We start from the raw sequence: 142,069 nt of genomic DNA on the forward strand, positions 1-142,069 counted from the left end.
CCTCCTCCCACAGACGGCTTAACACAAGCCTCACTGTTCTACTTCTCCACAGACAGCTTTGTTTGCCTTCCTTTTTAGTTGATTCGGGGGCCAGGGCCTCACTGTGGAGTGCTGGGCCCATGGGACCCCTGGAGATCCACAGATCTCCTGGGATAGAGCCATAGCACTGCTGACACCCACCCTTCTTCATCGTCTCCCTGTTTGCTGGTTATGGTTGTTTTTGCTGGAAATCCCCAGCACCTCCCAAGCATTGTTCCTTCCTTGGCAGGCCAGCTGGGAACCTTCTATTTTTTTTTTAAGATTTTATTTATTTATTCATGAGAGACACACAGAGAGAGAGAGAGAGGCAGAGACACAGGCAGAGGGAGAAGTAGGCTCCACGCAGACAGCCTGACGTGGGACTCGAACCTGGGTCTCCAGGATCACACCCTGGGCCACGGCAGGCTCTAAACTGCTGAGCCACCCAGGGATCCCCTGATCTTTTTTGGGGGAGAGGGGAACCCTCTAACCAGTTAACCAGTTTCTCTAGTTTGTCAAGGTGCTTCTCTCCCTCCCCTTCTACAGTTTGTTACTTCTCTGTCTCTCTGTCTCTCTCTCTCACCTGAACTGGGACCACTTTGCTCCTGCCCACCCCACCCCTCAACCTGGCCCAAAGCCCTTTGTTGTGATGTCTCAAACTCAGAGCTGAAACTCCAGCTTTCCACTAGCAGGCACTACTGGGAGACCCAGCTCTTGACTTTCCATCTTCCCATCCTCAAGTCCCAGATGGGGAAGTGAACTGTGGGTACCATGTTGATTGGTTTCTTTCTTTCTTTCTTTCTTTCTTTCTTTCTTTCTTTCTTTCTTTCTTTCTTTCTTTCTTCTTTCTTTCCTTCTTTCTAGACACAGAGAGAGAGGGGCAGAGACATAGGCAGAGGGAGAAGCAGACTCCCTTCAGGGAGCCCAATGTAGGACTCAATTCCAGGACCCCGGAGTCACGACCTGAGCCAGAGGCAGATGATTAACCCCTGAGCCACCCAGGCGTCTCTGTTGATTGGTTTCTGGCCTTAGACTGGACTCTAGGGGGCTACAAAGTTGCCATCCTGGCCTCATCCTGGGGAGGCTCTTAGTTGCCTGAGATTCAGCAGGAGATGGGGGGATGGGGAGTGGAGAGGTGGTGGAGGGGCCACATTCCTGTCTATTCTTGCGGCTCATCCCCACAGGCCCCCACCTACTCCTCTTTCCCTGGGCTTGAAGACACCTCTTAACCCTTCTATGTCTCCTTCCACCTGTCTCCTTCTCCACTGGGCAGACCTCTTCCTGGGTACTTCCGGCAATACAGTTCCTCCTTCCTCTCCCCAACCTCTGCCCTGGGCCACATGCTTCCTGCTATGGGTTGGGGCACCTCAGAGGTTCCCACAGAGATCAGTGTGGAGATTAGCCTGAGGAGGGAGCAGACCACAGAAAGGTGCTCACCTTCCTTTCCATCCCATGCATGCCTGTTAGATATTCTGGAAATGAGAGTGCTCATTCCTGGAGTCCCCACGGGTTGCTAAGGGTAACCTTAGGGTTGTCTCTATCCCATTTTTTAAAAAAGTTTTATTTATTTATTCATGAGAGACACAGAGAGAGAGGCAGGCGGATATGGGGAGAGGGAGAAGCAGGCTCCCTGCGGGGAGCCTGATGTGGGACTCAATCCCAGGATCCTGGGATCATAACCTGAGCCAAAGGCAGATGCTCAACCACTGAGCCACCCAGATGCCCCATCCCATGGGTTTGACCTGGGATTTCTGAAGCTTTCCAGAGCCATGAAGGCCAGCAGTGTAGATATGGATTCACTCTTGTTCCCAAACTGCTCTGTGGGGTGAACGTGAGTAATGCTGGGAGGCTTATCAGAGGGAGGCTCTGTAGGAAATGGGAGATCACCCCCTCACCCTTCTGACCATCAGAACTAAAAGAACCAGATTCTGCTGACACACCCCCACCTCCACTTGGAAATTTGTACAAGCCATTCTCCAGTTACCACCGCAATGCCCTTTCCATGTTTAGCCTCACTTAGAAGCCCCCAATGACTTCCCACAGATCCTGGAATACTGGTGCCCTTACCATGTCTTCCAGGCACACTGTGAACACTGCTCATTCTTCCAGACTCACCACCTCTCCCTGTGTTCTGGCTCACTACACTCCAGGCCCACCTATCCTCATGGGCTAGTAGCATCCCAAGCCTGTCTCTATCTCAGGGCCTTTGCACTTGCTGTTCCTTCAGCTCATCATGCTCTTCACTCTAATCTCTCCATGGCTGGCTCCTTGCCATCTGGCTTGCAGCTCAAAAGTCCACCTTCCCTGACTACTCCAATCTAGAGCATACACTCCTGTCCCTTATGCTTTGTCCCCTCATCCTATTTTATTTTCTGCTCCACACATATGCCTTTCTGAAGCTTAAGCTTCAGGGCCTCCTCCAAGGGTCAGTACTTAATTTTGTATTCTTTTCTTAAAAAGGAGCTCCCTGCCTGGCTAACCCAACTGTGCAAGCTTAAGGCTCACAGAATCTAAATCCATTTGTAGACAGAGCAAAGGACCAGGCTGCACTGGGGACATCCTGTGCCTGTCTCTGGCAGGGAGACAAACTTAGCCTTCCCCCTGCCAGGCTATTTTGACAGGCCCTTGGCCTCCCCATCTCCTCAGGCCTGGCTGCCAAGAGTAAGCCTTGCCCAGAAATCTTGGTAACTGCCCTGCTCACTGTGCTCTGGATTCAGCAGGGGGTAGAGAGCGTAAGGCTCCAAGAGCTCCTGTTTGTCCTTCTCCCGCTGGAGAACCTCTACCTTGATGCCCCTAAGAGGGATAAACAGCAGCCATACAGCTCCAGGCAGCTCAGCAGGAGGACAGAAAACACTTTTATGGAATCTTTCATGTCTTGTTTTCCCAAAGTTTTCTGCAAAGCTAAACCTTCAGCCTGTCACCTACCCCACCTCTTAGCAGCTTGGGCAAATATTTAGCAGATAGGATTAACTCTCCCACTGCCTTGCCCTTGGCAGACATGGCTAATTGATCACATAAATCTTTCCAGATGGGTTCCTGGGTAGTCACTACTCATAGTTCAGGGAGGACACCTATTTGCCTTTTCATGAAAGTCAAGTCTAAATTATCCAAGAGACGGAAGCCTGGGTGGCTCAGTGGTTGAGTGTCTGCCTTCGGCTCAGGGCTTGATCCTGGGGTCCTGGAATCCAGTCCCGCATCGAGCTCCCTGCATGGAGCCTGCTTCTCCCTCTGCCTGTGTCTCTGCCTCTCTCTCTGTGTCTCTCATGAATAAACAGAATCTTAAAAAATAATAAATTAAATTGAATTTAAAAAATAAAAATAAATTACTCAAGAGGTGGTGCCTGGGTGGCTCAGTCGAAGTGTTTGCCTTCAGTTCCGGTCATGATCTTGGGGTCCTGGGATCAAGCTCTGCCTGGGGTTCCTTGCTCAGGCGGGGAGCCTGCTTCTCCTTCTCCTGCCCCTCCTCCTACTTGTGCTCCCTTGTGCACGTGTGTGCGCTCTCTCTCTCTCTCAAATAAATAAATAAATAAATAAATAAATAAATAAATAAATAAAATCTTAAAAAAAAAATTATCGAGGAGGTAAATCCGTTTCAGCGGAAAAAGGCCAGCGCTTGCCATGAATCCCTACATCCAGCTGAGTCCAGGCAAGCCAATATCAAGGACGTATTTTCTGTTTGATCAAGTAAGGGGAGACCTCAGGAGACCAAGCACCTTGTGGCACATCCCGTGATACAGTGGAAAGTCACTGGCCTGGAGCTGGAAGTCCTGCCCTGTTCTGGGCAAAACGACTCACTTCCTCATTCTGTACATGGGGCTAGAGCTTGGGCTGCTGGAGCAAATTACCGTAGACCCAGTGAGTGAAAAAACAAAGATTGAATCCTCACTGCTCTGAGGGCTAGGGACGGCCAAGACCAGGGGGCTGGCTGCAGACCGCCAACGTGGTGTAACCTCACATGGTGGCAAGAAAATCCCTCCCTTCTTCCTGGGGGACCGTGGTGAGCTGTACTTAGAACCTGTCCTCTCCTGGAGAGTAAAGCAGGAAGAAAGGTGATGAATAATGAATGAGCTTGATGAGCTTCCTGACCAGAGACAGACTCAGCGTCCACCAAGAGGTGCAGGTATAGGGCTGCTGGCAATGACAGCTGGGGGACTGGCCCCCGCGAACATTGCTTCCTACTGCAGCTGCGTCTCCAGCCTCCCAAACTGCCTGTTACAAGCCCCCGACTCCCTGTGGCGCCCCCACTATTCATCCCCCTCACTCTCTGCCTCCTACTTATCAAAAGGGTTAGAGGGCAGCGCCCAGCGCAGCTCACTCTTCCCAGGCGGCATCTCAGACCCCCTCAGCGTGGCCTCAGCCACCTCCCTCCAATCGTTCTCTCTGCTGTCAGACAGCCTGGCCTCACCTCTCCAGCTCCTTTTCTTCAGCATCTAGATTTGCTAAGGATATTCCCAGTTTAAAACAACAAGAGGACACCTGGCTGGCTCAGTTGGTGAAACACTGCCTTCAGCTTAGGTCATGATCCCCAGGTCTTGGAATGGAGCCCGGTATTGGGCTCCCTGCTCAGCGGGGAGCCTGCTTCTCCCTCTCCCTCTGCTGTTCCCCCTGCTTGTGCTTTCTCTCTCTCTCTCTCAAATAAATAAAATAGAATATTTTTTAAAAGAAGATTTTATTTGTTTATTCATGAATGACACAGAGAGGGCAAAGACACAGGCAGAGGGAGAAGCAGGCTCCCTGTGGGGAGCCCAATGTGGGACTCGATCCCAGAACCCCGGGACCACACCCTGAGCTGAAGGCAGTCACTGAGCCACCCAGGTGTCCCTAAAATAAAATCTCAAAAAAAAAAATAAAACAACAATAACAAAGAAAAGGCTACACCCCAAAAGCCCTCCTCGCATCTCCCATCTTCCTCTTGTGTTCTTGCTGGAAGAGAGGTCTACACTGGCTGACCCCACTCTGATAGCTCTTGGCCTTTCTTCAACCCACTGTGATTGGATATTTCCTTGTCCTGCTCTGGCTTCCTCATCATCTGGTAAAGAAATAAATAAAAGACCCCTGCGAAGATCACTGATGGTTGCTGGATTGCTCAGTCTAGGGGACACCTTTGGTGCCCATTTATTCATCCACTTTGCAGCTTCCCCAATGGGGACCATCCCCAGGACATCTTGTACCATCTTCAGTGGTAGGTGTCCCTCCGGATGTTGTCACCCTATTCCACAGCACCCCCTCTCCTGAGCAATCTTTCCAGATGCATGGCTTCTACTACTGTCTCTATGCCTGAGAACGCTTAGTAGTAAGCAACATGTTAAAGAATGCAAAATAATTGTGCACAAACTGAGGAGGATACCACATGAAGAAGACATTTGAGGGAGAAAGGGAAAATACCAGGTCCTTCCCATACCATTGTGGGCAAGTTAGCACACAATCCCAAGCTCTGGATTTCTCATCCACAGGACTTGGGACAAGAATAGTACCTACTTCATAGGGTTGCTATGAGGCTTAAGTGGGATGATTCTAGAGCAAACTCCCAGAGCACGTTGTTGTCAACACTGCAACGCAGGGGTAGAGATGCAAGGGAGAGAAGAGAAGTCAAGTGAGAAATAGTAGTTTGGACCCAGGATTGGAAACATATGAGAGCAGCAGACTGGTCAGGTCTATTTGTCAAGGGTATGCCTAACCTATGAACACAGACGTTCTGAGGCTGAAAGCCGAGGAGCAGGCTGCTGCCCTCCTTCTGGCCATCTGGATGACCTTGTAAGCACCTGACATGGGTTCAGCAAGTGGCTGGCCATGATGTCCTATGTGCACGTCCCAGGCATTCCCGAGATAGTCTGTCCTGAAGTGTGTGCATGTGTGTGTGTGTGCTGGTGGCTTAGGAGGATAAACAACTTGGAGCCAGGAAAGGAAAAGGTCACCTTCTGGGCTTCATCATGGGGGAGGGAACACAGTTCCCAGGGAAACTAGCACTGGTTCTTAAGAAGTACATTGAGCCCATCCTTAGCACTTGGCCATGAGCCAGGTCCTGAACAAAACATAAATGTTATTTGCCCATGATCACAGGCTCCAAATGAGGACCTGCAGACTAATTCAGAGGTGGCTAGAGACAGTTCATATAGGTTCATGAAAGCCAATTATTAAATTTTCAGGAATTTTGCAAGCCATTTGTTAAACACAGCCACTATTAAAAATTAAGTTATGTATATAGGGGCACCTGGCTGGTTCAGAGGAGCATGTGACTCTTGATGTTGGGGTTGTTAGTTTGAGCCCCATTTTGGGTGCGGAGATGACTTAAATAAATACACTTATAAAATTAAGTTATGGGGCACCTGGGTGGCTCAGTGGTTGAGCATCTATCTGCTGGAGTCCTGGGATCAAGTCCTGCATTGGGCTCCTTGCAGGGAGCCTGCTTCTCCCTCTGCCTATGTCTCTGCCTCTCTCTCTGTCTCTCATGAATAAATAATAAAATTTTAAAAATTAAGTTATATAAACCTATATTTAAATTATATTTAAAAACTCAAAACTCACTACTTCTTACTTTATTTTATTAATATCTCTTCCCTTCTATTGGATCTATATGATAGAAAAGCCATATAGTAGAAATACTACACAATCTGTTCAATGATGTCATACTGGTAGTTTGAAATTGGTGGTGGCTGAAGTATTTACATCAGGAAGTCACCACACATGCACATGCATACACACGCACACACCTTCCATAGAGCTGGTTGTTAATAACATTTACCAGCACCTCACTGGACAAACTCATGTCAAGAATTTTGTCTTTAGCCACGTCTTATCAGTTCAGTATTCCCCATCCGCTCCAGATAAACACACACTCCATCCATCCCCTCAGATTCAGAGTCTGCTGCCTCATATGGCCAACTGTCACCCGTCCATACCACCAGAGGGGAGAATACTCACCACGTCCTCCCTCAGCCAAGCGCTCATTTGATTTTGACAACATCAGGGTGAGGCGGATATTGAACTTTGATTCTGCCCATTTCACAGATGCTAGAGTGAGCCACAGGGAAGTCAAGCAACTGTCCCCTGTGGCCGTCAGCTAAAATGAGGTTAGGATCCTCTCAGAACCACTAGCTCTACAGATAAAGAGTAATCTCATGATCTCATAAGGGATTGTGATTAAGTGGCTCAATTGCCATTCCTTCAGGCCGTCAGCACTGGCTTTGGTTTCCAACCATCACAGGGCACTTGTTTTGATATAGTTTTACTGTCCTTGGTCACATCCAATAAAACTGCGGACTCACAAAATGAGGCCCAGCCCAGGTCTTTAGGAGACTTTCATGAGTAAATAAGATGGTTCTAAAGTTAACGATCCAGGGGATCCCTGGGTGGCGCAGCGGTTTGGCGCCTGCCTTTGGCCCAGGGCGTGATCCTGGAGACCCGGGATTCTGGCTCCCGATGCATGGGGCCTGCTTCTCCCTCTGCCTGTGTCTCTGCCTCTCTCTCTCTCTCTCTCTCTCTCTCTCTCTCTGACTATTAAATAAATAAAAATTTAAAAAAAGAAAAAAAAAGTTAACGATCCACTGTTTCAGTTGATACAGTGCTTCTAAGTCAATCAATTATTAATTAGGAATTGAGGAACTACATAACCAATTCAGTTCAAGCAAGATCTGAACACCTCCCATGAAAGCTAAAACCCAGAGTATTTAAAAACTTGTTGAAAGTTACACAGTTTCAGGGATGGCTGTGTGGCTCAGTTGGTTAAGCATTTGCCTTAAGCTCAGGTCATGATCTTGAGGTCCTGGGATCAAGCCCCACATCAGGCTCTCTGCTCAGTGGGGAGTCTGCTTCTCTCTTCCCCCTTTGCCCCTCCCTCTCCATCTCTCCTTCCTCCTCTCATTCTCTCTCTCAAATAAAATTTAAAGAAAAAAACAGTTACACAGTTTGGAAGAGTTTAGGATATTCATCAGCCTTGTCTGATTCCAGAGCTTCTGTGCCAGGGTAAGGCATTGATGAATACTTGGCAGCTATTTAAAAAAACTTTTTCTTTTTTATTTCTTTTAAAGATTTTATTTATTTATTCATGAGAGTCACAGAGAGAGAGGCAGAGACATAGTTAGAGGGAGAAGCAGGCTCCCTGCAGGGAGCCCGATGTGGGACTTGATCTCAGGACCCCAGGATCACGACCTGAGCCAAAGGCAGACACTCAACCACTGAGTCACCCAGGTGCCCTATTTAAAAAAAAACTTCTTATAGAAAAATTCTTAATAGGGACTCCTGGATGGCTCAGTTGGTTAAGTGTCCGACTCTTTTTTTTTTTTTTATAAGTGTCCGACTCTTAATTTCAGCTCAGGTCATGATCTCAGGGTGGTGGGATTGAGCACTGTCTGTCTGGGCTCTGCACTCAGCAAGGAGTCAGCTTGGGATTCTCTCTCCCCCACTGCCCCTCACCCAGCTCATGCATTCTCTCTCTCAAATAAATAGATAAATCTCTAAAAAATAAAAAAAATAAAATTGCCACAAGATAGCTCTATACATTCAGGAGAATGACCCAAACTGAGAAGAATGACAATTGTGTCAGCAAAGATGTGGAGAAACTGAAACTCCCATACATTGCTGGTAGGAAACAAATTAGACAATCATTTGGGAAAACCATTTGGTAGTGTCTGTGAAAGTTGAATTCTCATGCAATAACCAATGAGCCACGAACTTACTTCTAAGTGTTGTCTAATGGAATTTCCTATATACATAAAATAAAAGACAAGTGCTAGGACATTCATACAAGTGTCATTAATAATAGCCCCAAACCAGAAAAAAACAAAAAAACAAATGTCCATCGATAGTAGAATAGATACATAAATTGTGGCAGAGTCATAAAATGGAATTTTATATAGCAACAGAATAAATTACAGCACTTTATACAAAAGCTTGGATGAATTTCACAAATGTAATGTTGAGAAGTAAGACACCATAGAGTATATGCTGTCTGATTCCATTTACACCCAAAATAAAAATAGACAAAACCAGCCCATTTTAGTAGAATTTAGGAAAGCAGTTAATTTGGGGGAAGTTGGGGAAAAGTAGTGCCTAAGAGATGGTCTGAAGAGGGCTTCTGGTGCGCTGGTGAGGTTACATTTCCTGAGCTGGGCAGTGATGGGGTGAGCATTCATAACCTGTACATCAATAATTTGTGTAATTTTCTGTATATGTGTATACATATATTATGCTCCAGTAAAAAATTTAAAAAGAAAAGGAGGAAGGATAAAGTTGGATAATTTGAGACAGAATGTTAATTACCCACAGACCTTTGTTGAAAGACATGTTCAATTATGCCCTTCAGTATGGAAGTGGGAGTGGAATGCAAGATGCCACGCTGAGCTACAAGATCAGCAAAATGTGACAATAAATCTATTTGAAAAACATGAGAGAGCTCAAAAAAACCCACTGGAACTAAAATACTATGGAATAATAACATGGAATATAGGAGAGGAGAAATTGGACAGGAATCATCTCAGTTTTTCACATTTCTTTCTTTTCTTTCCTTTTTTAGAATTTATTTTTTTATTTGAGAGCGCATGAGTGCGGGAAGAAACAGAGGGAAAAGAACAAGCCGAATCTTCACTGAGCTCAGAGCCTGATGTGGGGCTCAATCTCAGGATCCTGAGATCATGACCTGAGCTGAAACTAGGAGTCTGGAAGCTCAAGTCAGGTTCCCTAATCATCAAGGAGTAGTGTTTTCCCTTTCTCTCTGCCCCTGCTCCATCCTGCCTCATGCATGCACTTTCTCATAAATAAATAAAATCTTAAAAAAAAATAAAAACAAAGGGGGTAGGAGAGAATAAAGAAATCTTGATTGACTTAATAGAAAACTAAAAAGAAAATAAAAAGAAAACTAAAAAGGATGTGGGAAAAAAGCAAAAGAGAAGCATGACAAGCAGAAAATGCAAAACAAAGTGATAGAAATCAGTAAAAAACTTCAGTAATCTCTATAAATGTTACTAGTTTAAATGTGTCTTTTATAAGATCTGGACTTTCAAGTATGCTACAAAAAAAAATTCAGCTACGTGTGGATACATGAACCGGTGACAGAAAAGACAGGTGTAAAAAGCATGAAAAAATATGTATCAGACAAATACACAACCTGTAAAGCCAGGTGTGGTAATATTATATAACATAACATAACATAACATAACATAACATAACATAACATAACATAACATAAATCTTAGAGCAAAAAGCAGTATTAGGTATAAGGATGCTTATTATTTAATGATAAAAGGAATAATTCAGGGGTACCTGGGTGGCTCAGTCGATTAAGTATTCGTCTTCACCTCAGGTCATGATCTCAGGGTCCTGGGATTGAGCCCCACTAGGGCTCCCTGCTCAGTGGGGAGTCTGCTTCTCCTTCTTTCTCTCCCTCTGCCTCTCTAGCTGCTTATGCTCTCTCTCTTTTGTGCTTTCTCTCAAACAAATAAATAGAATTAAAAAAATAATTCACTAGAAAAAGAGAATAAATAAAATCTTTAAAATAATAATAATTCACTAGAAAAAGAAAAAAATAATTCACTAGAAAAAGAAAAGAAAAAGCTACACTTAACATAGCTTCAACATACATGTATCACCATGGATGTAATTGCATAGAGAAAAGAACATCACAACCACAATGGGAGACCTTAACACTTCTCTCAGAAACTAATAGATTGAACTTATAAAAATTTGTAAGAGTGTAAGTTTGAGGGATGCTCAGGTGGCTCAGCGGTTAAGCATCTGCCTTCAGCTCAAGGCATGATCCTGGAGTTCCTGGGATCAAGTCTCACGTCAGGCTCCCTGCATGGCGCCTGCTTCTCCTTCTGCCTATGTCTCTGCCTCTCTCTCTGTGTCTCTCATAAATAAATAAATAAAATCTTAAAAAAAAAAGAATATAAGTTTGAGGAACACAATGGAGAAGCACCTTCTCAAGGTTAGACTCTCTACCTTACAATTAGGCGACATATTTTTGTTTCAAGAACATGTGTAACATAGAAATGTAGCCACATGTTGGACCACAAAGAACAGTCAGTAAGTGCCAAAAAAGACAAAGCATTAAACCTAGTGCAATAAAATATAAAATCACAATCAAGGGGGGCCTGGCTGGCTCAGTAAGTAGAGCATGAGACTCTTTTTTTTTTAAGATTTTAATTTTTAAGCAATCTCTACATTCAACCTGGTGCTTGAACCCACAACCATGGAATGAAGAGTCGTACGCTCCACCCACTGAGCCAGCTAGGAGCCCCAAGCTTGTGACTCTAGGTATTGGGGTTATACGCTGGAGCTCCAGCCCCACTCTGGGTGTAGAGACTACTTAAAAATAAAATCTTTAAAAAAATAATAATAAAATAAAATCACAATTAAGAAGAAAGTCCCCAAATATAGTTTATTTATTTATTTATTTTTATTTTTCAAATATAGTTAATGATAATTAAATAGGATACACGAGGGGGCTGGCTGGCTCAGTTAGTAGAGCATATGACTTTTGATCTTGGGGTCTTGAGTTCAAGCCCATGTTGGGTGTAGAGACCACTTAAAATAAATATATTAATTTAAAAAATAAAATACAATAGGACACACAGACATCAGGGCTTTCTAAGTGATACAATGGGAATGACACAATGTAAAATTCCTGTTAGATATGTTAGCTTGAATCCAATGATAAAGAAACCATCAGACAAAAGAAACAAGGCAATTGTTAGGATATTCTGCGAAACAGTTGACCTGGCTTTTTCAAAAATAGTAATACAAACACCTCCCACCCATTCACCCACAGAAGAACAAGGTATTGCTTTATTTTTATTTTCTTTTAAAGATTTTATTTGGTTATTCATGAGAAACACAGTGAGAGAGCCAGAGGGAGAAGGAGGCTCCATGCAGGGAGCCTGATGTGGGACTCGATCTTGGGATCAGGCCCTGAGTGAAAGGCAGACGCTCAACCACTGAGCCACCCAGGGGTCCCAGGATATTGCTTTAGATTAAAGAAAGCTCATGAGACTTGCATGACAACCACATGCAATCCTTATTAGATTCTAGATTCCAGAGCCCCTCCCCAAATTTAAGAAATTATGGGGACAACTCGGGACAGTTCTTATGAACTATCTGTTATATATTGATATTGCATCAATGTTAAATTTCTTGTGTATGATAATGTGGCTCTGTTTTGGTGAGTTGCTAGGGCTTTCCTCTAGCACAATTCTCAATCATTTTGGTTTAGGACCCCTGTACATTCTAGAAGTTGCTTAGGACTCCAAAAAGCTTTTGTTTATATAAAACCACATTTGCTAAATTAAAAGTTAAAGCAGAAAATTTTTTAAAAGTTTATTTATTGGGCAGCCCGGGTGACTCAGCGGTTTAGCACCATCTTCAGCCCAGGGCCTGATCCTGGAGACCCGGGATCAAGTCCCGTGTCAGGCTTCCTGCATGGAGCCTGCTTCTCCCTCTGACTGTGTCTCTGCCTTTCTCTCTTTGTGTCTCTCATGAATAAATAAATAAAATCTTTAAAAAAAGTTTATTTGTTCATTTAAAAATAACTACAGGACACCTGAGTGGCTCAGCAGTTGAGCATCTGCCTTTGGCTCAGGTCATGATCCCAGGGTCCTGGGATCAAGTACCACATCGGGCTTCCTGCAGGGAACCTGCTTCTCCCTCTGCCTATGTCTCTGTGTGTGTGTGTGTCTCTCACGAATAAATAAACAAAATCTTAAAATAAATAAAAATAAAAATAAAAATAACTACATTTCTGGGGCACCTGGTTGGCTCAGTCAGTTAAGCATCTGACTCTTGATTTTGGCTCAGGTCATGATATCAGGGTCCTGGGATGGAGCCCTCCGTAGGGCTCCACACTCATCGAGGAGTGTACTCAAGGAGTATTTCTGTTTCCCTCTGCCCATCTCCCCTGTTCTCTATCTCTCAAATAAAATAAATCTTTAAAAAATTCAAAAAACAAAAACTACATTTCTAGGGCACCTGGCTGGCTCAGTTGGAAGAGCATGCTACTCTTGATCTCAGTTTATAAGTTCAAGCTCCAAATTGAGTGTGGAGATTACTTTAAAGAAAGATGTTTCAAAAAAAATTTTTTTTAAAGATACGTTTCCCAAAATTAAAAAACAAACAAACAACAATTTAGTGGGGAGAGTTGTTTATTTACATTTTTGCAGATCTCCTCCTATCAGACTTTGTGGAAATAGCTGAATTCTCTTATCTGTTTCTGCATTCAGTCTGTTTGCTGTGTGCTGTTTTGGTTGAGGTATAAGAAGGAGATCTAGCCTCACACAGATTTCTATTTGGAAAGAAAAAAAAAGGAAGGAGTATTTTTTTTTTTTCAGTTTTATTTATCTATTTGAGAGGCAGGGGGAAGGGCAGAAGAGAGGGAAAATCCTCAAGTGGACTCCCCACTGAGGTCTGGGCCACAGCTCCATCTCATGACCCTGAGATCACCACACTAAGATCAATACCCTGAGATCATAACCCTGAGAGGGACACTTAGCTGACTCTGCCACACAGGCACCCCCATCTATCATTTAATTTTTAAAGATCCAGGATACCAAAAACATACAACGGTGTAGAAGAAAATAGTTTTTTACAAGTATGATTTCATTGAAGCTGTTCATAGCTATTCTGTCCCACCAGTCGTTCAGCATGAATTTGACAAGATTAAAAGATGAGATAAGCGAGCACATGTGCATATAGGGTCAGAGAAGCCAGCATGTGGTCTGTGGCACCTCAGGTTTCACTGTACCAGGAAGGACCAGAAACAGGTGGCCTTTTTTTTTTTTTTTTAATTAAGGCAGTTACTTGATTTTGAACAAGAAAGTGGCAAGTGGCATAAGCAACTGAGAGTGTGCCTCTATTATGAGACCTCTTCCTCCTTATCACTCCATACTCAAAGGTTAAGGTACAATTTGTGGAGAAGAGTGTGCTATATCTAATTAGTTGTGTTATCTGTTAGTCCACCTTTCTAGTTTGTTTTTCCACACAGAGCAATTCTCCAATCCTGAGCAGGACTGAACGTCCCACAATTTAATTTAATTCTGGCACCATCTACCTGGAGATACCATCAGTTCCCATAGGGTAAGGGCTTACTCCCACCAGAATGATGCTAGTTGCAGATCTGGGACACTTGCACCTCTGATCAATGGGCTCTAAATTGGAGATTCCCACGACTCTCTACTCTGGTCCCATAATTTGCTGGAATAGCCCACAAAATTGAGGGACACACTGATTTACATTTACCAACTTATTATAAGGGATCTTATAAAGGGTTTAGTTGGATAGTCAAATGAAGAGGTTCATAGACTGAGGTCCATTGGGTCCTGAGCAAAGGAGCTCCTGTCCCTCTTATGAATAACAAAGGATACTCCTGTCACCCAGGAAATTCCAAGGGGTTTAGAAGCTCTGTGCCATGGTCTGAGGACAAAGACCCAATATATTTCTCTACCACAACCTTCTTATAAGGCAGACATGGCATTAAAGTCCAGATAGAACATCTGTGGAGTTATATTTCAGGAGATAAGACTTGCATTTGAGTTAAAGTTGAACATATGTCTAAACCATTGATCTTGACTGAGTTACAGAAACCGATGTGTGATTTATCCAAATTTGCAGTTTTTTCCATGTAAAAAATCGGCTTTATAGCTCCTTTCATTAAAACATATTCTGATCAAATAATCTTACAAAAGAAAGATAACCTAGCTTCAAAACAATGTAAAAGTGCAATGCAAAAGCAGAGAGAAAATGATTGATTTTCTGCTCACTTATCAGGTTTAGGATCTTTACAATAAGTGTATTAGCTCCCAGGAGTACCTTTGTGCCATCTGTGCCAAAAATTTCATGTACTGTCCTTGAATGTGAAAAACCGTCAGCTGGCCAATTGTATGTGGTCCACACTGGTCCTCCCACAAGCAGCCTGGTGACTGTCACGGGGTTGTTTTCATCCAGTGTGAAGCAGGAGGAGTTATGTTGCCCTTTTCCATGAAAATCTGGATCCACTGGTTCTCTTTATCTCTAACATCAAAGTATCTAGCACCAGCCAACCTGTAGCAAGTCTTATATCTAAGTGTAATTGGTCCTCACCAAATGCCTTTATATTTTCTTCAATTCTTCCAGTTTATCTTTGCATGTGATTATTATGTCCACCTAAGAGTAGTTTCCCTTTTTAGAGAAATCTAATTCTGAATCATGTTCACATTTGTCAGCTTACTGGTAAAGGACTCTGAGCTGGCACAGCTGTTCCAGTTTCCCAGGCAGTCATGCTCTTGGGTAGTAGAGCCACCTTGGGTGGTCCTGGGACTCATCCCTGTGTCAGCCATGGTCCTTCTGTGGGATGGGGTGGATCTGAGCATGGTGGCCACTGCAAGCACCAGGGCCACCCCAACTTACATGGGCTGATCTGGACTGAGGCCCGGGTGGCTTTTCTGCTCTAAATGTCTGGGTGCTCCACTGCTCAACGTTGGTTTCCTGTTTTTCCTGGGGTTTCCTGGTCACTGAGATTGGGTGAGAGCCCATGGTGGGGTGGGGGTGGGGGGCGAGAGGGTATTCTTTTACTATAACAAGATGTATGGGAACACCCACTGGCTCAGTTGGTAGAGGGAGTGACCCTTGATCCCTGGGTCATGAGTTGGAATCCCATGTTGGGTATGGAGCTTACTTAAAAACAAGACCTATTTTTTAAAAATATTTTATTTATTTATTCATGATAGACATACAGAGAGAGACACAGAGAGAGAGGGGCAGAGACACAGGCAGAGGGAGAAGTAGGCTCCATCCTGGGAGCCTGATGCGGGACTCAATCCTGGGACTCCAGGTTCACGTCCTGCCAAAGGCAGGTGCTAAACTGCTGAGCCACCCAGGGATCCCCAAAATCTATTTTTTAAAAAATTTATTTGAGAGAGAAAGAGAACACAAGCAGGGAGGAGGGATAGAGGGAGAGGGAGAAGCAGATGCCCTTGTGAAAAGGGAGCCTGATGTGGGGCTTGATCCCAGGACCCCAGGACCCCAGGACTCCAGGATCATGACCTGAGCCACAGGCAGATGCTTAACCATCTGAGTTACCTAGGTGCCCCTAAAAACAAAATATTTTAGAAAAATGTGCAAGTGGTTCTTTCTTTCTTTTTAAAGGATTTTATTTATTTATTCCTGAGAGACAGAGAGAGGCAGAGACAGGTAGAGGGAGAAGCAGGCTCCCTGTGGGGAGCCTGATGCCGGACTCTGGGATCACATCGGAGCCAAAGGCAGATGCTCCAACACTGAGCCACCCAGGCATCCCACAAGTGGTTGTATCTTAGAGGTTAATTGTAATGTGGAATCTGGCAAGACATCGGGATCCCTGGGTGGCGCAGCGGTTTGGCGCCTGCCTTTGGCCCAGGGCGCGATCCTGGAGACCCGGGATCGAATCCCACGTCAGGCTCCCGGTGCATGGAGCCTGCTTCTCCCTCTGCCTGTGTCTCCCTCTGCCTGTCTCTCTCTCTCTCTCTCTCTCTCTCTGTGACTATCATAAATAATAATAATAATAAAAAAAAAGGAATCTGGCAAGACATCAATTTGCCTTTCCCACTCTTACATTCACATTTATTACATTCAAGTTCATTCTTTTTTTTTTTAAGATTTTATTTATTCATGAGAGACAGAGAGAGAGAGAGGCGGAGACACAGGCAGAGGGAGAAGCAGGCTCCATGCAGGGAACCTGACATGGGACTTGATCCCGGGACTCCAGGATCACACCCTGGGCCGAAGGCAGGTGCCAAACCCCTGAGCCACCCAGGGATCCCCCTCAAGTTCATTCTTGACTAGATATTTTTATCCATGCATAATGTTTTATTTTTAAAAAGATTTTTAATTATTTATTCATGAGAGACACAGAGGGAAAGAGGCAGAAACACAGGCAGAGGGAGAAGCAGGCTCCATGCAGGGAGCCCGACGTGGGACTCCTAGGTCTCTAGGATCACGCCCTGGGCCGAAGGTGACGCTAAACCATCGAAACACCCAGGGGTCCCCAAAAGTTTTAATATCATGCACTGGTCACCTGGAAAGTTCTGGGTCACTGAGTTATACAGATCTTCTAAAAATTGATACATTTCATCACACAGTATGAAAAAAAAAAGCCACATTTGGTAATGCCACCAGTTTCACTAGAAACATCTTTCACGGGGCAGCCTCGGTGGTTCAGTGGTTTAACGCCACCTTCAGCCCAGGGCCTGATTTTGGAGACCCGGGATTGAGTCCCACGTCAGGCTCCCTGCATGGAGCCTGCTTCTCCGCCCCCCCCCACCCTCTCTCTCATGTCTCATGAATAAATAAATAAAAATAAAAAAAAGAAACATCTTCAACAACTGGGAAGCTCTCAAGCTCAGGTGGTATATACAAGTTTTCTAAAATTTTAGTTTTCCTTTAAAAGCTCAAATATTATCATTGGCAACAAATACTGTCAGTTATTTCCTTAAAGTGACTGACTCATTTCATTCATTCTTGAGAAAATATCTGCCAGATATTCAAGTCTGAAAAACTAAAGTTTCCCTATCAGTTGTTCTGCCCAGTTAAAATGATGTTCTATGAAAAAACCCAGCTGCTTCATCTCGAAACTCAAATAAGCCTAAATGCATTTCCAGAAGACAACCATCTTACCTGGGTCTGTGCCAGGAGGACTTTATGTGTACTTCCCACTTTTACTATATAGGCTAGTCAAAAGGGGTAAACCCAAGGGTTAAGATTTAATAAAATTATTCATTTTTACTGCCTTATTAAGGACACCTTCACACTTTTTCTTAAAAGCCAAAGAGTGCACGCAGGGGGCAATAAAATCACTCCTACTATAGCTGGGTGCCTCTGTGTCATGATTCATGGTGAAATGCCAGCAGCTTTCCCCACCTGTGCAAACAAAAACAGTCAGAAAGGCAAGTGGCTTCTTAGTATTGTTGCGAAAACAGTTTTGACCTCCTGGATACCCCTGCCCCTCCCTCTCCAGGTCCACAGAGAACCACTGCTCTAGGTGGCACTATCTTGTTCTCATCTCCACCTGACTTTACATTAATTTTTTTTTTTAAGATTTTATTTATTAGACAGAAAGAGGCAGAGGGAGAAGCAGGCTCCATGAAGGAAGCCTGACATGGGACTCGATCCTGAGTCTCCAGGATCACGCCCTGGGCCGAAGTCAGCGCTAAACCACTGAGCCACCTGGGCTGCCCTTAAGTTCTCATCATTGGGGCATCTGGGTGGCTCAGTGGATGAGCGTCTGCCTTTGGCTCAAGTCACAATCACAGGGTCCTGGGATCGAGTCCCACATCAGGGTCCCTGCAGCGAGCCTGCTTCTCCCTTTGTCTATGTCTCTGCCTCTCTCTGTGTCTCTCATGAATAAATTTTAAAAAAAAAGTTCTTATCATTGGTCCTCCCAAACCCGTAGGAAAAGTGCCCCCGGCCCCAAGGCAGCGGGTGGGGTTGGCTGCTTCCAGCCCCTAGGCGTGGCCAGCCACCAGGCAGCTAGGATTGCCCTCGGGGCCCCTCACTCTGCTTTCCAGACCTCATTTCCTTTTCCCTATCCCCAGTCCCGTCCCCTTAACCCTTCACTTGCAGGGTGAAAAGCCTCAATGTGAAGGAAGCCTCTGGAGTGAGTTGTTCTGGGACATGAGACACTGCACAGCACCTAAGTTATGGCGGTGATTTGTTTTTTTAAAAAAAAAAAATCTACATCTTGTGCTTTCTCTGGTTATAAAAGTAATAGATGAATTGTATACAGTAGAGATTGAGAGACTTCCCTCATCCCCCACCTCCCCATGCTCTCTCTGGCTTATGTGCCTTCAATTTTTCACATATATGTATTTTTCATATATATGTATGTATATGATGATGGGATATTTCTCTGCAACTTTCTATTTTCACTTAATGTATCACATTACATTTTTCTGCATCAGCAAATATAGATCTGCCTTATTCTTTTTTTTTTTTTAAGATTGTATTTATTTATTTGACAGAAAGAGAGAGCACAAGCAGGGGGAGCAGCAGGCAAATGGAGAGGGAGAAGCAGGAGGGAGAAGCAGGCTCCCTGCCTCAAGGCTCCACTTAACCAACTGAGCCACCCAAGCACCCCAGATCTGCCTCATTCTTTTTTCTTTTTCTTTTTTGTAGTAACAGTACTACTAGTAAAAGCATATATTAATGAAGCTCTTAGTATCATTTAGAAGAGGTTAAATCACAACTGCCCATCAGACATATTTCAGAAGAAACAAGTACAAGACGGGACGTCTGGGTGGCTCAGCGATTGAGCATCTGCCTTCAGCTCAGGGTGTGATCCCAGGGTCCTGGTTTCGAGTCCTGCATCGGGCTCCTTGTGAGAAGTCTTCTCCCTCTGCCTATGTCTCTGCCTCTCTGTGTCTCTCATGAATAAATAAATAAATAAGATCTTAAAAAAATGCAGAAAACCCTTAGGCAACCTGAGAGAAAATTTCATAAAGTTATATAGTATTCTAAAATCTTCCAAATTCATTTCTGGACCTTGCCTGTTATTGTCCATACTTTTTTTAAATATATAAAGTTAAAATCAGTGTAGTTTATATGATATTTATTTATTGGGACGGGAGCCTGGGGAGCTGTTTGCCTTACATGATGATTTAGGTATAAATGAAATGTGCCCCTCAGCCCTGGTGTGGGCTTGAGAAGGTGGGCTTGGGCATGGGCAGTGGGAAGAGTCCACTTGATGGAAGGAAGGGGCCATGCAAAGGCTCAGAGTCAGGGATCACTTAGGGGAATTGCTAAATTCAGAGTTCTTGGGGAAAGGAAATAGTAGAAAAGCCGGATGGATGGTGAGGGAGGTGAAGGCCAGGAAGTGTTACAAGCTTACAAGACTCGACTGTATCAGGTGTGGAGAGCTAATAGTCGCTGGGAGTGACTGCTCAGGGCGGTGCTTCAGGATGGCTGTGATGGCAGCAGTGGTCAGGTGACTGGGAAGGGGAGGGAACAGACTGATGGCAGAGAAATCAGTTTAGAAATGACCATAAATAGCTCTGCTATCAACAGCCCCCCTCCTGCAACACACACATTCTCTGCCTTCTTCTCTTCTTTTCTGATTTCTAATAATGGCATTGCTATTCTTCTAGCCCCAGGGATGGAAGTCTGAGTCACTCTGACTCCTCCTCCTGCCCAAGTCCAGCCAGCGGCAGTTCCTGCTGATTCCATCTCTACACCGTCTCCAGAGTCTTGAAGGTCCTGCCAGGACCTTGTGTGAGGCCTGGCCGTGGTTCGAGGACTCTTACCTTTCCCTGCCAGGTCTGATCCTGTACTCCCCAACATCGTCTCACTGCTGTTGCCAGATGTTACCCCCTCCCCTGCCAACAAACACACCACTCAGCTGATGCCCTGGAGTGTCCACCTGGGTGAAGTACAATCCCTTCCCTGTCCCAGAATGCCTCTCCAACCTCTTTCCAGATCATAAATATCCTTAAGAGCCAGCCTGTTGGGCTTCCTGCCCTAAATGAACCAGGGTCTCCCCCATCAGAAGTAATTTTGTCTTTGACAGGTGCCTTGCTGTCACCCAAGCTCCTCTTGGGATACTTTCTTCTTGCGCCTGGTTTGTGGTGATTGCACAGATGTGTGTCTGGCTCCCAAAAGGTAGAGACTGAGTTTGGTGCCACCACAGGGAACTTGTATATGACCTAGTCTCAGTAACTAATTGTGGTTTAATCAAAAATATGGAAGGGTGGGAGTTTCCAATTCTGCTGACTCCAACTGGAGGATCTGAGCATTTTTCCTTTAAACACCTCTTCTTTCTTTCTTTTTTTATTTTTTTTATTATTTTTTATTTATTTATGATAGTCACAGAGAGAGAGAGAGAGAGAGAGAGAGGCAGAGACATAGGCAGAGGGAGAAGCAGGCTCCATGCACCGGGAGCCTGACGTGGGATTCGATCCCGGGTCTCCAGGATCGCGCCCTGGGCCAAAGGCAGGCACCAAACCGCTGCGCCACCCAGGGATCCCTCTTTCTTTTTTTAGATTTTATTTATTTTTTTATTTGAGAGAGAGAGAAAGAGAATATAAGCCAAGCAGAGGGAGAAGCAGGCTCCCCATCTAGCAGGGAGCCTGATGCAAGGCTTGACCCAGGATCCCAGGACCCTTCCTTGATCATGACTTGAGCTGAAGAGCAAGGAGGCCGATGCGGGGCTCAATCCCAGGGCCCTGGAATCATGATCTGAGTTGAAGGCAGGTGCCTAACTGACAGCCACCCAGGTGCCCTAAGCACCATCTTTTATGAAGTCACTTTCAGGGCCAGTAGTTACTACCACCAGGAATTCCAAACAAGTGCAATAAATAGAGACTCTGTGATCTTCTTTCTTCTTAAAAGAGCAATAGACTGTGAGCCAGGTATATGGGTATGAACTAGAGTTCTACTTTCCCAGCTGTGTGACTGAGTAAGTGTCCTAACCTCTCTGAGCAAATGGAGCTGATAACAGCTGTCTTCCCAGATAGGCCTGTATGGGGAAGGCTGGCATGGAACTGGAGCCCTGGGAGGCAGGGAGTGAGAGACAGTTTAATCTAAAGACTTTGGGGATCCCTGGGTGGCTCAGCGGTTTAGCGCCTGCCTTTGGCCCAGGGCACAATCCTGTAGTCCTGGGATCGAGTCCCGCGTCGGGCTCCGGGCATGGAGCCTGCTTCTCCCTCCTCCTGTGTCTCTGCCTCTCTCTCTCTCTCTGTCTATAATAAATAAATAAATAAATCTTTAAAAAAGAAATCTGAAGACTTTGCCTCAACTGCCCTGGGCTACTGCTGTGTTTGCAAAGGTTACATATGCCCCCACCCTGATCCCTCTCTGCAGGTGAAGGCTGGACTCTGGAACACACTGAGGCTTTAGGGCTGCCTCTCACTAGGGGGTCTGACACACTAGTCTACCATGCAGAGGAAGAGATGAGCCCCTGGAGTGGACAGCAATTTCTTCATGGTCATTTCAGAAGTGGTATGGGTATGGGTAGCTGACATACATAACTGAATCTCATTGTGTGGGCTATAAGGATCCTCAGGGGGTCCATTCTCCTAGTTGAGAGGTAGGGTCACTGGGCCCAGGTGCTTGATAATACCAGGATGGCATAAAGCCAAATATCAGGGGCTTCCAAGGTCTTTAACTGTGTTTTGAACAAGACTGGGAACAGAGTGAAAGGCATCATGTGGGATCATGCTGGCCTTGACTGAGACCTTAGACTTTGTGGGGGTGTGTGTGGGGGGGTTGGGGTGGTCCAAAAGCAACCTCCCCTTGGATCCAGTCTACTGGATCTCCAAACCAAAGCAGTAGCTCTGCTTGGTTGGGACAGGGAGAAGGAAGCACTGAAGTCAATAATTCAAGGTCAGTTTCCTGGCCCAGCCCCATCTGGCAATGTTGACTGTGAGGCAACCAAGGGGAGAGCTGGGGACACAGGGCAAAAAGAGGTTGCTAGTATTTGGAGTGAGTTGGTGTGACCAGGAAAGTGGGGGTTAGGGTCAGATTTTTCTAAATAAAACCCAGCTCCAGCTGGTGTCTCATTTCAAGAGGCTTTGGCTGCTTATGACAGAACCAATCACTATTGTGTTGCACATGGAAACAGGCAATGGTGAACTGTTTGCCAGGGTGGATCCCGAGCTTACTCGGTGCAGGCCGCTTGAGGGCTCATCTGGATCGTGATAAGCATCAACTACAACCGTCCAGCGCGGGGTGTGCCGCAAGCCCCTTACTTACGTTATGTCACCCACCTCTCCTGGCAGCCCTGTTACCATTACAAAATCCCCATTGCGACGGGAGAACACAGACTCTGGCTAGGCTGAATGACTTCGAGGAGTAGCGGCTTGGATTTCGGGCGAGAAGCAGAGAGAAGAGATGTCAGCTCTTGACCCGGGTCAGTCTACACAACTCGTGGAGGGGACAGGAGCATCTGAGCGCGAACCTGAGGAGAGCTGACGTGCTCTCAGTCCAAGAACACGGAACCCGCGCTCGGTCAACGCGAAGGAGTTTCAATCCAGCCGGCGCGGAGGGCGCGGAGGGCGCGGAGGGCGCGGAGGGCGCGGAGGGCGCGGAGGGCGCGGAGGGCGCGGGGGTCTGCTCACTTTGGGGTTTGGCACCTCGGTTTCAATAGGGCATCCCGGAGAGAGGGGTTCCCGTCCGCGGCAGTGGGGGCGTCGCGAGGCCTCCCGCCGCAGGCCGTGCGCGCCAATGGAAGCGCGCGCCCCGGGCGCGGGGGCGGGTCCGCTGCTGCGGCGCCGCTAGAGGAGTCCGGGTCCCGGCCCGCCTCCTTCCGGGCGAGGCCCAATCGGGGGGCGGCCCCCGGCAGCCCCGCCCCGCCCCGCCCCGCCCCCGCCCGGGCGCCGGGCTGGCCTCTGCCGCACGCAGCCTGGCGGCCGGGAGCAGCGCCGGCGCCGTCTTGCCTGTGGCGCGCGGGGAGCTGGCCTGCGGCGGCGGGATGGCTGGCTACCTGCGGGTCGTACGTTCTCTGTGCAGAGCCTCCGGCTCCGGCTCCGGCCCGGCCTGGGCCGCCGCGGCGCCCACAGGTCCCAGCTTGCAGGAGCAGCCGCGGCGCCACTGTGAGTGCCACGAGGAGGATCCGGGCGCGCGCGCCGCGACGTGGCGGCCTCCCGGGCGGGGACCGGGGAGCGCGGCTCGGGACCGTCGCCGGGCCGGGGACGGCGGGGTTGGCGCGCGAAGAGCGGAGGGACGGGGACGCGCTCCCCGACCCCGGGGTTACCGGCCGCGCCAGGCGCACGGGTGGGGACTTGAAGGACAGTGGCAACTGGTGGCCCTGGCGCGGCGGGCGCTGCGGCCCTGCGCGGGCGGGGTTCTGGGCTGCTCCGCGCCCCCAGATACTCCTGTAGGGGGTGCTGGGGGTGTCCGGGCCCGGAGGGCCTCCCGCCTGCCCTGGGAGGGGGCCCGGCCAGCGAAGAGGGGGCGGGAGCCCCGGGCCGGGATTCCCGTGAGAGGGAGGGTCGCGGCGCGGTCTCGGCTCAGACAAAGGCGGGGAGGAGGCATCCACTTCCCCTTCCTTTGCAGCCCGGCGCTCTGTAATCCCTCCTCGCTGTCAGGCCCTCGTCGGCTATTTTAGGAGCCTTTTACGCGACAGCTGGAGGAGCGTCCTTCTTATTTTCCCTTTTGTTTGGACCCCCCCCCCGACCCCCCCCACCCAGCCCGTCACTTAAGTCTCCATCCCGGTCCTCTCCTTGGCCTGAGCTGCCTTTTCTCGCCAGCCGGCTCCTGCGCTGCTCTTCCGCCCGCCCCACTCTCCCGCCTGGGAGACTGGGCCCTGGGCAGCCACACCACGGTGCCTCTCTCCTGAATAGTGCCTGAGTGCTTCTGTGGTACCCTCAGCACCCTGCTTAGGAAAGAAGCCAGTAGTCAGGTGAGAATAAGCAGGATTTAGCCTGAATCTCCATTACCAATACCTGCTGCCCCCTGTGGCATGTGGGCATCGCCTTCCCCGTGGCTCTCCATTGCCAGCTACAAAAGGCCTGGAGAGTGTACCCTACCCCCCTTGGCCCTACCTCTTGCCTGTTGCCACGGGAACCTCTTTCCTGACCTGGCCTGGGGCCCCTTGGAGTGAGCCAGGGCGGTGAGGAAGAGGGAGAGGGGCCCAGGCAGCCTGGCATTACTGGTAGGGTAGGTAATCTTTAACGAGTGTGGGAGCAGCTGACCAGAATTGGGAAGGAGTGGGGGGTGGGGAGCACAGAGCTTGGGCCCCCACCCCCACCTCCCCTGCCAAGGAGAAAGGGACATTTCTGCTTTTGTACTTCTGGGATGTGTCTCTTAAGTGGCCAACCCTGCAACTCCAAGATTCCAAGTGCCCACAGGCCCCAGAACAGTTTCCCATATGGCACCACCTTTAGCAAAATAGTTAGAGTTACACTGTCCAGTTCCCCTTTTTCTCTCCTGCATCGATGATAAAGAAAAAGAAAGTTTTTAGTTGTAGGTCCTTCTAGAAATCCCCAAGTGGTGGGTTGGTTATTAATGGGGTGAATACATAGTATTTGATTGAGTTAGGAGATTACAACTGTGGCCTCTGCTAGCTTGTTACCTGGCAACGCTGCTGGAGAGAATATTTGGCATTCCCCTCGAAGACCAGAAAGAATATATTTTTTTTGGCTAAAACACTCCTCTGTCTTTGCTGCTTGGTAATTCCCATGTCTCTAGTTTTGCAATTCCCTGGCCTCCAGCGACTGCTGGTGGTGGTTCTGATAAACTGGACTTTGGGAAAGTGAGGGTGGGCTCTGCTCAGGCACTCCCTGGGAGAATTATCTTGGCTGGCCCTCCTTAGCTCTGTTCCTCACCTAGGAACTTCTTGATTTTTCTTACCCTCCCTCTTAACTTTTCAGACCTTGGTGACTTGCCTGCACTCTTAGATTCTAGGGTAGATTATTTAATGATTGATCAGCATTCTGCAGACCTACCCGTGGGGTGGTGATTATGTGTTCTCCGCTTGTTTTGACCACATCAGATAAGACCACTGCTGCCCCATCAGAGGTGTTTTGGGTGGTCATGTTTAGGTCCAGCAGGTTTGGAGAAAGCCTGGGGCCCTCAAATCCTCCATGTTTGGTTGGAGCCTCTTGTGCTGGTTGCATTCCTGGTGTGAGGTGCTGGACACTGCCCTCTGGTTACTGGAAGCCATGCTCTGTGACCTACCCTGGAGTTTACATTAAGGTAAATGCATGTTTAAAATGTCAGTGGATTGCACATATTAACACAGTATAAGTTGTGAGTTTTTCCAGGGCAGTTTGCCCATTGCCTGGCAGACATGCCACCCATGTACATTTGTGTTGGTCTGGTGAAATCTGATGGGGAGAGCTCACTGGTCTCTGTGTGGCATTCCCAGAAGGTAGGAGGGGAGGGGGCACATTGCATCCCAATAGGAGGTGAGGACAGGATAGCAGCTTACTCTAGACCAAACTGACTGACTTGACATTCATTTGTGACTTCAACAACTATGGTGCTCTACTGTGTGCCAGCCTCTGTGCAAGGTGCTGGGGACAGAGCCAGAAATAAGAGGCAAAGATTTCTGCTCCTGTGCAGCCTAAATTCTAATGTGGGGACAGTCAGTAAAACAAGGTAGAAATTGGCTAGTGTGGTGTGTGAGAACACGAGCTAAGGGGAACAAATTGGTCAGGAAGGTGTGTGTGGTTTTTATGGGGCCGCCAGAAAAGACCTTGAATGAAGGGCTGATGGAATAAGGAAACAGGTCATTTGGTTATCAGGTGCCAAGGCCTGGTGGAGAAGTGCACTTTTGCTTGTAGGGAAGCAGAGGGGGAGGGAGTGCCTGAGGCTGGCACAGAGTAGGGTGGGGAGTGGGGGTGGGGTGGGGAGGAGGGCAGTAACAGATCTGGTTGGGCTGGTTGGGAGGTGGGGGGCATGCATTTTTGAGGACTTTGACCTTTACTCTGAGTGAAAAGGGGGCGCTTTGGAGGGTTTGAGAAGAGTGTCTTGGCCTGATTTAGATTTAACAGGTACCCTCTAGCTTCAGAGTTTTGGTAGGAGGCTTGGAGTCATAATCTGGCAAAAGAGGGTGGCCTGCACCTGGCTGGTTGCGCTGGGGGAGGTGAGAAGTGGTTGGACTCTGGATGTGTTTTGAAGGAAGAGCCATTAAGATTTTTTGATGGTGTAGATGTGGCTGTAAGGAAGAGGAGGAGTGGAGGTTGACACAAAGGAAAATGCTAGAGCCTCTTCCAGAATTGCTGCCCTGCCTTCTTGAGCTCCCAGGAATTGGGGGCCTCCCCCCACATGCTGCTCAGCTATGGTAGCTGAGAGCAGCCTGAGTGAGAACGTGGTGAAGTACTTAGTCTTGGGGGTGGTAGCTTTCTTGGGAGGGATCTTTAGCCTTGGGTTTGGAGCAGCAGGCAGATCCTGAAACTGGGGACAGGTTTTAAAATCCTTCCTTGGTGTTGGGTGCTAGCAGACCAGATGGTGAGGAGAGTTGGCCTACTGTGACTGGTGTGATTCCATCCCACACTCTGGCCAGGACAGTGTGCAACGTGTCTTCCGAAGATTTAATATGGTGGCTGTTCCTTCAAAGCTTTCAGGGAGGTCCGTGCCCTGTTCCTTGGATTTCAGATTGCTTGTCATCACTTGTCACCCAGAGAGGGGCAGACGATGGGGGCGTCCTTACCATATTGGCTGAACACACAACATCTCCTACTCTGATGCCTTGGGGCTTATGTCCTCTGGAGGGTACAGGATAGGCCTGGAATCAAGAAGCTGTCTCTAGTGCCACCCATCCTTGCCATGAGTGAGCACCATCTCAGTGTGGTAGAAGCAACTCACCCTTCAAAGAAGAGACTGTATTTTTACGTAAAATCTCCTCTGGGTTGTTGTTGTTGTTGTTGTGTGTGTGTTTCTTTTTTTGTTTTGTTTTGTTTTGTTTTGGTTTGGTTTTGTGTGTTTTTCCCCACTGGTTTAGATTTTTAAAAACTAAAAATTGGGCAGCCCCAGTGGCTCAGCGGTTTAGCGCCGCCTGCAGCCCGGGGTGTGATCCTGGAGACCCGGGATCGAGTCCCACATCAGGCTTGTTGCATGGAGCCTGCTTCTCCCTCTGCCTGTGTCTCTACCTCTCTCTCTGTCTCTCTGTGTCTCTATAAAAAAAAAAAAAACCTTTAATAAATAAATAAATAAACTAAAAATTTTTCTTATTTTGCATCGTGGCAAAACTGCATAACAAAAATTTCCATGTTAGCCATTTTTTTAATTTCCATGTTAGCCATTAATACTTTCACATTGTCGAACGACCAATCCCCAGAGATTTATTGTCTTGCAAAACCGAAACTCTGTGCCCATTAAACAACAGTTCCCCACACCCTCCTCCCCCCAGCTCCTGGCAACGACCAACCAACCGTTCTACTTTCTGTTTCTATGAATTTGACTCCTCTAGGTACCTCTTGTAAGTAGAAGCAGGCAGTATTTTTCTTTTTGTGACTAGCTTATTTTAGTACTCCTAATGTCCTGCAGGTTTTTTTTTTTAAAGATTTATTTATTTATTTATGATAGACAGAGAAAGAGAGAGAGAGAGGCAGAGACACAGGAGGAGGGAGAAGCAGGCTCCATGCCGGGGAGCCCGACGTGGGACTCGATCCCGGGACTCCAGGATCGCGCCCTGGGCCAAAAGCAGGCGCTAAACTGCTGAGCCACCCAGGGATCCCCTGTCCTGCAGGTTTATCCCTGTTGCAGCTTATGTCAGCATTCTCTTAATTTTTAGGGCTGAATATTCCATTCTTGAGATACCCATTAAAAAAAAAAAGTTTAAAATTTAATTGACCTTCTGGGTAAGGTACAGGGATTGTGAGAAGCTTAGGCAGTATATGGTTATTAATTCCTTGCATAGTTATTACTGCTTCTAATTTATTATAAGAGTAACCTCCTAGAGGCACCTGGGTGTCTCTGGTTGAGCATCTGCCTTTGGCTCAGGTCGTTATCCCGGGGTCCTGGGATGGGATGAGTCCTGCATTGGGCTCCCCGCAGGGAACTTGCTTCTCCCTCTGCCTATAATTCTGCCGCTTTCTGTGTGTCTCTCATGAATAAATGAATAAAGTGTTAAAAAGGGGGGGGAAGTTACCTCCCAGAAATGGGTTGAGAGTGTTTGGGAAATGTGGAAATACTGTCTCTCTAAGTATACCACATCGTAACTCCACTGGCCATCCGAGGGGAAACTGGCTTTATGGGATTTGAAACAAAAGAACTTGAGCAGCAAGAGATATGGAGGTAGGTCTGGATCCATTGCTGTCACTGACGGTGGCAGCACTTCCTTTTTTAGTTTCCAAGCAAGTACATTCACATTTGGGTGGTGGGGATCCCAGTCTTGGAGAAACTTGGAATTATGAACATCATTTAATCTTTTGTAGGGACGTTTTTCTTAACCTTCCTGGATTAGTTTCCAGTGTCCTCTCGAAGGCTCATACCACATTTTGTTCATCCATTCGTTCCTTGGTAGATATTTGAGTTGCTCCCACCTCTTGGCTATGTGAATAATTTTTTTTTAAATTTTATTTATTTATTCATGAGAGACACAGAGAAAGGCAGAGACATTGGCAGAGGAAGAAACAGGCTCCCCACAGGGACCTGATGTGGGACTTGATCCTGAAACTCCAGGATCGTGACCTGAGCCGAAGGCAGACGCTCAACCGCTGAGCCACCCAGGTGTCCCAGTGTGTGAATAATTCTACTATGGACATGAGTGTACACATATCTCTTTGAGACCCTGCTTTTAATTATTTTGGATACATATCTAGAAGTGGGATTGCTGGGCAAGGTGGCAATTCTCCCCCCCACTTTTTTTTATAGGGGAAGAGCAGAGGGAAAGAGAGAGAGAGAGAATCCCAAGCAGGCTGTCCCCCTCAGAGCAGAGCCCGAGCTCCTGCCCCATCTCAACCCTGAGATCATGACCTGAGCCAAAATCAAGAGTTGAATGCTTAACTGACTGAGCCATCCAGGTGCCCTGGACAATATGGCAATTCTATCTTTAATTTTTTTTTTAAAAGATTTTATTTATTTACTCGAGAGACACACACAGAGAGAGGCAGAGACACAGGCAGAGGGAAAAGCAGGCTCCATGCAGGGAGCCTGACGTGGGACTTGATCCAGGGTCTTCCAGGATCACGCCCTGGGCTGAAGGCAGGCGCTAAACCGCTGAGCCACCTGGACTGCCCTCTATCTTTAATTTTTTGAGGAACCATCATACTGTTTTCCAAAGTGGCTGCAACATTGTACGTTCTTACCAGCTGTGTACAAGGGTTCCAGTTTCTCCACATCCTCACCAACACCTGTTGTTTTCTGTTTTGGGTTTTTTGTTTTGTTTTTGATAGTAGCCATCCTAATGGGTGTGAGGTGGTATTTCATTGTGGTTTTGATTTGCATTTCCCTAGTGATTAGTGCTGTGGGGTGATTTTCATATGCTTATTGGCCATTTACATGTCATTTTTGAAGAAATATCCATTTAAGTCCTTGGCCCATTTATTAAGTGGCTATTTGTTGTTATTGTTGTTGAAATTACCTGGTTTTTAAATCTTGGTCACCAATTAATGTATTTGGTTTCTTTATTTTTGTAGTTGTTTATAATTTTTATTTTATTAAGTCCGCTCCTTGCCCAGTGTGGGGCTTGAACTCATGACCTTGAGATCTGGAGTTGCATGCTATACTGACTGAGTGAGCCAGTGCCCCAAGTCTATTCTGCTTTAGCTCCCATGGTTGCCCCCAGCTCTGGGAAGTGCTCCTTCCGGGTGGCTGTACTCCTGACTCTGATGACAGAGCAGCTGCTTGGTCTCTCTCCATCATAGATTTACCCTTACTCACACTCCTTGAGGCCAGGCACTGTTATGTTTTTCTCAGTGTTTCAGGAAGAGGTGCTTAGCACCTGGTTGTAAATAAGTGGGCCTGTGTTCTCTGAGGGTTTGACACCTGCAGGCACAGCAGGGAGGGCTGCCTGCTGTGATCTTGACATTGAGCTCCCCATACAGGTGTCTGGTGTCGGAAGCCCAAAAATTGAGCAGACCCAAGTGAGGCTGAAACCTTTAGGATTAGCCCCAGATGACTTCTCCTTAGTGATTATGATTATGGCAGATCCAGTACAATTAAAATAACACCTTGATTAGCTCTCATGACATTAACTCAGGAGAAGCGCTCTTAAAAGCTAAGCTAGCTCTGCAACAGCCCAGTAGACTTTCTGAGGTCCCGAGGCCCTTTACACTCAAGCTTTCAGCCAGGAAAGGTGAAGAAATTTTGTAGCTTGGGTCCAAAGGCCCCTTCGCGTCCTGGAAAGGGTGGTAGAGCAGTGCCAGCTGCATCCACCTTGTTCTCTAGGGAATGGAATGTTTGGAGTGTGTGTTTGCTTTCTGCTTCTCTACATGTGACCCATGAGGGTATCCAGAGGCTATGCTTGAGCTAGAAACCTGGGATCTATCCTGACTTCTGACATAAGCCACACTCCCTGGGTCTCATTTTTCTTCCTAAATAATCTCTAAAAATCTTTTTCGATTAAAAAAAAATCTGTTTGCATGTCTTTGGGAGATTATTTTTAGATTAAAAAATCTGTGCACATCTTTGAAAAGTGAGTCATTTTGCTGCACATAATTCACCTTTTTCTCTGTGGGTTGGGGATGCCAGCATGAGTCATGGTTGTGGTGTGTATTGTGGGACAGTTATATGTTTGGAGTTGTTGGGTTTTGGTCACTTCTGTTTTAAATGTGCGTAGGTGGCAATGCTTTTTTTTTAGTTTGAGGGCCTGCTTTTCATAGACTTCTGTCCCTTGCTGTCTACCTGGCAGTGGTCACTTCTGACCATTTAAGTGTACATCCTGGTCCCCTCTTTGGACTTGCTCTAATCTCTGGTGAGGTGGAAGACCCAGAACTATATTCGTAAGGATTGTGTGTAACATAAAAGTTAATGGGCCCTAAGTGAGGACTGAGGAGACTCCACTGGGGACAGAGCCCCACTCTCAGCTGTCCTCTTGCCTGGGTTTCAGCAGTGAGTGAGCCTTCTGGTGATGGAAGCCTAGTGGTAGGTTTGACACAGATCTGGTCGCCCTACTTAGTCACTGCTTCTTCCCGGCTGTGGGTAGAGGAATGTGCTGGCGCTCAGGTACCTCTGTCTACTCCAGGTAGCCTGCACTGATTTAACTGGATGAGCCGTTTTCTTGTGTTTTCTTTGGACCTCACTTCCCAGACTGTTGGTTTTTCTCATGAGTCAGACTTTCCTTGGAGAGCCTCCCCTGGTTCCTTTTGTCCTCCACCATCTCCCCGGACCTTTAGTGCTTCTCTGCGCGACAGGCCACCTTGAGCCAGCTCGGATCCAGGGTTCTGAGTTCCATTCTGATGTCCTAAGCCTATGCTTCCCAATGAGAAAGGTGGAAAATGTGTTGTCTTCAGGCGGTGTAACCTTTGGCAGTAAGCTGGGAAACTGAGAGCCTCAGTTGTATCACATTTAAAGGGGAGATAACCATATACTGTTTTGGGAGCAGTTTGAGGCCTAAAAGGAATCATGTAAAGGGCGTGTGTATGCCATCAGGCACACAGGAGGTGCCAATACAGTTTCCGTCCTCACTTAGCTTTAGTCCGGCTCCTGTTACAAGGTTAGTAACTGGGTGACTTTGAGAGGAGGTTACAGAAAGGATGTGGGATAGCTCATAGAGCTGCAGGGATTGGGCCACAGGGGCTGCTGGCTGCCCTGGGGACAGAGTGGCAGCAGCTTGTAGGCATCCACTTCCTGACTTGCTGTTGGACAGGGTGGCCCAGCTGGCTCTTTGTCTCTGAGTTGGTCTCCTCTGCCTTCAGATTCCAGGGGAGAGGATCTGATTGGCCAGGCTGGCATCTCTCTGGCTGGTCCTAGCTGGCCATCCTCAGTGGGGTGGTCCAGGTCCCCCAGGTGGCCCAGGAGCTGCTCCTGCTGAGGGGGAGAGGGAGGGCACGTGGGTAACTGGGCCCCTTGACAATGCGCCCTCCTGGGTGAAGGGCAGGTCTGGCTGGTGGGGCGAGCCAATCCCCCGCCCCCCCCCCCACCGCGGCCCTCCCCAGAGGTGTGACGCACTGCGTGTTCCTGGTCCTAGATGCCGACAAGAGGATTAAAGTGGCAAAGCCGGTGGTGGAGATGGACGGCGATGAGATGACCAGGATCATCTGGCAGTTCATCAAGGAGAAGGTAGTTCCTCCCAGAGTGGGCAGCTCTCTGCACAGCTCCCTGTGCCCCAAGTCAGGTCCCAGGGGTCACCAGCTGCCCTGGTGGGGAGCAGCCCTGTTGCTGTCCTTCCATCCACCTTGCTGTCATGTCCAGACCATGCATGGTTTTCACAATATCGGGTAGGGGTCCGTCCTCAGCAGTGTGTCCTGTGCTGGTGCCAGAGCCCACATGTTTTACAGAGTGTGTGTGCATTCAAGGCCTACCCTGCATCGTGGCCTTTTGATACCCCATGTTCTGATGTGCTTTCTGGAAGGAGACGGGGGCTGGTGTGCCAGGCAGCATGCACAGAGTTAACATATCCTTGGGGTTCGGGGCTGCTACCCAGATTATGGCTGCAGTGCTCATCGGACAGGGATGTATGTGCCTGAGCCATCGTGGTGTTGGCTTCTAGCATGGCTACTTGGCTTCTCCAAAGTTGCTGTGGTGTGGATCTGCCTGGGAGAGCCCATATTGTGTGTGTGTTCACAAGAAGGTTGAGAATTGCTACTTCCCATTGGGGAGGAACAGGGAACCCACTGTACAGAGAAATACAGAGATACTTGGTGTTGGGGTTCAGCTGAGTTGGGCCACTGCCGTCCATGCTGGGCAGAGCCCTTCCAGAGGCTGCGGCCTGGTCTCTCCCGAGAACCCTGGCATCCTGACAGCTCTCACCTGGCCCCACTGAGGAATGGCTGATCTCATCCCTCTGCCATGCTGTCCCCTTGCTCCACTGGCCTTCTGTCATTCCTGCCCCAAGGGGGTGTCCTCTGCTTTGGCCCATGCATGCCCCTCCGTCACAGACATCTGGGCTGATACCTTGTCCTGGTCATCTATCTCTAGCTCATCCTACCCCACGTGGACGTCCAGCTCAAGTATTTCGACCTGGGACTTCCAAACCGTGACCAGACCAACGACCAGGTCACCATAGACTCCGCGTTGGCCACCCAGAAGTACAGTGTGGCTGTCAAATGTGCCACCATCACCCCCGATGAGGCCCGAGTGGAAGGTGTGAGGGGGCAGAGGTGGGTGGGCCAGGGCTGGGGGGGCTGAGCCATGAACCCAGTCTCCCTGTGATTGCCTGGGAGGCAGGGGAGCCCTTGAGGTTCTTGCAGATGAGGCTGGGTGGGGTGGTGTTCCCAGGCCCGTGGGCTTTCTGCTGTGCTATGTGGCTCTGGCCAGTGTAGGTGTCTTTGGCGACAGTGAGGAGGAAGCTCATGCTGATGCCGGCACAGTAAGGACAGCTGCTTTGGCAGCCTGCCCCTCTGGCCTCCTGGATTGTTCAGCAGGCAGGTTTACGAGAGCCTTGGTGCCACCTCTGTCCGGCAGAGTGCTGTTTATCAGGCTCGAGAGCCTCAGGGGGCTCTAGGGAGCATTGCTCATGTCTCGCCATCGTCTTGGCATTGCAGCTTTGCCCCTTGCCCCTGTGGCTGTGGAAAGGTCTCAGCCGCCCTCACCAGGCTTGGACTGGCTGCTGGTCCCTGGTTCTGGGGACCACTTTTGACGGTTCCATGAAATAATGGCACCAGCGTGTGGATAAAGGGGCCAGGTTTGGAAAATTTGAGAAAGGGTGGTTTAGGGGTTTGCAGAGCTCTTTCTCTCTTGCTACTTGCTACAGTGTGAGGAAGCTAGAAGGAGGCATTCAAGGCACATTTCCAAATGCTCCAGAGCTCCTCCCGTCTTTTGGGTGGTATTGGAATCATTTTAGTGTGAAGCTCTTTTTGCAGTTCTTATTTCTCCTGAGCCCTGGGATTTATATATTCCTATTTTGTGGACAAGGAAATAGAGAGTCATAGTCTTAGCAATGTGGGCTGGACCCCGAGGTTCGTGGCAGTACCGTGGCAAGAACAGAAGAAGGTCTGCAGCGCGGCAGCGTGCTGCCAGAGTCCCGTCAGACCGAGCGTGATGTGGGAATAATGGCAGCTGATAGAGCACTTTGGTGCTGGGTGCTGTGCTAGCCACTTTACATACGAGTTCATTTAATCCTCACAGCAACCCAAAGGCTAGGTATCTTATCAATAATTTCATTTTATAGCTCAGGTTAAGCCATTTGCATAAAACTCACAGTTGGAGGTGGTGGACCTTGCAGCCAAGGAATCTGATCCTATGGCCCACTCCTTCATATTCTAGGCATTCCCCAGGATGATTTGCAGGCTCCCATCAGGCTGCGTTCTTGCTTAGGGTTCACATTTTGGTTGGAAGGTGGGGGCTGCAGCGGGGCCGCTCCATCTCTGTTCTCGTAGAGTTCAAGTTGAAAAAGATGTGGAAGAGTCCCAATGGAACCATCCGGAACATCCTTGGGGGGACCGTCTTCCGGGAACCCATCATCTGCAAAAACATCCCACGCCTCGTCCCCGGCTGGACCAAGCCCATCACCATTGGCAGACACGCCCACGGTGACCAGGTGGGCCACGGCAGGAGTTGGCTCTCACTGGCCTGGGACCCTCACTGGACCCCTGGCCTGAGCTGTGCTCTCGTCTCTGTAGTACAAGGCCACAGACTTCGTGGTGGACCGAGCTGGCACGTTCAAGATCATTTTCTCCCCAAAGGACGGCAGTGGTGCTAAGGAGTGGGAGGTGTACAACTTCCCCGGCGGCGGCGTGGGGATGGGCATGTACAACACCGACGAGGTAAGGCTGTGGCTCCTGAGTCCCTCCTCGCTGGGCCCTGCCTCCCTTCAGACCACCTGGAACTGCTGACTCTGACTTCTCCCACGCCCAGGGCCTGGAAAGGTCTGAGGCCTGTGAGCCAATGCCTCCGAGATGCGTTCAGGGGGACCCACGGTGTGCCCGGTATGGAGTGGGGCTCTAAGACCCCTGCTTAGCCAGATGCCCCTGCTCTCCAACATCCTGTGCTCATTCTCCCAACATGCCTTTGGGGCTGAGTTAGTTGTCAGGATGCTTGGCTTAAACAAACCGGATAAGCATTCTTTTTCCCTTTCTCCAGCTCTTGGTTTTCATTTCTTCTGTGGTTGGCTTCATTCTTGGGTTCTGAGGAAGTGGCCATCAGTAGCTCCGGGCTTATCCCTGGCCAGCTTGGTTTCCCTATCAGGAAAGTGCCCTTTTTGTTCATGGTTCCAGCAAAAGTGCCAGGCCTGGGTCTTGAGGCCATCTCTGAGCCAATCATGGAGGGCCCAGATAGGTTCCACCGGGACACACGGTCAACTCTATAGAGATGGGGTGGTGGGCTGGGGGAATCAGGGGAGAGGAGGGGCAAAAGTCAGGGGCTGCTTCCTCCCAGAAGTTGAGAGGGGGATACTAGGCCAGCAGACACAGCGGATGCTCCCTCCAGGGTGGCTGGGTTCACCCAGGCTGTCAGAGCAGGTCATACATCTGGAGGGAGAGGATGTCATTCCTGGGGCCCCGGTCCTGACCCTGGGGACCAGGAAAGGTGGGCAGTGCCCAGACTGGGTACCATGCCAGGGGCCTCTCTCTCTCCCTACAGTCCATCTCGGGTTTTGCGCACAGCTGCTTCCAGTATGCCATCCAAAAGAAGTGGCCCCTGTACATGAGCACGAAGAACACCATTCTGAAAGCCTATGACGGGCGCTTCAAGGACATCTTCCAAGAGATCTTTGAGAAGTAACAGCCTCTCCCTTTATTGCTCTCTAAGGATCCCACAGCCTTTCTGTGGAATACACTAAGCAACCCCCTCAATCCCCATCCTACAGGGTGGCTGCTGTCCCAGTGTATTCAGCTCAGCTCTGAGCTCAGGGAGAGATCCCCAACTTGTTAGCTTCCTGCCCTCTCCCCACATCAGGCTCTTTTGCTCCCAGGCACTACAAGACCGACTTTGACAAGAATAAGATCTGGTATGAGCACCGGCTCATTGACGACATGGTGGCTCAGGTCCTCAAGTCTTCAGGCGGCTTTGTGTGGGCCTGCAAGAACTACGATGGGGATGTGCAGTCGGACATCCTGGCCCAGGGTATGCTGGGAGTGCTGTTCCCCAGGGGGTCGATTGTTGATCTTCTCTGGCTGGGCGATTTTCAGACCTTTTTCAGAGAAAACCTCTTTACTGAGGCAGTAGGACTGGGGCTCACTAGCTCATTGAGAGGTTCCGGTTCCCCGTGGACAGCAGGGGGCAGGAGCTCCCTGGAATAGAAGGGAGGAAGGATCGCAAATTTGGTTTGGACTGGTGTATTACTAAGGCTACTTTTCCAGAGAAAGGAGAACATAGGAATTCAGGTCCTAAAGGGTGAGGTGTGTCAGCTTTGAGGTTGCTGCTGTCCACGAAGGAGCCAAGTCACCCTGGCTCCAGGTTTGGGCTAGATTTGGCTCTAGCAGAAAAATGGGATTGAGCACAACCGAGTGCTTTTTGAATTACAGAGAATCCATTTTGCCCAGTAGATCTGTTGGTTGTAGGAGAATAGTGGAGAAGGTGGCAAAGCCCCAAGCCCTAGAGCATCCTATGAGACAAATTGGATTACAGCAGAAAACATGGATGAGGCCTTTAGAGAAGTAGCTGTAAGAACTAGCTCCTGAGAAGGAAAGTGAACTCTACTTTTTCCAAGTGAAAGTTGTGAGGAAAAGATACAGTGTCCTAATGTTTTATAAAAACCTTTGGTTTGGGACTCATGGGTGGCTCAGCGGTTGAATGTCTGCCTTCGGCTCAGGGCCGGATCCTGGAGTCCTGGGATCGAGTCCCATGTCAGGCTCCCTGCATGGAGCCTGCTTCTCCCTCTGCCTATGTCTCTGCTTCTCTCTCATAAATAAATAAATAAATAAATAAATAAATAAATAAATAAAATCTTTAAAAAAGCAAAAATAAAAGCAAAAACCTTTGGCTTTATTTCAGTAAGTAGATCCTCTTACTAGAACAATTCCTGTCTAGGATGGAAGGATGAAAAGCCATAGCAGACAAGAGAAAGACATGATAATTACCTTAAAGTATATAAGGAATTGGTGGGTATGAGAGTCTAGTAAACATAGAGAAGGGACCCCTTTCCCATGCCCCAGCTACAGGCATTTTAGACAACTAATTTTCTTTTCTTCTTAAGATTTTGTTTATTTATTTGAGAGAGAGAATATAAGTGGGGTGGGAAGAGGGGGGATGAGTAGAGGGAGAGGGAGATGCAGACTCCCTGCTGGTCTGGGACCCTGACTCAGGACATAATCCCAGGACCCTGAGATCATGACCTATGCCAGAGACAGATGCTTCACTGACTGAGCCACCCAGATGCCCCTTGGATGACTAATTTTTTTTTTACAAGTTTTTCACTTTTTCTAATTCTTGGGACTTAGCAGTTCTTATTTTGGTGCTGTGGGGTGCTTTTGAAGCCCAAGAGACCTTGACAATAGAAAAAGTTGACATCTGGATTTGGGAAAATTTGGGAATAAGTCATAAATCGCCAAAAAGTCGCCTAAAAGAGCAGCAGATAAAGTGATCGTTGTGCAGTAGCTGGTGGTGGGCTTTCTGCTTGAATGAGCTGTTTGGTTATGAGCCAGACTGGGTGGGTGGAATGCTTGGGGTCTCGGGCCCTGGCGGTGGGGACACAGATGTATGTTCACAGGCTGATGTGTAGCCATCTGTGAATAGCCCCGTGCCCTGTACCAGGCTCTGCAGACCCACGACAAGGGTAGTCAAGCCCAAAACAGTGACTGTCCTCCCAGGCACAGTCGGGGGTCATGAGCAGAGAGGCAGCTCAGAGCTGAGAGGCTCCTCCTCACAAGCAGGAGGGCAGGTGGGCTCAACCCAGTGGTTGGAGGAGTGGTGCTCACACTCCACTGAAAGGAAGGTCTTCCCCCTCTTCAGGCTTTGGCTCCCTTGGCCTGATGACATCTGTGCTGGTCTGCCCTGATGGGAAGACCATCGAGGCTGAGGCTGCTCATGGAACGGTAACCCGCCATTATCGGGAGCACCAGAAGGTGAGTGTAGGGACTGTGGTCGCATGCCCATCTACCCCAGGGGCCCAGAACCCAGTGATGCTGAAGGCTGGGAGGATGGAGTCTGGTTTGTCAGCTTAGGGGTGGCCAGCTGCATCCAGGTGCCCCCTTGTCGGCTGGTTTGGTTCCTGATGCCCCTGTGGCCCCCACCCCCAGGGCCGGCCTACCAGCACGAACCCCATTGCCAGCATCTTTGCCTGGACACGTGGCCTGGAGCATCGGGGGAAGCTGGATGGGAACCAGGACCTCATCAGGTGAGTGGAGAGGGAGGGGGCCTGAGCTGATCCAGGGCAGATCCTGGGTCCTGGTGCTGTAAGCTGGGGCCTCACTCTGCCCTTCACCCCCCCCCCCCCCCGCCCTGCCCCGCAGGTTTGCGCAGACCCTGGAAAAAGTGTGTGTCCAGACTGTGGAGAGTGGAGCCATGACCAAGGACCTGGCAGGCTGTATCCATGGCCTCAGCAAGTGCGTGGCCTGTGGCAGAGGGTGGGATTGACCTTTAGGGACCTCAGGGTTGGATGGGAAGAAGCCAGAGGATCCTCTTAGAGGCCCCCTCTAGGGTGAGCTTAGCCACCAAGGGCCCGAGCTCAGACAGGTCCCTATCCCCGAGACTAGCAGCCCCGAGCCTGGCCATCCCCTGCTGAACTCACTGTGGCCCTTTGGTGGCGGGCTGTCAGCAGCCTCTGACCTGGGAGGGCGGCCACTCAGGTGCCCAGGCTCAGGCTCTGCCCTGGGAGGGCCCGGCTGGAGCCGCTCCTCATGCGAACGGTGTTCTCTCGGCAGCGTGAAGCTGAACGAGCACTTCCTGAACACCTCCGACTTCCTGGACACCATCAAGAACAACCTGGACAAGGCTCTGGGCCAGTAGTGGGGGCGGGCCGCGGGTGGCGGGTGGGGCTGAGCTAGCAGTGGGCCTTGAGTGAGCCCCCTCTCAGGCCTTTGTAGGGGACTTTTTTTTATAAGCAAGATGTTTTTAAAAGTATCTGTGTGTTTCCCCTCATGGTGATGTGAGGCGGGAACAGTGTGTTTTACCTCAGCCACTCAGTGTGTTTTGCATACTGTAATTTATATTGCCCTTGGAACACATGGTGCCATATTTAGCTACTAAAAAGCTCTTCACAAAACTGTCTGTTGTGTTTGTTGCTGAGGGAGGGAGGCAGCCCAGCCAGGGCCCTGAGAAAGAGGTCCTCGGAGGGCTGGCGGGTTTGGGTTCCACCTGGGACAGCCCGTGAACCCGCAGGGCTGCGTCGTGCACGGTTCTCCATTCAGTCAGGGGCCACGATGGGTGTGAGCATCCTGAATTCTGTGGTGCTGAGCCCCGGGGACTCTCAGGGTGCAGGCCTGTGGGCTCCCTGAAATTTTCTAGCACGATCCGGTTCCTACATCCTCCTCTCCATTTTCGGATTGTTACCGCTTCCTCATAGATGGTTTTTTTGCTTTGTTGATTCTAATGTTCTTTTTAAAAAAAGATTTTATTCATTCATGAGAGATACAGAGGCAGATACAGGCAGAAGGAGAAGCAGGCTCCCTGCGGGGAGCCTGATGTGGGACTCAGTCCTGGACCCCGGGATCATGACTGGAGCCAAAGGCAGACTCAACCACTGAACCACCCAGGTGTCCCTTGGTTCTAACCTTCTAAACCTCCCCAGATCTTTATTTGCCCTTTTCTCGGTTTTCAAAATGGGTCCCACCCAGCAGCTGCCTCTCCATCCTCTCCATGGCTGCCTGGGGCTTGGGGCTGGGACTGGGGGCCCCATGGGGTCCAGATCACTGCATCCCAGACTTGGGTTCATTTTCACCATTCTTGGGCAAAACCAAAAGAGTAACATTATAAAGTTGCTGTAAAGCGAAATAAATCCAGATTAAAGGGCTATTTTTTATGCAGGGATCATATCCTACTTTTGGTGTTTATGTGTCCAGGGGAAGACTTGTACCAGCTTCACTTGATAAAATAAATACTTAGCAACCCAAAGCCAATTCCGCAGTTTCGGGGGACTCGTGGCTCCTGACACTGGACCTTGCTAACTTTGAGATGGGCTCCAGTCGCCACTCACACTGGTGGCCTCCATCTGTTCCAGGGACTACTCGCTTGCTTGTCTTCAGTAATCACAATGAGCCCCCAGGGCTGTGGGAAGAAAAGCTGGTGAGCTGGCCCAGCTTAGACCCAGTTTCTGGGCCTAAGCTCGAGGTTTCCGGCCCCCTCTTGCCCACTGGTAGAAAGGGCTGGCAGCCTCTGAAGTGCAGTCTGGCATCGTGAGCTGGCTTCTTTCCTGGTGCTCTGTTGGTGGGTCAGGAGGGGACACGGCTTTTCTCTGCAAGTGGTGAGAATTCTGGGGCCTTGGCCAGAGCCCTTCCCTCTTGGGCTTGGAGCTGCTCCGTGTAGGCGCCTGGCCCTGCAGGTGGCCATTCTGATGCCAAGGACGATCTGGGTCTCTTCCCTGCCTTGGGGAGCTATGGCCCGTGGCATGGGGTTGGGAAACCCTGTTAGGGGTTCCTCGTGGGAGGAGGGCAAAGACCAAGGCCTCAGGAATGATGGGAAGAAGCACTCACAGTCACCTTGCTAAAGAATATTCATTTATTTATAATTATTGCTAAGTAAACTTCTCTTTTAAATGGGAACATAAAAACACAGTAGGGCTTTGCACAAGTGGAATTTCTAAACAGTTGGTTTGTATACACGTCAAAATAAGTTAGAATGGAATTTGTCCAGGAGTTTCTAAGTCACCCAAGAGGCTGCACGCCTCTCTTGAAAGGTCAGGGAGGGGTGAGGACAGGAGCCTTGCCGAGACCACCCCCCAGCTCAAACTGTGAGTTGTGCTGCTTCCTTCTCTTAGCTTTGCCCGGGTCCAAGGCACAGGGCAGGGGGGCGTTCAAGTATCGAATCTCGCAGAAGGCCGGTGCTGATGGCAGGGCTGGGGGAGGAAGGGGAAGCCCCACCCTGGGGGCCAGACCTTCTCCCTTAGGTTTCCAAGACCAAGGCCACTGCACTGGCAGGAAAGAGGAGGAGGATGGGGCGGAGGTACAGGGTTCTTTTTGGTACCAGGGGAGAAAGACATTGTGGGAAGAGGTAGTTTGCAGGGGGTGATGCTTCTGCTCAGCAGGAGAAAATGTCTTCTACAGTGATGGGGGTCACTGCCACCTGAGGGTCATCATGGCGGGCACCTGGGGGGCTGTGGTCAGGGGGCCTCGGGGTTCTGGAGGGGAAAGGCTCCTGTGAGACCCCAGCCATCTTGTCTGCTGCCTCTTAGCGTGAGCTTTAGCAGAGAAGGAAGGGGGCACCTGGCTGCCCGATCCCGAGGCCACCTTGTCCTCCCCTCTGTCCTGATCACAGCCACCCTGAAGCCTGGCTTGGTCCTTCACTGAGGATACAGCTTTGGGGGTAGCTGCATTTCAGACTGGTCCCTGCACCCCGCCCGGGCTGCGACCCCCTCCTTTCCTGGTATCCAGGCTTTTGGGGACAGCCCTGCCTGCCCCTCCCCACTGAGGCCTCAGGAGGTAAGTGGGTAGGAGTCTGGGTGCCCTAGCGTTCCTGAATGTGCTATGATTTCACACCCTGGGCCTGTCTTTCGGTTCCCCAGGGCAGCAAGCAAGGGAGGGAGCTGCTGGCCCCAGCGGAATCGGCCGCTGCTGTGGGTGGTGCCAGGCGAGTCACTGGCCAGAGGGGCTGGGCAGAGGCCGAGGGCCTGCCCAGCTCTGTCTCCTGCCTCTTGCCCCGGCCCAAGGCTCCCTGCGGGCACCTGCGAGGCCAGAGCAGCCCCCCCTCTGCCCGAGTCCTGCCTGGCTGGCTGCTTGCTCGAGGTTGGGGAGGCACGGAGCACGCACAGCATGCAAGGGAGCTTCCATTTGGAAAAAGAAAATGATCTCCATCAGAAAAGAAAAGGCGACACAGAATTGGAAAGGAAAAAAAATAAATTACCTTCAAAATACCCCTTTTGCTCAAAAAATTTTTTTTCTCTATGGTCTTCATTTTCTTTTTAACTATGTTGCTCTTCTTGGGAACCTGTTGACTCTTGGCTGTCCACTTCCTCAAGATGGATACTTGTTAATGTACGATACTTCAGCCGCCACCACCCCGGTGGTCCTTGGCCTCCTCTGAGGACAGCCCTTCTAGGTCCTGTGATCCCATCTCTGTGCCCTGCCCCTCGTCCAAGGGCCTCCGCCTGTCTTAGCGTGTGCCCAGTGAAAGGCATGTCCCAGCTCTGTTCACGTTGGGAGACCCTCATAGAGTGACCAGTATAACCAAGAACTGGGTGACATCTGTTGAAACCCACTTTAGGGACACCCACTTTCAAGCTGCTGTTAGATGGGAGCCTTGGGGGGTGGGCTGGAGAGGGCATTAGCTGGGGGCTGGGCCACATCCCGCTTTCCTGAGGCCAGGGCCGGGGCTGCATGCATGCCTGGCTTGAGGAGAGCGTGGGGACACCAGGAGGTAGACGGCAGAGGGCCCTGCCTGGCTGTTCATGGACAGGGTGGGGAAGGGGCCTCTGGGTTTCCCCAACCCAGGGGCTGGTGGGGGGTGGAGGTGGGGGGCAGTGCTGACCAGCACAGGAGCTCAAACATCCCTAGAGGCAGGAGTTGGTCTACAGGGGAAACAACGCAAGGCTCAAGTTCTTTCTCCAGTGTCGGGACCCCTGAGGAGCTATCGGGAGGCCCTACCCACACCGTCTGCTCCAGCTCGGCTGGGCCTGGAGAGACCTGAGGACCTGTGCCCTTTGTGAGCTGTCCCCAGCTGGCCCCATTAGCATTTCTCCCATCCTCCCACAGCAGAAGGCCGAGGAGACCCAGAGCTGGGCCTCCTGCATCCTCCTTCCTCCCCCCATGCTGGGCCTGTGCTGCTTGCAGCTGAGGCCAGTAGTACAGTCTCCATTTGGTCAAAAGGTCCCTAGTGGTGCAAATGACTCAGTGTGTGTGTGTGTGGGAGGCCTCAGGACTGTAGGCAGTAGCTTCTCAGCTGCAGGAGGTGCAGCCCGCAGCACGTGGGTCTCCCCCCACGCCCCCTGCCCCCCACCCCCCGCCCCTTCTGGGCGGCCCTGCTTGTGCTATAGCACGTTGTAGTAGGCCATCTCTTTCATGGCCTGTTCGGTGAGGACGCTGGCCTCAGTGCTGCTGTCCACACCGGCGTAGGCGTAGGCGTTCTCGAAGTCCTCTATCTCCTGCTGGCTGTCAAGCTCGGAGGGGTCCGTGCCTGTCAGCTCCATCATGGGGTCTGCAAGAGAGGGGCACGGTTAGGCCCGGATGCTGCCTCCTGGCAAGAGCCAGTCGCTTCTACATGGAAGCAGATGACCTTTCTCAAGGAAGGACTTCTTAGTCATTGCTTCCAGAGGATTCTCAGCTGCCTCTCTTCCTTCCTGCACTCAGAAACCCCAGGCTCCTGTGGCTTCTCAGAAGGGTCACCAGACCTAAGCGGTAAAGCTGGTGGGGAAGGCTGGGGGCGGGGGGGCGGTGGCGGCGCAGCAGGATGGTGCAGGCCTGGCCTTGAACTCTTCTTTGGGTCAAGCCTCTGCTGCCCTCCTGAGTCAGCCCTACTATGCATCCTCTGCAGTGTTTCTCATTGGTCCCATTGGCCACATGAAACCCTGCTGCTCTATGCCATGTTTCTGCAGCACCACTTATTTAAGCACCTACTGTATGCCCAGTACTTCCCATACACTGTCTCATGAATGCTCGTAGCAATCCCATGGAGTAAGTCAAAAGGAAGTTCAGAGAGGTCAATCAACTTGCCCAAGGGCACCCAGCTGGTGCTGTTGTTTTGATCCACTGCACTGCTCTGGCATTTCAAATGGTGGGAGGGAGCCCTTTCTAACCTCTGACTTGCTACCAGCATTGGTGCTTGCTTGCTTTCAAGATTTTATTTACTTATGAGAGACACAGAGACAGAGAGAGGCAGAGACACAGGCAGAGGGAGAAGCAGGCTCCATGCAGGGAGCCCGATGTGGGATTCGATCCTGGGACAGGGATCACGCCCTGAGCCGAAGGCAGGCGCTCAACCGCTGAGCCACCTGGCGTCCCAGCATTGGTGCTTTATTTTTTTATTTTTATTTTAAAAGACTTTATTTATTCATAGAGACACACACATACACACACACACACACAGAGAGAGAGAGAGAGAGAGAGAGAGAGAGAGAGAGGGAGGCAGAGAGAGAAGCAGGCCCCATAAAGGAAGCCTAACACGGGACTCGATCCCGGGTCTCCAGGATCACACCCCAGGCTGCAGGCAGCGCTAAACCACTGCGCCACTGGGGCTGCCCAGCATTGGTGCTTTAAACCCATTCTGCCCAGTGGTCTCCTTGGGCTTTGCTCTTCAAGGACAAACATCCAAGGTAGTGTTTTTTTTTTTTTTTTTAAGTAGGTAAGTTTTCTTTCTCTCTTTCTTTCTCTTCCTTCCTTCTTTTCTTTTTTAAGATTTTATTCATTTATTCGTGAGACAGAGGGAGAGGCAGGCTCCCTGCAGGAGCCCGATGTGGGACTCCATCCAGGGACAGGGATCATGCCCTGAGCCAAAAGCAGATGCTCAAACGCTGAACCACCCAGGTGTCCTCAAGGTAGGTTAACATAGAGGCACAAGGCAAAACCTCTAGGAAGCCTCTTGTAATTTTATTAATTTGAAATATTACTATAAAGTGCTTAAGTATCTGAACAAAAGCCAGTTGGAAAGCTCCACAGAGGAGGGCTGGGGCCACCTTCTGTTACACGGAGGGAAGCCCAGGGTATGATCTGGGGACCCTGGGAAGCTGGCTGGCAAGGATTGAGCCCCACCTAGGACAAGTGATGTGTTTTGAGGAGAAGCAGACCCCAGTGGGGGGGGGGGTAGCCCTAATAAGCTTAAGGCAGGGTTTTGGGACTATTAACATTTTGGGCCATAATTCTTTGTTGTGGGGGTACTGTAGGATGCACATGATGGGATGGCTAGCAGTATCCCGGGGCTTTACCAGCAAGATGCCAGTAGCATCACCCCAGGTGCAACAATCAAAAATGTCTCTAGACTTGGCTAGACATCCCCAGGGGGCAAACTCACCCCCAGTTGAGAGCCAACGGTCTAGGGGTAATTCCGGCCCTTGCCAACCAGAGGTTCAGGAATGAATTCAGGCCTCTGAATCCTGAGGAGGGGCCTGCTTCTGAATTCTTTGAATTTACACAATTCTCATTGGTTTTACAGAGCAAAGGGAATAGGCTTACTCTCCCACTGGTTGTGCACAAGCAAGCACACTGCCCTGAAGAGCGCTGGCAGCCATCTTGTGACCATGAGGAAAATCAGAGCTAATGCTGTGAACAAATGGAGGGAGACTCACCCCGCTGACATTGTTGGGGAGCTGAATCAGGCAACTCTGAAGACGGCCTGGATTTCAAGCCCTTTCTTAATCTATTTCATTATTGTTTCAGCCAGCCCAAGTGTTGGGGGTGGGGTGAGGGGGTGGGGAGGTGGTCTACTACTCGTGCCCAGAGCATCTGACACACTATGAGTCTTCCTGACTTTATAAAACAAGGCCAGCTGTTCCAAATCTTAAAGACACTAGGCTGTTTCTTCCTGAAATCCTTGTGCCATACCTTCACATGACACAGTTAACTAAAGGATGAAAGACAAGCTAATAGTGTACCATTTTTGACAAGGACATTGATCCACCTCCCAAATCATAGTTCCAGTTTACTAGATGGTTCCATCTAGAACGTACACTGCCTTCCTCCTACACAAGTGTGAAGCCTAGGCTTTCAGACCAAGGTTATATGTGAGGCAGGTTGGCTTGGGTCCCAGCCATCCAGTGCCCATCACTACTTTACTGTCCATCATCTGGCACAGTCAGGAAGAAAGCAGTCCTTTGTATGCCTGGTTCCTGACCTCAGACAGAAAGAGCTGGTGCCTTAACCACCCCTTGGAAGCAAGGTGTGCAGGACAGCTGTTTCCAAAAGGACAAGTTCTGTTCTGGTCCCTCCTGGTGGGCTAGGTACAGGCAGGTCTGCTGGAGCAGTGGCTCTCAAACTCTACTGCACATAGAATTATCTAAAGTGCTTTAAAGTGCTGATCCTAGACCACATGCCAGATCAATTACATTTGAATCTCTGGGGTTGAGACTCGGGCATCAGCATTTTAAAAATTCTCCAGGTGCTTCCGATGTGCAGCCAAGTTGGAGAACCAGACCTTTAGAGTCCAGATCAAAGGTTCTCAAAGTGAGGTCCCTCATCAGCAGCTTTGTCATCCCCTGAGAACTTGCTGTAAATGCAAATTCTGCAACTCTACCCCAGACCTACAGATTCAGCGGCTCCAGGGGTGGAGCCTCACCATTGCTTTTAACAAGCTTCCAGGTGATTCTAATGCATACCAAAGTTTGAAACCACCACTCTAGTGCCATTGCCTGTAAAACTCTACTGTGCAAACTGATCACCCTGGGATCTTTCTTGAAATGTAGACTCCGACTCAGGAGGTCTAGGGTAGGACTGAGTATGCTGTTCTAGCAAGATCCCAGGTGATGCTTATACTGTTGGTTCCATAGCACATTTTGAATTTGGAAGGGCTACAGAGAGCGCCTATATGCAGCCAATGGGGTTGCATCCTTGCTCACAAGACTAGAAAACTGACAGTCCTTTCTGCCAGAAAACCCAGGCCATTCACTGGTTAGCTGCTGCAAAACCAAATCAGGGTTCCTGCAGTCATCCCCCAACATCTGATTGACGGCTAGTGAGTAATGTCATCCAGGCAAGTCAACTTACCCATATTGTCAAGGCATGTTCCTTGCTACTTTGTCTATAGGGTTGCAGAATTTGCATTTCCAGCAAGTTCTTTGACACTAGTCAAATAGTTCCAGACCATACAGGGAGACTTCCTGACGTGCCATCAGCTCTTTCTTCCAGTAGAATCTCTAAAGTCCTTCCTCCCCTCAATATGCCACAGAGACTAATAGTCTTCCATGTCTGATGAGCGTGAAGGGGACAGCCTGTCTGTCACTCACACTTCGGGACGTTACAACACCAGCCTATGGAACTGCTATGGACCGTGAAGAGTGTGACGGATCACATTAAGCTTTTTGCCTTGGCTGCTGGGAAGCTCAGAGCTCCTCCCAGATGCCCACAGACCTTCCCATGGTACAGCTGGAATTGGGATCTCACCCAGTTTCCTTCATCTCTCCAGCTGCTCCTTTTCCCTTTTGATCCTTCCAGTCCCAGCCAACCATAAATCTTCAATGTCATTGTCATAGTCATAAAAACGTCTGTGTCCCCTGCCCCCGTGCCGCCCCCGCCGTGTTGTGACCTTCCAAGCATTACCTAACTTCTCTGTCCTTCAGTTTCCACATCTGTAAGATGAGGATAATTAGTAGTGCCAACCTCACTGTGAGGATCAGGTAAGTTACTAAAGGCCTGGCACACAGCATGGGATCAATATCACTTAGTGTATTTCTTTATGATCCTGAGCATGCTGAAGTCCTTTATAGAATATGTCAATACCCCATTCTTATCACCAGGACAACCCTCACAGGGACCTGCTCTCTCAGCTGGGGCCCCTCCCAGTGAGATCCCAGGCCTGGCCAGCCTCCCCAATGCCCCTGATGGGACAGGGGGCTCCCAGGTGTGCTGCCCACTGTGTGGGGCTCACCCACCTTGGCTGTCCAGGCCGATGTCCATGACACCATGTTTGACCTTCATGTGTCGGCTCAGGTTGCCTTTGAGGTTGAACTTGCTGGAGCAGTAGGGGCACTTGAAGGGCTTGCTGCCCGCGTGCAGATGCATGTGACCCAGCAGGTTGTACATGCGGTTGAAGGACTTCCCACACACCTGCAACACACCAACTTGGCATCAGGAGACCCTGGAGCCTGCCCGCCCTCCTAGAGCCCCTGGTGGGGCTGGAATCCCATTCACTCTGGACAGCACTCACTCCGTCCCCTCCTATGGGACCCTAAAGGCCTGAGAGCTGGAGAACCAAGCTGCTCATTCTGGTCTCCCTGATCAGGAGTTTCTAGAACCCCAGGGCTGGGCTCTTCCACCACAGAGTCCTACCCCTGGGCTTTCTCCCTCCGGAGACCCTCACCCCTTCCACAACTCCCAAAGCAATACCACTTCTGAACACCACAGCCCACAGCGACCCCCTCAAGCCCAGGCATTTTCACCCAAACCTGGGTCCCTTGCTGGCACTGGCCAGGCAGGCTCTGAGGTAGTGCTGACTCTGGGCCACCCATGGGGACGTCCTGCTTTGGGTCCCCAACAGCCTGGTACCTTGCATTTGAATGGCTTCACAGGTGAGTGTACAATCATGTGGGTCTTGAGGGTTTGCTTCTGGACGAAGGTCTTGAAGCAGATGTGGCACTGGTAGGGCCGGACGCTGGTATGGATCAGCATGTGCCGCTTCATGTTTGCCTGCAGGGTGAACTCCCGACCGCATACCTCGCACTTGAACTCCTTCACGCCCTGGCAGGGGGTGGTGGTGGGGAGAAGGTGTGATAGTCAGGCTACGGGATGGGCACAACCTCTGGAAGTGTGAGTGTGTGTGTGTGTGTGTGTGTGTGTGTGTGTGTGTGTATAGGGCATGGTGTCTGGGTATATGCACAGCTTCTGGGAAGCGACTTCTTGGGGGTGTTCTGGATGGGAACAACTTGTTGAAAGCCACCGGGAGAGTGTCAGGTCAGGGCCACTTACTCCAGGAAGCCTTCCAGTAACAGGCAGAGACTGGCTGAGCCTTATTGTTCCTACACACCTGTCTCTTGCTCACCTGTATTTCTAGGTTTGTACCAGCACACCAAGGCCAATTCATGTTCATTCATTCATTCGTCCAGCAACCATTTACTGGGCATCTGTGGCAACTAGCATCACACAGGCACCAGGGATCTGTGGCCAAGAAGACAGCTGTAGCCTGGCTGCTGTGCTCAGGTCAAGGGCATGTGTATGCATTTTCCCCTCAGTGTTGTGGTCCTTCTGGTTCACTGACCCTTTTGAGAGTATGACAAAAAGTATAGACATTCCAGGAAAAATGACACTTGGATCTTGAACACAAGAGTTCTCAAACCTCTGGAGCCTATCCACTTGACCCCTTGAGGCTATTCCAAGCTTCCCTGGTAATAAGAACCACCTTGTTGCACACCCAGCATCTCGGGAGAGTCCTCCCTGGAGATTCTGGGCCAGTGAGCCCAAGAATGTTTATTCTCAACAGGACCCTCCAGTGATTCTTCTCACTGAAAGAGTCTGGGACACTTGGCCCTAGGAGACAATGATTCCAGTGGAAAACCCTCCGGTTTGACTGTAACATGTTCTTCCACTGTCTAGAGGTGACCCCAGAGCAGGAAAGGGTGTGGTAAGCACAGGGGGGCTGGTGTATTGTCTGGGGAGGAAAGTTAAGACAATAGTTGGGAGCTGACCTCTTTGCTGAGGCAGTAATCTAGGAGACCCCCAGAGGGACAGATGGGTCAGACTCTATGTGTGGTCGCAGCAGCTGTCCCAACTGCTTATTCGGCACAAAGTTTCTTACTATAAGCAACCGGTGCCTGGGTCTGTTTCTTTGAGCAAAAAGGGGCTCAAATGCTGGCCTGTCACACTGAGGAGGTGTCTGACCACCAGGGGGCCTTGCCTTGGGGCACTTGGTCTCTAAGTGCATGATGTATGCATTGTGCAAATGGAGGCTGATGACAGGGATATTTTCAATTTTATCAGCCTTTTTGTTTTCAGTTTTTCTTCGAGATATTATTTCTCTCTTAACACTTTGCAGACTCGTGGGGATTTTTAGTAGGGGAGAAAAATGGCACATAAAGGGCACATGTGCTTATCACTCCCACTCTCTCCCCTGAAGATGCGCAGTCCAGCAGTCATCTGGTTTCACTTGATGCAGGGTCTGCTTTTACGGCTGAGCTCATCTGCTTCAGAATCCTTCTTAACATCACGTTCTGGGCAGCTATACCAACTGACTGCAATAAAGCCTACTAATCATCTCTGCTCTAGCAGAAAACGTTCCCAGGGTGGGGAAGGCTGGTTTCTTGGCCTGGCTACTGCTCTCCCCATGCACTGCTGTTTCCACTGTGAGAGGTGAGGACAAGGGTTGGATGCAATGTGTCCCTATGGCTGCCATTAGGGAAAGAGGGAACTCTGTGCACATTGAGCTTCAGAGCGTGAAGTTGGTTGGATTTGGGGTGGAAATGATGGGGCAGACCAGACTTAGGCTGTGGGACCCCAGAGGCCTCATCTTATCTGCCTGGACAGCAGGGCCTCTGGGAGGGGGTGACAGTGGCTGGAAGGCAGGGTGGTCAGTGGCCTGAAGGGAGGGAGAGGACAGTAGGGGACAGTGGGCCAGAGTGGTATCCAAGGGACAGTGTAGACAAGGACATCATGTTCCATCTTCCATCCCTACAAACCGCTCTGCCTAGGTTAGTCATATTGCACTTTTCCATAACAGATATTTTTCCTTATATCTGTTCCCCTTTAAAATGAAATATATTTAGCTTTTTCCTAAAGGGAAGTCACAGGTTCTGATACAGTTCTGTAATAACAAGGAGCAGAGGAAATCCGCTCTACTTCTGACTATCTTGTCCACTGCCCTGTGGCCTCTTGGCCTCCACCCTCCCTGGAAGGCAGAGTGCTTCAGTGATTATCTAACTGGGTTCCCTGGGTCCTGCAGGGGTTCCTCCAACATTTCAGTCACAAACTTTAAAAAAAATAAGTTTTACTTAAAAAAAAAAAAAAAAACAAAACCCCTAATTTCAGGGCACCTGGGTGGCTCAGTCAGCCAAGTGTCTGACATCAGATCAAGTCATGATCCCAAGGTTCTAGGGTAGAGCCCCAGGTCGGGCTCCCTGCTCAGCGGGGAGTCTGCTTCTCCCTCCCCCTCTGCTTGTGTGCACATGCGCATGCTCTGTCTCTCTTGTTCTCAAATGAATAAATAAAACCTTTTAAAAAAATCATAAAAAGGGCAGCCTGGGTGGCTCAGCGGTTTAGCACCGCCTTCAGCCCAGGGTATGATCTTGGAGGCTCAAGATTGAGTCCCATGTTGGGCTCCCTGCATGGAGCCTGCTTCTCCCTCTGCCTGTGTCTCTGCCCACCACCCCCTGTATCTCTCATGAATAAATAAATAAAATCTTTAAAAAAAATCATAAAGTCTCCTAAATTTGATTGTATTTTTTTCTATTACTCCTCCAAATGAATATGGAACTATAAACATAAGAAATGTTCATCTGTGTCCCATGTTCATCTACATTGCCCTCCTAATGATCTCCAGTGGTACTTGGGGAAGCACTGGATGAAGGACCTACAGGAGGAGAGTCCCCTGGGGGAGGTGCCCCCCAGGGAAGGAGGCAGGGAGAGCGGCAGGCAGCCCTACCTTGTGGGTGAGAGAGTGCTGCTTGAGGTGGTGGATCTGACTGAACTCCATGCCACACTCCGTGCACACGAAGGGGCGCACGTTCTGGTGCTTGAGCATGTGGTTCTGCAGCTGGCTGCGGTAGTGGAAGGACTTGTCGCACTCGAGGCACTGGTAGAGGGTGGGGCCCTGGTGAGAGGCCAGGTGGCGCTTGAGCTGGGTCAGGGTGGAGAAGTCCAGGCCGCACTCGACACAGACATGGCAGCGGCCGCTCTCGTGCTTCACTTCGTGGGCCTTGAGCTCGCTGGGGTAGGCGAATCCACGGCCGCAGAAGTGGCAGCTGTAGGGCTTGACCTCAGAATGCAGCAGCATGTGGCGCTTGAGGTGGCTGGTCTGCGTGAAGGCCTTCTGGCACACCTGGCACTTGTGGGGCCGGGTGCCCTGGTGCGTCAGCAGGTGTGTCTGCAGGTGGCTGGGCTGCTTGAAGAGCTTGCTGCAGTGCGGGCACGAGTGCGGCTTGATGCCGTTGTGACCGAGGATGTGCGTCACCAGGTTGTACTTGGACGTGTAAGACTTCTCACACATGCGGCACTGCCAGCGCTTCTGGCGGTCACCCGCCTCCACCAGGTACGAGTCGTCAATCTGCACGTTGATGTCCAGCCGGTCCAGCTGGGCCTTCTTGTGGCGCTCCACCGTTGAGCCCGCCGAGTCGGCCTCGAACTCTCCTGCCTCCTGCCACACGAAGCCCTGCTCTGGCTTCACCGGCTCTGGGGACTCCATGGTGCGGGCCTCGGGATCACTCAGGGGGGCCAGGTGGGGTGGCTCAAAGCCACACTCGGGGGGCAAGGCCTCCGGCCCGGGCAGCGCCACGCCGGGCTCGGGAAAGCCATCCCGGGCCGGGTCAGGGAAGTGGGGGTCATAGGGGGCTGTGTCCAGCTCCGGCCTTGGGGCTCGGGGCAGATGCCGCAGCGTCCGGGGCTTGCGGCTGAAGGCGCTGAGGTCGATCATCTTGACGGCGCTGCTCTGCACCAGGGCCTCGCAGCCGCCACCGGCCACCTCGGCGGGGGCCTCTGCGGGGCCCGCATCCTTGTCGTCCCCGGGCACGGACACCTCGTAGACCTCTTGCTCTTCCTCCTCTTCCACCTTCTCAAACTTGACCTTGGGCACCAGCCGCACAGGTGGCCGCGTCTTCCGCCGGGTGTGCTTCTCGAAGGCTGCCTCTACCTCCAGCACCTCTTCTTCTGCTGGCTCCTCCAGGGCCCTCCCATTGCAGGCCAGCTGGTAGACGTCAGGTCCCGGAGGCCCGGGCTCCCCGATGGCCGTCGCCGACAGCTCGGGCCCCAGGTCCGGGTAGAAGGCTTCGGCGCTTATGGTGGCTCCAAAGAGCTCATTTTCCGAGACCAGGCCCAGCACGGCGGCCTGAGCCAAGGACAGCACCACCACGGCATCCGTCTGTGTCCCTGAGTCCATGAAGCCCTCCATCCCGTGGCGGCCGGCTAGGAGGGCATCGCTGCGGGAGGGAAAGGGAACATCAGTACTGCCGGCTCCGCGCTGCACACATGACAGACAGACACACACATTCAGCAGGGGCTCGGCTGGTTCTGGGGGCGTGTGTCCCTGGGTGTCTTTCTCCTCCTGCCTGGGCAACAGGACGCACTTGTCATTACGGGGAGCGATGACGCCCTCTGCGTAGCTGCCCATCTTCTCCATCTCCCTGGGGGATATCAGATGAGCCCTGCCCCCTTGCTGGCCTGAGTCTTCCCACCTGCAACAGGAAGGTTGAATTTCCACAGCGGTTCTGCAAGGGGTCTTCAAAAAGCTGATTTAAGGGACGCCTGAGGGGCTCAGCCGTTGAGCGTTGCCTTTGGCTCAGGGCGTGATCCTGGGTTCCAGGATTAAGTTCCCATCGGGCTCCCTGTGGGGAACCTGCTTCTCCCTCTGCCTATGTCTTTGCCTCTCTCTCTCTCTGTGCCTCTCATGAATAAATAAATAAATCTTTAAGAAAAAAAAGCTGATTTAAAATTGCAAAAACTAGGGGCACCTGGGTGACTCAGCGGTTGAACGGCTGCCTTTGGCTCAGGTCGTGATCCCAGGGTCCTGGAATCGAGTCCCATACTGGGCTCTGCAGGGAGCCTGCTTCTCTCTCTGCTTATGTCTTTGTCTCTCATGAATAAATTAAAAAAAAATCTTTAAAAAAATTACAAAAAAAATAAAAGATTCTTCTCTTTTAAAAATCGATTTTAGGGAACCCATCTACTCAAATGCAATATACACCTCCCTCCAGCACATTCTGTAGCCCTACTGGCTTTGTTCCCAAGGTAATTAACTTTGCATAGGCCTGGAGGCCATACAGTGAGGTGTTAAACCACCGCCACCATTTGTGATGGCTTGACCATATGAGGGAGGTGTTTGGTTTAAAAAAATATATATATATATATATTGGGGTGTTTGGGTGACTCAGTTAAGCATCTGCCTTTGGCTCAGGTCATGATCCCAGAGTCCTGGGATCAAGCCCCCCAACTCCCATTTGTCTGGCTCCCTGCTCAGAGGGGAGTCTACTCCTGCTTCTGCCCTTCCCACTGCTTGTGCACACACAGGCACATGCACTCTCAAATAAAATGTTAAAATATATATATATATACACACACATATTGCCAGGAGGGGGAGCTGAGGTGGGGATAAAATAAAAAATATATTTTATATTATATAAATGGCAATAAATTGGCAAAACCAAAGCAACACACAAAAATAAATTAGGTGCCAAGGTCGATCTCAGTGGCTACCACCTATCTATTAAGGCTTATGCTACACGACTGTGTCTTTCACAACAGGTGATTGTTCTGGATTCCCTAAGTATCATACATTTAGATATCTAAATTTATGCCAATTAAAAATACAGCTTTCATCTGATTTGTACACTGGAATTCCAGGTAAGAAGATGTGGTGTGATAGAAGGGCCTGTGCTGGCCAACACGTTTGAGAGAACTGTCTGAAATGAATGCCAGGTTCATGGGCATGCTCCTCTGGCCTAAAGGGTTCTGAAAAAGCCGACGCACCCACCGTCTGGGTCCAAACCCCAGGTCTGAGCCCCAGCACACTGGCCCCCTCCCTGCCTTCCCAGGGGCGCAGCCTGAGCAGCCGGCCTTTGCCGGTGGGTACTCCCCTCCCCCGCCCCGCTGAGTCCCAGCTCCTCTCACCAGCCTGCCAGGCTTCCCTCAAATTCCACCTGTTCCTGGGACTCCTTGGGCCTCCCCCTCCCCCAGGCCCTGGCACCCTCTCTGGGCCTCCGGGCCTCCCCAGGACTGTGGTATGTGCCCCAGATGTGAGTGGCCCTCCTGCCTGGCCTGGGATACTTGTCAGGGTTGTAAGGCCCACCCCTGCTCAGCGCAGGCACAGCAGAAGTGCTCCAGGGGCGGGGGAAAGACATTACTGGGGTGTCTGGGGCCACCTTGCCTGCTCTGCTCTGTCCCAGGATCAGGGTCAGGGTCAAGCGTGGTAAGCTGCGGCCCTTCCTCAGGAAACCGGCTCCCGGCCCTCAGGCCTTGTGTCTTCCTCCTCCCACAGGCCAGGGGAGCTTCCCCTTCCTGAAGCCGGCTAAAAATAAAACACCCCAGAAGGAATTTAGCTTCCTTGAGATGGACACTAAAGACTAAACTATTAATCTGGAGGTAAGGCTCTTGTGGGAGGGTCAGGTGGAATGGAAGCGACCTGGGTCCAGGGTCCATCTGGAAAAGGGTGGAGGGGCTCACCTCCTTCAGCAGCCCTCATGCCCCTGTTGGTAAGAGCCCCCCAGTTGGGGGGTCAGGCAGCCTGGGCCCAAGTCCAAGCTCTGTCACTGACAACGCACCAAGAAAGGTCCCGTCTGCACCTCAGTTTCTCCATCTACCTACCCACGGGATGGAGGCACCTACCTACACAGGGAAGGATGGCCAGAGCTACGAGGTCATAACTAGGTGACGGTGATTCGTTAATTATAAAGCCCTCACCAAATGGAAACAATCAACTTCTTTGCGCAGATCTCTGGGCAAATAAAGATCAGATTTTCCTGGTCAGATTTTTCTGACAAGGGCCACAGAGCCTAGAGAGGTCTCCATCCCGGGGCCCCCAATTCAGCAAAGGTTGGGGTGCTTCTGGGATGAGAACTCATTCATTTCTCTGCACAACAAATGCTTGCTACTACGTCCCTGCTCCAGGTCAGGCCCTGCGCTTGGAGCTGTGAGTACAGGAGGTAGGGTCCCTGTCCTCACAGAGTCTTCAGAGGAGACTGCTGTGCCTGCCACGGCCACGCCATGGGGCAGCATCATTCCCCCACTCTCGGCCACCAGTCTGACACAGCACCTGGACGCAGCCCTCACTCCGGCTGTGGGTTTGAGCAAACAACAAGCTCAGCGCTTTTTCTGGACTTCGCTGAAGTCAGGGCCAGAGAGGGAGCAACTGATCCCCAGCGGCGGCAGAGCCTATGCTAGGACGTGGCCCTGGGTATGTTCAAAACCAGATTTTGGCCATTTCTTGCTCAGGTACATCCCATAGCATCCCAGGCCTGTTTCTTCATCTGTGTGGAAGGGGAGCAGGGCCTACTCGTGGGGTGGTGAGAAGAGATGAGGACGTCAGTGTAAATATTTCCTCTCTGTCCCTTGTCTCCTCCGCCCCAAAGTTGGCACCCTCTCCTCCTGGCTCTGTCAAGGGAATGGGAGCAAAGAAATTATCACTCTGGCAGCAGAGGAGCCGTGGGAGCCCAGGGGCACGTCTGGTGTAGTCCCCTGTGTGGCGGGTCATCATACACTTTACCATCCCTGCTAATGATGGCGCCAGCCTTTGGCCAGGCAGGCATCCCCTTCCTGTGGGAGCAGGCAGGCAGTTTTGACTTTGGCATCAGTGTTTCTGTAACAGGAAGGTAAAAGGGGACCTGCCCGGGGTTCTTGTTCACGAGAGGTTTGTGCCCAAGTGCGGTGGGACACAGAGGTGCCAACAACTAACCACAAATCTGGACAGAAGGGCGAGCCAGCTTCCTATTACCGGTGCTCACAAGGTCCCAGGTGAGCCATGTAATTGTAAAAACAACCCATGGGAGGGTGCGGGTAGGATGCACCCCATTTCACAGCCCAGGAATCCAGGGTCTGAGTCACATGCTTGAGTAGGACCCTGTCAGGGCAGAGCTGGGTCTATACCCAGGCCTGTGGGCCCACAGCCAGGCCCCATCTGGGCCCATGCCTCTGGCTCTGCTCCATTGCACAGCTCTGGTAGTCATGTCAAGACTCTGAGCCTGGCATCAGCTCCCAGGTGCTGCCCTGTGGTCCCCAGGTCCCGAGGAGCCCGGTAGGTGCTCATGAGTTCCAGGCAACCTGCAACGGGGAAGCCTGAGTCATCCCTGTCTGGCTGGTCCGCTGGGTCCCCTCCATGGGTCTCTACTCAGCAGCAGCTGGAAGCCTGGCCAGTCAGACCGCTGCTCTTCCTGAGAACTGGAGAACACTTACTTGCCTGAGCAGAACACATATCTGCCTCTATAAGTGCATGTTCATTCAGTGTGGTGGCCAGGCTGGCTGTGCGTGCACGTGTGCGTGTGTTTCAGAGGGTCTCTGTTAAGACAGAGGCCTAGAGAAAGAAGACAGAGGGAATCTAATTTACTTGCATTTTGCATGCGTCTTCCGTCTACCATACACAGAAACAAGTGGAGGGAAGGCAGGGACTCTGCAACCCAGTGTCACTATTTTTCATCCTCCTAGGTCATCTTTTTGGAGCCCCTCACCCCTGCAACACACACACACACACACACACACACACACACACACACACACACACTGGCTACAGCCCTTATTTTATGCCCTAGCTTGAGGCTGCCCAGGGCAGGAGAGCCGGCCAGGTGTGCACCAGCTGTGTACCCAGCACCCCCTCCTCAAGGCTTCTGCTGCCATTGGCCTGGGGCTCCCCTGAGGTGCCTCCCCTCTTAGGCAAGGCCTTCCCCCCACACCACTTGTGCTGGGCCTCAGGGTCCCATAGAAAGGGAGCTCAGACCTTCCTGGGCTATCTGCAGCCTGGCTAGGAGGTGAGGGGCATCCATCTGGGCAGGATGGTTCTCTCCTCCTTGGTTCCCAGGGTGGAGAGAAAGGACATGGCAAAGGCAGGAAAACAGAAGATAGAACAGCTGTCTGATTGTAGCTTAAAGTCTGGGACTGGGAGTTGGGGGAAAAGAAGCCATGGGAGGGGCGGGTGGGGCCTGGGAGGAGGGAGGAAGGGAGGGAGAGAGAAGCTGTGGAGGCTAAGAAATAAAAGCAGAGGAAGGAGAGGGAAGGAGGAGCAGTCCTATTCCCCAGAGCCCAGCATCACCCAGGCCAGCCCCCTGGGAAGAGCGCCAAGCCTCAGTGTCTGAGGCCCAGCGGAGGCCTTCCCCACCCAGACAGGGACCCTGCCCGCCAGAGCGCTGTCACTCTATCTCCTGCTACACTCTAAGGGTTCCTGTAAACAGACACTCTTACCACATGCATTAATAGGTGACTTGCTGTGTGACCCTGGACTAGTCACCTGACCACACACGGTCTTCATTTCCTATCTGTAAAAAGGGCACAAGTGGCTTCTTGGAACCTTGAGGGCAGGTTAATCCTTGGCCTACCTGCCTGTCACCTGGGGTCCCCTCTGCAAGATGCAGCAGCACCTCTGCTCACCCCACACTGCTCTATAGGCCCCTTTCCCATCAGTGGGAGCCCCTTCACGCACCCCAGCTCTGAGAGCAGGAGAGGGCTGAGGAGCTTGGGGTGGCCGGTGTCCTTCGAACGCAGATGAAAGGGCAGAGCTCAGGAAGGCCCTGGAGGCCTGGTGTGGCTTGGGGCCACTGGGAAGGGAGTGACCATCATGTTATTTTTTTTTTAATTAATTTATTTATTTATGATAGTCAGAGAGAGAGGCAGAGACACAGGCAGAGGGAGAAGCAGGCTTTATGCACCGGGAACCCGACGTGGGATTCGATCCCAGGTCTCCAGGATTGCGCCCTGGGCCAAAGGCAGGCGCCAAACCGCTGCGCCACCCAGGGATCCCGATCATGTTATTTTTTGACCAGGACACCTTCTTAAAAAACCAACTGGCAACATAGGAATGCCCTGGGGCTCCTGCCAGCCCAGCCTTGGGATGTCATCAGGCACCCCGTGATCCATTTATTGTGATGACTACTCTCAAGGGTCTAGTAGGTGTCAGGGCCAGGACACAGGCTCCCCCGTGCTCCAGGCTCCTGCTGGGAAGGCAGTTTTAGTTCTTGGTCCCTTCACCTTGGCCTTGAACCGCCAGGTGGCTCAGAGGCTAAGTCTCCAGTCCTGCAACCGAATCACTGACTCGGCCACAGTACCGGGGGCCCAGCAGGTGCTGGGTATTGGTCTTGGTCGTAGGGATAGACAGCAAAATAAAGTTGCTAACCAAGGGATCCCTGGATGGCGCAGCGGTTTGGTGCCTGCCTTTGGCCCAGGGCGCGATCCTGGAGACCTGGGATCGAATCCCGCGTCGGGCTCCCGGTGCATGGAGCCTGCTTCTCCCTCTGCCTGTGTCTCTGCCTCTCTCTCTGTGTGACTATCATAAATAAATAAAAATTAAAAAGAAAATTAAAAAAAAATAAAGTTGCTGCCCTGAGTGAGCTCAGTTAACAGTGGAAGCACCAGGATGGGGTGGGGAGTGGGGTGCAGCACTGGGGTCGACTGGGGGCAGGGCTGAGGCCTGGTTCAGGGCCCTACAGAGAACAGAGGCTGGTCTCATGTCTGGGTCTGGCATTCGCGCCCTCTGGAATGTGGCTCCAGCTTCCTTTTCTGCCTCTGTCCCAGCTGCACTGCTGGGGGGGTGGTGCACACGAGTGTGTGCACGTGTCTGGGCCCTCTGCCCTTGGGTCCGGAGAAGCTGGGTCTGGAGTGGGGCGGGACAGGTAGCTGGGCCGGGGGAGGAGAAAAGGCCGTCACAGCTATGTCCGGGGCTGTAAACCCTCCAGAAAGGAAGAGGAAGCAAAAGCCAGAGCTGGAGTCTTGTGCAAAGGCCGGGGCTCCTTGCCATGGTCTCACTTGTGTCAGCCCTGGGCCTCACTGGATGGGGGGGCAGGTGGGGGTGGGGCGTGGTGGCCAAGGGGGAAGTGTGTGAGTCTCTTTCCCTCAGCTTCCCCTTTTCTCTATGGACAGATTTGCTGAGCCCGCCCCCAGGAGTCAGAATGGCTGGGCCACCAACCCACAAACCACATGAGGGCCTGATGTACGTGTACACCGTGTCCAGTCACTTCTTTTTACACATAAGGAGGCCCGGGGTGGGGACTGGTCCAAGGTCACACAGTCTGAGGGTGAAGCAAGGACTAGAGTATGGGCGGTGGCTCCGAAGCCCAGCCTCAGCCACATGGCTAGAGGATGAAGTCCTCATGCCTTAGTGGGCTGTTCAGCACCATCCCCGGCCAGGCTCCACCGGACCCCCATCAAACCTTCCTGCCTCTCTGCAGTGTGGGCATGCACACATACACACACACCTGTTCTCTAACCTCAGGGCCTCTGCACAGGCTGACTCCTGTGCCAGGGCTGCCCTCCGCTGCACTGATTCGGTGCAGGCACGGCCTCCAGGGAAGCATTCCCTAGACTGCAAAGGCCTCTTTGGCAGCCTGATTCTCTCAGGTTAGCTTTCCTGTAGACTTGGCTAGACCAGGTGTCCCATTGTTTGCTCAAAGGCTAATCTAGATGTTGCCATTAACTATCCTGTGGACGTGATTCACATCTACCACCAGCTGACTTGAAGTAAAGCAGATTGCCCTTCTTAATGCCAGCAGGTCTCATCTAATCAGCTGAAGTCTTAAGAGAACAACTGAGGTTTCTCAAAGAAGAGATTCTGCTTGAAGACCGAATCACAGAAATCCTGCCCAAGTTGCCAGCTTGCCAGCTTGCCCTGCAGATTTCGGACTTGCCAGCCCCCACAATTGGGTGAGCCAATTCCTTAAAATAAATCTCTCTCTCTGTATGTATATATATATCCTACTGGTTCTGTTTCTCTGGAGAACTCTGTACAATCACGCTGATTCATAACTGTATGTTTACGATCCTCTCACCACCACACGGCACACCCGGAGGATGGTGACTGTAGGGGAACAGAGCGGGCCCCCAGGGGAGTGTCCGGGAGAAAGACACCAGGTGAGGGGAAGGGGGATGAAAGAGTCACTGAGGCACGTAGAATGAATGAATGAATGAGGCCCAGGGGAGATGCTTGCCCGAGAGTTCCACGGGCGCTTTTGCTCTTCTCTGCCTCACCCCTGGACAGTCCTGCCTCCTCCACAGGGGTGGACTCCAGGCTGCACGGGGGGCGGGGTGTGTGTGTCTTGCTCTGGCAGAGTCCCCAGGGGCTCAGATCCAGGATCTCTGAGCTATTCCCACCCTCCCAGGCAGGCCAGTGACAGCAAAGCCTGTCCTGAAAGCCCTTCCCTTTTAGATCTCTCAGGACTCAGGCACCCAGACCCCTCCTGGGAACCACACCTCTGCTTTACAAGCTGAGGGCTGAGGTGGGCCTGGCTGCCATAGAGCAGCCACTGTGTGAGGTCCCTTCCTCCAGGGAGGTCATGGTGACCCCTACACCCCTGGAAACAAAAGATGGAGTCCCCATAGCGAGAGGCTGACCTCTCAGACTCAGAGGGCAGACATTTTGGCTTCATAGAGTCCAAAGGCATCGTCTGATTAAGAGTACCAGGGCCCGGGCCTGGAATCTCTGGGGATGGGGGCCTTGACATTCTGTTTTCTTTCTTCTTTATTTATTTATTTTGAGTAATCTGTACACCCATCGTGGGGGTCAAACTCATGACCCCAAGAGCAAGTGTTGCACGCTCTTCTGACTGAGGCGGCTGGGCTCCCCTGGACATCCTATTTTCCAAAAGCTCCCCCACTGATCCTGATTCTCCAAATTGATTAGTGAGATCTGATGAGCACCCTTGTGGTGACTTGGCGGGTGAATTAGAGTACTCTACCTTACTAAATATGTGGAATTTAAGAAGCAAAGGAAGAGAGGGAGGAGAGAGACACACACACACCAAGAAACAGACTCTTCAGTGTAGAGAATGCCCTACTGGCACCAGAGGGAAGGTGGGTGGGGGATGGGTAAGCAGGTGATGGGGATGAAGGAGGGCACCTGTGATGAGCACCGGGCGATGCACGGGAGTGTTGAAACCCTATACCACACAGCTGAAACCAGTATTGCATGGTATGTTAAGTAACTGGATTTTCTTTTTTAATAATTTATTTTTTATTGGTGTTCAATTTGCCAACATACAGAGTAACACCCAGTGCTCATCCCGTCAAGTGCCCCCCTCAGTGCCCGTAACCCATTCACCCCAACCCCCCCCCCCCCCGCCCTCCTCCCCTTCCACCACCCCTAGTTCATTTCCCAGAGTTAGGAGTCTTTATGTTCTGTCTCCCTTTCTGATATTTCCCACACATTTCTTCTCCCTTCCCCTCTATTCCCTTTCACTATTATTTATATTCCCCAAATGAATGAGACCATATAATGTTTCCTGGATTTATAAAGGAGTACCCTGCCTTCCTGAAGCTGTGACAACTCACCCCACGTGGGCTCCTTCTTCTCCTCCTGATGGGCAGCTGCCCCACACAGCTCAGCCCCACACAGGTGGTACACACAGGAGCTGGACCCAGACCTTGGCCTGCTCCTCCCCATGCCCCAAGTGGACTTAAGCCAAACAGGTCCCTGTCTTGGAAATATGGCTGGCATCAAGCCTTATTCCCTCAACAGGAGCAGATACACAAGGAATTCCTGAAGGCACGCAGTCGGGCCAGGACATGAGTGGGTGGAGCTCCTGAGCAAGCCTGAGGTATGGGGGCTGGGGGATGAGCGGTGGGGGCTGCGCCTGGCTCTCTGCGGAGGAGGAGGAGGCGGCTACACAGACTCCAGAGGAGCAAAGCCCTGGCCACAGTTGAACTGAGGCACTTTCAGGAGGGCCCTGGGAGCCCTGGTCCCTGGATGGGGCCAACCCCTGCTTCTAGCCTGGGGATCCCTTGCTGACAATCACCCCCTTTGTCCTGAGGTGAGCTGGATGAGTCTCTGATCCTTGTACAAATAAGCCCACCTAAAACCTAACCGGACATCTGATACAGAAATTATGGCAGAAAATTCCACACCACCTGCAGAGCCGTCCACAGAACACAGGGTAGCTTCCCCTTGATGTCAGTATGGGGTTGCTACGGTGTCTCTGATCTGAAGTCACCAGGCCCTGGGCCCTGGGTCTTCCGACCTGATGCCTCACCAGCTCCCTGAGCAGAGGTATCTGTTTCTTTACCACAAAGGAAGAAAGCTCAGTTTTCCCACCAGGGGGACAGTGGCCCTGCTGGAGACCCTTCACCCCGGCCACTTTGGCTGGCTTGGGAGTGTTCATCAGCAGGGCTAGGATGAACTCTATGGACTCTCCTGTCTAATGTTGTCATTTAGAGATGTGGGAAGCGAGGCCCCAAGCCCCCACCCCACAACAGGGATGGACCTGAGAGCTCTTGATTCCCAGCATGTTTCTGTCCAACCATGTCACACGTGGTGGCTGCTCCACACTTGGGCCTCCCTAGGAGGGTGTCTGCCTTCCAGAGTCTGGAGGCCTCCAGGGTGGGCACCAGGGGATGGGGTAGCAAGGGATTCAACCAACCTGCACAAAGCGTCTTGAGTTCTCAAGAGTTTGTCCTCATAGCCCTCTGACCTCAAATGCTAAAACAGTCCCGGCTCCCCCCCACCCTCGCCTTCAGGGACCTTCAGGGCCCCAGCCGCTTCCCCTGCAGCCAAGTACAATCACCCCACCAAGGGCTTAGAAGACCTTGTGTGGTTGGTCTCTGCTCATGTGGCAGCTTCACGGCATGCTGCTTGTTCTCTTACTTACCACCCTCCAGACACATGGGCTTTTTTCATCTTTAACAGACCTGCCTGCACACAGCCCTTTCATGTGCTGTTCCCCTTGCCTGGAGTGCCCTTCCTCAGGAAACCTCCCCTGACTCTCCCCGTGGTCCCCATTAGGTCAGACCCCCCAAGTTCTAGGAAGTTAATACATTTGATACTGTCCCTTCCTGGACCTTATTAAAATTGTAATGATAGATTTAACTATTGGCTTGTTGCCTGGCACTCCAGTCTGAGCACAGAGGAAGAGGGCCGAGAGCTTGTCAGCACGCTCCCCAGGGCATTCCTGGTGGAATGCACCTACACAACACTCTAGTGGAACCAGCCTCCTCCCCTGGGCCTGGACTTCCTCTGCCTGAGCATCAGGACCACTACCTGTTCCCAGGAGAAGGGGCAGGAGGCCTCATGTTTCCAGAAAACTCCATGTCCTCCTTCCAATTCCAGAAGCAAGAAGCACATCTGCTCCAAACAATCACCCTGTGCTGGACCCAAAGATCACCAGCTTAACGTAACAGGGAAAAACAAACAGGTCTTGGGCTTCCAAGTTCATGGGACAAAGATAATCACAGAGGAAGGAGCGATGACAGGGCCATTTACCGGGCTTGAACTTTGTCAGGCCTCGTGAGGAGCGCACACGACTTCGAGGCTCCTGGGGTTGGGGGGACCATCTCCGTGTTCCAGTTCTGGAAACGGAGGCTTGGAGAGAGGCTATCCCCTGCAGGGCGGGGGCAGCAGACTCCTGTCTCCCCAGGATCCTGGACCCCTCTGGGTGGGGACGAGGGTCCTGATGGCCTCTTCCTCCCCTGCCGACCTCAGTTTACCCGCCAGGGCCTGTTCTAGCCGCAGGAGCCCCTCATGGCTTCCCTTCCTCCTCGCCGGGCCCCGCCCTTGCTGAGACCTCAGCTTCTCCATCCTGTCTTCCTCTCCCTCCATCCCTCCCCTCCTTCCGTTTCCGTGGCAACCCCATCCTCTGCTCTGCCACTGGGTCCCGTGCTCCCATCTCCTCTTTCCTCTTTCATCTCTCTCCTCCGTGCAGGGTATGGTCCAAATACCCCTCTGTCCTTTGCTTCTGGTCTCTCACTCCCTTTTACTGTGCTTTTATCTCCTTCAATGTTCTCTTGTCATCTCAGGGCGACTTTTATTTATCTCCTGCTTAAGAAAAAGGAAGGAAGGAGGGAAAAGAAACCCCCATTTCGCTAGTCCTGGCTTCTCTGGTTCGGTCCCAGCCACCTTGCTCCTAGGGAACCTAGAGACACAGATGCAGACAAACCCAGGATGGGCCCCCTGCCCGCCACCAGGCAGGCTCCCTACTGACCTCACCTGCAGAAGGGAGGAGGTAAAATGCATAGTGAGGAGGAGGTAAATGCATCGTGGGGAGGTGTCCCGGTGAGGGCACGCCAGGGGCAGGCACGCCAGGGGGCTGCACCCTGCTTTCCTGAGGCTGGGCTGGGGGAGATGCTGGAGACCCCCCTCAGGATGAAGCAAGGGCAAGACCTAGAGTGTGGGATAAGCCAGGTCCAGGATTTCTCTTCAGTGCAGCCCAGGGAAAGCCCACCTGCACACTGCCCCACGCTGCAGCACACAGGGGGATACCCCATGTACCAGGCAAAGTACACTCCCACCCCAAACAGGATGGTGGATGCATCCATTCTTCAAGATTCACTCTTTACCATAATCCTAAATTGTCTCTGAGAAAAGGAAGTGTATGCTCTCCTAACCAGATCTGTGTCTCCACAGTTTAAGGTAGAAATAAGGTGGTCAGCCAATTTCCTTTTCAGCCATCGTTTACCAAGCTTATGGGATAAACAGGGCATATAATACAGGTCATCCCATGAAGATGGGATTCATTTTCCAGATGGACAAACTGAGGCTTGGAAAAGCTGTTACTTGTCCAAATCACACAGTCAGAGGTAAGGGTGGGCTTTGAATGGATTATAATCATGTTCTTCCTCTTTTATGTCCCTTCTTCCTATGTTCCCAGGAGGGGAGAGTCAGGTCAATCCCTGGCTTGGCTCCTCCTCCAACCCTGCCTTCTACATTTCTGTGTTTAATCTGCAGTGATCAGAAATGACAGAAGAAACCAAGAGATTTACCACAGAAACTACAAGCAAGCTGATTATCACTGTGGCCCTGGCATCTCAAAGTGACAGAGGGAATAGATGGCCTGGTGAAAAGTGGTGTTACTCTCATCTGAGACACAAGTCACCTGGAGGAGAAAGAGGCCCTGGATCTTTGGGAGCCCCAGAGGCTTGTGAGCATCTGTGGGAGCTGCTGGGCTAGGGTCTTGGTCCTGGTATTGATCCCAAGTTCCGGGACTCAAAGCTCTGCTGGAGTTGCTTCTGGCCCACCTTACCGGGTGCACCTGCCAGGGCCTGGCCACAGAATGCAGTGGGGCACAGAGCCCAGCCTGCTAAACCTGCAAAGGCGCCGATGACACAACAGCTGTGCTTCTCCCCCAAGAGGCTATTGGAGCACCTCAGGATCCCTGGGAGCAAGGCCTGGCATAGGAAGCAGCAGACAGAGATGGGAGGATAGGGAAGGACAGCCCCTGGCTCTGCAGATGAACAGAGTGGGGAGGGTCTGGCCTGCACCCCACTCTCTGCCACTTCTGAGCTGTGTGACCTGGAACAATTTCCTCCACCTCCCTGGGACTCCCTTTTCCCAACTGTAGGATAGAGTAGGGATATGGAAAGGCCTTGACATGACCTGAAGCTCTTCCTTCAGGTTAGGTTTGTACCTGATGAGATCATGTATGTAAAGTATGGAATCCTGATACAGATCCCAGATCACAGAGGAGGAAGCAAAGGCTCAGAGGCATAGGGTGACCCGCCTGAAGTCACCAGAGAAACGTGGAGTTTGGGTTTCCTTCTCGGGTCTAACTTAAATGCTTGTGCTTAAAAGGAGATTGGGGAGATAAGATTTGCTAACACGGCTGGAGTATAGTAAGGACTCGATGTCTAGGAGCTATTTGTTCATTTTCTCCCCATCGCCATCCACTCTGTTGGGTCAGGCCCCTGCTGGCTCCTGGTGGGACCCAAAGACCCTCCCCTTCCCCCATGCTCAGGGACCTCACAATTTGATTAGAAAGACAAGACCAAGAACCATGAAACAGAAAGGCAAAATAGCAGACAGGAAATAAGCCCTAAATGTGTGGGCTACCACAAAAGGACAAAGTAACGTTGGTTGCTTCCCCCCCCCCCACTCTGTTTCAGCTTACGGGGTCAGGAACATTCTTTGTTATCAATTGGAGCTTCAGGAGGCCACAGAGGCTCAGAACGTGGGCTATAGGGCCGGCTGCATCCCTTACATGTTGGTTTGTGTGAGCTTGTCTCTTCTGTGACAGGTGACAATGGTTCCCACTTTCCAGGGCCATCAGGATATCTGACCAAGCCCACCAGCCAGGTGAGCATGATCTCTGGTGCTGAGTACACACAGGTCGGGTGGAATGGTGGGGAAGCCTAGGGACAGGGGAGGCTGGCTAGGAAGCCTCCAACCCCAGAGGTGCAGAAGAGGTGGAGGCAGACGATGAAGGAGGGAATATAAAGAGAACAGAAGAGCAGTGGGCAGAGAAGGTGCTGAGCGATGAGCATGGGGGAGGAGGGTGGCCTGGGCACAGAGCCCTCCCCTTCTCTCCCACAGCCACCAGTGTGAGTCACCCCACGGCCTCCATCCCTGCAGAACCTCCAAAATGGCTGCCTCCTGATGCCCATGCCATAATCAACATTTATTTTGCAGTCACCCACACGCCCAACTCGAGAACGGATTTATGCCAGGAGAGGAGTAAAAAATGCCTCTCATTCACGTAAAGGCTTCATGCATCTCCTGGGCGGGGAGGGACAGCTGGCCCAACACTTAGGCTGACAGTCTACACACGCAGACATCACACATGCACACCGTCCACACAGGCTATAATCAGAGGCAAGCAGGAGTGATGTGCAAATCCATTCTTAGTCACCTTCATGCAGCAAGATGGATGGGACCCACTCGAAGGGTGGGAGCCCAGTGTGCATATACACGCTGTGGACCCTGCACAGTGGCCGGGGAGGAATGCACATGGGGATGGAGGGAACCTACAGAGCAGCTGTGAGATAAGAGGTTAGGCAAGAGGTTGGCAGGGAAGGCGGGATGGGCATCCCAGCTGGGGGAAGTGCTGGGTCTGTCTGGCCCCGGGAGCCAATGTAGTGGGCCAAGGCGGGCCTTATCCACAAGCTGGAGGAGAGGTAGGGGGAATCCTGGAAGGCAGAGCCAGGAGAGGCCCTTGGGTGCAGGTCCCCAGCGGCAGGGGTGGATCCACCAACTCAGAAGAAGTTGCCCCAAGAGGCTAGCTCTGCCCAGAGCACTATCTGGTTTCCTCTTAAATCTAGATCACAGGGCAGCCTGGGGTGGCTCAGCGGTTTATCGCCGCCTTCAGCCCAGGGCATGATCCTGGAGACCCAGGATCAAGTCCCACGTCAGGCTCCCTGCATGGAGCCTGCTTCTCCCTCTGCCTGTGTCTCTGCCTCTCTCTCTCTGTGTCTCTCGTGAATAAATAAATCTTGGGAAAAAAAAATCTAGATCACAAAGGATGATAATCAGGCTCCTGAAGCCTCATCTGCAGAGCGGTGAGCTCCAGAGCATGGATCCCCAGGTGCAAAAATTCAAATGCACGTGGTGCTGTGACCCAAGGGCCAAAATGACTTTAATAGAGGTGACAGTTATAAAACAAGCAAATATCTGGCCTTCACCAGAGGCGTCTGTGGTCCAACTTGAGGGCTTCCTCCCCACTGTCCTGTGGGATGTGGAGTCAGCCTCACTGCTGCCTGGCTGAATGGCCTTGGGCGACTTCATTGCTCGGAGCCTCAGTATTTGCTCAACTGTAAAATGGGGATGCCAGCTGCCTACCCCACAGAATGGTAGAGAAGATTAAATAAGATCTTAAAGATCTTAAATAAGAAAGTACCTGGCATGCAGGCTGGCATTTGGTAAATGGTGCTTTTTGGGTCTCACCATTACAATACATGTGCACACACAATGTGAATCACCTAGGACCCTAAAGTATCTGGCATGTACTCATTAGTACTAAAAATACGCTCTTACCACTCCCATGAATTAGCATGACCACTTGGAAAAAGCATCTGCTATTGTGAAGGAGAAAAAGTAGCCAAATTAGTTGTCGGAGGAGAGAGGCTGAAATAAACTTGGCTTTATGGAAGGTTCTAGCTTAGTTCTCAGCCCACAGCTTGTCTGGGGAAGGGTGTTCCCGACCACTATGCTTGTAGGCCATGAGGGTCCCTAGGGCCCCAGGACCCAGAGTAGAGCCCTTGGAGAGGCAGGAAGGCTTGGCCTGGTAGGACACGGAAGGCCTCCTTGTAGGTGCCAGACATCGCCTTTTTTCTGAAACTTTACAACCCGTCAAGGCAGCTCCAAAAATCAAATTCCCACACAAATCACAAAACCCAACTCTTCCCATGCATGTAGTCGATTTCTGGGATCCCTGGGCACCTGCTCAGTCTCTCATTGCTGGGATGACCCAACCATCAGCAAACACAGCCCTGATGGGTCACAAGGTGAAGGGGAGATGCTGAGAATGAGACCCCTCCCTGGGCTGGCCCCGATTCCCTGAAACAAAAATGTCCACAAAGCTTCTGGTATGAAGAAGCACTCACAGACACATGCATAGGTCTGGGAGCAAGGGTCACCCTCCTCCCTGAAATGCAGCAAGGCCTGCCTGGGCAGCATCCTGGCTCAGAGCAAGGGCTGCCTCCCGGAGGCTGGGCAGAGCCCCTCCCCCCAACGCCCCTAGGTCTGGGTGCCAAGTGCAGGACAGAACACAAGCTCCTCCGGGACTCAGAAAGATAGGCCGGGCTGGGGAGTGAACACGCCGGCTCACACAGGCACAGCCCTCCGCCGTTTACAAAGCCCTCCCAGGCACAACGCCACAGGATCCTGTCTGCTGGGAGCTGACCTGGCATCTGTACGGGCAGCTCCTGCGTGGGCAGCACTTATTCCCACTCTGCAGATCGCGGATGAGGATCCTGACGTTAGCAGACTGCCTGGCTGGCCTGGGAGCTACGGTGCTAGCCCGTGCCAGCTCTAAGGGCATTGCCTAACTCAGTGCTGACCACCGTATGTGTGGTTGGTACTCGTACCATTGCCCCTATCCTACAAATAAGGAAACTGAGGCGTGGAACAATTAAGAACAGCTTTAGAGCAGTCCTTCCATATTGATGCAAGCAGGTAGCATTTAGGGTTTTTTTTTTTTTTTTTAATTTATTTTAGAGAGAGAAAGCAGGGGAGGGACGGAGGGAGAGGGAAAGCATCTCAAGCAGGCTCCCAGCTGACCACGAAGCCCGATGTTGGGCTCCATCTCACAACCCCGAGATCGTGACCAGACCCGAAATTAAGAGTCAGACGCTTAACATGCTGAGCCACCCAGGCGCCCCGAACAGGTAGCATTTAGAAACTTTTACAGAAACTCGAAATTGCTAGGACATCCAGGCAGGCCTGATAAGGTGCTGGTCTGTAAGGATCACAAATAAGAGGAATTTTAAAAGGAAAAGCACTGGTTTAGAGCCCAGACTGGTTTCTGAAGGCCCAAGTTTAGTCCCTGTTAATTCCCAGAGGTGTGACTATTTCTCTTTACTAAAGTGTGGTCGAGGGATCCCTGGGTGGCTCCGGTTGAGCGCCTGTCTTTGGCTCAGGGCATGATCCTGGAGTCCCGGGATCAAGTCCCATGTTGGGCTCCCTGCATGGAGCCTGCTTCTCCCTCTGCCTGTGTGTCTGCCTCTCTGTCATGAATAAATAAAATCTTAAAAAAAATAAAGTGTGGTTGTGCTTAGAGCACCTGCCTTACAAACCAAAAGATGCAAAGTGCTCCCAAAGAACCTGGCACCTGTTTGCTACTATTATTAGTGCTTGGCAATGTGCTGGGGACCATACTGCTAGTTCCTGGAGGAGCTGTGCTCCTTGTTGCCAGTTCTCGAAGGGGGCTTGACCACCTGCTCTTCTGCCATCCTGGTACCCGGAGCCCAGGAAACACGCCTGCCTCCGGAAGCCTTCCCACCGCTGCAGACCCTCAACCCCCCTGCCAGGAGCTAGCTGCTCCCCTATCACTTCCAAGCCAGGTGGGCATAGGCGCCTTCATGGGGTATACCCAGGAGATGTTCTTGCCCAAACCAGAAAAACCTGCCGGGCAGTCAACACCCTTAACTCTTGCAACCTCCAGCTTTGCCAGCAGGTGTCTTGAGAAGCAAGTGGGGCCAGGAAGAGGGGTGGTGGTGGTGGCCTTCTCACCTGGCCCCAGTCTCAGATCTCTCCAGCTGGGACAACCTTGCTCCCCAGGCTTCTCCATGCTCCTCTGGAGCACAAATTCTAAACTTCCCCAGATAAGCACATTCCTCACTACCTTTACCCATAGTCCACTTTGTCCAGTCACTCAGACCCAGAGTGAGAACACAGTCTGCTCGTGGCATGTTTCCTGAGCAAACTACCCTTCGCTGGTGAGTGGGGCACAGGGTGGGTTCAGATCCACCTCCCCAAAGCTCTTCCTCCACCTGGACCCCAGTCGTCACAGTTGAGTCTGCTCTGTCCCCACCCGTGCCTGCTTGTGCCACCCTCCAAGTCTGGTGCTGACTTGTCCCTCTCCCTTCCTTCACAGACGTGGCTGGAACTTTGCCCAATCTTCCATGGGGAGGAGACCACCCCCTTCCCTTGATCCCCTGTGCCCTCAGGGGGCAGAGGATGGGGCCCCACTTGATATGAGGATTTCCTCCCTACCTAGCACTTGGGTATGTGCTGTAACCATTCCACATCTGCTAAGGATAAATTCAGTTCACACTTCAACAAACATTTATGAAGCACCTACCCTGGGACCAGCTGTGTTGGGTGTGGCAGAGGAAGGAGACCGAGCTTGCCCTTGGGAGCCTCCCACCAGCCCAGGCTTGTACTTCAGCCTTGTGGCTTATGCCAGCATCCTTGCTCCACATCACCCCGGCCACATGCACCCCACGGCTCCCTGTATCCTCTGAGGTTATCTGGCCCTTCCAGGGCCCCCCGGGCACTTCTGGGCTAGACAGAGGCCCTCGTGGCTGCAGAGACCTGAAGACTTGACCCTTTCTCCTGGCTCTGAGGAGGTGCAAAAGGTCCCCCAGACCTGCAGCCTGAAGCCAGCTCTCCCCAGACCTGGCCTCCTGATCCACTGACACGCCTTCCCTCTCAGGCCTCCAGCTTGGGGCCTCCACCACACCCTGGCTGCAGCATCCGGCGGCGCCCAATGTCTTACCTTCTCTCTCTACCCCTGAACAGGGGGTCAGATCCCATTTCCTCCACCACTTCTTTGACCCCACCTCTCTGTCCCCTCCACTGGACATCCTTGGTGAAAGCTTCTGCACACTCAGGCTTTGAATCAGGCCTCCCTTCTGACCTGACAGCAGCCCTGCCATCCCCCCTGGGCCCCAGGCCACTCACAGCTTCCCTCTGTCTCTGCTCTGTCATCCCGATGGCCTCTGCTTTCCCATCTTACCAGGGCTTCCTTGGACTGTCCCCTCTGTGCCGATGTCACCAGAGCCATGCCTCTACTCCCCACCCCAGGGCATTTCCTAGGTGTCGAACCTTCTGTCAACCATCCGTTTCAACTCCAAGGATTGCCAGCCTCCTGGGAGCCACCAGCCCCTCTCAGCATCCTTCGTTCTGCGGTTCTAGTTTTTTCAGTCTCCTCTTTGGGACTCCAGGTCTGGCCGAGGCCTGGCCTGCCAGCCCTAGAGGCTGGGACCACGCCAGACAACGGTGGCAGTGCATGCGACCCCAGCCACATTACTCACGCTCAGCCCGCAAGCCACATTCCCATGGTCTCCACTGCAGCCTCCAACTTGCAGGACAGCCAGGCTCTCCCACAGGAGGGAGTTTGGGGAGGCAGAGGGCCCCTGAGTCGCCTCTGACCTTGACCCTCACATGGAGGCCCAAGCTAGGGCCTGGCTGAGAGGGAGCAGGTGCCTGGGGCTACATGTGAATCCTGCAGGCTCCAGGACCAGCCCTGCAGCCAACCAGCCCTGGTGGCTGGTGCCGGGCTTCCCAGGGAGAACCTTCTGCCAGCCAGTGGCTCGCTCTGGCCTGGTGGAGCCCCTTTCCAAACACCCTTCCCTCTCAGAGTGGGAGCCTGGAGGAAACCATGTCCCACATGGTGTTTTTTTTTTTTTTTTTTTTTGTCCCTTTCCTTTTACACATTTAGAGCAATGGAGGAAAATGAACACATTCACATTCTCTCTGCTCAAATAAACCGACTTCTCTCTTCATTCCATCCCTTGAAAACAGAAGCACTATTCAAAAAGAAAAAGAAAAAAGAAGAAAGAAAGAGGCAAAAAGAACTGAATAGAAGAGGAAGAAGGGGGGAAGGAGAGCGGAGCAGAGTGGTCCCCAAGGGAGCCGGGCTGGACTTGGAATGAAAGGCAGAGCGTGGAGGGAAGGAGAGCCGAGAGACAAAGCGGGAGAGAAAGACGGGAGCTTTGAAAGAAGAGTGGTCGGCGTGAATACAGCGTGCAGGGGAGAGGGGAGCACTTGAAAAGGAGCAGCCGAGGCGGTGACCCCTCATTCACACCCGTGCCAATCATAGCGACAATGTAGACAGACCCTTGCTTCATTTTTCCTTCTCCCGTTTCTGGGGAGCGAGGGAGGGAGGGAGGGAGAGGCTGAGAACTGCAAGTTAGTTCCTAAAAATACAAAAAATAAATCCAGTTCTGCTGGAGAAGCATCGAAGAGCTGCTTGAAAGGCTCCCCCTTGCCCCTGAAACTCACTCCACCTGCAAAAGCAATGCTCCCTCTCGGAGAGTCAGGGGCTAGGGGGTGGGCGGTGACCATCAGCTTTATTTCAGGGTCCTGGAGGAGCCAATGCAGAGAGGGCCCCAGGTTGCAATGCTGTGGAGGGAGGCATGGTCTCCATGGGCAGGCGGCTTGGCCCTTGGGGTTGTCCTGCTCCCCGCAAAGAGCTAAGGGCCTAGGCAGGAGGGTCTGGGGGGTGGGGGTGGCAGCTGTTCCCGCCTGGGCCGTGCCTGGGAGCAGGAGACACGTGACACTTGTGGATGGGGGCGGGGAATGATTCTTTCCAGGGACTGCCGCAAAGAGGTACTGCTCAGGCTTGCTGAGGCCAGCCTCCCAAGGCCGGGTGGTGGGTGGTGAGAGGTGGGGGAGTCCTCTTCATTAGCTGCCAGTGGTGGGATCACTGTGCTTACAAGGGAGGGGCCTCTGCGGACACGTCACAGATCAGTATTTTCCTGATTCCATCAAGATATACAGGTGCCCCAAGGATTCCAGGTCCCTCATTCAGGAACAGGCCTGGATGTGGGCTTCCGTCCTTCCCTCCTCTCTGCAGCCAGACATAGGTTATGACCCGGTATCTACCGTGTGCTCAGCCCGGTGCTAAGCTCCGGGTGACACAGCGCACAGGACCTCACCTACCCACACATAGCCCTCAGTCTAGGGACCAAATGGCTCCCAAGATATTCCTCTGAGATCACCGGTCAATGTCCCTGGTCCCCCTCTTTGTTTTTCCTGGTCTCACTCTTCTCATCTTTCAACACTCAGCGAGTCATGATGAAACCTGAAATGGGGTCACCTTTATGCAGAGGTTCCTTTTTCCTTCTGATCATCCAGACGCTGGATAATGAGTAATGCCTGGGAACAGCGAGGCGGCCGGGTGCAGGAAGACTGATTGGTTTATTGATTGATTGATTGAGCGAGTCTCACCCTCACTCCTCTATAGAGCAATCAGTCTGTGCCGAGCTTAGTGGCGTGGGCTGGGATTCGAAAGTGACAAGGACCAATCGGAGGCCCTGAGACGCTTGAGGCCAAGCTTGTGTGGGGTGGGGGTGGGGTGAACCAGGGAGCCGAGAAAGGAAACCCAGCCTTTGCTAGCTTCATCTGGGAAGGGCTGTTAAGTTGGAACGGGCCCAGAAAGGCCTCCAAACCCAACAAGGAAGCCGAGAGAACAGGCACATGGAAAATGCAAAAGAGCGCAGGGTTGGAAATTTCACTGCACCACCAGGAGCATATAATTACTCTTGCCTTTCAATCCAACAAATGCAAATTCCAACAAATATTTATTGAGTGCCTGCTATATGCCAGCCAGCTCTCAGGCATTCCTAGAGAATGCAGTGAACAAGAAGACCAAGGCCTGCCCTCGAGAACTCATACTCGAGGTGCAGGCGGGGTGTGGGGGTGGGGTGGGGGGTGGGGAGTATCAGGCAAGGAAACAGGTGATTACAATTTAGTGTGAGCCCCGAGGAGGGTCAGCCTTGGGCAGCTGCGGGGAGGGGTCAGGGAAACCTTTTCAGAGGGGGCATGGAGTCATTGTAATCCGTTAAAATGAACTACATTTTCATTTGTTTTGAGAAAGCTTTAAAGAATTTCACTGGCGAGATACCCCAGTGTCTAAGGGAAAAAAAAAAAGAGAAACTAATCAATGAACTACAGATAAAACATCTGATAGATGTTTTCTTGATCCTTTGGTGTATTGGGAAGAATCAGAAATGGACCCAGAAAACTAAGCTGTTGAGAACAACAATTAGTTCTTTTTATTTTTTATTTTATTTATTTATTTTTTCAATTAGTTCTTTTTAAAGAAGAAATGTAGCTCTGCGCTAGGCTCGGCGATGAATCCTATTAACATTGTGAGTTTAACCCCAAGTCATTATAGAATATTAGCAGGAAGGGCAAGAGCATGGAGGCAGCAGATAATGTCCAAAATTGCTAAGTGGAGAAGTGGTAGGATAAACATATTCTTTCAAAATACGGAGGTGAGTAACAGAGGAGAAATAAAAGGAATTGAGAAATCATTTATGGGTCTGGAGGGCTGGAGTGGGCAGGAAGGCAGGCGGGGCCTGCTACTTCATCCTGACCAGGCCTCTAGTATTGTCTGACATGAAAAAAAGATGCATATGGATTAGTTTGATAAAAAAAAAACAAAACGAAAAGCAAGCAAACAAGCAAAAAAGACTTGGCAGAGGACTCACTGTGAAGTCAAATTGGGATCTTTCTGGAGTACTCAGCAGAGAAACAGAAAGGGCACCATGCTTATACATTTATGAGAACAGAAATTTCTTTGAGAAAGAGCACGATTCAGTGGGCTCCTGCCCAAGGTAACACAATTAGACAGAAGAGAATAGAAGGAAAGTACCTTGGGAAAAAAAAACCTGCAGGATATTGGCATGTGGCTCCAACAACGAGATCTGAAGCACTAGGGACCCTTCCCTCGGTGACTAGGAGATCCAGACACTGGGATGCTGCTCTTGTGCAGGAGCTGAGATGCTCAGGAAAACTGGGGTGTGTGCAATACAGCCCACTTGGGAGGAGGAAGCGTGATCTATGTGCAAGAAGGGTGGTGGTCGGCGCATGCTGGCCTGAGGCCAGGGACCCATCGCCATGCCCCAACCCGAGCCCCCCCGGCTCAGTGTTGAGGCCACAATGTCCAAGTGACCTCGTGCTCCAGCACTCACACACGCATGCTGACTGTCCTCATCAGTCACTCTGCTGACCATTATGGTCCTTTCTAGACCTTTCAAACTTGAAATGTGTGCGGGGCGCCTGGGTGGCTCAGTCAGTGAAGCATCTGCCTTTGGCTAAGGTCATGATCTCGGGGTCTTGGGATCGAACCTCGAGTTGCACTCTCTGCTCAGCTGGGAGTCTGCTTCTCTTTTTCCCTCTGCCCCTGCTTTTGCGTGAGCTCTCTCTTTCTCAGCTAAATAAATAAAATCTTTTAAAAAATAAACTTGAAATGTGTGACAGCAACATCTCACTTGTCCAGAAGTCCCTTCTCTGGCAACCTCACTTCCCCCAAGAATAGAGACAAGTGGAGCATACCAAACAGCTCAGAAAGCCCAGAAGTTATTCGGACAAGGGTGCCTCCAAGAGTTGTCTTTGGATTTACAGTAAACTCTTTCTCCATGACAATGCCCGTTGCTGGCAGCCTCTGGACTCAATTCTAACAAGCTTGTGCGTCTGGTTTCCTAAACTGGTAGATGCAAGCCGCAAATGAGAAGGACGAGCAGGGAGATGGATGGGGTGCTGGTGCTGGAGGCTGTGATAGTGAGAGTACAGGATGCAAAGCTCCCAGACAGCAGCGTGGGACCAGTTGAGGTGGGGCTGGAAGCTCCAGCACCTTTATACCTCAATTCGGTCACTAAGCTCATGACCAATCAAGACAGGTTAGATCCTATTAGAGTATATCCAGTATTCTGCTTAGCACTCAGGGACACGTGTTGGGTCCAGGGCTCACCTCGTAACCTACCCAATCTGGGGCAGGCACAGCTGAGGCATGGACACTGCCCCATCTCCTAGCTGCTATGTCAGTGCAGAGGGCACAGGAAGCCCCAGTGTGGGTCAGAAAGGCTGGGCTCTGGGCCAGTTCTGCCCACCGTGTGGACCTGGGCATGAACATGAACCCAATCTCTCAGAAGCTCATCCACTCAGTGGCTAGAGAACACCTGCTGGATTGGGCCGGGCTTGGTGCGGATCAAGTGAAAATAATCTTCACAGTCAGCTGAAACATTTTATAAATATAACGTTATGTTACTAAAGCCACCTCTTTTTCTGGTGGCTGGACAGGACATCCCATGACTCCCACAAGGGTAGAGGACAAAGGAGATACCCTAGACTGTACCCTCTGCCTTAGGACTTTTCTCGATACAATGAAGCAATTATCAGGCGAGTTTCAAAACCATGCAAACTTAACTTGTGCAGACTCCATCAAAGACAAAGCCAGATCCATTCTACAAGATGGTTGGCCTGCCTGGACTCTTCAAAGCCACCGGCACACACACACAAAGCAGGGAGACTATTCTAGATTAAAAGGAGCTAAAGAAACATTACCAAATGCAATGCATGAGTCTTTTTGGGTCAGGAGAAGAACCTAAGAAACACTTTTGGAGGACGATTGGGGAATATCATATTATTACATATATATTATAGTACTGAATAATGGTCATTTCTTTAGGCACGATGATGGCATTGTCCCTCTACAAGGGGCAAGTTCTTGCTCCTAACAGACACCTGCTGAGGTGTTGAGGGGTGAAGTAGCATGCTGTCCATAACCCACTTTCAAATGATTCAACACAACCATGTGAAAGAGAGTGAGAGAAAGCAAACGGAGCAAAATGTTAACAACTGGTGAACCTAGATGAAGGCTCTTGGCTTTTCTGTTAGGCTTGGCATTTTTTTTTTTTAAGATTTTATTTATTTATTCATGAGAGAGAGAGAGAGAGAGGCAGAGAGAGAAGCAGGCTCTATGCAGGGAGCCCGACGCGGGACTTGATCCTGGGACTCCAGGATCCCACCCCGGGCCGAAGGCAGGCGCTAAACCGCTGAGCCACCCAGGGATCCCCGGGCTTGGCATTTTCAAAATAAAAACTTATGAGCAAACAGACCCTGCGTGAACTGTGACTCGTTCTTTGCATTTGTTGGGCCAATCTTTGGTTTGTTATCCAACCTGCCCAACGCAGAATTGACCTGCTCGTGATGAGATTGAGGGCCATGCTGTGCTCCCCCCTCCGCACACGCAGGAAGTACCCGGATGGTGTGCTGTGCAGGTCAGGGTGCTCACGGCCAACGTCGGCCACAGCTGGCCCAGCCCTGCCCAGCCCCGCTGCTTGAGGCCTGAGGGCAAGTCTGCACCTGGACGAGGCTTCCTCTTGGTTTGGCCCCTGGAGGAGATAATCTCTGGCCTCCAGCACATCTCCTGGGCATCCAGATTTCAATATTTATGACTGGGCCCACTGGGCCCCCTGGATCCTGAGTTCTTTAAGTACAGAAGCCCAGATCCTTGTACCTTATGTGTGAAGGTCAAAGAAAAGGATCCAGAGTATGGGGCTCATGGTGCTGAAGATGCTCTAATGGTCAGAACCATAAAGGACCTGTTGGAAATCATTCAGACTGTAACGTACTAGCTCAGCCCTCATTCTGTCCTAAGCAGGTGGTGGTGAAGCCTGGAAACCCCGGACTCTGCTACCCAGTAGTGATGTTCCCTGGTGATGAGGGCTCAGTTTCCCTTTCTGAACATGGGCCCTGCTGGCTGACTCTCTAGGGATCCCATCTCTGTTTAGTGCTCTCTTAATTTTTAAAAATATTTTATTTATTTATTCATGAGAGACGCAGAGAGAGAGGCAGAGACATAGGCAGAGGGAGAAGCAGGCTCCTTGTGGGGAGTCCAATGCAGAACTCAATCCTAGGACCCCAGGATCACAACCTGAGCCAAAGGCAGATGCTCAACCACTGAGCCACTCAGGTGCCTCCCCTCCTTCCTTAGTTCATTCTGGCCAAGAAGCACAAGGTTGATTGAGCAAAGCAGCTTCCCATTACCAGAGAAAAGTCCCGGTGCATTCTTGCTGAGGCCATCTTCTTAAAGTGCTCATTGGGGATTCCCGGATGTGCTGCCCTGGGGGAGCAAATGAGAGCACCCAGGACAGGCCCATCCCCAGAGGCTCTGGTAACTTTCAAAGCCCCGTTGGGATGTGCACCAGGCCAGAGCCAAGACAGTCCATTCTCTCCCTGTCTTGCTGCCCCTCCTCCCCAGCCATCCTGGACTCCCACCTTCCCCTTGTTCTCTAGAGGAGCCATTCCTTCCTTGTATATCCCCTCCCCTTTCTACCTCCCTGAACCTCTAGCATTCTTCAAGGTGTGGATCAAGGGTCACTTCAGCCACCCTGGGCTGCCTGCCTCTCCGGGGGAGGGACATGACCTTGAAGGGGCCGCACTAGGGTCTGGATGCCATTCTCAGGCATCAGGAGGCCAGAGGACAGTTTTAGGCCAAGGGAGTATTGTTATCCAGTGGGTGCTCTGAAAGTCCTTCTGGTTACAGTGTGGCGAAGGTGAAGGCAGGCGGGGACAGCATCCCATGGGGCTTATCTCTTTAACTCCTTCATAGTCCCCACCCCCAGCTCTCTACCCACCCCGAGGAAGCCTAGAAACCTCTGTCTTTGGGAACCATGGCCAGGTTTGTCACCAGGGCAGGAACCGTGTCATAAGGAAGAATGGAGCAGACTTTCTTTCCACTGTGGCCAGTAGGGCTGACAGCTGAATGTGAGGAGGACATGGTGAGTGACAAATGCTAACAATGAGAATTCAGTCCAGGCTCCCAATGGGCAGAGACCATCTGGACAGAGCCAGAGGCCACTGAAGGGACGTCCCTCGATGGGGGAAGGTGCTTGCTTGAGCCACTTCAGAGAGAGACTCTGGAAATCCAAGGAGTGTTCTTGTTCATTCAAAGGGACATTTAAAATCAAACAACACCTAATGAATGGTTGGGAAATGTCACACAGCAAACATGGGAAGGGTTTTCCCCCAGATGAAAGCAACAGGAAAGGAAGAGGGAAACAGAGCTGGAGTGAGGGGGAGGGCGGCACAGGAGGAGGAATGGGAGGGAGTGTCCAACGTTTCTGAGTTTACAATGAAAGGGGGAAGCAGGGTAGAGGAGAAAAAGAAGAAGTGGAAGTGGAAGTCACTCCAACCCTTGAGAAAAGTGGCCTATGGGACAGAGGGGGGAGAGCATGTCTCAGGACTCACAGCTGGCGTGGAGTTGTAAAGTCCCTCTTTTTCCAAAGAGAATTTGGCCACCAATTTGGCCACCCCAGAAGCATCAGAAATCCAAAGGCTGGGAAATACTGACCTCAGGGTGCAGAACCTCCCACCCCCGCGCCAGGGTGCCAGACTTAGGAGGGCCTGTGCTTGGTTCCCTTGTGCTCTGCTATAGCCATCTTGAAATTCTTACTAATTTCCAAACCAGGGCCCTCATTTTCATTTTGCAACAGCAAATTATGTAGCTGGTCCTGGCTGACCTTTCCAGAGGACATTTTTGCTAGAAAGGCAAGCAGGAAGGCAGTGGGCTGGCTCTGGCTGCTGCTCCCTGTTTGCTAACCAAATATGCATCCTGGCCTTGTAGACTCAGCCAGCAGGTATTAGCAAGTACAGCACTTCCCATCCCTGCCTGACTCAGATGAGGTGTGAGGAGCTGTGCGTGCACCGTGGAGTACAATCGTTCTAGGAGCTCTGAGGGTCCGACCCACACTGGCCACAAGATGGTCCTAACACCATCCCTCGGTGTAAGAGGCACGGCTGGTCCTCAGGCCCCAAAGCCAGGCTACACACCCAGCCCGAGCTGGGGACCTGCCTCCCGCAGTTCAGTAGTGCCCAAGGGGCCACATCTAGGAATAGCTGCGCTCCTCTGTGGAGTGGAGACACCACGTCTGTGGTTGCTGAGGGCTCTGAAAAGGGAGGCTCAGCTTGTCACCAGCATGCTGCAGCCAGAGAGCTGCAGTGTTTGGGGGCAAGACCTCAGATTCATATGGTGGTCACCATGTCTCTAAATGAAGTGGCGAGGTGGTCCTAGTTCAACACAGCAACCACGTCCCTGACTCAAGCCCAGCCCAGCCCCCTCCCAGGCTGTGCTCCCCTTCTCTGCTGCTTCTTCCCTCAAGGGTCAGGACCTAGGCTGGGGACTCCAAATCCCAACACACTGGCCTCTCCCCACTACCAAAACTTTCCTTCTGAAGACCAAAGGCATACTCTCCAGACACCCCTTCTACCAGCCGGGAAATCCTGGGGTTTGCGGCTTCCACCCTGGTGCCTTTCTGTAATCCCTGGCCTCAGCCTCCCACTCTGAAGGAGCAGAGGACCCCAACAGCATCATTTCCAGGGCTCACAGTTCGGATGACCAAACCTCTTGGCCCCAACCTGGGGGCAACTTGGAAGAAGCCCAAGTCCCCACAGGGCCAGGTGGGCAAAGGAAACACACCTGCAGGCAAAACCCAAGGCAGCTGAAACCCGGGAGCCCCCCCCCCCCATAGCCAGAACAAAGTCAGGCTCAACAGGCCTGTAAAGGGCATCCTAGGCCTGAGGTTGGCAGGAGAGCGGGTGGGCTTCTTAGAAGGGGCCAAGAGAGTGAGGCGGTGAGGCAGGTGGCCAGGCCCCCTCACTGCCAGGGAAGGGCCCCTCCAGGAACTGGATTAATCAGCAGGAAACCGATGACTGTTCCCCCAACCCCCCACGGGCACAAAACACACACACACACACACACAGACGCACACACAGGAATTCAGAAACAGAGGGCAGCTGGCAACTTCCTGGAGACCCACAATGCAATCCATTTTTTCAAACAATACAGACAAAATAGCACAAAGAACATTCCCTTTCCCAAGCGCAGAGTCCCCAGCGTCATCTCATTTTCATCTCACATGTAAGTCCTTCCAGGAGCAACTATCATTGCCCCTTTACTCAACTCTGAGACCTGGAGAGGGAAAGCCAGTGGGGCCGAAGTCACAACTGGTAGTGCCTATTTCCGAAGCCAGGAGTGCAAGGCATGCCAGGGCTATCTCTTAAAATCACTTCACTCCATCCCAGACCAACAACTCTCTCTCCTGGGCTCCCTGACCAGGCTTTACGTGCATCTTCTAGGACAAGCAGAAGGTCTCACAAGGGAGTGGCCAGCTGGTGTGGCAGTCAACCCCCTTCTGCACGAACTGGCCCGTTGAGACTCCATATAGAAAGAGAACTAGCGTGCAGCTCCTGGCCCCATGACTGTCGTGGAAGATCAGCGATGGCCACGCTGGTCCATGCCTGGCTTGAGATGCAGCCATGGGGCCCACCCTCGGATGCTGTCCTGGCAGTGGCACACAATACGAGTCGCCACAGCTCATTCTCAATTCCTCTTGGCTGGGTGATGCTATGCAGAGCAGCACCATCAGCTCACGGCCCATCCTTTTGTGTGGCACTGGCCTAAGAAGGTCTGACAGTGCTTATAAATTTAAGAAATTAAATGTAGATGTGTATCTTTCCTCTTAGGTGAACCCTCCACTGCTAGGAGAGCCTCAAATTTGCCCTTCTGAAGGTCATCTTGCCTGCCTCTCCTCTCTCTTTAAAACAGAAAAAAAAAAAGAACCCCAAAACATTTAAGTTTCTTAAGTGTTCTTGAAATTTACATTCAACCGCACATGGCCTGCTGAGCTCCGTGGAGCTGAGGTTTGAAGAGAATGTTCTGTCAATGGGAAATTCACAAGTGTTCAGAGTACAAAATTTGCAATCCTTAGCCACATTCGTCGCTCTACTGGGTTTCTCCGGATGGAAATGGGTTCTGGTTTATACTCGCCCAAGCATCTGCAGGTTTATTTTATTTTTTTAAAGGTTTTACTTATTTATTCATGAGAGACACACAGAGAGAGGCAGACACAGGCAGAGGGAGAAGCGTGGTGAGCCCGATGCAGAACTCGATCTCAGGACCCCGGGATCACAATCTGAGCCAAAGGCAGATGCTAAACCACTGAGCCACCCAGGTACCCCACATCTGCAGGTTTAATCTCAAGAAGGAAAAGGCCACTCTAACAGTTGATGGTTGGCCCATGTTGGCCACAAAAAAGACTGGCAGCTAGGAACCAACCTGATGTTATTTTAAGATACGGTCTCTTGAGCCCTGCCTGGATTCAGTGGATTTGGGGCTGGACACAGGGAACTGCATTTTAACAAGCACTGAGCAGGGAATAAGGAATTACCTGACCACTCAAGATGGCCCTGCTATGTAAGAACCAGGAGTTACACGGCATCACCAGGGGCTCAGAAGCTTCAGCCTTGGGAAAGTCAAACAAGCCCAAACTAACAAGACCAACTGGGTTATGGCACCGGGGCAAGTGCCGTGCTAATCCCTGGCATAGAGATGCCAGTGGCTGAAATCCAGTCTGTTTGCTGAAGGCGGCCTCACATTCTCTGCTCAGCTGAGCCTCACACATAGTAAACACTCAACTAATGTCAGCTGCTGTTGTTCATAAACAAGGAAATTAAAGCCGAGAGGCTTGCGGTTTGCTGGAAGTTAAGTTCTTGGCAAAACTGAGACTTGCCCTGGAACTCATGCCTCAGTTTCTTGATCTAAAAAATGGAGATAAAATAGCTGCTAATCCTTACATAGTTGTCAAAACTAAAAGAGAGGATGGCTTTGTAAATGCACTTAGCCTGGCCTCCGGGGAGTGCTCAATAAAAAAGAACCGTTCATATAACCATTACTATCAATTTTGAAAAGTCTGAGAATGATATAAAATCTGCTTCTGTCCGACTAGAGTTTGTTTATTCCACATGAACATTAGCACTAAATGCCCTGGTGATGCTGAAAGGACAAAATGGCCCCTCCGCCTGGGTGGGGGCCCTTTCTGGTTGGACTGGGAGAGTTCACCACCTTGCAAATCCACCACCCCAGGACACACACCTGGCCTGTGCCTGCTCTCGGGGAGACCAGCTGGCGGAAACTCTCTGCAAACACATTCCGGGCCCTGAGAGGTTTCCCAGTGGGCACTTGTCCAGCACACTTATTATGTCCATAATGTGCCAGACATGGTGCTGGGCACTGGAAAATAAAAGAATAGCAATAAACAGAGCAGAGCCTTCCCCTGCCGTGAGCTTACAAAACTGTAAAGTGGGTACAAATTTCTTTTTCTGATTAAAAATTTCTATTATAAAATTAGTAAAACGACCCATTGCAAAGAGTTTGATGAAAAGGATGGAAGAGAAAAAAAATACTCCTCCCCTTCACCGAGCCCCTTTTTGTGTTTTTCTTCCTGGGCCTCCCCCAAGCGGGTGGTTTTCACAAGATGTTAATCGTGGCATATACACTCCGGTGTCCTGCTCATTTCCCCGTACCTGGACCACTGAGCAATTTTCCATGTTGTACCTTCATAATCAATAGTCTGTGTTCATAAACACAGCATATCCACATGAACACACAGACCACCATCTGCCTGCCTGCCCACACTCACACCAAAAGACACTCAGATTGCTTCCCATTTGTCCATACGACCCACAAAATGCATCTGTGCAGACAGAAGATAAAGGGAAGAGGCAGATGTACAATGTGATGGGGTCAGATGACGCTCGGTTGAATAATGCCACTGTGTGAACTTGGTCAAGTCACTTAACCTCTCTGAACTTGTTTCCCTCCAAATGGGCATAATACCACCTTCATACAGTTGTGAAGAGGATTAAACTGGAGACCATCAGTAAAACACCCAGCACGGGGCCTGACAATAAAACATACTTTTTTTTCTCGTAAATACCAGAAGGTCATGACTATGACTCCTGAATGTCTCCTAAAGGGCTAGGACAATCTGCAGAGACACCCCTTGGAGGATGGTGCAGCAGGAGCTTCCCAAATCCTCTGCACAGCTAGCTAAATTCTCGGAAATTTAGGATTCACAACTGAAGTAATTCAGAGAAGTGTTATGTATTCTGCAACTTTAAGATGATTCAGGAAAAAAAAAAAACTACACATACAGATAAAAAAACTACACGTACAGATGAAGCAAAAATTGCAGCAAATGTCATTGTTATATCTAGTCAAGGGTGTATGAGTATTTACTGTACTATTTCATTTCTATATACTTGCGATTTTTCATTATAAAACCTTGATGAAAACTTCTGCTTTAAATTTAAAAGGTAAAAAACGATGTAATACTTTAAAAGCTTGCACTGCATTAATTTATTTGTTCAACAAATAATACTTAGTACAATATCTGGGATGCAGTGAACTGATCTGGTCCCTGACCTCATAGAGCTTACCACCCAGCATTTCTTTGAATGGGGTATATATTTGCTAATTTTATTGTCTGTTCACTTTCTCTTCAAGTTTAAATCTTGATTTAAAAAAAAAAAAAAGATTTACTTATTTATTTGAAGGAGGAGTGTCAGAGGGAAGGGGGAAAGAGTCCTAAGCAAACACTGCACTGAGCGTGGACCCTGACTTCGGGCTTGATTTCATGAACCCAGAGATTAGGACCTGAGCCAAAACTACGAGTCTGACCACCCAGGGGCCCCTAAATCTTGATTTTTGAAAACAAATATAGATATGATCTTAGTAGAATCAAAATATTAACTCTTTAGGGTATCTTATGATAAAATCTTTTTCCCCAGGCTCTCAATTGTTTTCTAGAATTCACAGAGCAGTTACACTTTTTAAATGTAGTCAAATCTGTTGGATTTTTTGATGACTTTCATACTTCTAAACTTTGGAAATCAACCTCTAGCCCAAGATATGGTATAAACTGTACATATGGAATGTTTACTTCTTCTTTCGTATATATTTGTTTCAGTATTATTGAGGATCTTAAAAGCAAGGTTAGACAGTGAATCTGATGGCAGGCCTCCTCACTTTACTACTGGTTCCAACAGGAATGCTTCTAGTATTTCATGGTTAATTATAACATTGGCTATTGGTTTGAAATAGATATTCTTCATCATGCTACAAATGTGCCCTTCTATTCCTTTTTTGGTGTATTGATTAGGTAGAAATGGTTGCTCGATTTTAATCAATTTTCCCCTGCATATATTGGAATCAATCGTTTTTACTTCTTTAACCCATTAGCATGACGTAGTTACTATATTAAGCTTTCCTGATATTGACAATTGCCCCCACTGGGTTATGGTAGATGACTTGTTTAATACATTATTGAATTCTATTTCCGACATAACATTTCCATCCTTTAATACGCTCTGTGCCATGGTTAATATCAGGCTTATTTTGCTTTGTAGAATGAATTGGATCATTCCATCAATCTTGTGCTAAGCCATGGAATAGCTTAATGTTATCAGTATTATCAAATTTGAAATAATTACCTAACAAAAACACTTGGGATCGGTGACTTCTTAGGGTAAAGGAGGCAGTGCTTTGATAACAATCACAAATTTTTTTTCTCCATTAACAACATATATATTTTTTCAGAACAGTCTTCATTTAATTGAGATTTTTCAAACTTAAGCCAATCACACCTACATTTTTATTTCTTAAAATGTCTCTATTGCGACATTCCCTTTCTTGTTCCTATTTTTTTTTTCTCTTCTCTTTTTTATTTCTCAAGTAGACTTGCCAGAGGTTAGTCTACTTTATTGTTTGTTTAAAAACAGAATCAGTTCTTGGATGTATCTGCTAATTTCACTGTGTTTCTGCTTTCTAATTCATTTATTTTGGGCTTTACTCTTTTTTTCTCTCCTTTTTCCTTAGGGGCTGTTTTTTATTCTTTTTTTCCTAAGGTCTCAGGCTAATGCTTGGTTTATTTTCTTTTTCTGTCTCCCTTCTTAATAATAAAAGCATTTTAGTCTATAAGAATAGCGACAGCTGCCTCCCAGAGGTTTGGTTATGTGGCATTCTGGTTTTCAAGGCTTTCTAAATATTTGTCACTATAGTCTTTATTTCTTCCTTGACCAAACAGATTTGGAGAGGGTTTTAAATTTTTCAAGTGGCTGGGTTTTAGTTTTAGTCTGTTTAAATTTACAATTATTTTGGCTACGTTTACTGCATGATGATCAAAGGACTTCCCGAATGGCACAATTTCTGTTGTGGGTGGAACATGAGTTCTTATAGTTGGTTACTGGTGGCTGACAGAAATGTCTGCAAAGCATATGCTCAGTTGTAAAGCCCAAGCGCTTTGCAAAAGTTCTTGCTTGCCATAATATGACGTCAAATGAAAGACAAAGAGGATACAAAGTTCAATGTGCTCTTAAACATTCTTAAAATACAGTATATTTGAATATGTACACGAAGAAGGCTGTGACTTAATATATAAAGGCACTGAACAGTGTTGGTAATTTCTACTTGAGGAGACTATGGGCAATTTTTACTTTCCTGTATTTTTCTTCTTTTCTTATTTATTTTTTTTAAGTAGGTTCCACACCCAGCATGGAGCCCAACTTAGGGCTTGAACTCACAACCCTGAAATCAAGACCTGAGCTGAAATCAAGAGCCTGACACTCAATCCACTGAGCCACCTGGGCACCCTGACACTTTCCTTTATTTTTAAATTTTCTATATAAGTGTAAGATTTACTATTTTAATAATAAGATTTCTTTGAATGCTTATTTGCCTAAGCTTTGGTTAGAGAAATGCTCTGTAGCTCAAAGTGTTTTTGCAAAACTCCCCCTGGCCAGAGTCAAGGAAGTCACCAGTAAGAACCGGAGGAATGCCTAGATTTGGACCCCAAAGATTTGGTAATGACTCCCAAAGATGGTGGCCCTTGTGAGGGACTCACAGTCACTCTGGTGCTGGAGGTCCCCTCTGGAGGACATTCATTTGCAGGGGGGTACCCAGGAGAGCCACCCTCATCCTCCGTAGTCCCTACTCACAAATGAGCTTGCCCTCATTACTGTGATGGCAGAGTTCTTCCTCAAAGGAAAAAAACGGCAAAATCCAACTGCCACAACTGACCCATGTAGGCTTTTATTTTCTCCCTTCCTATATGAGCTCTAAGGCCTACCCAAAAAAACACATTTTCAACCCCAGGTCAACTGCCAGAGCTGAACGTGGAGCAACTCTGGCCAACCGCCCCTCTCCCCCACCAGGGCTCTTGCAAATGGAAAAGGTGGCTGGCGGTCCCCTTGGCTGTTCCACCAGCAACTACGGCTCCCTCCAATACCAGCAACTCTGAAAAGATCCAGAGATATCCTGCTCCGTGGCTGCCCACCCTGAGAAGGAAGCAAGGAGGGAAGCTGAGGGAGAGGGGGCAGTGGGGGAAAAAGATGAGACAGGGAATGGAGAGGTAGTCCAGGTGTTCCCGGGAGACCTTTCTTTCAGAACCACGGGCCAGTGAGCATGCCGCACAGGTGCACTGGCCCAGCCAGCCACCTGGGCTGACTCCCCCTCTCACGTTCATTACCATTACCAGGAGTCCCTCACCCTGGAGTCTTTCTTCTGTTTCCCTGCCCTCCATCCCCACTGATCCGACTCCTCTGCACTGGAAGACAGTGGCAGGGAGGAGGGAGAAAAGCATGCTGGGGCAGGAGGACCCTCAGATGTCTCGACTGGCTTCCAATGAGCCCTCTGTCCAGTCTGGTGGGTAGTCTGGGGCCACCTGCATCATAGGGAGGAGATACTTAGAAAACAGGGGAAGAGAATCCTGACGGAGGTACCTTCCCCACACGGAATGTATTAAGGGGGCCAGGCGAAGAAGACAGCAAGGGCCAAAAGCAGGGCAGGGGTAGGCAGAGAGCCCTGGGTGTGTGCCCAACTCCCAGCGGTGTCTTATCTCTGGAGGGCGTTCACTACCTGGGTAGGTGCAGGTAAGAGGTGTGGAGGAGGGTCTCGTGATGCCGCCAGGGAAAAGAGCCACAGACATCCTTTCTCTAAAAACCCTGCCTGCCCCCCTTTGCTGTTCCTGTGGCTTCCTACATCCAGGCAGAGTACTGCCCACCACTCTGGATGTTCTGAGCAGTACCTTTAAGCATGTCTATGTTTAAGCTTGATGCCACCTGTAGGCACCAACTTCCTGCCCTCTGCTCCATGCAGCGTCTACACAGCGGGTTGAAATACCCAAATCAGAATGCAGCCAAGGACTTGGAGCTATCACCCTTTGGAAGAATGCTCTCCAGGAAAGCAGTGTTCTCAGCACATCAGCCAGCAGAAGAACTTACAGAGGGAGGATGGAAGTGAACTCGTGTTTTCGGTTTAATTTTTATCTAGAAGTTAGCAGGCTCTCCAGTGGCTCATCTGGCCCACCTCCGTATGTTCTGCTTTACTGTTCTGTTGTGTTCCAGGGGTTGGGTGGCAGAGTGGTTCAATGGATGGAGTGTGAACTCTGGACTTATTCACACCTGGGTTCAAATCCCCCTATCATCCCTTACAGCTACAAGGCCTTGGGAAAGTGGCCACCTTCGTGAACCTGTTTCCCTGCCTCTAAAACGAGTCTGGAACATTGTTCCTTGCAGGATTACTGAATTAAGAGTCTAGCCCTGTGCCTGGCCCAGAGCAGGTGCTGAAGAAGCACTGGTTTTCTTTCTCTTGCCAGGATTTAGGGAAACCCAGCCTGAAGATCTCATGCACTCATGCAACATTTCAAAAGATCTTCCTACATTCTCAAGTCAATTTGGTAACTATAAATATGTATTAGGAACACACCTGGGCGGCCCGGGTGGCGCAGCGGCTTAGCGCCGCCTGCAGCCCAGGGTGGGATCCTGGAGGCCCGGGATCGAGTCCCATGTCGGGCTCCCTGCATGGCGCCTGCTTCTCCCTCTGCCTGTGTCTCTGCCTCTGTCTATTTCTCATGAATAAGTAAACAAAATCTAAAAAGATAATAATAATTTAACGTAACTTAAATTTAAACTGATTTTTTTTAAGTTTTAGCAGTTCCATTTAAATGCCCGCTCTACTGGGCGGTACCGCGGACACAGAGGCAAGCAGCCTCTGCAAGCGTCGGCCGAAGGCATCATCCACTTAATGGTGGAAACGGAAGAGGCGAAAAGTCTAAAAAAAAAAAAAAAAGGAACACACCCTGGTGAAAAATTTTACTTGGGGTTATTTCTTGGTGAGTTTTAAGAAATACAATCAAGCATAGAAAATGTACTTTTGTAAATTATCTGTAAACAACTGGTGCAAAGCTGAAATTTTCGGTGAACTGAGAAGGAATTCAAGCAAAAGTGCTATACTTATTCCTCTGAGGGGTTTCTCAACTCTCTGATCAACATTTTTTTTTAAAGATTTTATTTATTCATGAGAGACACACAGATTGAGAGAGAGAGAGAGAGGCAGAGACATAGGCAGAGGGAGAAGCAGTCTCCATGCAGGGAGCCCGATGTGGGACTCGATCCAGGGTCTCCAGGATCATGCCCTGGGTCACAGGCAGGCACTAAACTGCTGAGCCACCCAGGGATCTCCACTCTGATCAACATTTCCAAGAGGATTTCCCCACATGGATTTAACAACAACAAAAGTCCCAAGTCCCCTGGTTCATGCCAGTGATCTATCATGTTGCTTCTTTGCTCAGAACCCATGCGGGCCTCTGCCTAGCCTCTGGATCAAGCCCAAGCCTTTGGACAAATTCCCAGATCAGCCCCTACCTACACCTCCGGCCCCATCTCCTACCATCCCACCTACACATCCTATCTTCCATCCACACCAAATCACCAGAGTCTTCACATGTGCCTGTTCTTTCTACCTCGGCTGTGCCATTACCCAATGGAAGGCTCCTGCTCCCCTTGCCTGCTGAGCCTCGGCTAAATACCACCTCCACCAGGCAGTCTTCTCTGCACACCCCCCTGCTCCCAGCATGTTCCTAACTTCCCATGCTCTTGTTTGCATAACCAATATTCCTTCTGGCTGAGGGCTCACTGTGGACAAAAGCCCTGTCATTTCCCTTTACATCACAGAGTTTAGCCCATGGTAGGTACTTGGTAAATGTTTGCTGATCTGATGAAGGAAGAAAGAGACAAGTAAGGAGATTTATAAGAGACAAGACAATTCAGGATGGCTCTTCCCTGACTTCACTGCCCTGCTGTACTCAGGTCACAGTGATAACCATGTGTTACACAGCACAGAGCACAGTTATACAAAGTAGGCTTATAAACCCATTTCACAGGCCATGAAACTAAGGCTTGGCAGGAAGGTTGTGCCTCATCAGGGCTAGGGGATGATGAGCCAAGACGGAAAGCCATGGCTCCCATGAACCTGAGTCTTGTGGCTTGAAAGTAATATCCCCCCCTTTGCCACGGTGCCCACTTTCATGGAGAGCTTGTGGGGAAAAGAGCAGCTCCATGTTTCTGCATTGAAAACATTTCTGTCCTACAGAGTCCCCTGGGCCAAGAAAGCGCCAGGGCACAAGGTGGAACACATACGAGAGCAAATCTATGACTCTGTCTCAGGCCACCCTGAGCCAAGTCCCCCACCCTGGGATCCACTGCTCAGGGTGGGGTTCTACACCCCCTCTAGTGGGACACCAGACTTGCCCACTGCTTGTGCCTTTGGTGGGTCCAACACCATTAAAAGCGGACCCAGGTTTTCCCCAGGTCTTAATCGGCTCAGAAGCAAAGTGACAAGTTCCATTTTACGTAAGGTGGCAGAATGGGCTCTAACAATGTGTCATAAATGGGGGGTGGCGGTGGTGAGGTGGGGTCGAGAGTGTGGGATGGCGATGGGCCATTCAGGGAAGAGAGCCAGGACAGGGCAGATAAGAGATCTCATCCAGCAGACAGATAACGGAGGCTACAATGACAAAAGAGCCAGGAGCCGTCGCTGGTGCATCGAGAGAAAGGAAGAGCATATTAAATTTTAAAACAAAGCCCACCCCAGGGGAAACCTCCAGCCTCTGTCTCCCAACACGCGCCTCTCATTTCCAGCACAGGTTCATAGAAACTGAAACGTCTGTCCCTCATCTCCGGGGGCTGGGTTTTGTGTGTTTTGTTTTTTGTAACCCTATGGGCAGCAGCTAGCATACTGTGTCTCTGGGTTGCAGGGGAGCAGCCTGGGCCTCCAGGAACCCCTGTAGCCTTCCCACCAGGCCCGGGAAGGATGGGCAGGCCGGGACTGGGCCACCCTCTTGACAGGATGGTGAAGGGGGGTTGGGAACCAGAGCAGGGCAGGGACTTGCCTGAATGTGCTAGATCTGGAGGGTGGGCACCAGTCTGGGTGTCAGCAGCAGAGAAGAGGAAAGAGGGAAGCTAAGAAGTCGGGAAGGTCCTCAGAGGCCACACCAACGAAAACTACCATAAAGAACACGCTGACATGCAGGAGGAAGAGAGCCGAAAAGGAGGAAGAGCGAGCGTGGAGCTGGAACAGGAAGGCTCGATTTAGCCTAAGCAAATGTTACTTCCTCAGTAATTCCATCAAACCTCCCTCCTGGCCCCCTCCCTCCCCTCCAGGGCAATGGTGGAGGAGTCAGGCTGGTGGCTGGAGGCCTGGGCAGATGCACTCCCCCTGGGGCCAGTACAGGAAGCCGCCCCCCACCTTGACCCCGACCCAAGACCCCAAACCCCGACCCAGATTGGGAGGGGTAGCCTTGATCTCTGGTGTTAGGGTCAGATGTTTGCTTTATGAGCATCCTCTTGGAAGGGAGACTGTCAGAGCTCCCTGAGAGACTCTGAGCCCTCAAAGCCAGCACTGTCCAGGGCATTCTGAGGTTTCCCTGGGGAGCTGCGGGCCTGCCCAGCTGCCTGCAGTCCGGGGAGACACAGCCCTAGAGTCTCACTGCTAACCAAGGGGCAAGGATGGGACTTTCTCCATCACAGCTCAGCTCAGACCTTCCCTGACCCCTGGCTCTCCACCAACAGGTGCTCAACATTTGGCAAGTGATGTCTGAGAACCACACAGCCGGGGTTTAAAAGAAAATGACTTTGGATTTGCCCAAAAGGAGTAAAAAATATGAGACAACCTTTCTGGAGGGCAGTTTAACTATCTTAATCAAGAGCCTTTAGGGGTGCCTGGGTGGCTCAGCAGTTGAGCGTCTACCTTTGGCTTAGGTCGTGATTCTCGGGTCCTGGGATCGAGTTCCGAATCAGGCTCCCTGCAACGAGCTTGCTTCTGCTTCTCCCTCTGCCATGTATAAATAAATAAAAATCTTAAAAAAAAAAAAAGAGAGAGAGAGAGAGAGAGAGACTTTAGACTGTGTCCTTGGGCCAGGGGTTCCGTTCTAGAAACAGATGCCAAGGAATAATCAAGGCTGTGGACAAAAACACCCAAGGATGTTCACCACAGCATTCCTTATAAGACAGAGAAAGAGGAAATAATGTAAATGTAGGAGGGCTGATTAAGTATATTATGATTTTTCTGTTCGAAAGCATATTATGCAGCCGTTTAAAGTGAGCTGGGCACAATGAGCTCTGGGAAGTCCTGGAAGTGTTGAATCGCTACACCACCCCTGAAACTAATACAACACTGTATGCTAACTCTACTGGAATTAAAATAAAAAAAAATAATAAAGTGACTTGGAGGAAGAGGTTTAACTCCATGAAAATTTTAATCACAAGTTGTTAAGGAAAAGCAAAAAAAAAAAGAAAAGAAAAGAAAAAGTAACATGAAGGTACACACAGTATGATCTCATTTTAATTAAAAAATATAGGGTGGGAGGGCATATAATATACCAAAATATTAATAATTATAGAGGGTTCTTTCTTCTTTTTGCTTGTTTATATTTCCTAAATTTTCTGCAAAAATCACAAATCTCTTTGTAACAAGAAAAAAATCAATAAAATCTATTTTCTAAAAAACAAAAGGAAGAGATCCAAGAGCCAAGAGACTATTCATTCCTTGGGACATTCAAACCTGAACTGGATTTGAAACAAACAAACAAACAAACAAACTGAACAGAGATATCTTAAAATCGCCTAAGAATATTTTCAAGAACTAAGGGGTAGTTTCCAGTGAGGAGGAATTAAAATCTCCGGGAGGGCTTTCTGCGTGCAGGCAGGGTGTGAGTCATGAGCAGAGAGCCAAACCCTCCAGAAAACTCAGAACCCAACTTCTCAGTCCAGATCCTTCAAATAACTGTCACCGGGGGAGGAAGAGGAGAGCAAGCAGAGGGGCCAAGGTGCAAAAAAGGCAAAACAAACATTTCTTTTGTCCTTCATGGAGGACACAGGACAACAGCCATCTCTTTAGACAGTAAATCCAAAAAGAAAGAGAGGTTTTGGAAAAAACAGGCCCGTTCCTGAGCTGAGACTGGTTAATTTACCTGGGTATAGGGAATGAATTTTTACAACCAAGGTATAAAAGCTCTAAAAGGTGAGTTTTGGGGCACCTGGATAGCTCAGTTGGTTAACTGAGGGACTCCTGATTTCGACTCAGGTCATGATCTCAGGGTCATGAGATTGAGCCCTGCATGGGCTCCATACTCGTTGGGGAGTCTGCTTAGGATTCTCTTCTCTCCCTCTCCCTCTGCTCCTTCCCTCTGCTCACATGTGTACTTTTTCTTTATAAAAAAATTAAAATAGGGGCAACTGGGTGGCTCAGTCAGCTAAGTGCCTGCCTTCTGCTCAGGTCATGATCCCAGTGCTGTGGGACTGAGCCCTGTGTTGGGCTCCCTGCTTAGCAGGGAGTCTGCTTCTCCCTCTCCTTTTGTTCCTCCCCCAACTCATGCTCTTTCTCTCTCTCAAATAAATAAAATCTTTTAGAAAATTAAAATAAAAAAAGATAAAATAAAATAAGGGCCTGGAAGACAAATTCTGACAAGCTCTGTAACCAAAGCAAAAGAACTTAGCTGATGTTACATAGAAGTTTTCCCGGAGAATGAGCTGGAACACAGGCAGATGATGGACTGGAACACTTGAGGGCACTGAGAGTACTCAGCACACCATTTACAGAAGTTGGCCTCAGCCTGAGACCTAAAGACCAAGGAAGGAAAAATTCTACAGAGGATGGTCTTAATTATTCAAGCATCAGGAAAATCCAAGGAGGAATAATGGCAGACATCTGTATTTCTCCAGTCCTCTTTATGATCAAAAGCTTTAAAGTCTACCTCAAATATAAAAGTTTATTCATTTGAGGGACATATACTGGGTGCCTCCTGTCCGTTCGTGTGTTCAGTAAATAGCTGGGTACAAACTTTACATGGGGACAGTTCTGTGATGTTCAAGGCACTTCCACCGGCCAGACAAACAAAGATGGACAGGGTGGGTCATTAGGATGCATCCCTTGTAAAGATGCCAAGTAGCACTGTGACAGGGAGTTGGACATGTTGGCTCAGGCCCACAGACCCTGAAGACTTCTTACCCCCAAAAGCATTCCTCAGCTCCAAAGGACCCTGCCTATTTCTAAAGAAATGATGACTCCAACTTAGAAAATAAATATGACACCACACACGAGTACAGGTGGTGCTGGATGATTTTATATCTCTTAAAGACATCAAATTCTTCCCCTGGGTGAAGCTGTACCTATAAATTACAGCCTCATACTATATATGGCCAACACCTTTAGCTTTGTTCTCCTACAGCATTTCTACTTGACAAAAAAAGAAGCCGTCAATACTCTTAATTTGAAAACAGCATAGGAGGTATTTCTGTGAGACCAAAAAAAAAAAAAAAAAAAAAAAAAAAAAGGAAGAAAGCAAGCACTTCTCCTTCCCTTTAATTAAAGGGATGCCATCCAGTTGCACCTCTGGATAGAAAAATAGAAACAGAAAAGTATTCTTCCAGAATCTTCTGAGTACCAAGTACCTTTAGCCCTACAAACTTCACCATCTAACAAAGTGAAAGCCCCAGCTTAAGGCACCAGGAAGTGTTCCCTTGGCACCTGGCAGCAGCTGGTACCTACCTGAGGCCAGTTCATAGACAGTAATAAAAGCTCCCTTGAAATAATGTTAAGGTTCAGACACTCTGATAAAAGCCGGGAACTTCAAAGGTAGGACTGCAAAGCCCATCCCTAATCCTCCTCATTGTGTCTGATGTGGCTGGTTGGGCTCTGGGTTGGCCCTACCACCTAGTGTCTGAGCTTTGCCCCATAGACATTTGTGAACCGGACAGCCAGCTGGGGTGGGTGGGACAGAACTTCACACTCACTCCCTCGGGAGGGGCGGACCTTAGGCCACAGTGCATAGCCACTGGTCTCTGACCAATGGGGTATCAGTTAAAAATAAGGGAATAAAACAGGAAAAAAAAAAAATACTGATCTACAGGCAGGAGCCCAGTGGTTCTGGAGTGATAACGGGATTCAACGCCAGGTTCCAAGGCTCTCTATGAACTTGTACAAGTCACTTCAGACTTGAACCTTAGTTTCTTTGTCTATAAAAATGGTAACGTTACTGGGAGTTGTTGATGGGAGTAAAATAACCTGTGTGAAAATGCAGAGAAAAGGTGAGATTCTTCTTCCCACCCACCCTTCCTTTTTTCTACTCTAACTTCCTTCTTTAAAAATACCCCCCCCCTTTTTTTTTTGGCTAGATATGCCCAAGGCACAAAATTCAAAATGTAGAAAAAGTAACCTTGCAGAGCTATTGCATTGCTGGGCCTTCTATCTTGTACTCTCATTTAAGAAACTATCTCAGTGACCAGGACCACATCAACACATAGGGAGCTTTCACATTCTTTTGTTTTACAGCTGCAGTATTGCATTGTATGATCAAAGGACAGTTTATTTGCCAGCTCCCTCCTGGTGAACATTAAGGGTTTTTTTTGTTTGGTTGTTTGTTTTTTGCTTTTACAAGCAAGATGTAAAGAACTATCTTGAAAAATGCTCATTTTGCATGTTATGCAACAAACCTGTGATAAAAATTCCCAGAACTAGAATTGCTTGTGCATTTTGGATTTTAATAAATATCGTCAAAATCCTCTCTATATAATATGCACTCTATCGACAGTTGTGAGAGTATCTGTTCCCATTGCCACTTTTTCATGGTGGAGTTAACTTGCATCTCTCTAGTTAGTAGTGGGCTGAACATGTTCTTACATGGTTGAGAACCATTTGTATTTCCTTTTCTGTGAACTGTCCATGTTCTTAGCCTATTTTAAAAACTGAGTTGAGGGTATGCCTGGCTGGCTCGGTTGGTGGAACATGCGAATCTTGATCTTGGGGCCATGAGTTTGAACTCTATGTTGGGTCTAGTGCTACTTAAAAAAAAAAAGAGGAAATAAAATAAAACAAAAAAAGTTGAGTCGAGGGGTGCTTGGGTGGCTCAGTCGATTAAGCGATTAAGCGTCTGCCTTCAGCTCAGGTCATGATCCCAGGGTCCTGGGATGGCTCCCTGGTCAGCGGGGAGTCTGCTTCTCCCTCTCCCTTTCCCATTTCCCGTTTGTGCTTTCTCATGCTCCCTCTCTGTGTCAAATAAATAAATAAAATCTTCTTTTTTTTTAATTGTGTAGGTGGTCTTTTTCTTAATGATTTGTAGGAGTTCTTTAGGTATTAAGGAAACCAGCTCTATGACCTGCATAGCAAAAATGTTCTCCAGTTTTGATTCCCTTTATGATGACTTTAGCCACACAGAAATTTTTTACTTTGTGAATAAATATATCAATATTTTCTTTTATGGCTTCTGGGTTTTAAGCCATAGTATTTTCCCAGGTTCATTTTTTTGTATTTACCATCTTTAAGCCATCTGAAATCGATTGTGTTATAATTTGTTTGTTTTTTAAAAAGCCATCAAGATGTTGTCTCAAGTCACAAATTTTAAAATGCCATCTTTCTTTCTTTTTTTTTTTTAAGATTTTATTTATTTATTCATGAGACACAGAGAGAGAGAGAGAGGCAGAGACACAGGCAGAGGCAGAAGCAGCTCCCTACAGGGAGCCCGACGTGGGACTTGATCCTGGGGCTCCAGGATCATGTCCTGGGCCGAAGGCAGGTGCCAAACCACTGAGTCACCCGGGATCCTGCCATCTTTATTTCATATCAAATTACCTTTAATTGACCTCTGATTCCCTTCTCTTTTTTGTCTTCCAAATCCCGCCTAGTTGCCTCAAATCATGCTCTTTCTCTCCATGGCCCTCATATCCCTTCATTCCATTCCTGAGCCAAGGGTTGATCCATGTTATCGTGACTGACAATCATGCAGATCGTGCTGAATCTCAGCATCTTAGAGCAAGCAGAAATCTCAGAAGTGTCCCTTCATTTTATAGATAAGGACGTTGAGCTCCAAAAAGGTGAACTGGACTTGTCCAAGATTACAGAGCAGGTTAGTGCTTAGATTTTTTTTTTAATTACTATCCAAGAAGAAAAGAAGAATTGATTTTCCCATAAATTCTGTTCAATCAATAGGTATCTATTAAGCAACTACTATGCCCAACAGTGAACCAGGCTTTGGGGCTCCAGAAATAAATGACACAGCTCAAGGTTTCAGGAAGCTGAGTCCAGTGTGGGGTCTAAACATACACACCTACAGGCTAAGAGGTAAGGCAACAGTGGCCACTGGATGTGGAAGAACAAGTCATTTCTGCAAGGGATGGCATGGGGAAAGCTCAGAAGATACACAGTTTTTATTTTTATTTTATTATTTTTTTAGAAGATACATGATTTTTTTTTTGAAGATACATGATTTTTAATTGGGCCTGGCATGACCAGGACTTTGTCCAAATAGAAAAAGTATTTGGCAATAGGGGAACAATGAGACAAAGTGGGGTGTCTCGTGGTATATAGTCAGGAAGGAAGTAATCTGGCCTAGTGTTAGCTGTGGGTGGATTTTCAAGAAAAGGTTCCTCTGAGGATCTGTGGTCATTGCCAGGCCCTCAAAACTGCACACTAAGACTTATAAATAAATGGACCCATCTGAAGGGCCTTTAGGTGCCTGGCAGAAAGCAACATATCCAGTATGGAAGAATGTACTTTCATCCCATACCTTAAAGAATTCTCACAGATAGAATTCTTTTTTTTTTTAATTTTTTTTTTAATTTATTTATGATAGTCACAGAGAGACAGAGAGAGAGGCAGAGACACAGGCAGAGGGAGAAGCAGGCTCCATGCACCGGGAGCCTGACGTGGGATTCGATCCCGGGTCTCCAGGATCGCGCCCTGGGCCAAAGGCAGGTGCCAAACCGCTGCGCCACCCAGGGATCCCAATAAACATAAACTCACAATCAAATATCATAATACACATACAGGGGTACCTTGTGGCTCACCTTGTTAAGGATGTGACTCTTGATTTTGGCTTGGGTCATGATCTCAGGGTCTTGGGATTGAGGACTGTGTTGGGTTCAGCATTCAGTGAGGAGTCTGCTTGAGGACTCTCTTTCGCTCCCCTTTTCCTAATTCTCCTCTCTCCATCACATGTATGTGCGTGTGTGTGTGCACGCGCGCATGGCATGCTATCTCTCTCTCTCAAATAAATCTTAAAAATAAACACAAAAATCATGAAACACATGGGAAGCAAGTTCTCAAGAGTGGGAATCAGCAGAATTATCATACAACAGAACTATACCTGCATACACTTCAGAGACTGGAATTAGTGGATACAGAATACAAAATAAGTATGTTTAATGTGATTAATAAAATGAGGAATTAAAAATACAAGTAAGGAGTAAGATATTACTACAAAACACAAACTACCATGCATACTCAGAAAAGGATAAAATAGGAACACAGAAATAAAAAAAATATAAGCATCCAGATTAAAAACTCAAAGGATGAACATCAAAAATAATAACTCCAGGGGATCCCTGGGTGGCGCAGCGGTTTGGCGCCTGCCTTTGGCCCAGGGCGCGATCCTGGAGACCCGGGATCGAATCCCACGTCGGGCTCCCGGTGCATGGAGCCTGCTTCTCCCTCTGCCTGTGTCTCTGCCTCTCTCTCTCTCTCTGTATGACTATCATAAATAAAAAAAAAAAATTTAAAATTAAAAAAAACTATAAAGAAATAAACCATTAAAAAAAAAAATAATAACTCCAATGGAAACATATCAAATATATTAAAATTTGTGAGTTAATACTGATATTAAAAATACTTCCATGGAAGGGCTAACCAGAAGACTAGAGATAACTGAAGAGAGAATTAGTGAGCTGGAAGATAAGTAAGGTATTATCTAGAAAACATTACAAAAAAACCAAAAAATTGAAAATGAAAATTAAGAGATATAAAGGATAGAATAAGATCTAACAGAGACAGAGATAAGGATGGAGAGACAATATTAGAAAGAGACAACTGCTGAAAATCCTCTAGAATTGACAAAAGTCACCAATCTTTGGTTTCAGGAAGCCCAATGAATCCTTAGCCAAAGAGATTCAAATCCACTCCTAAGTAATTAACAGTGTACTGCAAAACATACCAATGAGTGCACACACACACACACCCCACCACCAACAACCAGGCAGATGATATTATCTAAGAAAAACAGTAATTGTGCTACCAAACTTCTCAACATCAACAATGGCCAAAAGACAATAAATACTATCTTTATTTATATATTTATTTTTTAAAAGATTTTATTTATTTATTTGAGAGAGAGAGAGCGAGCATGCATGCGTGCATGCTCACATGCAAAGCACGGGGAGAGTGGGGCAGGGAGGGAGAGGCACAAGCAGGCTCTGCGCTGGGTGTGGAGCTCAATCTCAGGACCCCGAGATCTTGACCTGAGCCAAATTTGAGAGTCAGATGCTCAACAGACTAAGCCACCCAGGCGCCCCTGGAATACGATCTTTAAATACTCAGAGAAAATGACTGTCAAGCTAATGTTTTATACCCACTAAAACAATAATAAGGATGACATAAAATTCTTGCCAAACAGAAACTGGAAAGTTTATGACTAAAAAATCTTTACTACGTGATGTTCTGATCCCAGAAAGTAGGTTGGAGATGCAAGGAGCAATAGAAGTAAATGAAATGGAATATACGTGGAAAATTGAAGCAAAGGTTAACTGTATAGAACATTAAAAATAAAAGCCTGGGGGCGCCTGGGTGGCTCAGTCGGTTGAGTGTCCCTCTTAATGTCAGTTCAGGTCATGACCTTGGGTTCGTGAAAATAAGTAAATGAATGAATGCCTGATTTGTGTGACTGAAGAGAGAAATAAGATGCATCTAAACCATTGTGTGACAACTGAATGTGACTTTATATAAAGCATTCCAAGGTCCTTGTATTATTTGAGAAAAGGAAGACACCGACTAACTTTAAACCTGCAATCTGCATGCATCAAAAGAATAGAAACAGTGTATAAACTGCAAAGCAGTAGAGAAAAAACAGAGTGAAGGAAAGAAAGAAAAAAAAGAAACCCTTTTAATCGATTTAAAAGAATGAACAGGGGCTCCTAGCTGGCTCAGTCAGCTGGTGGAGCATGAGACTCTTGATCTTGGGGTGTGGATTTGAGCCCTGGGATACATGATGTAGAGATGACTTAAAAATAAAGTCTTTAAAAAAATTAAGGAAGGGATCCCTGGGTGGCGCAGCAGTTTGGCAGCTGCCTTTGGCCCAGGGCGCGATCCTGGAGACCCGGGATCGAATCCCACATCAGGCTCCCAGTGCATGGAGCCTGCTTCTCCCTCTGCCTGTGTCTCTGCCTCTCTCTCTCTCTCTCTCTGTGACTATCATAAATAAATAAATTAAAAAAAAATTAAGGAATAAACGAAGAATCAGAAAAAGAAGAAACAGAAAGCACAAAATAAGATGGTAGAAAGAAATCCATATCTAAAACTATAACCAATGTAAAACTAGCTCTGAAACTGTTTATAGGAGACAGGAAGACAGGGACATAGGATAAGAGTCCTGTCCTTGCAGGCTGAAACCAGACATGGAAAGGAAAGAGTAGCAGGGAACCGTGGCTGAGGCACCCAGTGTAGCCAGGAGAGAAAGGAATGGCAGAAAACAGGGTCAGAGAGGGAGGAAGCGGGCCCAGAGTGACAAGCCAACACTCTCTGTGACAGCATCTGCTATGGAGAAGTCAGGTAAGTAGAGGTCTCCAAATGGACTGCCAGGTGGGATTAGGGGATGGGTCAGGGTCCCTGTGAGAGCAGGTGGGAGTGGGGGGTGAAATACTCTGCTGTTTCAGAGCCGGAGAGAAGAGGGGGACAGAGGAGGCAGGGACAGAACGGGTGAACTCTTCTCTGTGAAGTCCTAGGTGGGGAGAGAGTGATACAGGAGTTGAGGAGAGTTAGAGCCAAAGGAGAGGGAGACAGGTGTGTCTGTACCTGTAGGTATGGGACTGGGGCACAGGAGGATGTGCTCAGGCCTATGGAGGCAGCTGGGGCAGGATACAGGGGATCTAGGGATGGAATTGATGGTAGGCATGTTCCCCCAGTGGGTAGGCACTGGTTCCCCAACTTGGGCAAAGGGTGCTTCAAGGGGCTGTGCAGTGGTGAGAGATGGGAAGAATTGTGAATTTCAGACGTGACCTGCTTTCAGATTAATGGCAAGTCCACAGTGAACTCATGGTCTGTGGCTAGTGAATGTGGCCCTGAGGGGCAGTGAGGCAGAGACCCCAGGATCAAACACCACAGAGTGGGATTAACCTACCAGCACTGGGGATCCCTGGGTGGCGCAGCGGTTTGGCGCCTGCCTTTGGCCCAGGGCGTGATCCTGAAGACCTGGGATCGAATCCCACATCAGGCTCCCGGTGCATGGAGCCTACTTCTCCCTCTGCCTGTGTCTCTGCCTCTCTCTATCTCTCTGTGACTATCATAAATAAATAAAAATTAAAAAAAAATTAAAAAAAAAAAAAAAACCTACCAGCACTGCCAGCCTCCAAAGGGTACCTGATGCTCTTCAAGAGGCTGGCTTGGATGTGAGGAGGTTATGATAGGTTTGGCTCTTGTGTTTTACCGAACACATGCAGGATAGCCTTCCCTATCTGGAAGCCTATCCCATGGCTGCCCTCCGGGGAATCGGATGGGGTCACGGATGGCATTCAGATGTGACCCAGAGGACAAACCACACATAACCAAGAGTCATCACAGAAGTTACAGTTTCCCATGTAAATCTGGAGGGTGGACATTCCTGCTTTCTGTGGGGATCATTCTTACCTGATTTTGATCCCCTACTTACTCCACACTGGGGGTGCAGAAGGAAGAAAGGGAATGTGGTCGGGCCACCACAACGGGATCCCCTATTCTCAGCTTCCAACTGTGCTGAAAATCTTCCCGTTTCCAACATCTCTCTCAGTACTCCCAAAATATACACACAATAGAGCATATATATTTAATATCAGAGATACCTTTACGATGATGGTTGCAGAAGACAGAATTAAACCCCCCCTAGAGGTCAACCCACTTCTAATAGTCCTTTTACTCCGTTTATAAATATATAGATGATAAAGATAAGACACACTGATAAAAATGCACAGAGCACAGAAATGAATTAAAGAGAAAACAAAAGGCCTCTGTAGTTGGGGGTAAGGCACTGGGGATGGGGGAAGGGTCAGGTCTTCGAGCTACACACATTAATTAGTAAGTAATAAGAACCAGTCATTTCACCTTTTGAAGCTGCTGATTCGACATAGGTTTTTGGCTCTGCTCTGGCTTCTCACATCTTTTGATCCCCCTTTTGGAGTCTGCCCTAATCTCTAGCCACCACCTCACCCCTTATTTGACAGTGCATTGCTGCAAGTATCTTTCTGCCTAATGCTAAAATTTTTAATTTAGCCTGTAGCACTGTGGCCAACTTGTTTTCTTTCTTTTTTTTTTTTTTTTAGCAAACAAAAATGAGTTGGGCCCAACAGTGACACAGGCTCTCATGGGCTAGCCTGGCAACCTGGTGTAGCTTGTAACAGGTCTCCTTTCTGTTTTATGCATGGGCAATTGGGGGACACTGGTAATCGTAGGGGCCTCCGTAATCTCAATTTCTGTTCTACCAAAAGAGTTCTCCCCTAATCCCTGTACAAGGCCTGTTACGAAGTTAGGCTTTGTGAGCAGGGGCTCTGTGGCCCAACTACTCAGGGCCAGGCCTGGTTCTGACACCTGACCTCGGGAAAGTTATTCCACCTAAATGAACAGATATGTGGAAAGTGCTTACACTAGTGCCTGGTCCATATTAAGTGCTGTGTCATTAGAGAGCTGGGTGAGATTAGTTAAGAGAGGCATTTGCCCCTAGTTCCGGGAGGCCAGAGATCCCTTTGAGGCTGGCAAGAGCTATGGGTCCTCTCCCCAGCAAAGTGCACATACATGCACGTAACCTTCTGCACAGCTGCCGGTGCCCCCAATGCTGCAAAGCTCAAGGACCACTGGTCTTGGCCCTCTGGTCCTCTCTATGCTGATGTGAGGATCTCAGGCACGAAACTCTGTGGCAATGGTTCAAGTCTTAAGTTCACAAGCAATGGCCTATTGAGCAACTCCCTCGTTTCAGGTTCCGCTTTTGGCAGAAATGTTACACCTTTCTTCCCCAAAGCCCTTCTGACCCTTGCCAGTTTTGCTCTTGATTCAGGCCAAATCCTCCTTGGGTCACCTTAAGACTATCACTCTGTGTGCAACAAAGCTCCACATGCTCTTTGCGAATCATTCTGGTCCTTCTGCAAAGCTCTGATGGTCAGGCCACTGCCCAGCATTGGCTGAAGTCAGACCACTGCACGGACTGGTGCCTACTGGGCTCCCACCGAAGGCCCTGCAGAGGTGGATACTGCAGACGCCCAGGCCCTCACTCTTAATAAGCTTAGAAATGGCACAAAGCAGGAAAAGCCAAAGATGACAGAAGCCAGAAGGAACTCATGAGATGATCTAATTCCCTCATTAACCCAGAGAAGTGACTTCCCCGTGGCCACCCAACTCATTCACAGCAAAGCTGAGAACTTAGCCGGTTCAGTGCTTGGACTCCTTCGGCATTTCTCAGGCTTTACCATGCAGGTGAGTTGTGTTAAAATGCAGATTCTGCATTTCTAACAAGCTCCTAGGCTGCAATGCTGCTGCTGCTGGGGGTAGATGGGCCACTGAGAGTAAGCAGGAGTTTATGTCACAGTCAACAGACTATTCCACCCTAGTTAAAGCCTCCTCATCCACCCTTCCTGTGGCTGTTTAAATGCTCTTTCTTCAGGAAAGCCTCCTCCTTCCCCTCCATCCTCCCTGATTACCAGCTCCCATGGCCTCTGTACTTTTCCCTTTGAAGCGTTTATAACAACTGTAATTAAAGAGTATTTGTATAATTATTAGCTCAGTGTCTGTCTCCCAGGGAGACTATAAGCTCCATGAGGTCGGGCCCAGCACAGAGAGTGGGAAGTCATACTAGCAGCCAAAGGGGGACTGTTGTGGTCTGGAATGGCCTGGGCCAGCATTCTGGAATAGGAAGGGATGGATCATACACGTGGAAAACACCTTCTGGAGGCCTCAAGACCAACAACGACACTGCTAGCTTTAGAATTCCCCAAGTTTCAAACACATACCAACTGAAATTTAATTTGAAAAGCATCTTTCAAAAGAAGAACATCTCCTGAATGTCTATCAAGTGCAAAAGAGCCCCGATCTGGTACTAGCCACTCTGCCTAGGGAACAGTTAGGCCTCCCAAAGAAGCATTCTCTTGGAATCTTCGTTGGGCAAATGGTCTCCGAGCACTGTACGGGACCCGGCAACCACAGCAGAGGCCACGCTCCCTGTCCAGCCTCATTCCTCTGCAGACCAACAGCTTCTTTTTCAGTTTTTCTACTGCCATCCTTCTGAGGAACCCCAAAGCTCCAAGTATTCAGCTCTTTGGTGTGGGCAGAGAGATGCCTGACCTCGTGGAGGAGGCAAAGTCTAAGGTCAGGTGGCCTGGGTTCAGGTATCAGCTCTGTGCCCTTGGGCAAGTGACTCCAACTACTCTGCGGTCTAGTTTCCCCATCTGCCAAATGGGAATAATGACGTAGGGAGCAGCAGCTGCAAGGACTAAAGGACAGAAATACACAGCACAAGCCTGGTCCCAGATCCATGATTATTATTATTCTCCCTCTATCCAGTACAATTCAAGGTCTCTCTATTGTTTGGCACAATCTCTACCCAGTGGCTCCACCTATTCAGGATCGACTCTTCCCTGCTGCTCCTGCCTTACCTGTCTGGAGCTTGTCTGAAGCCATGACTCACTGCAAAACTCTGCAGGTCCCATCAATCACCTCCCTGTCCCCGCCTCTGTGTGTCACTCGTGGTGGGTTCCTTCTGAGAGATAGGTCTTTTTCCCAATGCCCAATACACTTAATCACCAGGTATTATTGAGGGCCAGCCCTGTGCCAGGCTCTGTTCTGGGCATAGGGGGCTAAGCAACGAACAAAGGCTTTCTACCATCACGAGCTGATATTCCAGTAAGAGATCTGATATCAGCTCAGGTCTCTGGCTCTTCCTTCACCCCCATTCCTCTCCACAGACCAATCTTAAGTAAATCGCACACAAGTACAAAGCACGCCAGATCAAAAAGCGCTGAGTGTGACTTAGGAACATCCCAGTGATTAAAATCCTGCCCCACTGAACTGGTGGACTTTGCTCCTGGTTCCCTAGCAGTCATGCTGGCCTGTCAAATCCTCCAGAACAGAGTGTGTGTTTAAACACCTGGACAATGGGGTGCTCCGTTTACCTGTCTCATGCAGGTAGCATACACCCATGGTTTCATTATTCTCAGAGCCACACTCTTTGGACAGAGCCTGATTCAGGATTCCCAGCAGGAATAGAGGCCATGGCCTTGGGTTGAGGAGCACTGGAAATGGACTCTGAAAGCCCATGTTCAAGTGCTGGCTCTGCCAACAGAGTGTGGCCCCAGGCATGGAGATTTTCTGTGCCTCAGTTTCTTTTAGACAATCTCTGAGGTCTTTGAAGTCTAAGGGTTGCCATCAACCATCATTACCAAGAGACTCAGCAGATTCAGCTATTCCTTAATTCAGCAACATGAGTTCCTGCCCTGGGACATGGTGGCGAGCGAGCCAGATGAAGAGCCTGTGAGGAGCATCCTCTGAGATATACCTGACTTCTCCTTGGTTTATTTACTCCCTTCTAACTTCAAACTTGACTTTTAAAGAAAACTCTGATAGAAATATCTCCAGGCCACAAGGCAAACCTAAAATAGAAGTCATACAAAATCTCTGGTGGTCCCATTAGTCTCCCTTCCTTCAACTCGAGAACCATTCCAGACCTTGTCTGTCTCCTTATCTCTAGACAGAGAGCGTAAAATAAGTCTCTCAGTAGGAAATGCATTGGGATGGAAGTGACCCAAGTGCAGAACAAATGGCCTACCGGCCACACACCACAGAACAAGGACTCACCTAGGACTCTGCCTGGAGAACAGTAAGCACCTGCCCTCCCCTCAACTTACCGCATCTCCCTCCACAGACAGGTGGGCAACCAGGCGAGCCTGGAGGAAAAAAAAAAGTGACCCAAATGTCCAACTCCCCCTGCTCAAAAGAAAGCAGCTCTACTCCCACTACCTTCCTGTGAGAAAGCTAGGTCCTGCAGGTTTCTGGAACAAGAATGCATCTGGAACTATAGGTAACTACTTATGTGTCAGGCAGGTGCTTGGCCCAGGTGACAAAACCACCAAGAAAGCTCTAGAAAACAATATATTCACTTTAAAACAAGTAAGAAAGGTATAATCATACTTGGTCTCAAAAATCAAAACTGGACAGGCCCATGGATTGATCACAACCGCTCAAAATACATATTCTAATGTCTAATGACAATTAGGGGTGGTTTTCTTCCCTTCTCCCATAAGACCCGGTCCTTTGAAGGCCCCTGATAAGAGCACAATAGGGATGCAGGCCCAGGAGCCCTCTATTTGGGAGAAATTGAACTTTGACTGTTTTCGCTTACACGTGTCAAAGAGTAGCTTCAAAGTTGGCTGGGTGACCCCCGAGGGTGCAAAGTCCCGCTTTGAGCACCTGTGGGGGAATTTGGGTGAATTTCCCAGGTGCCCACGGGAACCGTTTACGTCCCCTCCAGGACAACCACCAGCTAGGATTTTCCATTTTGCACAGAAATAAAGGCGCTCAGCCTGCAGCTCAAAGGTGGGCCACCAGGATGGTCATTCGCTGGGCCGCTCAGACAAGGAAGGACGAGCCCCTCACAGTGTCCCTGTGAAAACGCACCCCGGCTGCGGCCCTGCCTTTGCCCCAACCGACGAAGAGCTCAGAGATACACTGAGGACCGTTTTGGGTTAGTTAAAACCCACGCCAGCACCTCCCTGGCTGCTTCTACCTTCCCAAACTACAGCCTAGACTGGAGGGAAGCAGTTGCAGCGACCATACAAGTCATCTTAAAAGGCAAGTTGGAAAAAAAAAAAAAATCCGATACGCACTAGTTAGCAAGTCCGCAGTTAGGGGGGCGGTGGCACAGGGGCCGGGTCTGTGGGCTCCGCGCGCCCGCAGGGGCTGCCCCGTCGGTCCCCGGGTCCCCGCGCCCACCCGGCAACCTCTCGGCCCCTCGTCTGACGCCGGCGATCACACCCCACAGCTCCGTCCAATTAGGAAAATGACCGCGAGGAGACCGAGCGAGGGGCGGCGGGGAAGGGGAAGTGAGACGAGGGAGCCCAGGGACAGGCCGCGGGGACCCCGCCGGCCGGCGAGCGCCTTCAACAGGTTCCCCCGCCGGGGGCGGCCCGGGTCCCGCAGCGCACGGTGCGCGGCCGCCAGCTGCCTCCGGGGGCGCCCCCAGCCCCCGCCCCCCACGCGGCGGCGGCGCCCTCGGCCCTCCCCCGCCCCCCACCCCCCACCCGGGACGGCGGGGACGCGCACCAGCCCCCCCCACCCGGGAGAATAAAGTTTGTGGGCAGCCGCAGGGGCGGGGCGGCGCGGCGAGGGGGTGAAACTTTGAGTCCCGGGCCGGGTGTGGGGGGAGCGCGCGGGGCGCCGGGACACCCACGTGCGGGCCCCGGAGCCGCCGCCGCCGCCGCCGCCGCCGCCGCCTCCCGGGCCTCCCGCTCCGCCGCCGCCGCCGCCGCCGCCGCCACCGCGGCGCTTTCCTTTCATTTCTGCTTCTCTCGCTCCCTCTCTCTCTCTCCATTCGCGCGCTCTCCTCGCTCTCGCCCTCTTTCGCTCGCTCCCTCCCTCCTTCCCCTCCCCCTCCCCCCCCCCAGACGCCATCTCTCCCTCTTTCCCCGGCTCTCCCTCTCTCCCTCCAGCTCCCCGGCATGAGGGAATGTGGAAGTGAAAGGAAAAGACGACATGTTTGCAGCGCGGCGCGGGCCTGCGCGCGGCCGTCCCCGGGGAGAGGCGGGGGGCGGGTCGGCCGCGGCCGGCCGCCGCGACCCACCCCCGCGCCCCCCGCGCCCCCGCCGGCGCGCCGCCCGGGGCTGCGGGGCCGGAGCCCGGGGGCCGCGCGGGACACTCACCCTGGTCCGGGCGCGGCTCCTGCGCTGGGGCCCTCGGCGGGCCGGGGCCGGGGCCGGGGCCGGGGCCGGGCCGGGGGCTCCTGGCTGCCCACCGCCCGGGCTGCTGCTGCGCGCCCGCCGCCCGCCTCCACGCGCGCCCGCCGCCTGCTCCTGCCGCCCTCCCTCCGGCTCCTCTCTTTCTCTCCCTCGCTCTCTCGCTCTCTCTCTCCCTCTCCCTCTCCCCCCTCTCCCTCTCCTCTCTCGCTCTCTCTCCCTCCTGCTCGCTCTCTCGCTCGCTCTCTCTCTCCCTCCCTGGAAGAAGGGAATGAGGCAGGGCTGACGTGAAGGGATGCAAAACAGCTCCTCCTAACCCAGCTCGCAGAGGAAGAGAGACAGAAAAGCAGCCCTTTTATCTCTCTTTTGTTTTCTCACTTCCTTCCACCGCCCCCCCAGCACCCCCCTCCTGTCAGCCCAAGTTTTCTTTTCTCTTTCTACCGCAGAGAGGATTTTTCTTCCTTTCTTTCTCTTTTCTTTCGGTTCAACTCTCCCACTCAGATTGAAAGCCTGGAGGGTTTTCTTTCTCCTTTTTTTTTTCTTCCCTCTTTTCTTCCTTCTTCCTCCTTTCTTATTTCTCTAAAAGGGTTTTGTTTGCTGTGGGAGTTTCGTTTGAAAATCAAGTCACGCCTTTTTTCCTCCTTTTCTTTCTTTCTCTCTTTTTTTTTTTTTCTCCTCTCAGCAGAAAAGGGGAACAAAGATTAACTGAAGCGGGGGAGAGGGGGAGCGTCAGAAGCTCGCATGGAAATGGGGGCCCCCGGGCCGGCCCCGCACAAAGGGGGCCCGAGGGCTGCGCGCCCCCTCCCCCCTGGGAAGCCCGGGGCGTCCTCCCGAGAGGAGGGTCGGCGGGGGCGGGGGCCGCGGCGGCCGCTGGGTGCCGGTTCCTTCCGAAGTGCGGGCGGGGGCTGCCCAGGCCGCCCCTCCCCAGCCAGGGGTGGAAAGCTGGGTGTGTGCTTGACTTATATATTTTTAAAGTAGGCAGATGGGCTTGGAACAAACATCCCCGCAGAGCACTGAAGTGTAAAAGAGCCTTTAAACAGCTGTTTGCAGAGCCCTGGACGGCCAGGCTCGAGGGAGCGGCGCGGGCTGCGAGCGCGGGCCGGGGGTGGGAAGGGGCTCGGAGGCGGCGCTGCGATCCCCCCCCCCGCCCCCGTGGGCTCTGGGGTCCCAGGGCCTGGGCCCCGGCTCCTCCTCCCCACCCAGCCCCCACCCCGGGCGCACGGCTGGGGGGCGCCGAGGCGTGGCCGTTGCCGGCGCTGGGGTCAGGCCCCAGGCGCCTCCTCCTGGGCCCGCGGGCTTTGGCACCGCCTGGCCTCCCCCAGACCCCGCTCCCGGGCGGGCCGGACCCGCGGCCTCCGACCTCGGGAACGGCCGCCACTCCGAGCGGCTTCTCGACTCCGAGGCTGGGCCGGTCGTGCGTCCTCCGGCTGAGCCGGGCAGAGCCGCCAGGAAGGGTCAATTATTCATGGGGCGCCTGGGCGTGCTCCCAAGACCTGCTCTGCCCTCAGCTTCTCCGGAGAAGTGGGGAGAAAACAAGGCAAAAAGTTCCCAAAGTTGGCCACGTTTCTCATTTTCCCAAGTAAGTATTGAGCACCTGCTGGATGCCTGACCCTTGGACTGGGGCTGCTGCCAGCGGCTGGGGGAGAAACGTGAGGTCTCCGGGGGCCCCGAGAGTTTCCGCAGGAAACAATGCCAGAGCCGGCTGCAGCCCAGGACCAGGTCATCGAGAGGAAGGAAAGCCTGAATCCTCACCCCTCCCTCTTCTCTTCCTTCCCCTTCTCTTCCTTCCTCCCGGCGGCTTCTCCTTGGCTCCACCCCTTCTCCTCATCAATTCCTCCCACACTTCCCTGCTCTCCCTGGCTTTTCACTGGAGGGTCCCTTCTCCCAGCGAGGAGCAGATGCTGAGCCCCATTGTCTCTTCCCCAGTGACTGCTGCCTCCTGGGGACAGGACCTGCCACTCTTCACCCCTCCCCCTTGCCCTTAGGCCTGGGCCTTTGGAGACTGGAGCCCCAAGGCCACTGCCCCTCACCCCACCCTAAACCAGCTCCTGGTGTTGTGAGCAGTGACTCCAGTCACTCAGAACGTGGTTTGTTTTCTGCCTGGGAGTGAGAAAACAGTAGCCTGAGACTTTGCTTTTAGCAAGGAGAACATGGTTTTCACATCAGAGCACTGAGCCTGGGATGACCCCAGAGCATTCGCCTACTATGCCCTCTTCATAGGATAGACAGGAAGCCACATTGCTGTCATTTTATATCCTCCCACTTTAGTGCACCTAAGCTGTATTCTCCAAACAAAGCAGAACACAGCTCTGATAATCAAGCATTCGTTTAACAAATGCTTACTGACTACCTGTTCTGTGCCCGCTACTGTGCTGGCTGCTGAGGACCTGACCATGGTCACACTTGGCCCTCACTTGGGCTTTGTAGCCTTGCAGGGGAGGGGAAGGGGCCCAACCACAAGTGCTGTGGGACACATACAAGGATGAACTGAGGAAGCACGGAAGAGGGTACTTGGACTGGAGCGCTCAGGGATGGCTTTCCGGAGGAGGTGACATCTAAATGAGTAGGCCTGTGCCAGGCAAATGCATGGGAAGGTACAGCCTGTCCAAAGGCCCCAGGGCAAGAGAGAACATTCTTACAGATTCTTGGAATTGCCACAAGTATTTGCTGCAGTGTGGAGTGCAGTGGGGGAGTGGGGAATGAGGACTGTTAGGTGCACAAGTCAGAGGAGAGGCCAGTGGGGAGTGTGTCAGGGCACAAGTCAGGGAAGAGGCCCAATATCAGTGAGATGTGCACATTTTAGCTTCTCCCACTTGCTAGCTTCATGAAATTGGGTGATAGCAGCCTCAGTGAATAACTTAGACTCAGTTTCCTCACTCCTGAATTGGGGTTAAGAAGACCTGTGGGCTGCAGAGACAGGGTCTTCTGTTGAAGGGCCCAGGCTTATTGCTGCATATCCCTGGACAAGTTGACCTAAGTTTTCTCATCTATAAAATGAGGATGAAAGCTCCTGACTCACAGGGTCGTGGTGAGCCTTACCTGAGCCCATGCCAGCACAGGATCTGGGACATAAGTACCAACATATGGTAACTTTTATTCATTATTATTATAAATCAGGGAGTGACTGACAGGGAGGTTCCCTTACAACCTGGAAATGACATTACCCTCTGGGTTGAAACCAAAGTGACTCACCATGTCAGAAATGTGATGTGCTCTCTGGGGAAGAATCATTCCTTCAAAGATGGCCTGGAAGGTGACTGGGATTGGGTGGTGACTGGGATTGGGGGAACACCTACGTCTGATCAGGATATCCAGGGTGTCATCTCCCGAACATGACTGGAATGTGCAGACAGGAGTTACAGAGTCCTGGCCTGATTAGTGGAGTTGTAGTCTACCCGAAGAACAAATAGGAATCAGAAGTGATGGGGGCCTCATAAAATCCAGGAGGGCCCCTAGGAGCAGACACCTGGCTGCATTTGCTTAGTGGAGAGAAGTAGACACACAAGTTCACACCGAGAGGGAGAGAGGGAGGAAAAGAGATTATTGACTCCTCCAGAGCCCTAATTAAATCGATTAGAACCTCTCAGGCCTTTGCTTGGGTTTCTCATTCCCCAAGGAACGCAGGTAAACTTGGCACCAGCAAAATGCCCCCTGGATAGAGGTAGACCCCGGCATTCCAGTTCATGCATTGTAAACACTTTATGCTTCTATTATTTCTTTATGACACGAGTTCATTGTGAAAGAATTTGAAAACCAGCTAAGCCCAGCTGAAAAAGAACCCCCTGTAGAGACATTATATTTTGGTGTAAATCCTTGGACATTTGATACCCACATATCCTCACATAAATGCACACATCATGATGAAACTGTGCAGAGTGAATCTTGTTAAGCAGATGAATAGTGATACATGTAAATATGTTATTTTTACAAAATTAACAAAAATGACATAGCACTACACCTACTGAATTACAGCCACTTCTCCCCGGTAACAGGCCACAAATATCCTTCCCTGTGCGTAAACGTCCACATTATCACTCTGAACAAATGATACTATTCCATGGTGTGCGTATGTCTCAATTTGTTTAAACAAATTTTTGCACTGTGGGATGTTTTCCAGTTTTCCACTTTTCCACTTTTATGGATTTGCTCTGGTAAACATACTTCTACAGGCACCGGAGTGCTGGGTGGATGTGGATGTCATATTCTGCTCATCGTTTTGTTTATTTTTATTTTCATTTTTATTTTAAAGATTTTATTTATTTATTCATGAGAGACACACAGAGAGAGAGACAGAGACATAGGCAGAGGGAGAAATAGGCTTCACGCAGGAAGCCCGATGTGGGAATTGATCCCAGGACTCCGGATCACACCCCAGCCAAAGGCAGATGCTCAATCACTGAGCCACCCAGAGTCCCCTGCTCGTTGTTTTAGATAGGAGGAGACGGATGCACAGAAATGTTAAAACAAAACAAAACAAAAACCCACAAACTTCCCAAGGCCACAGCTGTGGAGTGGCTGGACCAGACCTTGAAGCCAGAGTTTCAGGTTGGGAGTTCCTTTCCGGCATGTCTGTTTTCTCTTTTTCTTTAGAGCACCTGTTCCCTTCATGGACCTCCCTATTACCTTTTTTTTTTTTTTTTTTTCCACAGATTGCTTCCCCATGACAACTGGTCGGGGCAGGTGACCCACTTCCTTCTCTGATCCCTTTTTAAACTTGAGGAATGTCCACTTCTGGGGGCAGTTGGGAGGAATAAAAGCAAGTAATGTATGACACGGGCCACGTGACGCTGTATTTCATAAATTGTAAAGACCATGTGAATGTCAGGAGCTCCCATCAAGGGGCTAGACACATAGTCAGATACCACTGCTATTGAGCCAAGTCCCCTGACCTACCTCAACCCAGGAAGGAAGCTTCTAGATTCACACTAGAGAGGGAGAAATCAGCTCTCGTGATGCAGAAGAAGCAAATGGAGGCCTCTCCTGGGAATGCCATGGTTGCCCGCCTAGAGCAGAAATGGGAAGGAAGGTTTGTCATTATAAGGTGTGCTCATCCTCATGGTCTCCCTGAAGGAGGATGCATTCATGCCACAGGCCTTCCAGAATGTTCACATCCATCTCTGAAAATCTGAGGAATCTTGTAAGCTGAGAAAAGAGATGAAACACAGCTCTTTGGTGTTTCAGTTGATGTGTTCGCCAGAGTAACTGCTTGGAGGTGAATATTAAAATCTGTTTCTTTCAATTGACAAAACCAAACAGACATTTAAAAAAGTATCACCAGTTGCTTTACAATATTTAAAATTCAAGTTTTAGTATAAAGCCTCCGAACTGGAATCCAGCCAGTGAAAGATGTAGGACCCCAGGGTCTTGCTAAAAGGGGCTGTGGAAAAGCAGAGGTGGATCTAGGGCACCTGAAAGACCAGCTTAGTAGCCGGGGACCCAGAACTGGCGGAGAGTCACTAAGCACTGGGTTGGTGACTGGGCTTCCACAGAAGATGGGCCTTGACTCAAAATCCTCAGAACTTATAGTTACAATTTAGGAATACCCAGGATTTCCAGGGCAAACCCAAAGGAAAGCGAAAGTCTGGATAAATGGGGCTAACCTCTGACATCTGCAGAATATTTTTCCAGGAGTAATGACAGGGTGCTTCAGATAGTCCATCTCCAGTCCACCTCCTCTGACCCCTTACTTGTAACCAAAGGTGCCTATTTGCATAAGTTTATTCCCATCCTCCCTTGGATCCATAACTTAACTGGCCTTCTTTGCATAAATATAAGAATAAAAATACGCCCAAACAAACACAGGTCGTTGACCGTAAACAGGAAACTGCTGGTGTCACCAAACAGTTAAAAACAAATAAATGCAAGAAAGCCACAATGACAACAGGTATTGCTATGGGAGGGCTAATTGATACAAAGCCTGGAGAATTGTTTGGTATTAGAAATCAAGAGAAGTTTAAAAGTTGCTTAGATTCAGTAACTTTTGTTCTAGAAATCTGAGAGAAAGAATCAACAAAGTGGACAAAAATGTGTGTTAAGGATGTTTATCAAAGTATTATTTATGTTGGCAGAAACTACAAACAAAACAAAAAAAAAGGAGAAGGAAATAACCTAAGTATTCAACAATGAAGAAATTTTTAAAGAAGTTAGGGTGTGCACATTTGATGTAATAGTGTATAACTATTAAAAACCATGTTTTGGGGAGTGCCTGGGTGGCTCAGTTGGTTAAGCATCTACCTTCAGCTCAGGTCATGATCCCAGAATCATGGGATCAAGCCCTGTAGTGGGCTCCCCACTCCTCAGGGAGCCTGCTTCTCCCTCACCCTCTGCCCTACTCCCCTGCTTGTGTTCTCTGTCTCTCTCAAATAAATAAAATCTTTAAAAAACAACAGCAACCATGTTTTTTTTAAAGATTTAATTAATTAGCTAATTAATTTAAAGAGCACGGGTCAGGGGAGGGGCAGAGGAGAAGAGAGAACCTCAGACTCTCTGCTGAGCATGGAGCCCAATGTGGAGCTCGGTCCCATGACCCTGAGATGGTGACCTGAATGGAAACCAAGAGTATGGTGCTTAACTGACTGAGCCACCCAGGCACTCCTAAAAGCCATGTTTTTGAAGAATATTTAATGACCTGGGAAATGTTTGTGACATCCTGAGCAAGATACAAAATTGCATATGCATCAGAATTCTATTTTTGTACAATTTTGTGTATACACATACATTTATCCCAAAAACACATATAAAATACTGAGAAGGAAGTACAAACAAGTTTAAAAAGTTATTTCTGTTTGCAGGAATTATAGGCAACTTTTATTCCCTTCTTTGACTTTTAGTGTATTTGGTAAATTTCTATATTGATATTATTTTAAAACAATTACATAAGTGTGGAGACCAAGATCTAGTCTCCTTATCCTCTCCACAGGCAACAGTGAAAAGACCCAGGCCAGGCCTTCAGGGAGCTTCCACTCTGTAGGAGAAACAGCCAAGCAAACAGCAAGTGAACTCTGCAGAATGCAATTATTTCTTCTCCCTTGGAAATGTTTGAAGACCTAGGAGGAAAGAGGAACCAGCGTTTTGGTTGCTGATGATTTGGGCTCTGGGTTGAATAGACTATCTATTGTGAAAGTGTATTGTGCAAAAGGAGAATGGGGCTTTTTATGAAGGGAGATAAAGAGGGTGCGGGGTGGGAACTGCTAGGCTGGGGGAGGAGGAGGCAGGCCTGGAAGTGGCGGGTGGACAATGGGCAGGGCTACCCTGAAGGTCCTTCTAAGTTGCCCTCTCCAGCCTACACCTGGGTCACAGCGTCCAGGGCCTGCCGAGTACTTGGCACTCTGTGCGGAACAGGGGCTCAGCAAATGTTTACTGTCTGAAAGCATAGATGAATGAATAAGCATGTAATATCAGGGATCACTCTCATGAATTTCCTTTAAGGCATTAATTAAATAAACATGTTGTCTGGAAAAGAAAGACTCCATTGTGAAGCCATGATGATGGGCAAGACAGGAGAATTTATAGTCTTCACCAAGGCAGCAAGGTGTGTGTGTGTGCGCGCGCGCGCGCGCGTCCGCGCACGTGCACATCTCTGCTTTAATGTCAGGAGGGTCCTGAGTTCAAGTTTGAAGGTGGCAACAGCTGGAGTCTGAGGAGCTCTTGGCTGTGGCAACCTATCAGCTCTGTGACCTTGGCTAGACTCAGTCTCTGAATGTTTCACTGCCTAGAAAATGAACTTAGGGCAACCTCACATTCATGGATTCATGAAGATCAGCCAAGATAATGCCTACAAGAGAATGCCGGTAGACTGCAAAGCACTCTGCAAATGGAATGAGTTTTTCATGTCAGTACCATTACCTATAAACCCCCAGGCATCACCTGCCCTGCCTGGCAGGGACAGGGGAGGGGGACCAAAGGGTGATGGCTTTGTTCTGTTGAATCTTCAGAGGTGAATTCTCCTTTTGCCTTTAATCTTGGCTTCATCAAGAAACAAACAAACTGAGAACCCCCGCAACGTGCTGGCCACCGTCAAGGGTCTCCCAGGCAACCAAGGGTGACACATGTAACACCAGTGATGACTTATACAAAGAACAGAAGAGGAGGACTCAGCTCTTATCTTTGGGAAGCCTTCTTAGAAGTGGTGACTTTTAAAATGAATCTTGAAAGAAAAGCGGGAATCTGCTCAGCAAAACTAGAAGGACAGGCTTTGAGCAGGGGAACAGACTTTAGGAAAGTTACTTACCCTGCATTTTTCCGCTCTGAAGCATCCTACCTCTGCTGAATGAGACAATACATGCAAAGGGCCCCGCATAGAGCCTGGCCTTCAGTGGCTACTGAAAAAAGCCAGTTCTTTGTCTTCTTGGTATCAAAATCACTTCCCCTTTGAAGCTTACTTCCTGTTCACATTTTGTGCTTCCCCCCACATCCCCCCAGAGTTCCTGGAGATATTGTGACTGTTGGCTTGGGTCATAAGTTACACTCAGCCTATTTTCCAGGATCCATAAAATAATTTTAAAAATGGAATTTTCGACCATAAAGAAAATCCCAGTACATTTGAAATACAGACCTCATATAGACCAACCAAAATTATGAAAACCAACAGTGTATGTGCAAAGTTCTACTCAAAAGTTTATTGAACTTTATTTATTTATTTGGAGGGGGCAAGGGAGGGGAGGAGCAGAGGGGGAGGGACAAGCAGACTCCCCGCTGAGCACAGAGCCTGATGTGGGGCTCTATCTCAGGACCCTGAGATCATGACCTGAGCTAATTAATCAAGAGTCACACGCTCAGCCAACTGAGCCACTCAGGCGCCCCCCACTCCAGTTTTTTTTTTTTTAAGATCTTATTTATTTATTCATGAGAGACAGAGACAGAGCAGGAAGCCTGCTTCTCCCTCTGTCTATGTCTCTGCCTCTGTGTCTCTCATGAATAAATAAATGAAATTTTAAAAAAGAAAAAAAGAAATGTCAGGAAAAAAAACCCCACATAAAGATAAGGAAGGAGGAGATCAGGCAAAAAGCGGAAAAAATAAATTAGGAAAATGGGAAACAGTCGAATTGATGCATGTGCCTTTGCGTTGGTTTTTTTGGTAAAAACGAGGTCTGAATAATACAATGGACAAATGGAAGGAAGAAAAAAAGCAGAGACAAACACAAGGTGAAATGGTGGGAAGAGCAGAAACAGACATTAAACATAAAAATACAAAAGGATATTATGTGACGTTGCTGATGAATTTGAAAACTCCCATGAAAAAGGCAATTTTCTGGGAAGAAGAAAATAGAGAAGTTTCTATTTGACAGAATCAAAAGTAGAACATCTAAAGTACGTCCTTCGGTTTCTGCTCAAAAGCACCCTGGACAGAGAGGCTTCCCCAACCAACTTTCCCAAGCCCCGCGCCCCCACCGCTCTGTTTCCATTTCCCCGGCAGCGCTTCACACCATCTGATATGACATATGCCTAATTGCTTACTTGTTTCCCTTCTTCTCTCCCCCCTGGAATAGGAGCTTCCTGAGAAGAGAGGATTTTGTTTTGTTTTTTTTTTAATTAAACTTTTTATTTTGACATAATTGTGTTTTTTTAATTAAACGTTTTATTTTGAGATAATTGTAAGAAAACCGCTTGGCTTGCTGCTCTATACCTACTGCACAGAACTGGGCCTGGCACACACAGCGGGCTCTTGAAAGAAATACTACTTTAATGAGTAAATGAATCGAGGAAGAATTTAAGGAAGATAATCAAGCACACTTGCCCCCCAAAGTTGTCAGTCTGGAGAGTTTTCCTGGGGAGCGGGTGGATGTCTTTTAAAGTTTTGAGACACCAGTAGTCCCATGCTCTAGAAATTAAAACAGAATATAGCATTTTCTATATAAAGAAAACTGCCTTTTTTTTTTTTTTCTAAGAGAAGACTTAAGTAGGGAGAGAGCTCCCCTATGCCTGAGGTAAAGGTTAAATAATGTACGAGTAGAAAGGTCAAATGAATTTACAGGCTTAGTGCAAATACAAATGTGGCTCTTTTTCAAACTTTTACAGAAAAGATTATAAAATTCATTTAGCAATATTAACAGATTTTTTTAAAATTTTTTTAGTTTATTTATGATAGTCACACAGAGAGAGAGAGAGAGAGAGAGAGAGAGAGAGAGGCAGAGACACAGGCAGAGGGAGAAGCAGGCTCCAGGCACCGGGAGCCCAACGTGGGATTTGATCCCGGGTCTCCAGGATCGCGCCCTGGGGCCAAAGGCAGGCGCTAAACCACTGCACCACCCAGGGATCCCCCTATTAACAGATTTTTGAAGAAAATTTTGGAAAACAGGAGTAAGGAAGGAGGGAACAGATCTATATATAAAAGATACTAGAAAATTATAATATTTCAAATTGTGTGGTATTAGGGCAAAAATGTGCAGTTATTTGTTTATCTTATTTATTTATTCATTTTAGAGAGGGAGGCAGGGAGAGAGAGAGTGTGCAGGAGCTGGGGGAGATGGAGGAGAGGGAGGGACAGAGGGGATTTAAAAAAAAAGATTTATTTATTTATTTATTTATTTATTTATTTATTTATTCATGAAAGACACAGAGAAAGAGGCAGAGACATAGGCAGAGGGAGAAGCAGCCTCCCTGCGGGGAGCCCGATGTGGGACTCGATCCCAGGACTCCGAGATCATGATCTGAGCTGAAGACAGATCATAAACCACTGAGTCACCCAGGTGTCCCGAGAAATGACTTTTTAAGCTTAGACTCAAGGGAGGAAGTCAACAGAAAAATGAACATTTCTTGTGATGTAAGTAAGTCAAACCTCACCATGCTAAGAAAACCAAAAGTATTCCAAGATCTATTATTAAGTGAAGAAGTCAAGGTGCAGTTGGTAAACGTTCACATGAGGAAGAAAAATGTACACAAAACAAAGTTCTCTATTTTTGTGTGACTATACATGTGTGTAAATATCTAGAAAGTGGTGAGAAGGGAGGTAGGTACACACACTATAGCATTTGAGGTGTGGAGGGGACTGGAAAAGAGAATGGGCCAAGGGGACATTGGCTTCGTTTGAAGCATATACTTTTAAGTTTTTGGCATCAAGAATATGCTCATGATCACCTGTGTAATTTTAAAAGATAAAGTAGCAACAAAAACAAAAAGGCTGGCTGTGGTTAAACATTTTAAAATATTTTAAAAGCCATTTTTAGAAATCATATAAACAGCACATATAAATGATTTTTTTTTAACTGTAAAATCCTGACAGATAAATTGATCATAAGTCAGGTCAGTCAGGAGAAAATACCAGAAAACAAAACTACAAGAAAATGTTCACACTCACAGTCATTTAAATAAATCCAAAGTGGAAGCTAGCACTAAGAGTTCAGAGTCCAGCTTCCTTCTGGGCCCCACGACTAGCTCCATCTTGGGAAGTGGTCACCTCAGGGGAGCCCATAGTGGAAGGGGGCCCCTGCCCAAATCCTCCTAGTTGGAGATTTTGCCAACACTGGCCACCCCTTGCCCTTCCGTGGAGTGGGTGGCCCTGTCCTGCCTGTCCTGCCCCAATACCACCTCCCTGCCCTTCTCCCAGTGTGAGGAGATCTGGTGGAATCCCCTGGCTTGGACAAAATCGAGTTCTTTGCTGGGGGCTGACCACCAGAGCATGGGGAGAGGTGGCATTAGGGCTTTCCAGAACTGGCGGGGGGGGGAACCAGAGGATAAGGTGGGCAGAAATAATGAAGACAAAAGGATTTTAAAGCTCATGGAGCAGGCATGGCTCAGTTGGTTAAGCATCCAACTCTTATTTTCAGCTCAGGTCTTGATTTCAGGGTCTTGAGTTCAAGCCCTATGTTAGGGTCCCTACTTAAAGCTCTTGGAACAGAGTGGAAACTCCTGGACACACAGGGGCTTCATGCCTACTGTCCAGAACCCCAGTGTCGCTTACACTGTGTGACCATGGACAACTCACCCCTCTGGATCTGGACAACTCCGTTTTAAATTCCAGCTCTACCTACCACCTACTTGACACGAGGAAAGTAAGCCAACCTTCCTGAACTCCTTTTAATAAGTGAACCTTTCTGAACTCATCTTTTACTTTCCTGCATTGAGGATAAGAACAGAGCTCCAAGGGCGTGGAGAGGGTTCAGGGGGAGAGCCAGTAAGGAGCCCAGCATGAGGTCAGGCCCAGTAAAGGGCTTGCTAGCAAACGGTGGCTGGTTTATCATTCTCCAAAGGCCTGACTTCTCATTGGCAATGAAATGGTTCATGGATATGAACTTGTGCATCTTGTAGCTATGGGCCATCTCCACTTACATGGTCTCTTTCCATGTCACTTGTGCAAGATAGAGCGCCTCATCTCCTTCCAGGGTTCATGCCAAACCTGTCCTCATACTGGGCTCATGTCAATGGCACCACATTCCATCCAGGGTTGACCAGAAACCTGCCACTCCCTCTCTTTCATCCTTGATGCCCATTAATCTTGGAGGTGATCGATTTCACCACGGAAATGCTTCTCAGGCACTCATCAGCCTCTCCACTCCCACAGGCCTGGTCCAGCTGCCAGTATACCCCTCCCCGTGATAGCCTCTGATGGCTCTCTCAGCATCCACTCTGGACCCCTCTGAACCATTCTTTAAATGGGTCAGATATCTTCTCAATGACTTAAACCCTTTTAATGGATTTCTATTGCTCTTACAATAAATCAAAACGAAAAGCAAAATTTACTAAGCAACTACTGTGTGCCAGGCACTGTGCTTTGTCTCAGCTTGAGAAAACCTTTTGGGTAGATACCATCACTTCCAGCTGGCTGAGTCACCTTCAGCAAGTTCATTTAGTGACTCAGTTTCATCATCTGTTAAGTGGGGGAGAATACCTTATCTTGTTGCGTTCTTGTGAGGATCAAGTTTGTTTTATCATGTACAGTGCTCAGAATATGCCTTGCAAGTAGTAAGTGCTTATTAAACTTAGCTAAGTGTTAGAAAAAATGTGCCATTTTGCAGGTAGGGAAAGAGAAACACAGAGGTTAAGAAACTTGCCCAAGGGCCCCTGGTGACTAAATAGCTCAGTCAGAAATCGCACCCAAGCCTGCTGACTCTGTTACTGTGCTGTCTTCAAGACTACTCCAGGAACCCTGCCTGTTGTTCACCGGCCTCCTCCAAAGCCACCCTGGCCTGCTATACCTGCTGCACCCCCTAAATGCACCTCAACCTGCCTACCTCTGTCCATCTCCTGTGGGCCTTTGTCTCTTCCAGGAAACCCTCCCCAGGCTCCCCAGACCAGATGAAGTCCCTGGTAAGTCACTCCCATAGGTCCCACCCACCACCTAACTTCTTGGCAACACTTTGTGTACTAGCAATTGTTGAATTATTCATAACACTGTGTTTTCTGCCTATCTCCCCCTGGCCTGTGGCTCTTTGAGTGTGAGGACCGTGTCTTTCTTAAAGCCCCTAGTGCTCAGTCAGTCTTTGTAGAATGAATGAACCAATGAATAAACTTGGGGTTTCAGTCATCCTTGTCAACTAGATGCTGCAAAGCTCTTCTCAGAGGGAAAGGGGTGGTGAGGGGAACCTGGCTGGAAACCCAAGCCAGGCAAAGGAGATGTAGGGTAACCATAAGGACAGAGGGGTTCATTGGTACGAGGGGCTGTGGGGGCCGGATGGAAGGGAATATCAAAACATAGAAGTCAACATATTCATTGACAGCATTTTCCTTGAGTTCGGAAGCTTGGGGGCCTGAGTGCACACAGCTGAATAGAGAGGGCCTGGCACATAGTAAATGCTCAATAAATGTTGGTTAATTCATATTAACAGAATAATAATCTGAATGGAGTTCTGGCCAAGGTTGTTTTACTTGGGAAAAGGGAAGGAAGCAGAAATAATATGAACAAAAATACAGAGAAAAGAAAGCACAAATCATGTGCTTGTGGTCAACATGGGGGAGCCAGGGTACATCTGTAGAACAACTCTGGGCAGTGAGGCCAGGAAAAGGAGTTGTAGCTGGAATGGAAAGGTCTTGGATGCCTTGTTGGGGTCTGGGCTTTATCTTTTAAACCAGTGATTCCCAAAGTGTGTTTGTTAAATGACAATGCATAAGAAGGGCTTCTGTGTCTAGTAAGGCAAAGGATTGATAGAGCAAAAAATCAAAACAGGTCCTTTACTGAAAGACTGCTCAGAGCCTTTAATTTGTCATTTTGTGTTGGGATTCTTCAAGAGCATATATGCTATAGAGGGTTTCTTAAACTTATTTGACCCAAGAATGAGGGTTCTAAGGAACATAAGGAAGATTATAAGAAATGCTGCTGTAGGCCCTGAGCAAACTTGAAAGGTTCTGGGGGGTTGCAAATGATGGGATCAGATTTGTGTTTTAGGCAAAGAAATTCTGTGGTCTGGTTGCCACTGTGCAGAGAGCACGGGGAAAGGGTGAGGGAGGTGTGTGTAATCGGCTTGCTCTCGGGAAAACAGAAGCAATAGAAAATCACCTTCCCTGGGCCAATGGGCAGTGGGTGGGGTGGGGCTCTGCCTAGACTCAGCTGGGGTGCTGTTGCCATACTTCTGCATGGTCATAGAGGGGAAAGCCTGAGTGCTAAGGACTCCTGGGTTTGAATGCACCTGTGGTTGAGACTAGCGCCTCTCCTGTCTATTCCCTCCCACAGGCTCAGGTAATTCTTCTGCAGGTCCAGCCTCTCCATTGTAGGCAGGTTTCCTCCATCCCAGAACCTCTCCCGCCCCTCCCCTTACACCACTTCTTGCCCAGATGCTATGGAACCACCTTCCAGATCATGGGACCACCTCCTTTGGATTTCACATGTGGACTCCAAATGACCCAAATCATGGTTGAGTTGTCAAGACTCACATCTTCCAGGGACATCTGTAAAAAAGAAGTTGTAAGACGGATGTTCCCCTTGATACAGCTATGTCAAGAAAAAGGAAAACCATAGCATGTGAAAGGAAATTCGACATCACAGAGAGTCCTGCTGTCAAGCTCCTGAGCCCTTGGAAGGTTGAGAAGCCCCCTTCAGATCCACACTGGAGTCTCCATCTGCTAGCTCATTCTCATTAATTAGCGTGCTTTTTCTCAGGCATCAGCACTCACAGCAAATAGAGACAAGGTTTCAGATCCAAAATCTTTTTTATTTATCACCCACTGTTGTAAGCTTTGCTTTCTATTTTTCATTGCAAATATCCAAGCATTTCCACTACATTATGGATTATATTTTAAAATGTTAGGCTAGTTTGGGGAGTTTACAATAAAACATTCCCCCTCCCCTCTCCCCACATGGGTAAAAATGTGCTGAGTTCGAAACTGATTTACAAATGAATTTTGGGAGCATAATCTGTCTGGAAGCTATTTGGCATATCTCTGTAACCACAAAATTGTGGATCTGTTTGTGCATTTGTTCACCCCAAGTAGACTTTTGCCTTCCTTTCTTTTCCTCCTCCCTCCCTCCCCCTCTTTCCTGCCTTCCTTCCTCCCACTGCCTTTGCCTCTCTCATTCTTTCTGACATCTATCATCACCACCACCCCCATCCTGCTTCTCATGATTTTTCCCAATATTGCTTGGAGGGCACCACCCCTCTATCACTCTACGTCCAAGCCTGGCTGTGTGTTGACCCCCATCTCAAGGGTAGCCTGTGCCCAGGCCCAGCACATCATCAACACAGCACGTTTCCCTGTGTCAGTGTTAAACTGAGCCAGGCCAGCTAGAGCCAGTGAAACTCTGGTAGTTGTTTGACCTGTTGGACTACCTCTCTCCTTTTCCTGAGGAGGTAAGAGGTTTGGAGCCGTGGCTGCCATCTTTCCCTGATAGGAAAGCGAAGCCAACATGGAGGAGAGCAGAGCTGAGAAGCTGGGACGTGGAGTCAGCCTTTGATCCTCTGATAGGCTGCATTTGAAGCTCCACCTACATTGGGGTTTTTTGCTCTATAGTCAATAAATCCACTTTGTTTAAACCAGTTTGGGTTGGGTTTTCTGTCACTTGGTAACCAAAAATGTCCTCACTGGTTCCCCCTCTCTTTCACGTCCAGTTATCTATCTCTTCTGCATTAGTGAGTGAGCCTCACGGCAGATTCACTGATGCCCCACTGTTGATTGAAATACACTACTCTTCTTCTCTTCGTATGATGTGCAGTGCCTACATGTCTTGCTGAAAGAAAAGGAACAGTTTCTAAGCATCCTGAGTGTTTGTCTCCTCTGTACCTGCAAATAGGCAAGTCACATATGTTCCCAGGGTTCCAGCAGACACTAGCTGTCCTCTGGCATCTGTCCTGAAACCCAGAGCAGTTCTCCTGCAGGGAGAGGCAGGCAGTCCACAGGCAGAACTAAGGAGACATGAACTCAGGATGTTCTGAGTCTCCTGATGGCTAAACTGACTAGACTTGCCTCTCCTGCCCTTTCTCTGGAGGCAGAGAGGATTCGTGCCATGTTTGGAAGATCAAACTGGCTGTTAGGAAGGGCAAAAGATGATTAAAAGCATCAGCCAGATCTGAGTCCAAATTCTCATCTCACTGCTTGCAAGCTGCATGCCAGTGGCAAGTTACTGAGACTCAGCTATCCCACGTGTAAAATGGGAATAGTGGTATGCACCTTGCAGAGCATTTGTGGGAACTGAATGACCTAATGGGGTAGAGCACAATGCCTGAAATAAGTGGTCAGTATATGGGGGTGGGGTGGGGAATAATGATTCTAATTATCACTAGGTATCTCCAAACCTGGCCTAACCTAGGAGCATGCTGAATGAAGCATCCTGTTAACTGGAAAGGTTCTAAAGATGGAGAAGGCAGACAGTGGCTATGGTTTGGCTATTCCTCAGCTGGACCCTTGGGGTAAAGAACATGGACTTTAGCTTTAAGGATAACTTAATTTCATGTCTGGCTCAGTCCTTATCAGCTGTGTGACCTTGAATAAGCTATGAGTGGCTTTTCTGAGTCTCCATTACCCCATCTATAAAATGGGCAAGTGGAAACCTATCTCAGAGACGTGTGAGGATGAGATGAGCTAATGCATGCACCTGCCTAGTTCAAATTGTTCAAAGCTCAATAAGTAGTAGGGTACAGCTCGAGCGTGTCCAGAGGCTGGCTATGCAAGCAATGGTCCATAATTATGTGAGCACAGGAAAGAGGCTGCTAGTATCTTCACTTAAGCGGAATTAATTATTCCTTAGACAAGGGATGTAATTTATGGTGAGAGACAAGGAAGAGAAGCAAAAGGAGGAAGAATAATGAGAAAACAGCACGTGTGAGGGAGGAAGAACTATGCGAGATGACACTGTCTGGAGATCTTTCTGCAGACTGCTGCTCTCTGCCAGCCCAAGCCAGGAGCGCTGGCCCAGGTGTTGGAGGGCTGGGTCCTAGCCTGTGCCTCCTCCTCTGGAAACTCACGTCCCTTTAGTTCTGACTAAGATGCTTTCCTTAACTGTGTGACCTTGCATGGGTCACAGCTTCTCTGAGCCTTGTGTTCTCTCTGTGAGATGAGGGTATTGACACTTGTCTCTTTCACAGGATGGATGTGGAGTCTGGAAATGTGGAACGTGGAAACATTTTAAGAATTCCCTAGAATCCTTTTAGGATCCCAGATGGACTCCATCTTGTATGGTTTGGGTCCTGCAATTTTCCAATGCACATGAAACACTTTGAACATTCCTTTTCTTTTTCTTTTCTTCTTCTTCTTCTTCTTTCTTCCTTCTTCTTCTTCTTCTTCTTCTTCTTCTTCTTCTTCTTCTTCTTCTTCTTCCTTTTCTTCTTCTTCTTTAGAGAGAGAGAAAGGGGGAGGAGGGATGGAGGCACAGAGAGAAAGGGAAAGAGAGAATCTTAAGCAGGCTCCATGCCCAGTGTAGAGCTGACATGCACGACCCTGGACTCATGACTTGAGCTGAAAGACTCAGATGCTTTACTGATTGAGCTGCCCAGATGCCCCCCCAACATACTTTTTCTATGCCTGTTTCATGTCCTGAAGGATGGCTATAGTGGGGTGGGGTAGGTAGGGCAGCCCCACAGAATCTGGCTTGGGCTGGGCTTCTTGCTAGAAGAGGTGGTTGGGGTGGGGCTGTTAAATACAGCAGGAGCTCAGGGGGTGGAAAAGAGGCAGGCTAGCTACTTAGGTGTCAGACAGACCTGAACCTGAATCCTGGCCTCCAGCTAGGAGACGTTGGGCAGATCCCTTTATGAACTTGCTAGTCTCCCTTTATTCATGGGGATGAGAGTGTTACTGTGAAGACAGAAAGAGAAACATATGTAAGGCACTTAGCATGGTTCCTGGCACCTTTTCCGTCTCCCGTCTCTGTGAGTTTTGTTTTATTACCAAAAGAGGAGAAACAAATCAGAAACTCAGGAATCCCTGAATCCAGCCTGGGTTAATTCAGAAATGAATACTCAACCCTCCAAGGGTGAGTCTGATTTTCAAATGTACTTATCTTCCTTCATTTAATATAACTGGATTGGCTTAGAACGACAGAGTGGGAGCTCTCACGGTTGGAAGGGATATTAGCCAGGGCTTGTAGCCATGGCCTCAGGAATCTGCAGAGCTGCATCAGTGCCAGGAAGGCCCACTAGGCATGGTTCCAGGGGTTTGCTGTTGGGGCGGTTTGCAAACCCCACAGCCCCATGCTTAAGTCTACTATGGTGCTCCTCCTGTGAGGCTGAGGCCCTTCTTGGAAGAATCCTGGAACAGTAGACTTTATTACCTTTCTTTACTGGAGCAGGAATCTTTTTTTTTTTTTTTAAGATTTTACTTATTTATTTGACAGAGAGAAAGAGCACAAGCAAGGGGAACAGTAGGCAGAGGGAGAGGGAGAAGCAGGCTCCCCACTGAGCAGGGAGCCCAATGTGGGGCTTGAACCCAGGACTCCGGGATCCTGACCTGAGCCAAAGGCAGATGCTTAATCAACGGAGCCACCCAGATGTCTCTGGAGCAGGAATCTATTGTTCAGTCATGGTCATCCATGTCCAATTTTATTTTCGTTTTTTCAAGTTTCAGATATTTATTAATTAGCGTAAACCACAACACAACATGCCAACATGATTTTGTATGTTTAGAGGAAAAACATTTCCTGGATAAAGAGGAAAATTATGCAGATGAGTTCTGGAAGACCTCCATCATAAGCAGCTTTATAGTGAGACATTTCATTTAGAAGTCTGGACCTTCTTGCTTCGGTTCAGTGTAATCTACATTCACTGAGTATAATTTGTATTGATCATTGGGATCCAGTGTGTTCCAGGGTTCTGGGTTATTTTTCTTACTCTAACTGACATCCGGATTGAATAATACCGGGCACATGACCTACAGCGCTGCTCAAGTACCCTCCCCCGCCCAATAATACTGAGATGGAGATCAAGCTCCAGATGCTCCTTGGCCTGACCAAGGATCCGGCAAAACAATGGTGGCAGCAGAGGCCTCGGATCCAGAAGGCGAACAGATCAAATCTGCGGGGAGCAGCATTCAGTAGTTCCTATACCCTATGTTCAATTTTGGATAGATTTCTAGAACTCTCCATTTCTAAGAAGCAGGTTCTAGCATTACCCACCAGGAGCTCCAGGGTTCTGCTTGATAGGCCCTCCTGAGAATGAGCTGGGGTGTTGAGGCTCATGCTGAGCAGCAGAAGGAAGAGGAAATCCAGAATCTTTCAGATCTCGATCCTTTTAGCAGGGAGGTGGAGGTGGGGTGTCTGGAGGCCAGAGGCCAACAGGACAAAGATCACTGTCCTCTGTGAAACCTTAGACTGTAATTAATATCACTGAGGCTCCAAAAGACATCCCATCATTCTACTAAAAAATGAAAGCCTGAGAGGCTGAGTACCCAGACTGTCCTGCAGACACTTGCCCGCCAGGCGCCTCCAGCAGAGGGCGCACACAGGAAAGGGAGGTGCCCCCACGCCCCGTCCCATCTGGTCCGGCTCAGCCAGAGCTGGACAGGTAGCCGGAGACCTGCTGCCCCAGGGATGAGTCATTCAGATGAGAGGCTCAGGAGTGTCAGTGTTGCACGGACTGGGTTTCCACCTAATGCAGGGCACAGCTCGGTCTTTTCTGCATATTGCCTCCAGATTCACCTGCTGAAGACCCCACTCAAGTCACCTGTTTCTGCTCTAGAACCTACAATGACTCCCCATGTCCATAGCATCATGTGATGTCTCTGCCTGCGGTGAAGGCCTTTAGGACAACCTACCTCCTCCCTTTGGACCTGTGTTATCTCTACGTGCACCGTCTCCCTCGGGCCGACTGTGCCCTCATGGGTTCCCCCCAGACTACCACCTGCTTTCTCTTCTGTAGCATGGCCCTTCATACACTCACTGTTGCATGGATTCCATGAGAGAACCCATGTGAACCACACGCCTGACACACAGTAGGCATTATTATAAATGTTCGTGATGATAATGACACCGCTTCTGAACTGATCCCTTCCTTTTTAACATCCTTCCCACCTCTTTGCCCAGATGGTTCTGTTTTTCACAGCCTGGCTCAATGCTATCCTTCTTTGCGGGGTCACTTTGGGCTAGTAGTTTTTAATTCTGGGCACTGGGACTCACCTAAGAAAGTCTATTTCTCTTTTAAATGGTGGAAATGTTTTCTCTTGATGGTAGAAGCACATAACATAAAATTTACCACCTTAATCATCTTTAAGGGTCCAGAGCAGGAGTGTTGAGTATATTCCCATTGTTGTGCAACAGATCTTTAGAACTTTTTTATCTTGCAAAACCAGCACTGCATACATTAAATAAACACTCCCCATTTTCTGCTTGCCCCAGGCCACGGAAACCACCCTTTAACTTTTGTCTCTATGATTTGACTATTGAGATGCTCAGTATGAGTGGAATCATGTAACACTTGTTTTTTTGTAATTGGCTTATATCACTTAGCATAATGTCCTCAAGGTTCATCTGTGTTTAGCGTGTGACAGGATTTCCTTCATTTTTTAAAGGCTGAATAATGTTATAATTATAATGAATAACATTAATTGTAAACAATGCTACAACATTATTATATTCATTACTATATACCATAGTGTATACACACACATACATATATACACATATTTGTAAACCACAGTTTCTTTATTCGTTCATCCACTGATGGACATTTGGGGTGCTTCCATCATTTGGCTATTGTCAATAATGCTGCCATTAACAGGAACATGCAAATATGTTTGAGTCCTTGCTTTTAGTTCTTTTGAGTCTTTACCCAGAAGTGGGATTGTTGAATCATACAGTGCATCTATGTTTCATTTTTTGAAAGAACTGCCATAATTTTTCCTTGGCTGTTGCACCGTTTTGCAATCCCACCACCTGTATACAGGGTACTAGCACTTTTTCTCTTTCTTTCTTTCTTTCTTTCTTTCTTTCTTTCTTTCTTTCTTTCTTTCTTTCCTTCCTTCCTTCCTTCCTTCCTTCCTTCCTTCCTTCCTTCCTTCCCTCCCTCCCTCCCTCCTAAACATTTTATTTTTAAGTAATCTCTACACCCAATGTGGGGCTCAAACTCCAAGATCAAGAGTCACATGTTCCATTGACTGAGTGGTCAGGTGCCCTCTTCAGATTTTCTTTTTCTTTCTTTTTTTTAAAGATTTTATTTGTTTATTCATGAAAGACACAGAGAGAGTGAAGAGAGAGAGAGATAGAGAGAATGAGAGCCAGAGACACAGGCAGAGGGAGAAGCAGGCTCCACGCAGGGAGCCAGATGTGGGACTCGATTCCAGGACTCCAGGATTAGGCCCTGGGCTGAAGGCGGCGCTAAACCGCTGAGCCACCTCAGCCCCCAGATTTTCTTTTTCATCATGATCTAGTCTTTTTTTTTAAAACCATGTTTTACACTTTATTTTTTTTCAAAATTTCAGGTTCATTAACATGCTATGTTATGTGAGTTTCAGATGTACAATATAGTGATTCAATAATTCTATACATTACTCAGTGCTCTCACAATAACTATATTCTTTTTTTTTAAAGATTTATTTATTCATGAGGGAGAGAGAGAGAGAGAAATATGAAATAGCACCAGCAGGGGGGAGGGGCAGAGTGAGAGGGAGAAGCAGACTCCCTGCTGAGTGGAGAGCCTGCCACTGAACACCATCACCGGGTTTGATCCCAGGACCCTGAGATCATGACCTGAGCCAAAATCAAGAGTCTGCTGCCTAATTGGCTAGGCCACCCAGGTGCCCCACCATAACTGTATTCTTAATCCCCTCCATCTATTTCACCCAACCTTCTCACCCACCTCCCCTCTGGTAACAACCAGTCTGTTCTCTGTATTTAACAGCCTGTTTATTGTTTGTCTCTTTTTTTCTTTGTTTCTTAAATCCCACATATGAGTAAAATCACATGGTATTTATCTTTCTCTGTCTTATTTTACTTAGTTTTATACTCTCCAGATCCATCCGTGTCATTGCAAAGGGCAAGAGTTTATTCATTTTTTTTTATTTATTTATGATAGTCACACAGAGAGAGAGAGAGAGGCAGAGACATAGGCAGAGGGAGAAGCAGGCTCCATGCACCAGGAGCCCGACGTGGGATTCGATCCCGGGTCTCCAGGATCGCGCCCTGGGCCAAAGGCAGGCGCCAAACCGCTGTGCCACCCAGGGATCCTGAGTTTATTCATTTTTATGGCTGAATAATATTCTGTTGTGTATATATGTATCTTCTTCACCCATTCATCTATGATCGACACTTGGATTGCTTCCATAATTTGGCTATTGTAAATAATGCTACAACAAATATAGGCTACATATATCTTTTTGAATTAGTGCTTTCATATTCTTTGGGTAAATACCCAGTAGTGGAATTACTGGATCATATAGCAATTTCATTTTAAAATTTTTAGGCACCACCATACTGTTTTCCACAGTGGCCTGTACCAGTTTGTATTCCCACCAACAGTGCTCCTTTGTCTCCACATCCTCATCAACACTTATTATTTCTCATGTTGTTGATTCTAGCCATTCTGACAGGTGCAAGGTGATAGCACATTGTGGTTTTTATTTGCATTTTCCTGATGATCAGTGATGTTGAGCATCTTTTGATGTGTCTATTGGCCATCTGCATGTCTTTGGAGAAATGTCTGTTCATGTCTTCTGCCCATATTTAGTTAGATGATGATGATGATGATGATTGGTATTGAGTTATATAAATTCTACACATGCTTTTTAAATTTTTAAATTTAAATTCAATTAGCCAACATATAGTACATGCTTAGTTTCCCATGTCGTGTTTAATAATTCATGGGTGCACATAACACCCAGTGCTCATCACATCATGTGCCCTCCTTAATGCCCATCACCCAGTTACCCCACCCCCCACCCACCTCCCCTCCAGCAACCCTCAGTTTGTTTCCTATAGTTAAGAGTCTCATGTGGTTTCTCCCTCTCTGATGACTTACCATTCAGATTTTCCTTCCTTATCCTATTATCCTCTGCCCTGTTTCTTATATTCCACTTGAGTGAAACCATATGATAAGTATCTTCCTCTGATGTATTTCACTCAACATAATACCCTCCAATTCCATCCACATCGATGTAAATGGTAAGTATTCATTCTTTCTGATGGCTAATATATATATATATATAGGCATATTACCTATATAGTAATATATATGAAATATATATATAGTATATATATCATCTTCTTTATTCATCTGTTGATGGACATCTTGGCTCCTTCCATGGTTTGGCTATTGTGGACATTGCTGCTATGAATGTTGGGGTCCAGGTGCCCGTTTGGATCACTGCATTTGTATCTTTGGGGTAAATACCCAGTAGTGCAATTGCTGGGTCATAGGGTAGCTCTATTTTTAACTTCTTGAGGAACCTCCATACCATTTTCAGAATGACCATACTAGCTTGTCTTCCCACCAGCAGTGTAAGAGGGTTCCCCTTTCTCCACATCCTGGCCGACATTTGCTATTTCCTGTCTTATTAATTTTAGCCATTCTGGCTGGTGTGAGGTGGTATCTCACTGTGGTTTTGATCTGTATTTCCCTGATGCTGGGTGATATTGAACATTTTTTATGTGTCTGTTGGCCATCTGTATGTCTTCTTTGGAGAAATATCTATTCATGTCTTCTGCCCATTTCTTGACTGGTTTATTTGTTTTTTGAATATTGAATTTGATGAGTTCTTTATAGGTCTTGGATACTAGCCCTTTGTGCGATAGATCATTTGCAAATATCTTCTGCCATTCCCTAGGTTGCCTTTTACTTTGTTGACGGTTTCCATTGCTGTGTAGAAGTTTTAAATCTTGATGAAGTCCTAGTAGTTCATTTTTGCTTTTCTTTCCATTGCCTTTGGAGACCTGTCTGGCGAGAAGTGGCCGAGATCAAAAAGGTTGCTGGCTGTGTTCTCCTCTAGGATTTTGATGGATTCCTGTCTCAGATTTAGGTCTTTATCCATTTTGAGTTTATTTTGGTGTATGATATAAGAAAATGGTCTAGTTTCTTTTTTTTTAAGATTTTATTTATTTATTCATGAGAGACACAGAGAGAGAGAGAGAGGCAGAGGGAGAAGCAGGGTCCATGCAGGCAGCCCGATGTGGGACTTGATCCTGGGTCTCCAGGATCAGGCCCTGGGCTGAAGGCGGCGCTAAACCGGTGAGAATGAACTACACGTGGCTGTCCAATTTTCCCAGCACCATTTATTGAAGAGACTGTCTTTTTTAAATTGGATATTCTTTCCTGCTCTGTCGAAGATGAGTTCACCATGCAGTGGAGGGTCCATTTCCAGGTTCTCTATTCTGTTCCATGGATCTATGTACCTGTTTTGGTGCCAGTACCATGCTGTCTTGATGATTATAGCTTTGAAATAGAGCTTGAAGTCCAGAATTGAGATGCTGCCAGTTTTGGTTTTCTTTTTCAATGCTCCTTTGCCTGTTTGAGATCTTTCTGGTTCCACACCAATCCAAATTTTACGACTATTTGTTCCGGCTCTGTGAAAAATGTCTATGGTATTTTGATAGGCATTGCATTGAATGTGTCGATTGCTCTGATAGCATAGACATTTTAAGAATATTTATTCTTTTAATCCATGACTATGGAATGTTTTTCCATCTCTTTGTGTCTTTCTCAATTTCCTTCTTAACGGTTCTGTATCTTTTAGAGTACAGATCCTTTACCTCTTTGGTTAGGTTTATTCCTAGGTATTTTATGGTTTTCACTGCAATTGTAAATGGGATTGATTCCTTAACTTCTCTTTTTTCTGTCTCATTGTTAGTCTGTGGAAATGCAGCTGATTTCTATGCATTGATTTTGTATCATGCCACGTTGCTGAATTGCTGTATGAGTTCTAGCAATTTGGGGGTGGAGTCTTTTGGGTTTGCCACATACGGTATCATGTAATCTTCAAAGAGAGAGTTTGACTCCTTCTTTGCCAATTCAAATGCCTTTTACTTCTTTTTGTTGTCTGATTGCTCTGCCTAGGACTTGTAGTACTGTGTTGAATAACAGTGATAAGAGTGGGCATCCCTGTCGTGTTCCTGACCTTAGGGGAAAGCTCTCAGTTTTTCCCCATTGAGAATGATATTTGCTATGGGCTTTTTGTAGGTGGCTTTTATGATATCAAGGTGTGTTCCCTCTATCCCTACACTCTGAAGAGTTTTAACCAAGAAAGGATGCTGTATTCTGCCAAAGGCTTTCTCTGCATCAATTGAGAGGACCATATGGTTTTTGTCCTTTTTTTTAAAAAAAAAATCTTATTTATTTACTCATGAGAGAGGCAGAGACATAGGAAGAGGGAGAAGCAGGCTCCTTATGGGGAGCCTGATGCGGGACTTGATCCCAGGACCCCAGGATCATGAACTGAACCAAAGGCAGATGCTCAACCACTGAGCCACCCAGGTGTCTCCTTCTTGTCCTTTCTTTTATTAATGTGATGTATCACGCCGATTGATTCGTGAATGTGGAACCACCCTTGCATCCCAGGAATAAATCCCATTTGATCGTGGTGAATGATACTTTTAATTACCGTTGCATCCTAGCAGTTGATACCTTGGTGAGTATTTTGACATCCCTGTTCATCAGGGATATTGGTCTGTAATTCTCCTTTTTGATGGGGTCTTTGTCTGGTTTGGGGATCAAGGTAGTGCTGGCCTCATGGAACGAATTTGGAAGTTTTCCTTCCATTTCTAGTTTTTGAAACAGCTTCAGAAGAATAGGTATTATTTCTTCTTTAAGTGTTTGGTAGAGGGATCCCTGGGTGGCGCAGCGGTTTGGTGCCTGCCTTTGCCCCAGGGCGCGATCCTGGAGACCCGGGATCGAGTCCCACGTTGGGCTCCTGGTGCATGGAGCCTGCTTCTCCCTCTGCCTGTGTCTCTGCCTCTCTCTCTCTCTCTCTCTCTCTGTGTGTGACTATCATAAATAAAAAAAAAAAAAAAGAAAGAAAAGAAAAAGGTGTTTGGTAGAATTCCCCTGGGAAGCCATCTGGCCCCGGATTCTTGTTTTGGGGGAGGTTTTTGATGACTGCTTCAATTTCCTTGTTGGTTAGGAGTCTGTTCAGATTTTCTATGTCTTCCTGTTACAGTTTTGGTAGTTGGTAAGTTCCCAGGAATGCATCCATTTCTTCCAGACTGCCTAATTTGTTGGCATATAGTTGCCCATAATATGTTCTTAAAACCATTTGAATTTCCTTGGTGTTGGCCATGATCTCTCCTCTTTCATTCATGATTTTCCTCTTTTCCTTTTGGTAAGTCTGGGTAGGGGGTTATCGACCTTATTAATTCTTTCAAGGAAACAGCTCCTCGTTGTGTTGATCTATTCTACTGTTTTTCCGGTTTCTATTTCATTGGTCTCTGCTCTAATCTCTATTATCTCTCTTCTCCTGCTGGGTTTAGGCTTTACCTGCTGTTCTTTCTCCAGCTCCTTTAGGGGTAAGGTTAGCTTGTGCATTTGAGATTTTTCCAATGGTTTGAGAGAGGCTTCCTTGCAATGTACTTCCCTCTTCGGGCCGCTTTTGCTGTATCCCAAAGGTTTGGCACAGTTGTGTTTGCATTTTCATTGGTTTCCATGATTTTTCAAAGTTCTTCTTTAATTTCCTGGTTGACCCATTCATTCTTTAGTAGGATGATCTCTAACCTCCAAGTGTTTGAGTTCCTTCCAAATTTCCTCTTGTGATTGAGTTCAAGTTTCAAAGCATTGTAGTCTCAAACTAGGCAGGGAATCATCCCAGTCTTTTGGTATTGGTTGAGACCTGATCTGTGACCCACATGTGATCTATTCTGGAGAAAGCTCTATGTGCAGTCGAGAAGAATGTGTATTCGGTCACTTTAGGATGGAATGTCCTCTATATATATATCTATGAAGTCCATCTGGTCTAGTGTATCATTCAAAGCCCTTGTTTCCTTGGTGATCTTCTGCTTCAATGATCTGTCCACTGCTGTGAGTGGGGTGTTGAAGTCCCCTACTATTACTGTATTATTATCTACGTGTTTCTTTGGTTATTAATTGGTTGATATATTTAGCTGCTCCCAAATTAGGAGCATAAATATTTATACTTGTTACATCTTCTTGTTGGATAGGCCCTTTATGTATGACACAGTGTCCCTCTTCATCTCTTACTACAGTCTCTGGTTTAAAATGTAAACTTTTTGATATGAGGATTGCTACCCCGGCTTTCTTTTGAGGTCCATTCGCATGCTAAATGGTTCTCCACCCCCTCACATTCAGTCTGGAGGTGTCTTTAGGCTTAAAATGAGCCCCTCGTAGGCAGCATGTAGATGGGTCTTGCTTTTTTATCCAATCTGATAGTCTGTGTCTTTTGATTGAAGCATTTAGCCCATTTCCATGCAGAGTAACTATTGAAACTAGAATTTAATGCCTATAAAGTCCCTGTTTCTGTACATTGTCTCCATTCTTTCTGGTCTATGTTACTTTTGGGCTCTCTCTTCACTTACAGGATCCCCCTTAATATTGCTTGCATTCCTGGCTTGGTGGTCACATATTCTCTCAGTTTCTGTCTGTCCTGGCAGCCCTTTCCCTCTCCTTCATTCTGAACGGCAGCCTTGCTGCATAATGACAGCCTTGGTTGCATAATCTTCTCATTTAACACCGTAACTATATCATGCCAGCCCTTTGTGGCCTGCCAGGTGTCTGTGGATAGGTCTGCTGTCAGTCTAATGTTTCTGCCTCTGTATGTTAGGAATCTCTTGTCTTGAGCTGCTTTCAGGATTTTCTCTTTACCTCTGAAATTTGCAAGCTTCACTATTATATGTCAGGGTGCTGATCTGTTTTTATTGGTTTGGGGGAGGGGTGCTCTCTACCTCCTGGACTTGAATGCCTGTTTCCTTCTCCAGATTATGGAAGTTCTCAGCTAGGATTTGCTCAAATATATCTTCTGGTCCTCTCTCCCTCTCTCTTTCTTCTCCCTCAGGGATCCCAATAATTCTATTTTTTTGTTTTGTTTTGTTTTATGGATCACTGATTTCCTGAAGCCTCCCCTCAGGGTCCATTATTTGTTTTTCTCTCTTTTCCTGAGCTTCCTTCCTTTCCATCAACTTGTCTTCTATGTCACTTACTCTCTCTTCTGCCTCATTTACTCTAGCTGTTAGAGCATCCAATTTAGACTGCATCTCAGTTAGAGCATTTTTAATTTCAGCCTGATTAGATCTCATTTCTGCACTAAGAGATTCTTTAGTGTCTTTTATGGGTTTTTTTTGCATCCAACTAGTAACTCTATAATTGTTATTCTAGATTCCAGTTTTGACATTTATATATATATATATATCAGTTACATCTGTAGGATGGGTGAGAGAATAAGATATCACAGTGTGGACAAAACAATGTGATCCACTTGATTCTGAATGCATTTTGCTCTGTGTTTAGAAGACACTAAATCCTAACATTGTAAAGAAAGCAAAACATATATATGCAAAAATAAAATGAATAGAATGAAAGGAAGCCAAAAAGAAGTAGATATCTATAAAATGTAAATGTAAGAAATGGAAGTTAAAAAAAACTTAAAATCAAAGAGTTCATAAAATAAGATAGTAGTTGAAAAGAGAGAAAAGAAAGCAATGGCAAATTTTAAACTGAAAGATAAATGAATCATGAGAAAAATCCTCGAATTCTATATACTATTTTCCTCTAGCACTGGAGTTTTGCAGTTCTGTGAGGTGCATAAACTTTCCATTTACCTGTTCTTCCAGCTGATCTGCTGGGGGAGACCTGATGGTCTGCTTCTCAGGTGTCTTTGCTTAAGGAGAGTTGCATCGCTTCTTGCCAGTTACCAGGCTTAGTGTAAGCTCTTTCTGGTTGCTCTGTGTGGCTTTTGTTTCCTGAAAGCTTTCTGTGCCTCTCAAGAAAACCAAAATTTAAACGTCTGTGCCCTAATCTCCAGCCCCAGGGCTGAAAGATTGTGGATCTCTTTCTTCATTAAATGCTCAGGGATAAGTAGTCTTCACTTTTGTGTGTGCCAAACTCTGCAGCCTCCTGTGGTGCATGCCCACATTGATCCTCCAGGGAGAAGGTGAGGGTCCTCAAATTCCTATCCTTTGCAGAGTCCCTACATGGAGAGTGGTCATCTGATTTGGCTGTGGCTCACGGTTTATGGCAAACCAAGCTGAGAATCCCCTCCTAGGTTAAAGGATTTTTATCATGAATGATGCTGTATTTTGTCAAATGCTTTTTCTGCATCTGTTGAAAAAAATCATACGGTTTTTTATACTTTTTTATACTTTCTCTTGTTGATGTGATGTATCATGTTGGTTGATTGGCAACCCTGCTTCTTTGGAATAAATCCTACTTATTGTGGTGAATGATTTTTTAAAACATATTGTTTGTTGCATTTGGTTTGCTAATATTTTGTTGAGAGTTTTTGCATCTTTATTCATCAGAGATATTGGCCTATTGCTCTCTTTTTTGGTAATGTCTTTATCTGGCTCTGGTGTCAGGGTAATGCTGGCCTCATACAATGAATTTGAAAACTTTCTTTCCTCTTTTATTTTTTGGAGTAGTTTGAGAATAACAGGTATTTACTTCTTTAAATATCTGTTAGAATTTGCCTGTGAATCCATCTGGTCCTGGACTTTTGTTTTTTGGGAGTTTTTTGATTACTGATTCAATTTTATTGATGGTATAATCAGTCTATTGAAATTTTCAATTTCTTTTCGATTCAAATTTAGGAGGTTATATGTTTTTAGGAATTTATTTATATCTTCTTGGTTGTCCAGTTTGTTAGCATATAATTTTCACAATATTGTTTTACAATTGCTTGTATTTCTGTGGTGTTGGTTGTTATTTCTCCTCTGTCACTTATGATTCTATTTATTTCAGTCCTCTTTCTTTCAATGAATCTGGCTAGAGGTTTATTAATTTTGTTGATCTTTTCAAAGAATCAATTTTTGGTTTCATTGATTTTTCTATTGTTTTTTAGTTTCTTTTTTTTTTTAAAGATTTATTTATTTATTCATGAGACACACACACACACACACACACAGAGCCAGAACACAGGCAGAGGGAGAAGCAGGCTCCCCGCAGGGAGCCGGATACAGGACTTGATCCGGGATCCCAGGATCACACCCTGAGCCGAAGGCAGACGCTCAACTACTGAGCCACCCAGGCGTCCCTGATTTTTAGTTTCTACATCATTTACTTCTGTTCTAATCTTTATTTCCTTCCTCCTACTAGTATTGGGTTTTGTATGTTCTTCTTTTTCTAGCTTCTTTAGGTGTAATGTTAGGTAGTTCATTTGAGATTTTTCTTGCTTCTAGAGGTAGGCCTGTATTGCTAAAAACTTCCCTCTTAGAACTGCTTTTGCTGCATCCCAAAGATTTTGGACGGTTGTGTTTTCATTCTCATTTGTTTCTATATTACTTTTGATTTCTTCATGACCCATTCATTGTTTGATATCATGTTACTTAACCTCCAGGTATTTGTAGTCTCTCCAGATTTTTTTTTCTCCAGATTTTTTTTGTGTGTGTGGTTTATATCTAATTTCATAGCATTGTGGTCAGAAGAGATGCATGGTGTCACTTCAATCATTTTGAATTTGTTGAGACTTGATTTGGTGCCTAATAAGTGATCTAGTCTAGAGAATGTTCCATGTGCACTTGAATGTGTATTCTATCATTTTAGGATGGAATGTTCTGAATATATTTGTTAAATCCATCTGATCCACTGTGTCCTTCAATTTTTTTTTAATTTTTATTTTATTTTATTTTATTTTATTTTATTTTATTTTATTTATGATAGTCACACACAGAGAGAGAGAGGCAGAGACATAGGCAGAGGGAGAAGCAGGCTCTGAGCACCGGGATCCCGACGTGGGATTCGATCCCGGGTCTCCAGGATCGCGCCCTGGGCCAAAGGCAAGCGCCAAACCGCTGCGCTACCCAGGGATCCCACTACTGTGTCCTTCAAATTCACTGTTTCCTTGTTGATTTTCTGTTCAGATAATATGTCTATTTATGTAAGTGGAGTGTTAAAGTCCCCTTCTATTATTGTAATACTGTTATTTCCTTTATGTTTTTATTTTTATTATTTTATAGAGATTTTATATATTTATTTATGAGAGACACACAGAGAGAGGCAGAGGGAGAATCAGGCTCCCCCTGGGGAGCCCAATGTGGGACTTGATTCCAGGACCACAGGATCACACCCTGAGTTGAAGACACTCAACCACTGAGCCACCCAGGTACTCCTGTGTTTATTAACTGCTTTATGTATTTGGTACTTCCATGTTGGGTGCATAAATATTTAAAATTGTTATGTTTTCTTGTGGAATTGTCCCCTTAATTATTAGTGTCCTTCTTGTCTCTTGTCACAGTCTTTGTTTTAAAGTCTATTTTGTTCTATATTGGTATTGCTAACCCAGCTTTCTTTTTACATCTTTTGCATGATAAATGTTTCTCTCACTTTCAATCTGCAGGTGTCTTTCAGTCTGAACTGAGTCTCTTTTAGGCAGGATATAGATTGGTCTTATTTTTTTATGTCCTCTGTCACCCTATGTCTTTTGATTGGAGTGTTTAGTCCATTTACATTCAAAGTAATTATTGATAGATATGTATTTATTGGCATCTTATTACTTGTTTTTTGGTTATTTTTGTACATTTTTTCTGGTCTTTTCTTCTTTTGCTTTTTCATGGTTTGTTGGCTTTCTTTGGTGATATACTTGGATTCCTTTCTCTTTATTCTTTGCATATCTATTTCTGGTTTTTGATTTGTGGTCACCATTAGGTTTGTATATAACCTCTTCTGCATGTAGCAGTCTATATTAAGTTGATGGTCACTTAAGTTTGAACCCATTCTTTACTCCTCACATTTTAGGTATATGATAAAATACTTCATGTCTTTTTGTGAGTTCCTTTACTTATATTTACAGATATACTTTTTTTTTTTTTTACTGATTTTATGCTTCCAACTTTTTTTCACACTTGTGGTTTTTCTTTCTACTCAAAGAGGCCCCTTTAATATTTTTTTCAGAGCTGATTTAGTGGTCATGAACTCCTTTAGTTTTTATTTGTATGAGAAACTCATCTCTCCTTCTATTTTAAGAATACCTGCTGGAATTCTTGGCTGTAGATTTTTCCCTTTCAGCATTGTGAATGTATCATGCCACTCCCTTCTGTCCTGTAAAGTTTCTGCTGAAGAATCTGCTAATGGTCTTATGGAGTTTCCCTTATATGTAATTATTTTCTTTTCTCTTGCTGCTTTTAAATTATTTTCTTTAGCATTATTTCCCTTCCCCACCTTAAAAAAAAAAAAAAGCTTTTATTTTTAAGTAATCTCTACACTCATTGTGGGGCTCAAACTCACAACACTGAGATCAAGAGTTGCATGCCCTACTGATTGAGCCAGCCAGGTGCCCCTACTTTTTGCTATTTTAATTACTACTTGTCTTGGTGTGGATTTCCTTGGGTTGATTTTGTTGGGGGTTCTCTGTGCCTCTTGGATCTGGATATTTGTTTCTTTCCCCAGATTAGGGAAGTTTTCAGCTAAATTTTAATTTATTTCTTGAAATAAATTTTCTACCCCCTTTTCTCTCTCTTCTCCTTCTGGGATCCTTATAATGCAAATGTTATTTTACTTGATAGATCACTAACTTCCTTAAGTCTATACTTGTTCTCATAATTATTTTTCTTCTCACTTGCCCTGCTTGATTACTTTCCATTAGTCTGTCTTTC

At 48.6% G+C, this 142,069-nt stretch overlaps 2 protein-coding genes and 1 long non-coding RNA gene across 8 annotated transcripts; 2 read left to right on the top strand and 1 right to left on the bottom strand.

Moving 5' to 3' along the window:
- The first annotated feature begins 23,324 nt into the window (after positions 1 to 23,324).
- On the top strand, positions 23,325 to 39,631 carry IDH2 (isocitrate dehydrogenase (NADP(+)) 2). Its single transcript, XM_055326481.1, has 11 exons — positions 23,325 to 23,534; positions 32,519 to 32,610; positions 33,469 to 33,634; positions 34,869 to 35,029; positions 35,112 to 35,255; positions 36,070 to 36,206; positions 36,401 to 36,552; positions 38,380 to 38,492; positions 38,667 to 38,764; positions 38,880 to 38,972; positions 39,291 to 39,631. The coding sequence occupies exons 1-11, from the start codon at positions 23,414 to 23,416 to the stop codon at positions 39,373 to 39,375; spliced, it is 1,362 nt and encodes a 453-aa protein (XP_055182456.1). The 5' UTR covers positions 23,325 to 23,413; the 3' UTR covers positions 39,376 to 39,631.
- A 3,904-nt stretch (positions 39,632 to 43,535) lies between these two features.
- Positions 43,536 to 109,625, bottom strand: ZNF710 (zinc finger protein 710). 6 transcript variants are annotated; one of them, XM_055326453.1, is made up of 8 exons: positions 109,006 to 109,625; positions 98,935 to 99,143; positions 92,843 to 92,951; positions 53,429 to 53,536; positions 51,793 to 53,281; positions 48,708 to 48,899; positions 48,095 to 48,269; positions 43,536 to 43,713 (listed from the first exon to the last, which is right to left on the bottom strand). In XM_055326453.1, exons 4-8 carry the CDS (start codon positions 53,479 to 53,481, stop codon positions 43,547 to 43,549), a joined length of 2,076 nt encoding a protein of 691 aa, XP_055182428.1. In that variant the 5' UTR covers positions 53,482 to 53,536; positions 92,843 to 92,951; positions 98,935 to 99,143; positions 109,006 to 109,625; the 3' UTR covers positions 43,536 to 43,546. The 6 variants fall into 6 exon arrangements, with proteins under 6 accessions (XP_055182428.1, XP_055182431.1, XP_055182430.1 ...); XM_055326456.1 differs by lacking the exons at positions 53,429 to 53,536; positions 92,843 to 92,951; XM_055326455.1 differs by lacking the exons at positions 53,429 to 53,536; positions 92,843 to 92,951; positions 98,935 to 99,143.
- A 659-nt stretch (positions 109,626 to 110,284) lies between these two features.
- LOC129510347 (uncharacterized) lies at positions 110,285 to 113,814 on the top strand. Its single transcript, XR_008664573.1, has 2 exons — positions 110,285 to 110,617; positions 113,688 to 113,814. It is a non-coding gene; the product is annotated as an uncharacterized LOC129510347 (long non-coding RNA).
- Positions 113,815 to 142,069: the final 28,255 nt, after the last annotated feature.

The sequence above is a fragment of the Nyctereutes procyonoides genome, unplaced genomic scaffold (assembly GCF_905146905.1).
Source record: "Nyctereutes procyonoides isolate TBG_1078 unplaced genomic scaffold, NYPRO_anot_genome, whole genome shotgun sequence".
Lineage (NCBI taxonomy): Eukaryota > Metazoa > Chordata > Mammalia > Carnivora > Canidae > Nyctereutes > Nyctereutes procyonoides.

Excerpts from the sequence above, each read along its gene's own strand:
- IDH2 (XM_055326481.1), top strand. The coding sequence starts at position 23,414 with ATGGCTGGCTACCTGCGGGTCGTACGTTCTCTGTGCAGAGCCTCCGGC. Across the intron at positions 35,030-35,111 it reads GACACGCCCACGGTGACCAG|TACAAGGCCACAGACTTCGT; the intron begins GTGGGCCACGGC and ends TCGTCTCTGTAG. Across the intron at positions 35,256-36,069 it reads GCATGTACAACACCGACGAG|TCCATCTCGGGTTTTGCGCA; the intron begins GTAAGGCTGTGG and ends CTCTCCCTACAG.
- ZNF710 (XM_055326452.1), bottom strand. The coding sequence starts at position 83,907 with ATGTGTTTGCAGAGAGTTTCCGCCAGCTGGTCTCCCCGAGAGCAGGCA. Across the intron at positions 48,900-51,792 it reads AGCACTCTCTCACCCACAAG|GGCGTGAAGGAGTTCAAGTG; the intron begins GTAGGGCTGCCT and ends ACCCCCTGCCAG. Across the intron at positions 48,270-48,707 it reads TGAAGCCATTCAAATGCAAG|GTGTGTGGGAAGTCCTTCAA; the intron begins GTACCAGGCTGT and ends GGTGTGTTGCAG.